At 39.6% G+C, this 144,179-nt stretch overlaps 2 protein-coding genes and 1 long non-coding RNA gene across 12 annotated transcripts; 1 reads left to right on the top strand and 2 right to left on the bottom strand.

Moving 5' to 3' along the window:
* Window positions 1–39,829: 39,829 nt before the first annotated feature.
* Window positions 39,830–70,992, bottom strand: LOC119699862. Its single transcript, XR_005256570.1, has 4 exons — window positions 70,857–70,992; window positions 54,121–54,183; window positions 49,454–49,624; window positions 39,830–48,490 (listed from the first exon to the last, which is right to left on the bottom strand). It is a non-coding gene; the product is annotated as an uncharacterized LOC119699862 (long non-coding RNA).
* Window positions 70,993–74,052: 3,060 nt separating this feature from the next.
* On the top strand, window positions 74,053–116,321 carry CEP162 (centrosomal protein 162). Of its 8 annotated transcripts, none has more exons than XM_038132468.1 (30): window positions 74,053–74,676; window positions 75,213–75,389; window positions 76,220–76,323; window positions 80,926–81,061; window positions 84,458–84,568; window positions 86,991–87,146; window positions 89,818–89,970; window positions 90,235–90,421; window positions 91,365–91,417; window positions 92,615–92,730; window positions 93,666–93,696; window positions 94,066–94,188; window positions 94,882–95,073; window positions 95,239–95,320; window positions 96,157–96,421; window positions 97,595–97,862; window positions 99,553–99,695; window positions 100,491–100,718; window positions 101,349–101,483; window positions 102,386–102,498; window positions 103,278–103,383; window positions 104,135–104,261; window positions 105,153–105,316; window positions 106,734–106,838; window positions 107,865–108,089; window positions 109,172–109,842; window positions 110,640–110,781; window positions 111,758–111,856; window positions 114,250–114,384; window positions 116,085–116,321. In XM_038132468.1, exons 3-30 carry the CDS (start codon window positions 76,264–76,266, stop codon window positions 116,292–116,294), a joined length of 4,536 nt encoding a protein of 1,511 aa, XP_037988396.1. In that variant the 5' UTR covers window positions 74,053–74,676; window positions 75,213–75,389; window positions 76,220–76,263; the 3' UTR covers window positions 116,295–116,321. The 8 variants fall into 8 exon arrangements, with proteins under 8 accessions (XP_037988396.1, XP_037988397.1, XP_037988395.1 ...); XM_038132469.1 differs by having other exon boundaries at window positions 80,926–81,064; window positions 92,615–92,682; XM_038132467.1 differs by having other exon boundaries at window positions 74,054–74,467; window positions 80,926–81,064.
* Window positions 111,867–142,141, bottom strand: MRAP2 (melanocortin 2 receptor accessory protein 2). 3 transcript variants are annotated; one of them, XR_005256372.1, is made up of 8 exons: window positions 142,043–142,141; window positions 137,113–137,207; window positions 136,315–136,463; window positions 133,453–133,557; window positions 132,918–133,067; window positions 127,923–128,022; window positions 123,228–123,651; window positions 111,867–112,556 (listed from the first exon to the last, which is right to left on the bottom strand). XR_005256372.1 is itself a non-coding variant. In XM_038132473.1 (7 exons), the coding sequence occupies exons 5-7, from the start codon at window positions 133,042–133,044 to the stop codon at window positions 123,288–123,290; spliced, it is 591 nt and encodes a 196-aa protein (XP_037988401.1). In that variant the 5' UTR covers window positions 133,045–133,067; window positions 133,453–133,557; window positions 136,315–136,463; window positions 137,113–137,207; window positions 142,043–142,141; the 3' UTR covers window positions 117,293–123,287. The 3 variants fall into 3 exon arrangements, 2 of the variants coding, with proteins under 2 accessions (XP_037988401.1, XP_037988402.1); XM_038132473.1 differs by lacking the exon at window positions 111,867–112,556 and having other exon boundaries at window positions 117,293–123,651; XM_038132474.1 differs by lacking the exons at window positions 111,867–112,556; window positions 132,918–133,067; window positions 133,453–133,557; ... (1 more) ...; window positions 137,113–137,207; window positions 142,043–142,141 and adding an exon at window positions 124,660–124,763 and having other exon boundaries at window positions 117,293–123,651; window positions 127,923–127,987.
* Between the last annotated feature and the right edge of the window lie 2,038 nt (window positions 142,142–144,179).

The following is a 144,179-nucleotide window of genomic DNA, read 5'->3' as shown; positions in this document are numbered from 1 at the left end:
TTAGCGTCCTCAGACAGGCGCTCAAGGCAGATGTGGCATCTGGCCTAGGAGAAAGAAGGCAACAAGGACAAGAAAGAGCAGAAAACATCGTCCAAAAGAGAAAGGTGAAACAAGAGAAAAGAGGTTACTTGACAACTAACCACAGCAAACATTTATAATTAATTTCCTTGTGCCAGCATGCCAGCTTCGTAATGCCTCTATGATGAACCAGAATTAAAGTTTAGGCAGACTGAAATATATGAAGTAAGATGTAAATAAACCCTGACAATAACTTACAGTCACACAAAAATAATTTTCTGTGATTTTGCCAAGACTTTAGGTAGAATAGTGCAGGATTAGCAGCTGATAACTTGTGACTGGTAACAGATGCAACCTGGGATTTGCCGACTGGGGGATGGTCCTCATTTAAGCCAGAATTCTGCTTACAGAGTTCAAATTATTACAGTTCAATATAAATTCCAAGAAGTATTTGGCTAACTCAAGAGAAATTTTTCGTGAATGACCAGGAAATCCTAAGGACTCCCAAGCCTTAATTCCAAGGGTACTGAAACAAAAAAAAAAAAGGGAAAAAAAAAAGACACAAAAAATGATGACATTATATATGTAAACAATATATGCTGAAAATTATATTTAAATAAATGGATTTTGATAAATATTTGACTGAATGAAGTGCTATAAACTGTATGAAAGTTGTATAAATAAGTTGAGATGAAAGTCCTTTGCAATGCAATGAATCATTTAAAAAAAGGTTTTGATATACAGAAGCAATGTGTGCTCACATCATTAATTTTTCATACCTAACACAAACAAAGCACACACCATTGCAAATACAGTGAGATCCATCTAAGGGCTCGGTAATTTAAAGTTTTGACATCGTGTCTCTATCCATCCCTAGTTGGGTTCAACTTTACAGGGCCATAGCAGGTCACTGTGCTGTTATTTCTTGTTATGTCATCCTTTGGGTGGCTGCTGTGATTTACTGACTCCTACAGGTTTTGTGCTCCTCATCCTCACCAGCTCACAGGACATCACCGACCTGACTGCAAGCAACAGGGTAGTAGGGAAACCCTGCCGATCCTGTTACGGACTCGCTATAGCCAATTCCTATAAACTGGAAGATGAGAACAGCCTTAGCCCCTTCACAGATGATGGATGCAGATTAGCAGATCTAAACAATTAGTTAGGGTGAGAGAATGAGCCCTTAGACAATTAGAGCAGTTAAGCATCCTGCTGACAGCTGTGGTGACAGCAGACAGTAAAACTACCCTTGATGAAATGAGAAAACTCTCTGCCCTTTTTGATTTACAGGCAAGTTTACTTACAGGCTTTAAGGTGTTTAACTACAGTGGTCACAAGCCAGGCACTAATACCCTTCTGTGTGCAGCCATCAATGCTGGATGGTGAGGCAAGCAGACACAGCTCAGCTCTGGCAGCATCTGTCAGCCACGTTTGTCTGAGAGACGAAGGCAAACCTGTCAGGCAAAAGGAGGCAAACTGACTGCCTGGTGTTAACAGTGCAAGGAAAAAGAAGAGGTTTAATGTTTTTTAGGTATGTGAGGATCAGAGATGTTTTGTGCTCCCTCTCACCCATATTTTTATATTAAAACTTGCCGCTTGCAAACTTTTTTTTCAAGTCACACGACAGCTGTTTGGTGAATGTGGGTTTAGTATCCATTAAGAACAAATGATCCCTTGTTTTTAACCCTTTGATTTGGGGAGTTTGTATATCCAGGTGTGCACTGTTCCCTTTTCATTCCCATTATGCTATCATTACTCAGGAGAGACATTTTAAATATTTGTGGTCAGTTTCATGGAATTTCCTTTAAATGCCAACAAAAATTAATTTGAACAAATTCAAATGGCTTTTGTGTATGGGTTTTGTCTCAGAGTTGTTTTCTGGGACTGGGGGAGGGAGGCGATGTTTTAAATGACCATGCCAAGCTGAGAGGCAGATGTGAGTTTTCTTTGATCCAGGAGAGGATGCATTGTTAAATGCCTCAGAGTCTTCAGACAACACTTGTCCATGAGATCAAGGAGAAAAATGTATGTCACGATACATTTTTTCTCACTTAGATATTATAATTACCAGGTACAAAAAACTATATTTAAAGGTACTGTGTTGCTTCACAAAGCATCTGGAAAAACAGGTAATCACTGCCAATTTTTAAGGTGTAGTAACAGCACCTTGGCGTTAAAAGAATTAATTTAAATTCTTACATCCGGTGGCTGGAGAAATAGATGGCATATCTTTAAATTCAATTAATACTCTAAATATTGTCCTAATGGGTTGGTACAGCATAGTATCATTCATTTCAGCAACGTTAGCTAGCAACAATAGGACTTATCAATTAGAGATCTGCAATATTCACCTGGTTTCAGGTTTTATTGTAAATTGAGCCTCAGCTGGTGTTTGATGATGTTCGCTGAGACATGAAGCAGAGCTCTATTTTGTGCATGTCATGCCTGGTTGATGGTTTAAAGTAAACCATTAATTGTGCTTTACTTTGGCTTCACTTACCTGTGACACTATTAAAGGAAGTGCACTGGGTGCAGATCTACCCTAGACGAACCTGGTCCACTTCCATTGCCATCACCAAGATATCTCTGGGAAGTTCTGCGGGAGTTCTTGCTCTATTTAATTAACTGTCAGTAAACCAATATTTTTTCAAATGACTCAGGCTTTGATTTCAGTAGGTCTTCCCCAGCTTTAATGATAGCCACCATTGAGTTAAACACTGAATTTAGGGAGAGATTTAATCGCGTAAGATTTTCAGCATTCCGACCAGAAATAGACTCTCTTTATCTATTTATTGGTATTTTTTTTCTTGGGCAAGCCACCTGGATAATAGATATGTTTGCGTGGGGTAAAGCCTGTCTACACAATGTGGGCGTGTCTTCATTTTTCCCTGAAAGATGTAAATAAGTTTCATTACACCAAACAACTGTGGAAATAAGTGAAGATGTAGGAAAACTTGTTTTCACTTTTACACAGAAATTACTGAGAATGGTTAAAAACTATAAGTGAGAGACTATCAACAAAGCAATATTGTTTTGACATGTTAGGTAATTAGGTTAACTATTCACTCACATGATGTTAGTGGTCCTTCGGTAATGAACAAATATTGAAGGAGAGCATAATATTCATCTGAACATAGTAGGTCTGTAAATACTTCAGAGTCTTCAGTGTGACTTACCATTCTGAAATTTGGGATCTTTCTCCAGCTAAAACATTGCAGTGCTTGGCTTGATCTTCTTCCTATTTCTGTGTCTGCAATGGGTACAATTAGCAATTTAGCCCTCTTTGCTGGCACTTTACAGTGTTTTTCTCTTTCCATGATGGTCTTTGTAGACAGGTAAGCTTTTCCACTCAGTAGGACAGTGTCTCACACGATGGAAAGGACTGTCACCTGCAAGGAATAATCCGAAGGCAAGTCAAGACATGAGCTCTTTTGCCCAGTCGATTAATAATCAGATAAGAAGACAACTCATCTCCTTTTCATCTCAAAAGTTAGGATTAATTCCAGATTTGTATTTCAGATAAGGATTTTAATTTAGTCTGGGAAACAAAGGAGAAAACAGATGTTCCCACATAAAATGAGCATTTTTATTACAGTATAAAGTGTAAATATGTATGCCTCATAACTACCTAGGAGCATCACAATAATAATTATCCAGTAAAGGTTAGGTTTTCATTTGAAGAAGCTCAAATTGCTTTACCAAAATAACTTTGCTGAGTATTTTAGAGGACAGAACTGAGAGACTTTGACTTTCTCATCATTAAGAAAGGTTGGGATAAAATGTAAGTCTCCTGATCTGTATAATACCCTGTTCTCTACTGCATATGAAAGTTTTGACAGAGTTGAACAACTGTCCCAGCTGTTCTGTCCTGGACTGCAGATGACCCTAAGTATGACACACAAAGATATAAAGCAAGGGGTGTCACATGGAAAGCAGCAGCTAGCATCATCTAATCTTTTTTTTTTTTTTTTTTTTTTTGAGTTGGGTTTTAGGGGCTTTGGATTTGTTCTGCTTGTTTTCAAAGAAAGAAGATATGACGCAATACAAACAGGTCTCACTTTGCATGCAGCCACATGTGCCCAGGTAGGACAGATTAAGGAGGAACTGGTGAGGACTTGTCATGGTCTCCTCTCAGAAATTTCAATCATCCATCTGGAGAGTGAAGGAGAAAGCAGAGCAGCACAAGACAACTTGAGTTCAACCCTGCTCATGTGTTTTTGCTGTTGTTGTTCACCCTGCCAGAAAAGTCATTCAGTTTGGTGCCTTGAAGTCAGCTGGCACAAAGCTTTTTGAATAGCACCGCAAAATGCAGTGCAAGAAGACGGACAGTACCTGAAGTACAACTTTTGCATGGGGTGCTGTGGGTCTGGGCACTGGGATCAACAGCAGATTTGCTGGTTCATAACAGTCACTGCTAGAGCTGTTTTTCCTTGTGCCTTCTCATGGATGTGTTTACTCCTAAATGTGTCTCTCCTTCTGTCTGAATACTTCAGCTGATACCAAGTCATGAGGCTACTTCCCATCTGATGCTCCCAGAGCACTGTCTTTCCCTGTCTAACCATCAAGGTCAGAGGGGACATCTTCCTTCCCGCCTTCTTTCTTTGTCACCCCTTTAATTCTGAGACTGTGTAAGCTGCTAGGAGAAGAACATGACCAGGTTGTCCTCTGACAAGGTGCTGCCCAGCCTTAAACCAAGCCCAAATGCAATTGTTTTCTTTTTCCTCAGATGTCATCATTGCGATTCTGGACTCCACTGTTGTGGAAAGCTCTTCTCTTTATTGTCCTTTTTAATTATGAAATCCTTTCCTCAGTAATTCACTGTGACTGGGTAACTGACTCCACATGGCTAAGACGTGACTGTCCTGATTGAATTACTGGAAGAACAGAGCCGGCTGAGCCACATGCATGCGAGCCATGGTGCAGCACGAGCTCCCTTTGGCGGATGCCTCGCACTCACCCAGGTGGGAACTGGAGCTCCTTCCACCTCCTCAGTCTCTTCCTGCCAGGAACAGCCAGTTCCCCCACTGTGACCACCCCAGAGATGGTCCCCTCTGTGACCCTTCCCCTCCCTGAGGCACACAAACCTGTGGTGGTATCTGCTCCTGGCTCTGGCACACCCAGGAGGCGTTGTGGGCATGCGCTGAGCCGAAAGCAGCATTAACACCGTGCAGACACAACACCAACCCCTTGTGATTTGGGCCCAGGGTGGCTCTGGACATGCACACGCCCATCACTGGGTGGTGGTAGCAACAAATAAGTAACAATGAAGGTAACAAATGAAGGTGCAGCACAAGGCGCGCAACGGCTGCCCTGGCACCAAGGATGGGCTGGGAGTTGCGATGGTTCTGCCACAGATCCACGTCCGGCTTCCTGGCTTCAAAGGGAAAAGGGGATGATGTGCCTAGCAGGGATTCCAAAGCTGTGGGTGGTTTCCTTTAATTTAGGAAAGCATCTGATACAGTGTGTCACGACACATCACATTTATTTAATTCTTTCTTCGTTTGGATGTGATTACTGTCACGTGGAATGGAAACTGAGTGATGCACCATGAGCAAAAATATATCGGAAGATGGTTTAAATCAGCTCATACTGAATGAGGGCAAGGAGAAGAAACATTCAGCATAGGTCTGAGCAAATTAGGATTATTTTATTGTTAATGAGTTTAAAGGAGGAGGTCGAATTAAGCAGGCCATTGACAGTACACTGATAGTAGAAATTGCCTTCTTTAATTTATCCCAGGGAATACTGGTGAGACCTCAAGGAATTACTTATTAAATAGGATTTATTATGTCTACACAGAAATAGAATCCTAATAATTAAATATGTATGTAATTTAGTTAAGGAGCATATAACATAAGTCCTAGCAGTCTAAGGATCTGAAAATGCTAGATGAAGGGAGAAGTTTTATAGGAGAAGTGCATGGACACAAGACATGGACCATTACAGAAAAACTGCCCAGATGGAAAGATGAACAGGAACAGTGACTTTGCCTGATGAAGACTGAAAAAGAAAAAAGAGAAAATTGAATAGCCAGAGACAACAATATTGCAGAAGTGACATGCACGGACATCCCAAAATGAGCATTCCATGAGCAAATTCGATTAAAAATACTTACTCTCTCTCTACATGTTTGAGATCTAAAGCGAGATGGAACACATTTTTTTCGTGATGTTTGGAAATTGAAGAAAGATTGTCTGTTGTTATTGTTGTTGTTTTTGAATTCCATGAATTATTTTCACAGGGAACCTAAGACAAAGACAAAGGGAGCAGTCACAGAAGTCTCATGCAGCACAGGGACAGAACACAGTGCACAAAGCCGTCTGTTCCACTCCAGAGGCTGCAAGCTTGCTTGTAGTTTGGGTCTGGCCTGGCATATTTGGGGGGCAGGGGGATAAAAACCAAACCGCATGCAAGTAGAAATATGAAAAAGGCAGGGTGTGGTGGGGAGGGAGAGAGGGAACAGCTCGTAAACATGCCCAAAGATTTCAGTCAATGTTCAAACAAACCACAGTGGAAAACGAAGGTGCTGTGTCACTTATCTTCCAAAACTATTTCAGCACATTCTCTTGAGATTTCAGCTTCTGCTATTATGTTGATCTCACCTCTCACTTTTTGTCTTACTGTGCTTTCAAAAAGAATCATCAGTATTGACAGAGATGGGACATAAGGCTCAGCATTTTGAAAAGCACGTCCTTTGCTGCCTGCAATTGGAAAGCACCAGTGGAGCAATATTTGGATGTTTTATTTCTGGCTGCAGTCACAAAGATGAAAATGCCTGGCGAACGCACGCCTTAGGCTGCCACCACATGGTGAGAGCAGGGAATGAGGGACGTGACCGGTTTATCTGCAATTTCCCTGGCATTGTGATGTTCCCACAGCTTTTACTGAAACAAACTTATTTTCAAATCTAACTCGAGAGGAAAAACCAGAATTGTATTGGCTTTATTAGCTATAAATTAATTTTTTCTAGAACCTCCTTATAGCAATCCTTTGTTTCATTTTTTGTGTGGTGAGATCATGTTAGAGTAAAAAGTACTAAGGCAGAAATTACTTCATGAAATGATTTTTGAGATTCATTTGGTTGCCCTGCCCCAGTGTTATGGCTTTCATCTGCTAAGTCCCAGGTGTTGTTTCTTAGTCTACATACAGTTACTAGAAAATAAAGGGTAATCTTCCACACTATTGCAATTTTTCCTTTGTAAATGTTGACATTGAGTAAGCAAAAAGGAGATTGCTTCAAGACACTAACATTTTGGTTTTTTAGTGAAGATTTTCTATAGAAGTATTTTTATGAGAAAAATCATGCTGCTGGGCCTCTATAAGTGTCATTTTTAAATAGTAAAAGCAATTTAAATTTTTTAGACATGAAGGGAAGAATTTTTTCTCCTTGATTGCAACTGCTGGGAGAATTTTTAGGGACATAGAATGGCTAAAGTTCAAACTGTGACTGTGCCCTGGTGCCTGGACTAAAATATGTGACACATTTAAAAAGATTCTTGAATTTCAGTGTCCTTTTAGTAGCTAGTAACAGAAATTAAGAACTACATTTTACATAAAATCTTAAAAAACCTCCTGCTATGGTTTCAAGCAAGTCACAGACCAACACCAGCAGGGGAGAAATTTTGGGGTTTTTTACATATTGTTGCGTAAAAAACTTTATTCAATTGCCTTTTTTTTTTTAACTTACAGCAATGGAAATTCAAATAATTCCAGGAGAAAAAGTATTTAAACTAAAGTTACACCTGATCGTCATTAGTTTAAAAAGCTGTTCCTCGGATCATCTATACCAGTATAACTGTGGAGTTAAAAATGTCCTCGATGAATGAATGAAATGTGCTTCAGGACATATAACATGCTATATTTTTGAGGAAAGAGAGTAAATCATGCAATATGTCCACCATTTAAAATACTTAATATTAGACCTTTCATTATTGCAACACAATTGTTTATGAGCAATTTTTTTGTTAATATTAGTTTCAGAAACCTCTAAACATCTGATGGAAACATCTTCAACTGAAAAAATTATTCCATTCCCTTTTGTTCTTTTTTCTTTGTCAACTACACCATAAAATAATGCCGTGACTGACACAGATACAGATTTTTCCAAGCTGCCTCTCCAGTCTGTACCTATAAACAGTGATTTAAATAGGATTCCCAACACATATTCTTCTTATAGACCTCGAAGCCTCATTTGGAGTTTTAACAGAAACAACATGTGAATAAATATGTATTTGGGGAGTTATAAAAGCCAAGCTCTGACCTGAAGTGCAAGGAGCTGTTGCTGGGAGCACACCCAGGCTCTCACATCTCAGCGCTTTTCAGCTGCTCGCAGCAATGAGCTCGTCACAGGGCAACCTCTGCAGGAAAAATACTGGAAAGTGCATGTTTGACTTGAGGTGTTTCTAAACATTAAAAAGTTGTTTTGTTTTTTTTTTTTTTGTTCTTTTCCCATAATCTGCACTAGGGGCTGGCTGGAACTGTTTGCCATTAAAAATCCCTGTGTTAAGCAGAAGCTAGTGGAATTTTAAAATAAATAGATAAAGACAGAGATAGTACCCCTCCATACCTCAGCTTCAATACTGTCTTTTCAAAGCTCAGCAAAATAATAAACAAGTGAACAAAGACATAAAACCAGACTCAAGAACTTTCTTGTCTCATTTCAATGCAGAATAGAATTTTAATAAGGAATTAAAATAATGACAATCACTATGACTCCTTGTCCCCAGAACTCACAGTGTTCACATCAAGGTGCTCTGTGCCTGCTGACTCCATAAAGCAGCTGAAGGAAAAAATAAAACACCTCCTCTGAAACATAAGTGAAGAGGTATGGCTGCCCAAATGCTTGAACTGGTTCTCACTTATATTAAAATGAAACATTTCTTTTTATCTTCTTGTTTTCAGAAAACTGAGAGAGAGCAGAAGTAACCAGAGCTCTAAAAGTAGAAAGCGCCACATCCACTTCTAACACACAGTGTTTGAACAGAACATTCACATGATGTTTTAAATTAAAAACACAGACAAAAATCGAAGGCTTCTCAAATGTTATGGGCCTTTCTGATTTGGAAGTGGGAGAAAAAACAGCTAGGCACACCCATGGCAAACACCAGGGAGGGATAGGGCTACCTGACTTCTCTGTCCCAAAGTACCTGAGTCTCTGAGCACTGCACAGCAGCGCCCATCTCCAGCAGCTATAAATGCTTTGCATGCTTTAGGCAGCAGGAAATATGCTTTAACCCCTTCCCCAGCTATGATTTCACAGCACCAGCAGGAAAGCCCAGTGGTGAAGTAGCTAACGCTGCAGTCACACTCTTCAGAGAGCAGGGAGGCGTCAGCAGAGAAGGCAGCGGGTCTCGGCGGCTCTGCGATGCCCAGAATGCTGAAAGTCACATCCCGCTTTCCCCTGCCTCAGGACACCAGGCACTGATGGCAGGCTCTGTGCACCTGAGGAGCTTTTCTACAGAAACATGGTCTAGGGCTGCTCAAGCTAAACCCCAAAGGAGATCTGTTACCCTCATGGTTCCTTACCATAACACAACTAATCCCTCACAAATTCATTATCTTGGGTTTAGTGCTCAAAGAATAAGGAAAGGGGATTTCCAGAAACTGGAAATAAATGTGAAATATTGCTATGTCACATGATGAACTTCATTCCTGATGAGGAAATCTACCTACTGCAATTTACCTTCTGTCTGGGACACATTATCTCTGCACAGAGGAATAGCCCAAAACTTAAGCAGTTCTTAAAACTTCCAAAAAAATTGATTAAGAGGGAGTTAAGGAGTTTATAGGTCCTGTGGGACTCTACTACACGTGGCTGAATTTTAAGTTCATAGTGGCCTCAAGACAGAAAGTTCAGCTGCATTTTAGATCTTTTAAAATATTTTTGATTTCTACACTTTCTTTAACAACAATCTTAAAACGAAAAGATTAAAAAGGACATTCTGCATTAGCACTTTCCATATTCATCTCTAAGCAGTACATGTTATACATCTAGCACGTGACACATCAGATTTATTGTTTTGCTGTTTTTCTTCTAAAAAACTACATGGGTTAAAATTGTTTGTCTCACTAAAAGAAAAAAAAAAAGTATAAAATGTTTGTTTGATTAAGCAAAACTACAATTCTAGTGCCTTTTCAACAGTCCACCATCCTCCCATCCTCTGCTTTCCTTGAGCAACCTCTTCTTTTAAACTATCCCTCATGAGTATCAGACTTCTGCAGGACTTTGGGGTGGAAAATGGAAAAAATTGTGTCCAGCCTCTATTTTTAAATCACTGGAAGTCTGGTTGCTAGTTTGCTTAAAATTAAAGTAGATTTTACAAGGATTTTTAAAATGTTGTATTTCATATTCTTCCGTGTGCATTTTGTCCAGTCAGTCTCACCCCTGCTACACAATACAGATACAGCTGTGATATTATCTGATGACAGACATTCAGTGAAAGAAAATAATTGGGAAGAAATCTTTCCAAAAATGGTTTTGTATAATCACATAAGATATCTGAGCTTTGAAGCTGGGTGTATATATTAAAAATAAAAATAAAAATAAAAGGCAAGCAGAAAAAATAAGAAGCTGTTTAAAATAAATCTGCCCTAGATTTCAACACAAAAATGTGGGCTTAACTAAACAGAACTCCTGTTCCCAAAAGAACACTGAATTCAGCTTAGGGTTTATTATTGTCAGCTTCCTGTCCCGGGATTTACAAAACCAGCTCTAGTTGTTTATATGGTAAACAGCATTGGAAAGTAACAAAAGTGAGCTGTATTAGTCTTTTTTTTTCTTTTTTTCTTGCCTTAGATGTGAAGTTGCGTATCTTACACTTGCAGTGTTGGGTTTGATGAAGTGTGAGCTGTGAACTGCTGTGTGAAACTATTTCATGCTTGCTTCTTGGACTCCTTCATGTTCTACCAGTGTTAATTTATGAAACCACATCTCTCTTGTGATCAAGCACTAAAAAACACTCTAATTTTAACGGTAAAATAAATTTTGTATTTCAATGACAAATTTTGACCCCTAATCTTTGTATAGGATTCAAGCCCAGCTTTTTGCATTTGAAGGCAGTTTAAAATTTCAAAGGTGCAGGCATTGTCCATGAGGCGCTCTGGGCTGGCTGCTCTGGAGCCCCCCCACACACCAGCCCTGCCACCACTTCTGCTGAAGATTTGTACAGATGCCTCGAGGCATCTTTCAGCAACAGTATCAGATTTGCTTGTAGTGCTGAAGCAAATGTTTTCATGGTCTGTCACCTTGATTTTATTAAAGGTGTTGGGCCAGGCTATTATCCAGTGCTGGAAAAGTCCCCTATAGAAGCTTTATAATAGCCTGGGAATTCAGAACAGCCAAGCATTTTGAGCCTATAATAAACTTTTTTTCTTCATGGCACAAGGCAGAGCATTTTCACAATTAGTCTAAACCAGAAAAAAGCTCTGCAGGTACTTCAGGCTCTAGACATTTAAAATTTGTGCCTCTGTGCCTTAGATTCACCATCACTTTCCAGAGATCTGATTTTTTTTTCCCCCAGGATTTTTATTTCTCCTGCTGAAGAAAGGACCCATGCTGAAAACCTCTCTTTCCAGATAACTGTGTGCCTAGCTTAAATGCATGGTATCATCAAAGTCATATTTTTATAAACAGCTTGATTAATTATTGCTTTAAAGAGAAAAAATTGGGCTTATTCTACATGTTCAATATGGAGTTTTTGTTTTGGTTTTGCTTTGCTTTAGCCACAGTAATATAAATAAGAATAACTTGAGATCAAAGATTTCCTCAGAGCTGTAAGAAACATAATGTGTGTGCAGGTGCCATGCCCTGCTCTGGAATTCGGGCACTTTGTTGAAAGGAGGCCGGGCTGATGTTTTCCAAAGGACACAGATCATCTTCATGAAAAACAGGGATTTTTCATGAAGGGCAAACTCTGAGGTGCTGAGTTCAATGGAATATTTTATTAAAACTGAGACGTTCTTGTGTACCAACATAAAGAGTTCAGTTGTCTGCTGTTTATACAAAAAAAAGGCAAAGCGAATGTGTGCAACGGGACCCACATGCAAAGCAGAGGGATTGTGTGTGGTCCGAGTGGACTTTTTTTGTCATCCTGTTTGGGAACCAGTTCAGGATCTGTTTCTGTTGGCAGTTTCCTCCTGTTGTGAATATATTAGTGCATTTCTCAAGGCCTCTGTGCAGCTGAAAGGCTAGTAACTTAAGCCTGGAGTATGACAGACAATCATCTTCCATCAGTTCAGACATGGGTGATGGGATGAAAAAGAAGAGATTACATCTCTGAAAACAAAGGAACTAATGCAGGCCAAGACCAGCCACTAGGCTGTAATCTCTGTTTTACCATAAATGTACAAAAATGTCTTATCTCTGGTTTTACAACGTCGTGCAAGAGTGGATGCAGCTCTTGGGTGCACCAGCCAGCTCTAAGTGGTGGCTCAGAAAAACGACAAGACTGAAAGAAACAGTTTAGGGAATGAAAAAACACACCTCATAAAATTTCAGATACAAAGAAAAATAAAAATCTCTGAGCATTGTTTCTTAATGAGTTATTTTAAACATTTCATTTCACATTAAAAGAAAATTTATGCAAGATGTGAGACTTGAAAACACCCAGCCAGTAGAAGCACACAGCAAGCATTGCACTGAAATTCCTCATTTGCCACCTATGCCAGTGGACTATGAAGGCTAAAGATTTACACTAATTCTTCAACAGACAAAAATCAAGTGCCAGTTCCTTAACGCAAACCGCATTGCGATGTACATGTGCCACAAACCTCTCTCACAGTTCACATCTGCAAATATTATTTCATACCAAAAGGAGAAAAGAAAGCAACTCATACTGAATTTCCACCAAGGAAGAGGTTGCTCTGTGTATTTCTTCTGTGAGCAGTTCACTCAGCATCCAAGGGTTTGGAGGAATCATTTCCTGGAAAATTTGTGGATGATATCTCATGGGTGCACAGTGAGTGCTGTCCCAAGCAGTGCATTCCCTCTCTCTTGCTAGATGTCACCCCTCTGATTTTCCTCATCTTTTTTTATTTCCCCCTTTTCTTTTCTTTCCAGATTTCCAGATCCAGGACTGAAAATGAAGCGTAAATCTTACTGCCTAATAACCACGGCAGTTACTTCAATAAAATGTTACTTAAAAGTCAATGGACTGCACATGTTAAAGACATTAGAGCTGTTAACAGACCATTGTAAAGTAAGCAGAATCTTTAATAACCTGCATGTAACGCACAACCCCGCGATTTTTGGCGCAGAGCAGACTGTGAGCCTGGCCTCTCCGTGCCAGGGCTCCCAGCAGAAACCACTCTTGCATTCTTCACTCACATGGCAAAACAGGCAAAAGGCGCTAAACACTGAACCCCGTGGGACAGCTCTGAGCACAGCCAAAATCCTGTATTTCCCCAAGATGAAGTGGAGGTCTGGGATGGCTGGAGGGTTCCTTGCATTTGAGGGGCAATGAAAGGTCTCTGACCCTCCTCTAGAGCTCGGCCTTGAGCACAGACACAGGAAGAGGAGCCCTGTTCCAGCCTGAAGGCAACATAATCCTGACATTGCAGTGTTTTGTAGATGTTTTTTGGGGAAAATCTTGCCCAGGAAGTGATAGCATTCTGGGGCTGATAGCATCAAAATCCAGCCAAGACCATGAGGGAGACATCTTCTGCTCCTTTTCTGCTCTTGCTGCACTTCCATTCTCTCCACATCAGTGGAAGGCACTGTTAAAGATTAGCAAAGGAAACGCCCTTTGTATTTGCGCTGTCCTTGCCTTTGAAGCCTTCTGTCCAGCAGGGAAAGTATGTGCTCACAGATCAGCTAAGCCTTGGATGTGTGACATCTTCACTGTTTTCTCTGTCTTGTCCCATTTTTTTATTTTTGGTCAAAGCCTCTTCACACCCCTCACCTCTTCAAAGAAAGACTGAAGCTGGAAAAAATAGCAAACAAATGCCATTGCCATTTAAATTTTCTTTTTATATTTGCTAAGTGCTAAGCATTTATAAATAAGCTGGAGGAGGATTTATGCATCAGTCTGCTACGATCTGCACGTGTAAGCATGAGGAGTGCAGCAAAATTTACACAAGCTAGAAGATCTGCCTCCCTCTATCTCTCTGTGTGCATACACATGCATGCTCTTACCAGTATAACATGGATGTACTGACCTCATAATTTACACCAGCACCTTTTTTGGCCCTTTCCAGATGCACATCAACATTAACAAAATGTTGAAACTAAGTAAAGTACCTAAGATGTCCTTTTCATAAACCTTTGAAGCATGAGACAAGTGTTTTGTTTTTCCTCTCAAACAAGTGCCCAGTAATTGGTTTTAGCACACAGAAATATGAGATATAAACATGAGAGATCTGTTGGGACACCTCAGATGTACAGAGTGTCTCCAAGAAATTGCTTGCTCAATGTCATCTCTCATTCAAGTACTCCCCAAGCAGGAGCTCTACCATTTTTTTCAAAGACTACAGCTGAAAACTTCATAGTATGGAAAATTGCCCTTATTTTCCACCTCAAGGCTTCCCAGTCAAGTTTTGGTCCGTTGTTCATCATGCAGGCCTGCAGTGTCCACCCAGATCCATTATCATTTTGTCACATCTTCTAAACCACCTTGCCCAGTCCTGTAATTGAGTTGTGAGCACAGGTGATCTATCAACATGCCTCGATATTACTTCAATCTCTTTTGCTGCTCTTCTCTCATGTCTTCCAATATGCAGCACATGTGTTTGATGTGAGACCTTGAAATGCACACAACAGATCAGGGAAGAGTTCCAGGGAGAATATAAGATCTTTTTGTATATAAAATATGAAACCGATTTTCACATGAGCCTACTTTCTGCCCAGCTATGCTGGAAGTGCCATTTTAATTAGTTCATTCTCAAGTGTTTTCAGCCTGCATCTGTCTGTCTGAGGAGCTAAGGCAGCCTTCATGCCTCCTTTTTGGTTTCTCCTTTAGCTGTATCTAGCACAGCCCCCACGTCAGGGGTCCTGGGACAAGCCATGTTCCTGGCAACCTCCTTACCCACACCACAACTGCATCCAGCCCTGTGTAGCATTAACACTTTCCAGGTTTCTCCCCTTCCAGATGATGTTGTTTTAAAGCAAAGCACTGTAAATATTTTTGAATTCTTTCATGAATATTTTGAAAGCTGTCTCTCCTATCCCAGGCAATTCTGAACTCATTTTGAGGCAAGGTTTTATAAAACCCTACATCAAATGTTTGAGCATTTATTATTTGTTATTTATTTTGCCAAATGTCTCAAATGCATCTATAGGCGACAGGCCAGTGCTCTGATGTATAAGCCAAATACCATAAAGCTGTCTCCATGCAATTTAGAGAACTCTTTGATTATGCATGCTTTGGCTATATTTTTTACTAAATAATGATCTGGGTAGTTAAATTGCTCTAAAAGGTTCAGCATTTGTTGGTTTTAAGTACCTCGAGAGTCAATCCAGTAATTTTTCATGCTTACTTCTCCGGGCTCTGTGATCTGTAAGTGATGGTTACTCATTTCTTTCTCCTGTCCTTCACCACCCTCAAGGACTCTTCCTTGGTTTTCATAAAAACACACCCGTAAAAACCACATGGGAGAGTTGAAAGCCTTAACAATTTTTGATCTTCTCTAAAGGCTTCATGCCCTCATGTATTTGTCTTTGTGCATACGATGTATGTGCATACATATATTTATGCATACTTCAGAACAATAACGCTCACTCAGAACTGAGGCCTCTGGGCCTCCGGAAAAAAAAAACAAAAACATTGAAACAATCATTTATAATAATTCATCAATAGTATGCCACAGATGTCATCAATGATTCTGACAAATAGTGCCTGATTTTGGTTTTTTGCCACATTTTGACTGTCTTTTGTTGAACATTTTGTAATCTGGTTATGTAAGTCTAGATTTTACAAGGAATATGGGAGAAACTTTTCTTATATTAACTAAAAGCCTGCATTTTATTTAGATTAATTAGAGGGCACTAATGACTAATGGAAAACAGATTCTATTGCTTTAAATTTTGTAGCTGGATTCACTTTCTGATGCACAAGGTCAGCTTATTTCCCACACTATCTCATCAGCATGGGATGTTTTCATGTCATACATATACTGTAAAGAAAATACTGGAACCATACCTCTGTTTAGAATCCCAAGGAACAGCACATAGCAGAACAGCCAATGTTGAAATTTCTCAGATTTTGTTGAATGCACTGTAATCACCTTTGAACCAAACTAGACTTTCTAGCAAAAAATGTGTAGACAGCCCTAAAAATCCCTTCAAATACATGCAAATGGGAAACAATACTAATATTTGACACAATAGCAATGAACAGCTGAGAGTCCAAAACAAAGCATGCAGCAATAGGAGTATCATCAGGTCATTTCAAGAGCATTTTTTGCAAGAGCATTAATGCACAAACATTTGTTGGAGGAACAGATAGCTGAAGACAGCAAAAAATCCCAAATCCTGCTGTAATCTACTTGTGTCAGAACCCACCTCTTAAAAAAAGTATATGTGGTCTCCACCACCTTCTCAGAAATTTCATCAAGTATCTTCTGTAGCTTGAACTGAGGCAGACATGTAAAGTTTCCTGTGAAACTACTTTGGAGCAAATCTTGCTCCATAGGCTCAAAAGCAAAGTTTTCTTTTGACTCCATTACACATCTCTCTGGTGTCATGAATGTACAAGCTTTTCCTATGTAACCCCACACAACTTTTCCCAGAGGAGTTTTCTGAGAAAGTGACATTACCTCCTGAAATGCCAGGATGGACCATAGTCTGCAGCATTCCATTTTATGCCTATGAGAAATACTCCACAGCACATTCAGGAAATTCTACAGTCCCATCCCAGGTGTCGATCCAGCTATGAAGTGAACACAATTTCTTGGGGTCTGTTTATCACATTAGTCCAGAAAAAGTACTTTCAGGTTTGCCTTCAAACGTTACTGTGAAAGTGGGTGGCATAAAAAGCAGTGCACATGAAAAGGAGAAGGAGGGGGCTGAAAGGGAGAAGCCTGGAGATGGTTTCAGCCATCTGGAAGTAAGACCATCTGGTCAATCTCAACAAAATGTAGATTCTCTCCAAGACCATCAAAGTCTCTTTTTTGAGCCTCTTTCTGCCCAAGACATGCTTACAAAGGGTAGTGAAGGGGATGAACTCAGTTAAGTTCCTACTTCTGATCCATGCAAAATTACTACAAACCACAGAACAGAGTGAACGCCAGCTGCTTCCTTGTGTATTTAATATTACTTACTAATAAAAGGATTAAGTTTAATAGATTAGGGGAAAACTTAAGGGGATAATGACTGGCTTCCCCCAAGAACTGCCAGTCTAGCAGCCTCATGGGCTGCTCTGCTGCACTGGAAGTAGACCCTGGCTTTCAAGGAAAGAATTTTAATGTCTGTGCCCAGAGTGACCTCCCATGGGATCTACTGCCATGGTTTTGGAGAACAGCTGAAGACCACCCACACCATTGGCTCTCCTGCTCATCTGGAGAAGTATTTGTGCAACCAGCTGAGAGTGCTGGGAGGAGGTTTCAGCCTCCCTAAGCCAGCACCAAGGCATTCGGATGCCACCCACCTTTCAGGAACACACAGCGGGGATTGCCCCAGAGAGTCAGCATGTGTCCCACAGGATGGCAGCATCCCTATCTCCCCTCAAAGCATGATGCCAGTGTCTCTGGGTGCCCAAAGAGCTGCACTACCTCTCACCCACAGGCCCGCACAGTGCTGGGGCACAAACCTCCTGCCAGGAAGCCAAACACCACTGCAAGGTCTCACTGAAGAAATAATACAAAAACAACCACAGCCAGGCAATATTTCAAGGCACGAATGCTATTAACTGCACAAATATCTTCTGCTTATCTAATGCCCTGTTATTTAATGTAATATATTCCCTGTTTTGTCTATTAACTTACGTAAAAAAAACTTCAGAGACTTATCAACTTTTAGCATTTATTATAATCACATTCAAAAGATTAATGTAACGTTTTCTCGGCCAGTTCCATGCTCACTAGTTAGCCATCTGCATAGCTTTCTTGATCTCCACTGAGTTTGCAGTCTCTGTGAAAGGACAAATATGTTTAATTTTGATGGTTTTAATTTTCTGCTCCACGGAGTACTTCTCTCTGAACCGGGCTTTTTGTTTAGTTGGTTGTTTTTTGGGTTTTTTTTAGTGGAGTTCATCTCATCTGCAACTGCTGCCTAAATTTGGATCTCTGGGAAATGTCCTGCACTCTTTAGGGTGGGTTTTTTATTTTCTTGGCAAAGTCAAGAAACGGTATATTTTTTTTCCCTTGGGCTATTGATTCATGCCCCTTATTCAATAGTTTTCATCTAGAATTCATTAATTTTCTTTTGAATGTCCATTAAGTCCCCCCATAATATTTTTTAAAATTTTGCTCATCTGTTATAGAGACTATTGCTGCTCACTCATTGAGGTTTTTTGAATCATCATTAAATAGTCTTAAATATATTTCCCATTTGTACTTTCTACAGCACCTTCTTTCTTTTTTTTCTTTTTTTTTTTTTCTTTATTTCTGCTACATTGCTTTATCATTCCACTGTTTTGGTTTCGGGTTTTTTTCCTGTCCTCCTTGTTTCTTAATCTCCTGCCATTTTCTTTCTTTGGTTTTCCTGGTGATTTTGGTGACCATTCAAACCCTTGTAATGCTTTTTCAAAGTAGAAAACACCTTCTCTTTCTTTTGCATGTGGGACCCTGGTGATGTTCTTCCTGGGACTGGAGTGCAAAGCATGGTTTATACCCCACTGACATGAGAAGTTTTTTCCAGCAGGATAGCTCCAGAACTGATGGAAGTGTTTGGCCACTGAGATAACTTAATAAGGTCTTAGACTGTTACTATTTCATATTCCCCACTATCTGGGACCTGGCCCATTCTCTTTTCTGACACCACTGTAGCCCCAACAAATAGGGATGGACAGGACCCAGGTTTCTACAATGCAGTAATTTCTGTGAATTTATTGCTGCCATTTGGAGAAGTGCAACAGCTGTCCCAAGGTAATCCTTGACTGTCTGAGACCTGACTGATCAGCGCCATGCAGTTCCTGCAGCCTGCTGGCTCTCCCAAGTCCCCTTATGGCCTCTGATTTGGTCTATAATTTTTAAATTTCTCTGTTGCATGTAGTAAAGTTAAAAGACTTAATAAATCTTCTGACAGCTCCTAAAAACACCAGCTTAGGCTCTGAACATTGAGGTATTTCATTTACTCATAAGTTTTCTGGCTCCTTTTCCATGCTTTCTTCTACACCCTTGTTAAACTAAGTTCCTTTAAAAATGCCTCAGCTAGAAAAATTCTTGCCTCTCCAGGCTCATACACAGCTTTCCATTGGTTGGGATAATTGGCAAGAGTTTTAACACATTCCTTATTTATAACTGCTAACAGTTTGTTAGGACAAATACCTAAAGCCTTTTTAAAAATCATTGATCTTTTAAATGATTTTTTGTAATGAATAATACCCTGCAAACAGGAGAGCATATTTCAGGCTTATGAAATACTTCTGCCCATATCTTCTGCTCTCAGTGATTTTTTTACTACACTGTGGTGGTGTAGAAAATATCAACCATAACCAATAAATGGCTGCAGATATTTCTGCTGGTGAGGCTTCTCCATCTGCCTGTTCATCACTCTCCTGGTGACTTTTGTATATATGGGACAGTTTGCACTGGCAAATGGATAAAAGAGGATATATGACTGCTTGGCTTCTCCCACATCTCTGGGCAAGGCAGAGACTCTGCTTCCAGAGGGAAGAGCCACAAGCACTGCTGGGGTAGGGTCACGGGTATTTAGGAAAGATTTAGCAGAGTTATGGGGGTACACCCCTTTGTTATAGGGGACTGCTGAAAACGTAGGGATGAACACCAGCAAGAGGAGCAGAAAGGCAAGAGTGTGTGCTAAATCTGCAGAAGGAATATATGGGTACATTAGGCAGAACATACAAGAAACCATGCTTTGTTATTTCTGCTCTCATAGAACTTTTTTAATCTAAACCAGAAAGGAACACAATAATGGAGTTAGCAAACACAAAATCAATAAAAACATGGGTGACTATGGCCTTGGAATCGCCAGTTACATCACAGCGCCATGACTTTCTCCATACTTTTTCCTTTATTGTTTTAAAGTTTTCCAAACCAGTCATGTCTTTTGACAGCCTAATCAGTTCAGTCTTGGAGCTGCCTGGGGGGCAAAGCTTACATCTGAATACAAGACTCATGCTTTTCTCAAATTAGTGAGTATTTGAATTCAGTCAAGACTTAGATTGAGCTCATCTCTAGAAAATACATCAAACAGCCTGTGGAAAACACAGTTCCCACACCTCATATTTTTTGACTGCTCTGTCAACTGAGAACCTTGGGCTTTTTCCTGTTATACTCTTACACCATATTGCTGAATAGCGGATGGACAATGGGTGTCAGTCTCTTCTCCCAACTAACAAGCAATAGAGCAAAATGGCCTCAAGTTGTGTTGGGCATATTTAGGTTGGATACCGGGAAAAATTTCTACACCAAAAGTATTGCCAAGTATTAAAACAAACTGCCCAGGAAGGTGATGGAGTCACCATACATAAAAGATGTGTGGGTGTGCCAGTCAGGGACATGGTTTAGTGGTAGATTTGGCAGTCCTGGGTTAATGGCTGGACTTGAAGATCCTAGAGGTCTTTTCCATCATAAACAGTTCTACAATTCTATGACAAAAATCACCTACAGATTAATGCCGGTTCACTAAAGCACGAACACAGCATTTCAGCTATATTTTACATATTTACTGGAGTTTGCAGGTCCCATTAATTATGATCACATCAAAACACGAAGGAATTTAGGCTCAGTAGGTAAGATTTATCCAGCCTAATATCAAAGGAGACTAATAGCTAAGCTTCCTTAGATAACCAGTACAGGAAGAAACAGATGGGTCTAAGGAAAAAATAATCTTAGACACTTGAGACAAAACACTCCTTGGAGCTACCTCCTCTCCTGGCAGATAACAAAGGGAGCCTAAATGTATACATCAGCCTTAAACAACAAACCTATAGATAACTGAAGCTTGAAGAGATGAAGTCCTTTCCTTTGAATAAAATTTAGGGAATTATAAGAGGAGATGATAGGTCACAATAAAGATGTAAATGATGGGAATGGTTGACGAGACTTAATATTTATTTTAAACAAGATGCAACAGTTCATGTACCTCAAAGCATACAGACAGACCTCTAGTTAACACATGAAGCCATTTTGTCATGCCTCTAGAGTCAGTTAGATGAAAAAATTCACCATGAGTTGAAAGATACAAGCCTGTATAGAAGTTACTGTTTTTCTTTTCCCTTGCCTCTTTCCCTGCCTTTTGTTTTTATTTTTAAACTTTTTTTAATTTTCTATTTCTTCTTGCTTTTTATTTTTTCCTTTTTTTAAAAGTTTTTCTTTCTTATTTTTCTTTTTCTTTTTTCCCTTTTTGTCTCTTCTTTTTTTTCTCTTTCCCCTTTCTTTTTTTTTTTTTTTCTTTTCTTTTACCAGCACTGAAAGGAGCACCAAATGCACATTCCTCTTAGCATTTCAATGAATTCTGTGGGGGAAGAATAGCAAGCATGTACATAACCACACACATATGTATGTATAAATTTACAAGCTACAATATCCAGACATCATGAGGCTCTGCTAATAATTTTCTCAACCTTGCCCAGACTGTAGCTACATTTATGATCTGGAGATTTATTGATTTTAGTTATTTTATACCTCCCATAATAGGAAACTACCCTCTGGACCATTGACCCATTCTTGTTATAAATATACTTGAGCTTGCTCTCATCATAACACTATCCCAGGCATCTAAGGTGTTGTTATGAGGTAGTGGTGTTACAAGGAAGGTAACCATAACAGAGTTCTAAAGAAAATAATTTAACTCTTCCAAATGAGTTTTCTTTTGCATCCGTTAGCACAGACTTTGCTCTGCCACATATGTCAGGGCCCTGATTCATTGCAAGAGCATCTAAGTGTTTTGGTAGCACAAATAATGCATAACAAAAGTTGTCATTTATAACAATACAAACAGGACAAATGCATGATGCCACTCAGCAGCTTGCATCTGAGAAGCTTTGCTAAAGTTGCATGGCCCCAGGACCTCCAGTTTACAATGGCTTTCACAAAAAAGCAATTTAGAGTTCATCCTTTGCTTTGGCCAAACTGCTCCAAAATCTGAGCCCTTAGAGGTGGCCAATGCTTGTTCTTGTTTTGGTTATTGGTATAGCCATGGAGAGCATCAGTTCTTTCCATCTTCGAATAGCAACACCAAAAATACTTGCTGGTTTTTAGCGCAGACAGTACATGAAGACCACAGGTTATGCTTTATCCTATGCTGTACTGGGTTGAATGGTGAAGCATAAATGGCATCCTGTCCACGGTCCTGACAGGATCATGTGTCTGTGGGGAGCATGGCAAGTGTGGGTGGTCAAGAATGTCAAGGGCCCAGCAGTCACTTGGCTGTCCACACACAATGTGAAGTTAAAGTTTTGGAGCAGTAGACAACTATAAACACCAAGTAATTTTCTGACTAGCCCAAGTAAGAGGTGTTGTTGGAAGGCTGTTATTTTCTGGCCATGCTGAGAAGCTGACTGGAGCCCCACATGATTGAAGTGGGAAATTTATCCTTCAGACCAGTTGTATTTTTGTGACTGAAGCTAAAGGCCATGGCTAGGAGGGCCAGTGTGATCAGGTCAATACCAGTCATGCCTCAGAACGCAGCATGGAGCCTCTGACACAGCTGCAGCTGCTCAAGCGTCAGCACCAGTGAGCTACAGGCTACCCAAGAGAAAATAATGTGTTGGGTACTGACATTCCCATTCTACATTGATGGTATGGGCATGGTTTGAAGTATTTTCCTCTTCTCATAACCTGCATCCTAGTTTTATACAACTTTGAGCAACAGCTCTTCAGCCCTGTTAAAAGCTCTCACTGCTGGTTAGCTGTCAATGTATATTCATCATGCTAATGTCTTGTTGCTTCACCTTTCTAGATTTCTTTTAAAATTACACATAAAAATTAAACTTCTGTGCCATCAGAGTCAAAACTAGAAAAGCATCCAGAAGAAATGTAAATTAGCCCTGCGAAATTGGAGTATGGACCATTCTCTATTTTTCTTCATAATTTTTTTTCCCTTACATTAAACAAAATGAGAAGAAAGAAGCAGCTCTTAGCAGTACAGTTTCAACATGTAAATAGAGAAGATTATAAGGACAGGGAAGAAAATATGTAGATTGTTTGGAGTAATGCTTTAGAAGTGAATTGACCCAGATTCCAGTCCTGGCTCAGAGTGCAAGAGTACAGTTGAGGGGTTAACATTTGTAGCAGTGTGGAAAATTTGAGTTGTAAAAAATCAAATCCTTTGAGTTTACTGTGTTTTCTGCTATCTCTTTTTTCCATTGAGTGGTATTTTTATATTTTCAGACGAAAATTTAAACCTACCCAGCATCACACTGAGTACAAAGCATGGAAAGTCCACTCATCCACCACCAGATTCAAGCCCAACCAAGACACTGTGATGCTGCTTCCAAGATACCTATGAAGAAGCTGTGTAGTCATTTAATTTATTTCAGGATGTGTTGGAATAGCAGAGGTAAAACAAATATTATCCTTGGCAGCTACACAGAATAGGGCATTATCATCACCCATGGATGGCATTATTCTGGTATTGATTCAATATATTTGTGGTTTAAAAATTTAATTAATAGGTCTAGGCTGAATTACCCAGTGTAGTGATACTTGCAGGAAAGGAAAAAAAAAATATATTTTATAGCAAATGAGAACATCAAGGAACTCAGAAGAGTACTAGAGCAGATTCTGTCATGTTCTTAAGTGTAAACAGCCAGGATATAAATACAATTATGTATACATGGAATTAGTGACTCCATTTCTTCCTTAAGTAAGATTAGACATAAGAATATATTTTAAATATATATATAATATATATTCTCTTATAATTATATAATATATAAATTATATATATATTTCATATATACACACACACATATATATATATATACATGAAATTTTAAAGACTTAGCCCAAAATGGAAGTTAAGAGAACAAATAACTGTATCAGTTCTCCCCTGAAAAATTTGCCTATACTTGGTATTATTGTTATTTCCAAATTGAGACCTTTGGAATTTCTGTAATGTTATTAAAACTTATCCAAATCTTGAAAGATTGGCATTTTTGATTTATTTCATCATCCTTTGGGTTTTGTTTGAAATAGCTTTTGTTTGAGCCAATTACAGTATGCTGAATGGTTAAATATATCAAGAGCAGTAACTGAAATCTGACATTTTATTGTTTGCACTCTTCCAAAAATACATCAGCCATTTTTACTTGAAAAGTGCAAAGAAGGTTTGAGAACATGCTTTAAAAGAATACCATCCTTTTATGTCTGGCTGAAAACAAGCTTATACCAGACATAAACTGAAAATAAATGTTATTGTGGGGCTTAAAGATTCTTGTGCTCATTTGTAAGATATGCAAAAAAAAAAAAATCTGAAGAGTTTAAAATTACATAGGAGATCCTTGCATGAAACTTCCCAGTGAGTTTGTGAAAGAATTTCCATAAAGCACTAAACAGGAGAGAAAAATCTAAATGGTTAATTTGAACATGAATAGGGAATGGCTTATATCTCCCAGTGGGTACATTGAGGGATGAAGATGCTGAGGTGTAAACATTAGGGTTACCTTAAGTGCAATGTAAGAGCATTAAGAACTCTGCCTTGATATGATGGAACCAGGGTGGGAGGGAACCAAGCTCTCAGCGGTCACAGCGTGTGCGCCTGGACATGCTGCATGGTGCTCCACAAGAGCTGCCCGCTCAGCTTCCCCACCACAATCTTCCAGCTTTGTGTAGCTCTCCATCAATTGGAGGAGGAACCTTCCTGTCCCTCCTCCCACCCACATTTTAACAACCTTTTGAAAATCCATGCGCATTTTTAACGTTTTGGATGCAATACTGAAATGCTTTGCTGCCTTGACAAAGGCAAAATCAACAGCAGCCATGGAGGAGCAGGAGAGGAAAAATCAGAACACTTTTTTTCTAGCTCATGTTTATCCAGCATTCACCATGCTACTGTGAGTCTCCTACGGGTGTCTGTGGAGACCTTTATAATCCAAACCTCAGCCAGCTCTCTAGTTTCTAGCTCTTGTGGGTGCAAGGAAAGACAGAACACTTGAATCCTATTTTGGATGCATGTGCAAAAGCTTCTTAGTTATTATCCCTTTCCAGACCCATCATTTGTCTTAATCAAATGGTTTTGGGTATATGATTGGGGCTTGGTGATTGTTTTAAACATTATATTTAATAATTTTTTTTTTATATTTAAGCATACACAGCCTTCCTATAGATGAGACAAAGCATGCTGTTCACCCCAGAATCTCCTGAGTTTAGGAATTAGTTTGGAGTTGATGTGCCAAAACAGGGAAGAACTGAAAGAAGATACAGTTACCTTGCAGGAGGTACTGACTGATCAGCTTTTCTTGCAAGACTTCCTGAGCCCATCTAAGTGCACCTGAAGCCAGTTACTGTTTAGCTAAAGAGTCCCAGGAAAATCAAGGGAAGCTGTACTGCTAGGGTTTGGTTTGGCATATATCCCGCTCTCACAGAGCATCCAGTGATGTTTGGCTCTCTCCGTATTGCTGGACCATGACCAGATGTGTACTGCAGCTCAACTAAACATGGCTCCAGTGTTATTTGCTAAAAGCCACCAAGAGGTAAAAGGCAGAAAATAAATAACTAGCATATTTCTAGTCTATTTTGTGCACTTCTCAAGCCAGGTGGTTGATTTACATCTGTTCTTTCAAGCGGTTTTTCTTGCACTGGACCATTCTTTGCTAGTATCCCATGCAGCTGAAACTAGAATAGGAGAATAAACAATTTGTACTGCAGAACTAGGACACTAGATGGTCTATAACTGGAGGTACATGGCCTAGGATAGGCAAATGGTGATTAGTGCAATGTAATCATCTACACAAGGGCCCAGTTTCATTAAAGATGTGTTGGAGCACACATCCATGGCCATCTGTTTCTATTTTGCCAGCTCACTTGACTGGCCATCACAAGCATTCCCATGTGTGCTGAAGAACTGTTGAGCAGGACATCTGGCAATAACCAACACCACTGTTAAAAAAACATGATAACAACAGAGACATTAAAGCAAATATATGTACAATAATTTCATTGTTGAAACCTCTACCAAGGCCTGTTGTCCAACAAAGTGGACATGGAAAATGGTCCTTTCCTAAATTTTTGCTTTACTAGGCATGCCAACACTTCAATTTGAAGATGTTTTTGTGAAATGTCTTTTTTTTCCTCGGTCCTGGCTTTTGACATTGCTCAGAAGGCAATCAAAAAAAATTAAAGCATTTACAAGGGAATAAAAGCATTAAAAACAAGTCTGAACTTTTGAATAATTTTCCTGTATTAAATAGAAAAGAACATATTCATGCCATATGTTGCCAGAACATAGAAAAACTGCATTCTAGAAATGGAACTGAAAAATCAAAACATCTGAATCTTTATCTTGGCAAAATAAAGAATAAGTGTTGAAGGAACCTAATGATCTTTTGGGAGTGAGAAAAGTTGCTCTCACAGAAAATTTATGGAATCCTTCCAACTTAACACTGTTACAATTCCAAGCGGAATTTGACCAAAGTTTAGTCAGCAAGTAAACAAATGAATCTATTTACAGCTGCTTTTTGCCATAGATATAAACTTGGTGAATAAGCCACTGTTTTTCCAATTCATGTTTTTGAGGATAATTTTTAATGAATGATGAGGTATCTCATGTTGAAAAAAAGTATACAGCTTGGAAAAAGCAGGATCTCCTCAGTCCTCCCATGTTTCTTGATTCCTGTGTCACTTTATTTTCTTTTTCTTTACATAGTTTAGGCCATTCCAGAATAGCCAAGCAGCTACAAGAAGACTGAAGAAAAGCTGGACAAGAGATATATCTGTCCTTAGAAACTAGAGCTATGTTTAACATCCTTAAGCAAACACAGCTGACATGCTCACAATTTGTTTATGCATTTCAGCATTCGCCACAGAAACGAAACTAATGTGTATTGATCTCACTTCTGACATTGTAGTATGTAACAAAAAGCTAAAATTCAAGATATGTGTGCACAGTCCTGACATCTCCAAATCATGGCACAGGAGCAAAGTAAATATTGCTGAAAAAAAGTCAGGTTTTTTTTTTTTTGTGAGGCCACCATAGTATCTTTCAACAAGTTACTTAGAAGTGTGAATCCTGAGGTTGCAAGGCTAAGGACCTGCCTCCATATGCTGACCAGCTTCACTGGCCTATGATGTTGTACCCAAAAATTCTGTAATACAGGACTCAAGGAGAATAGAATTCTCTGCTTTTACATATTGTTAAAATAAGGAAATGCAAGGTTTCCACTCTCTTTCTTCTGGAGAGTACAAGAAGAGCCTGAGCTCTGTCTTTTCTTGCCCTCAGTGCCTGAGGATGGTCCCTTTAAATTTGCTAATAGTGACATAGTTTGGGATGCTGCTACCTGCTGGCAGCCAACCATGAGGAGGGCTTACAGGAAAGAGAAGGGACAAGAACTATACACTTTTTCTTATTAACTCACCGTGTTGGAAGAGAGGGAACAGAGTTCCCTTATATTTACTGTCAGGGACTGTTATTTTAATCATACACATACACTGTTCCTGGTCCTCTCCACCATTAGCAAAATCCTTTCACTTCACACCAGATTAGTGGAGAGACCAGATTTTGCACAGATGCTAGGCTGAGTTACTCAGTCTTCTCAGATATGCTGGCTGTTTTTTAGAGAATATGTCCAAGCAGTTCTGGGAATCCCTGCCAGATCTCTGCTGGTAGAACCTGGCTCACATCCCCACTGCCACTCCAGGGGAAGGGGAACGGTTCAGCGTGAACCAGTCTCTCCTCTGTATTGTAGCTGATTTTTGCAGAAGATGGTTTGGTTTGTTCCACAGTTGAGCCCCAGAGCAAGCTACAAGTTATGCAGAGATCCTGGAACTAAAAGAGAGCAGGAATAAAGCTGATGGAGCTGTCACATCCACTTTGGACTACTCCAGCTGCTTGGGCCTGACCCTTGTTACTATTTTACAACCCCTGGCAGAAGGATTAGGCAGAGTTGCTTTTACTGGCAAGAGTGAGATAAGGTTGAGAGAGAACATTACCGATGCATGATGAAAAATGAAGATGGATTGTCACGTTAAAAATACAGTGCTCACAACATAACTGTTGAACTGTAACTCAGTGAATGTGATCACATTTCCCCTATAACCACCTCTGCTGCCTGAGCATCTGTACTACTCATTTCTTTCCCTGGTGCTTGAAGGCCCAAGTAGCTGGGAACAATATCCAGCCTTTGCTGAGAACTGCAGTGTCTGCTCTGCTGATTACAGGTTGGATCCACCACCTGAGCAGCCAGGAATATTTGCTTTAGAAACATTAATTTCCTACTGAAGCAAATGGTTTGCCAAGGTATTTATTCCCAGATCAAACTCACATCAGTTAGAAATGCCAGGCTCTCTGACCTGTTGTTTTAATTGGAGTGTCCCTCCAACTCTTCTGGAAAGGCACAAACAGAGGTAAACAGACATCCTTCTTCTCCCCCTTTGGATCTTCTGCATGGCTGAGGTTCCCACACAATTCCTAGTATTGAGTTCCCACATCTTTTTTAGCCCTGAGTTTTGGATCAAGGCCCCTGGTCTTCCTGCAGCTGTAACAACAGCAGCAACTTAGTGGTAAATTCTGTCAGAGGGATTATGAAATTCATTGATAAATGTTCTCATATAGTGTGTCATATTTGTAGTATAACTGAATGGGAAAAAATACTCTTACTCCAGAAAGAGTTTCAAAAATATGTGGTGCACATTGCATCCCTATTTGCTCTTTTTTTGTTGCCCAAGGAACCAATTTTGGTTATATACATATTTCTTTTGTCACTGGTTTGTTGGACCAGATCTGGTGGCGGCTGATGGATCTGTTTTTATGACATTGCCAAGTCCAGAGTCCAGAGGTGTGAGGTGGGAGTTCTGGCACTGTGGTCTAATAAAGAGGGGGGAAATACATTCAAAAAGTGAATGTAGAAGTTTGAGAGTGTAATAAGAGTTTGAGAGATGCAATGGGGAACTTTTTTTCCTTCTCTCTAAGTAAATTTCATTTATCATGGCCCTTGGGATGGTAAACAGACCTAGCCAAATTAATGTATCCTTTCTCTTTTGTGACTAAGGCTTTAGTGTTTTACTGTAATTGTGACCAGAAACCGTTGATTTAAAAAAAAGAAAAAAAAAGAAAAAAAAAAGAAAGATAAAAAACCCCAAGCTACTTATTCTTTAGTACATGGAATCTGTCTGTGCCTCCCACTGATGTGGGAAGAAGAGATAGAGAGTATTTCTCTGTGTAGAGGAAATACAGTAGCTTTCTCAGTATGTTACCCAAGTAGAACCTACAGAAACTCTTACGTTCAACAGCACATTCAAGAAACTGTAGTTATTTGCTTATCTGTTTTTAGAAAAAAATTTAATGGTCAGATTTGGCTTAAATCTGACACCATTGTCTTCAAAAAGAACAGAAATAATCCACTGGTGAGTTGTGCAAACCTTGCTCTTAACTGTCATCAAGAAGCAAAAATGCAGTCCTAGGAGAGCAGTGGGTCATATACAGAAGTTTAATGAAGGATATCTGGAGTCCTAGTTTTTTATGTAGAAAGCCCTTAGATGCAGTGGTGAGTCAGAGGCATTACAGCAGCAGGGCCTGCTATCATGCACACATAGAGATGCCAACCATTCTCAGGGTAAACTAGGAATAGCTAAGAATTCTTAATTGGGAAAGAGAGATCAAGGACTCAGGAGCAGCTCATATTTCAGAGAATGGAAATATGCACTTCTGGAAGTAGGCTGCTGGTTTTTTTACTGCAGGCAGCTAAACAAAACAGTGGAAAAATAGAAGTGGCCACTCTATGACTCTCACTCAGCTGACTATGCTCTGCATGAATGTCAGCAGCAGTGTTTTGGTGGGATGTCCAGGGGAAGGGGCCTATCAGAGGTTATAGCAGCTGGTGGTACCAGGTCTCCTAGGATCCTGGTTGATTCCTTCCCAATGGAACAGTGGACACCTGCAGACAATCAGCCCTCTTTCAGTGTTTTTTCTCCCCTTGACTTAGTGGTACATACATTGGGCTTTTCAACTAGGTGAGGAGCTTTTCCTACCAAGTGGGGCATGAGGGATGGCTGGAGACCTCTGTTTGTTTTAAGTCCACTACTCCTGTGGGAGCAGCAGACACAGTAACACCCAGCCGGTTCCCCCACTCACTGTAAGAAAGACAATACCTCCTGCCCTACTCACTGTCCACTGATTCAGATGTCTGAAAATGGGGAAAGTGGGTATGGCAATACAGGATTTCCACACAGGGAGGGAAGGCTAGTGGACAGGCTGTCAGACTTAACCCCTGCAGGTACCTATTGTCCACTCTTTGGAGAGAGGTCTTCTACAGAAGAATACTTCAGCTTTGTCTTCAACTGCAGGACAGATAGAGAATCCTGAAAAAGTTCTTTGAAGAAGCCAAGTCTTCCCCTTTCCCTTTTCCATCATACACATTAGATAAACTGACCATTATAGACTGCCTTCCACCTCTGGTTTCTTCTTAAAGAAGTCTGATCCAGATGAATAAAGTTTGGAATAGGTATTTGGATCAATATGGATTGCAGAGTCAAGCTCACTGTCTCATTTCTTTGATACATTGTCATGTGTTTTACACCTATAATGATCCTCAGATTATTTACTGAACCATGCAGTTGGTGTCAGCAAACTTACCAAGTGAAAACCATGAGAATTTAGAAAGAAAATAATCAAAATCTTCTTCAGAAAAGTATTATTTTAGGGCTGTGTCAAATTATGTTTGTGAATTGTCATTGATATCAATGGGACTTTTGATGGGATGAAGAGACAACACTACAAATTGTGCAAGCTGATCCAATACATCAGAAAACCCAAATCAGTCTGGTCTTCAGTTGTATCAGCTATGACTGAGGACATTATGGGACATCCCGTGTCTCAGCTGCTTCTAAGTGTTCCCTGCAGGTCTGGGGATTCGTGCTGTTTACTACTGTCAGTGTTTCCACATAGGAGATGCATCAGAAAATGAGATTACCTTACAAGTCATTGATCCGTGTGTCCTTTAAAATCGAATTGTTATTATTGAACCCTTCTTGCTTCACCTAAAAGCCCCTAAAAGAGAAATCAGAAACACTTTGCCACCTCCCCCAGGAGGCATATTCCCATCCCATCCAGCAAGCTGCTGCCAATCTCGACACCTACCCCCACGTACAATGGGTGTTTTTTACAAATGTTGCCCATCTTATCTTTTGACAGCTACAGCCCTGCTTTGTGTACTGCAAATGCTTAAGTAAATACATTAACCCTGGATCTGTAACTTCACAAAGCCTCATTATAGTGTGTACGCTTCACTGAAACCTTACCCTGTAGTACTTAACATCTGTGATTCAGGGTGTCAAAGTGTTAATCGGCTGGCATGATCAAGATTAAACAAGTAGATTATTTTGATATTCTCCAGTAATATATTAAAAGTGAAATCTGATCCGCTGGCCCTTGAGGTTCAAATCTCAGCACAAGCAATTATACAAGGAGTTCCCTGTAAAAGTGATCTAGAGAACTGAAAAAAGTGAGTCCTTCCCAGATGTGGTCTTAGCTGTGGACCATAATACATGACATCAATGAGTTAAACTAAAGAAACTAGTGAAGGCAAACATGTTGGTTTTAAGTTTCAGATGAGGTTTTTGCTTATGCCCACCTCAGGAAATTAATATTGCATTCATAAATTGTTTTTCTTATCCAGGAGATGAACCTTAACATTTTCATTCAGCCCCAGAGTATTAGATTTCTTTAACACTTTGCCACATTAAAAGATGTTTTCCATCTGAATGTGATGATGCAATATCTGAAGAAAAAGTTGGCTGAGTGGCATTCCGTAACAAGCAATAAAAGTTTATGATGCACAGAGTATGATAATTGGCACAAAATGAATTGAATGCTTCCTCATGGATAATATTTGATAAGATATAGTATGTGTAGCTATCATAACATTTCAATCAACCCATGATTGCTACTTTAAACTGTATTTATTTTATTGTCTCCATAATGGATTTTACAGTGCCAAAAATTGATCTGACTTCACTGGAAAGATAAAAAATCAGTGTGTTGTTTTCCCTGGTGAATTTATTTCCCACTGAAATATTTTTCTCTTATTTTCTTCTCATTTTTTCAACCCACCTCCTTGCCATAAGCTGTTGACATATGATTTGTTGAAAGTCGAAGCTAGTGGACACCAGTGTTTTATTTTTTCCCTCCATTCTGGCATTATATTTGCATAGGGGCTTTTACAAGGTTAATTAAACTATAATGGGGAAATCATTCATGGACAATGTGCTTTCCCAGTTTCCAGATTTTATAAACCTCACACCTGTTTTTCTTAGGTTTTTGTGCTACGTCAGCCTATAAATCCTCCTCTATTTCCCAGTGTAGTTTCTTATGAAATAAAACTTTTTTCCCTCCATTTGCTCAACTGTTTTCAATACTTGCAGTCAAGCCTGAAGTTGTCAATCAAGGAACAGCTTATCAGTCTGAGCTTTTCCTTTTCAAGCTTATACTCAGTGACTTTTGAGACCTGTCAACACCCAGTTGATTTTAGCCTTAACAATAAAGTCACACTCTATCTCCCACCTAGTAGCTTTAGATTAAATTCTGATGTCATATACGTCATATTTACATAGTTAAAACTCATAACAAAGCAACCCACAGGCAATAGGATGTAATAACCATGCAACAGAGCCATTTCCTGTCCCCTTTTTTCTCTCACACTATGTTTCGTGTAGTTTATTGGATGTGAATGTTTTGAAAATGAAAATCGTCTGGGAGAAAACTGCTAGCCAGGCGTGAGGTTTAGAAGAATTCAACTAAAAGAATATATAGAGTTGTAAATGCATGACCACCTCTGGTATTGTAAAATAGAAACTCTTTCAATATTCCTTTCATTTCCACAAGAAGAATAGATGGGAGGCCACAATTATGTGCTCCAGCAGTCGATTTTTAATATCTTTAATTCTGCTCATATTAAAGGAAAACAATTAACTTGGAGTCAGAAAGCCTTAAACACCAAAAGTTTTACAGTTTTCATTTTAAAGCACAAAGGACCTACTTCAAATACAATGCCACGGGAACTTTAACCATGGGCTATGTTTAAAAGACAAATCCACCATGGTACTTTAAACAATCAATTAAGGCAAGTTTAACAATTTTTTTTCAGCCTCGCAAAATAGCCCTATTAAAAGTAAGGGAATAAAAGCCACTATGTTCTTCTCTCTTTCTCTCTCTCTCTCTCTCTCTCTCTCACACACACACACACACACACACACACACACAGAGTGTTCTTTAACCACAGTGTTCTTTAAGTCATGTCGAGAGACTGTGTCTTATCTAAACTTAAAGAAAAGAGCAAGCCTTAGACTTATGGGAACTTTATGTAGAGCAATGCAGTATTTTCTGCAAACTGTTTTTCCAAACAGAACAATTGAAATGCTGCCATTAATTTGATTATTGATAGCACTCTCTTTAAAAGCAAAATATCTCTTCAAACTATTTATTCAGAGAGACTTGTTTTTCACTATGTGGATTTATTTTAGAATTTTAATCTAATGCCAAAATAAGAGACTACAAAGAGTGAAGGAAAAAAGCATCAGTGTCTACCAGAAGGCCAAAGAGTCTTCCCTTCTTATGAGAAGACCCTGTCACTCTCCCCTTATAGCCTTGTTGTGCCCTTCTCCATCATGTTCCCACATGGAAAGGAATGGTCTCCTAATGCTGAAGAGGGTCACTCCAGGGGGTCCAATTGCTAAAAGTTTACATGTAGGCTGGACTTTAATGCACATGTCTGTTTGCATCGTGCAGGGCTTGCATCACAGGTTGTGTGCAGTGGGCTTGCCCAGATGTATGGCCGGCATCCAGATCCTACAAACCTCGCTGCTTCTGTTTTTCTTGCTGCCGCGACTGCTACTATTGTTCTAGCAGCTTTCTTTGCTACAAGGGCCTGGCTAGCAGAGGTTAAATTAAACTGGTTTTGGGGCCAGGCAGCTCTCCATGGACTTGGGAGAACAGTTTTATTTGTGCTGAGTTCCCCAGCTCTTGCTCAGTAAATAATGGTCCATTTCAAAATGAATCATGTGTCAAAGCCCTGGCTTTCTAGTTTGTTCTGAGCGCTTTATTCCTCAGCAACTGGCAGCCTGAATTCCTCAGGAGGCACAGCTTGTTACACAGCAGGCCCCACAGAAAGAGGTCTAAGATAAGTATCCCATACCTTAGACATCAAATGTGAGCTGTTGGTGCTGGGAACTACAGAAAATGGGAATGCTGGGGGTATAAATAGGAGTGACATTTGTGAGACACTCTTTGGCATGATTGGAGGACTTCTGCTGAAGTATTGAGTCTGATATTGGATGCAGCCCTTCAAAATGATGTGAAGGGAGGGACTCAGAGAAAGACAATAAGAGTAAGTTGAGATTGAAAAACAAGGGGAGAGAAGAAATTTCATAATTCTCAGAAAAAAAAAGAAAACTGAGATGAGAAATGGAAATAAGCTTTGAAGGACAGCTGCTAAAAGAGAAAAACCTATTCTTGCTTTTTTCACTTCTGCTTAGATGTGACAAGCAGTAATGTACTTAAATTGGAGCAGAGAAGAATGAGGCATTATGAAAACCCATAAGGATCTTTTAACACTGGAAGGTGTTTCTGAAGGAGGTTGTGCAATTTCAAACACTGGCAGCATTTGTAAGAAGAAATGCATCTGTCAAATACAGTTTCAGTACAGAAGATCCTGCCTTGACTCAAGAAGATGGATAATGTCCTCCCACAGCTTCTCACACCTTTGCTATCTCTAAGTCTATGCTTGGCCTTTGTCTCTCTTCCTGACTAACTCCATATCAACACCTGTTCCTCCTCCTAAGCCATCCTGCTCTACCCCACCGACCCTCCTAACATGAAGTTAATTGTCAGCAGGCAGTAGCACTCATTGGAAAAAGCTACCTCTATTCCCCCAGCTCCTTCTGGTGTTTCCTGACAGGAGCTTACAACAGCAGGGAAGGGATTGACCAACAGCAGTAGCAGAGAAGGAAACTCACCCAAGGTCAATCTACTGGTCAGCAGCTCTGCAGTCATCTTGGGCCTCCTGTGCCCATAGACTTGTGAATCCAGTGGATCATGTTATGTCTGTCAGTCAACTGGCCTTCAGTACCAGGGCTTGGCTATCTCTACAGAAGGAAAAAATATATGGGTATAGTTAACATGTGTAACTCTAATGCATAACACATGTAGCCATGTATGTAGCCAGAAGGTGTTCATTGTGCTTGCTGGAGTGATGATTGCCTCAGCTTGCACCACATTTTTTTGTGCCACTGCTGCATTTCCTCCATCAATTGCCTGTTTGGCCACAGAGCATGAGTGTTTCTTTCTTCCCACATATGAAACAACTGGTCTCATGCCAGCATCAAACCCACTGTGGACCTCCTTGTACCACAGGAGACTTCAGGATGTCACGCAGCCAGTCTGACATTCAGACTTGCTGAGCTCTTGCTGAGCTTTTGCACAGTGCGCTGAAATCAGCAAGAACAACAGATGTTCAGCAACTTTGGAAATCAAGCCAAGAGCATTTGCTGGGGTTGGTCTGGTGGCAGAAGGCTCCTGTTCTGGGTGTGTGATTTAAAGCCTAAGCTGTAGACTCCTTGCTCCTCAAATGGACATGCCATGTACACTGAAATCGCAATCCAAGTTTCCTGACTGCTTTATTTCACTTGTGAGGTGGTTGATATGAAGCCTTCAGAGAAAATATGAAGCTTACATAATGAAAGACTTGACTGAGTTGACATAGACTGCTTAGGCTTGCAGCAGGCAAATTTTTATGGGAGAGGAGGAGATGATTTCTTTCATGGAAATTATGTCTTCCCATAGAAATACATGAGCTGCTGCTCACTAGAGAGGCATGAGGCCACTGAGCAGCCTCTGTCTCCAGACTTGTCACAGGCTGACATTAATGAAGGTGGGGTGCAGGACCTGGTGCCTCTCACAGACACCCCCTTCACAATACTGTGGTTCCCATCTTCAGACCTTGCAGCTATCCTGCTGTATGTCAGCCACAGCATGCTGCATGGCAACCCTGGCTCTGGGGTGGATGTTGTTGACTACCTGGTGTAAGCTACCTACAGGATCCCAAATCCTTAAGGACTCAATGGGAGAGCTTTTCAGCTAACCAGAAGTAGTATATGTGAGAAACAGCTACTTGCCTTCTTGTTTTTTGAACTTTTGAGCTGACAAAATAGCTGAGCAAGAGCTCATGTTAATACCTTGTGTATTTCAGTCCATAACAGCAATCAGCCTTCTCAGCTTTGCACACAGAATGATGCTGAGGAATGAAGACCCTGCTACCCTCTCAGCTAACAGGGGTGGGACACTGGCCATATCTCTGCAGCCTTGACCCCTAGCTCTCAAAAGCCTTCCATACTGCCTTTTCTTCTTAGTAACAAAGCTTTGTCATGAAATTTCAGAGAAAGTATATGTTTATTCTCTACTTTCCTTGCCTTCTTGCTTATTTAATCAGAACATTTCCTCATCTCATCTACCAAAATTTCCATCTGTCTATGACAGAGGCACTTTCTTTCAACATATCAATCATCGTACTGTTGCTGAGAAAACAGTGGTCTGAACCACTACTATTCTTTAAATACTAAAAGTAGGGTTTGATAAGAATAATAAACATTTAAGGCTTTATATCTCAGACAGTCATGAATCGGGAGCTCCATGTTTGCAGTAAACATTGGGAAAAGGAAGCAAGAGGTGACTTGCTTAGGAAAGAGATCTCTACAATTTCTTCCACAGGTGTTGCATCATGCATTGGGCTTTCTGATTCCTTGGAGAATGAGTTTGCACAGCATGGAAAGGAGACATTGCACATGAGAAGTTTATGATAATTACAAAGGCGGAAGCCAGAGTGCAGTGTGAGTTTCCTTCAGATAATCTTCTACCAGGCAGTCTAGTAAAGAAATACAGGGTTAGTAAACCGAGTCAAGAGAGACGAGTGACTGAAACAGTTGGAGGAACAAAGCAGATTCACATTCAGCATGCCCAGTTTGTATCTATCAGATGTGCAAGTATTAAAGTGATCAGGATAACAGAGTAGCCTCGGATATGGCAAACTGTTACACAAGTCAACTCTGTGTACCACATTATTGAGTATTTACGAAAATTAATGTGAAACAATGGCAAAATTCAGTTGTTAAAAAATGACCTGTCAATTGCTTCTACCATTGTTTTCACTACATCCCACGAAAAAAACCCATTTGCAGTCCAGGCCTCTGCTTCATTTTCATTTTGTCCCAAGCTTGTGATATGTTTTTGCAAATTTGTCAAGATGAAAGAAGATGGTAGTCGGTTCCACAACCAGCATCTTCCAGCATACTCTACAAGAAGACTGGAGCGAACTGTCACTTCTCAGACAATTGTGGCCTAAGGACATTATGTTGCGGACATTCTCCTGTCCTCAGTTATGTAAGACAAGTTCTGGGTTGTTTTCAACTAGGAGCTAGGCCCAGAGTCATGCTATAAACCAGCAGAGCAAATAGCTGCAAGCCAGAATTGAGACTAAAGCTCTATTTCTCTACTGAAGCCAGTCAGAACTAAAGACCTTGATATCATCAGCATTTATCACAGATCTAGAATTCACACACGAGGATATCTGAGATTTGTATGGTTTTTTTCTACACATTGGGTAGAAGATATCAGTGGTTACAATGAGGTAATGACTGGCCAATGCTGATTTTCCAGTGACCTGTAAGGACGCTTGCTCTTGATCTCAATTCAGCACTCCTGCAGCTATGTTTTCTTACCCTTTTCTAACTTACAGTCTTGGACTGGCTCCCACACATCCACACTTAATTCTCTTAGGCTACGTGTAGAAAATGCTGTACCCTTTCTGCAAGAGCCCTTTTTTCTAAATTACATTCTAGTCTTCAACATGTTTTATTCCCTTTTTTTTGTTCACTTCCTTTCTCCCCTCCATAATTTACCTTTCCCTACAGAACAGACATGTCTCAACAGACATATTCAGCTTTCATTTCCACCTTGGCCTTTCTGCACTTGTTATGCTCTGCCACCCCTCGTCTTTGTCTGGGGGGCTCCTTTTCCTTCACCATGCCTGTTCAGGGCCACAAAAGGCAACGTCTGACTAGTGTCAGTTCCTCCATACCAGCTCTTTCACTGTCTCACATCCCTCCTATTTTCCAGAGCAAAGGATAAAAAACAAAGTTATAAATCACATTCTTGACTTGGGTTTTTTTCCCCTCTTTGGTTCTGGCAACTTCTAATCTCTTTTAATCTTGTCCATACCTCCTCCATATGCCATTTCAGAACTCAAACAAAATATGCAGTGTATAATCATAGAATAGTTGGTCAGAAAGAACCTTAAAATCATCTTGTCCCAACCACAACATAATTGGCAGGGACACCTTCCATTTAGACCACGTTGCTCAAATGCACCTTTTCCTCGCTTCCTGCTTTTGACAGCTTCCTCACTCTCAGAATTTAAATTGCCAGTACTTTCTCTTAATGTCTGAATAAGATTTTTCTTGGTCCCCCTCTTGGCTTCAAAAGTTTTCTTCTGCCTTTGCCTATGCAATTTATCTTACAACTTAAGATACAACTGAGATGAATGAAGACCTGGGCAACTGTGATCAAGTTATAAAACTGATAATTTGAGGAAAATAATGCCACAGACTTTTAGGAGCATTTTAGGAAAAAAAAGTTTATTTGCTTTGTACTTAGCTCCTCCTTCCAAAGACAGCTGCAAAAGACAGCTGCAAAGACAGTGGGGATTTTTGTTTGTCTTCCTGGCTCAAATGGCAGATTTATACCGCAACCTGAAAAAGTTCATCTTGGCTTTAGATACATTCTGTTGTCACTTGTTGTTACCTCCAGAGATAAAGCCGTAACACAAGCACAGCTCTGAACACAGGTGGAGCCTGAGCATAAATCAGACTATGCCCAACAGTCCCAAAGTCAGTTCTCCCCCATCTTGGGGTCCCACTGCCATCCCCAGCACAGGCAATGCATGGGTTTAAACAAAACCAGGAGGGTTGGAGCCAGCCTGGATGTTTCAAGTACCTGTTCATATTGCCTTGTCCAAGCTCATTGTCCTTCGTAATTGCCATCATATGTTTCTATGTGCAATGTGACTGAAAGATAGCTTTATATCCGTTCTGCTATTTGCTTATGCTGCATCACAGTATGTACAGCAGAAGTCCCTCACAGCTGCACAAAAGAGGCAACCAAAGTGTTCAAAAACAAGCACAATCAGTAGCTTGGACTAATTTTCATAAGCAATTTTATTTCAGTTGTGTGTTTCTTGAGGGAAAGTAGTTTAAATCAGCTCTCTACTTCTACTTATATTAACTGCAGTATTCTCCCTGCTGCAATCGTGTCTCTTCATTTAACTGCTGTTTGGTTAAAGCAAAAGTGTATTATAACACATTTTAAAGTAACATTTATTTTTTTATTTTCCCTCAAATGTAGCAATAATATTACCTTAACATGATAGAAAAAATGCATTATTTAATTCTTAAAAAAGATTGTTTCTCACTTTAATGACAACACTGGTTGGTTTTTTTTTTCTTTTTTTCTTTTTTTTTTTTTTTTTATTTTAACACTCTCTAATCTCAAAATTGCCATGAGGAAGCTTTCACAATTCTTATACTCAAGGGAAGTTGATGCTACTTCCCCAGAGACTTTTCTGTTTGGAAGTTAAAATGAAACAATTCTGAATGGAGAGCAGGTAGAAGTTATAAAATGAAAGACACTGTTGCAAACTTCACAGCACCACTATAAATCAGGATTTTTCAATCTCTAAGTCACATGATCACCATGGTTCCCTACTTCCTCAAGAAATTAAGAATATCCATAAAAAAACAAACCTTTCCATTGACAGGGAATATTGTATCCAGGCTCAGTAAATATACATCCAGATACAGAAATGCAGTCATATCAAGAAGATCCTGAACATAAATAGAAATTAAAAGTATCCTACTTTTTTTTTTCATCATCGTACCCAACAACACTCAGACAAAAAAAAAAAAATACTGCCTGAAATCAAAGGACTTAATCTTTGCATGGCTTGGAAAAGAGTAGGTCATGCAGCAGGCAGACAGGGAACTTTGGTAGCCATTGCAATATCTACAATGCCTACTACCTTGTGCATGGCCAATTGCTGCTACAGTGCTCCGTTAGACAGGTAAACAATTCTGAAGGACTAAACAAACATGTCTAGGCAGATCTCCATCTTGGTCAGCTCCTTCTAGATTTTGATAGAATCGTGTTTTCTTTCTGCATCAAACCATCAAAGGAGGCTAAACACAGTCAGGGAATCCATTAGAAAACCTCAAACCATGGTCCAACCTGCTAAATATTTATTGAATTTGGAAAAATGTGAGACAAATTTAGACTGAACTTGGGCTGATTTATTGTGTTTGGCAAAACATTGTTGTTTTGTATGATTATGACTCTCAAACCAGACAAAGTTAAGTGGTTTAATTTGAATGAAACTAAAGCTTAAATCAAAGCTGGAGAGACATTACTGGAACAAAAGTTGTTGGATTTTTCTTTTTTTCTTGTTCTTTTTTTTTTTTTTCTTCACAGGAACAAAAGTTGTTTTGGTTTGATTCTTTTTTCATCTTGAGCCAAACTCTATAAAATATTTTATCTGTGCCTTTCGTCTGCCTGCACATATGAAAATGGAAAATCATGCTGATTTTTAATATAAGGTTTTCCCTGATCATTATTTACCTATTTTCACCAGAATGTAAGAAGTCCTACAATTTTGTCCAGATTGATTTCTTCACAGCAAACAGATTCTTCCAGAATGGAGACGTGTTTTTGCCTAAAATAAGCAGTTTTTCAACCAGAAAGACAGAGGGAAACTCTTATGCTTTTATTGAAGAGGTTAAACCAAACTACCATTCCAAATGTTAAATTACAGGGAATAGGCACGTGAAAGCAACAATAAAATAGCAACAGTAAGATTTTAAAAAGAGCGTAATTCTGCCATTCTGGAATTCACATGCATTGCAAAATTTATAGCACTTCCTTTTTTCATCATCATCATTGTTATTTTTAATCATCAAGTGGAATGTTGTTTTCCAGACAGAGGTTTTGTAGAATGCAAGTTGCAAGCAGTTTTATTTTCATTTCTTTAATATTTTTGCATAGACCTAATTTTCTCCTAGCAATATAAGTAATTTGAAATTTAAATACATTCATATCTTGAAGCTAATGCAGATACATGGCCAACTACTCACAAAACCAGACATGAAACAGCAAAATATTAAGAACTTGGGCAGGTAGTGCTACATTTTTTCCTCATATGTTTGCACAAAATAATTTCCTTTCAGGTTTGAATCATAAAATTCACCAAAACAAATATAATTTTGCTTTGAATTGCAGATGTTTTCCTTGACAGAAGGTTCCATTTAATTTGATTTAATTTAATTTAACTTAATTTAATTTAATTTATAATGCAGTTGATGGTGGAATAAATACTGGCGTACAACTGTACTTCAATTTGTCTTAAGAGAAAACTAAAATATATTTAATATTTTCATCACTAGAGGCTAAAGAAGAATATTTTGGTATCACCATGGCCAAGTAAAGCAGAATACGATGTAGTATGAGTTCATTTTCATGAATAGATGTAGAATCAGGGCCTTTTGGGTGTCACTCCAAAAATCCAGTGATTATGTTTGGGTTTAAAATCAATAGGGTTTTTATATAGCTAATAAGACTATGTAGAAATGCAATGCATAATGCTTAGGAAAGAGATGGTGAGAAAAATGTACCTCAGAGCTTCAGCCTGGACTTGTTTCTCCCTCTAATCCCATTATCAGAGCACGCCCCTGGTGGACTTGGATGCTTGTGTACAAGCTGGCCATGCTGCCCAAACCTTCCTGCGTTCCTGCAAGGCTGATGGGGATGCTGGCAAGGCACACTGCTGGGGCTGTGTGCCCACAGCAGCTGCTCAGGGACAACAAATCCACGACACAGCATGGCAGCACGGCTGCGTGAAGGCCAGTGTGAAGAGAAACCCTGCAAGGCTTCAGTACAAAAGATGCAACAACTGCATGTGCTCTGCAGGCAGCTGCTGGCCAGCACCAGCCCGCCAGGCTCTCCCCCTCGCCTCCTCGGTGCCCTGAGCCATGTCCTGCTGCTCAGGGCGGCGATGCTCCACAGCCTTGCCTTTCGCAACGTCCCCACAAATTGTTTGCAGAACAGCAGAAAGGTAAAGCAAGGCGATTTTATACTCCACCACGAGTATATCTAAAATAATACCCACTCCCACTGTGGTGGGAGAGGAAGGCTAGCTGTAATTAAGTTGCTGAAGTATAGCACTTTCATTCATTAAAAACAATTCTTTGATTTAGCGCTTAACACAAAACACCCACAGACCACAGGAAATCTCTGGGCTAATTCTCCTGCCCTTTCACCTCTCACACATTCGAGCTTTCTGCTTTCTTCCTCCTGTCCATCTGCTTTAATCATTAGCAACAGCCTTGTGCAACACCTCTAACAAGTAAAGTCAGCTGTCATCAGAGCATATTTAAACTCTGACTGTTAGTTTCCACTAAATCAGCTCTATGCCCACAGGCCTTATTAAGCACACAGAAGGGCAGTAGTTGCAGGTCCCAAAAAGCTCCAGGGCCAACCAGCCTTTCCCAGGCAACATTGTGGTCCATGCACTCCGCAGACCAGGTTTACCCTTTCCTGAGTTTTCCCAAAGCTTTAAAGAGGAAACGCAATGGCTGCAGAAAAGAGTCACTGCGTGACCGGCATGCTGGGGCTAGGCCTGAGGATGGCGGATTTGCACTGCAGGCATTTGACTGCCACAATATACCATCATTGGGAGGGAAAAACAAGAGCTGCCCTTGCCAGTGGTCTAACAGGGTAAATACAGAGAGGCCTGCAGCACGAGACCCGGAGAGGGTTTGATTTTGCTTGGGAAATGTGCACCTCTTTCATAATATGCTTGCTCTTCACAGCACAATGACTGTAGGAATAGAATGAAGGCAATGACAGGGAAGCTCTTGGTGTTCGACCAGAAGAGACTCATGGGCAAAGAGGTTTGGAAAAGTCATAATGCTTGTCCCTGAAAACAGCACTGGCATTCATAATAGAGCACATAACGTGAAAATGCACTCCTACATTGTGAAAATATTTACACATTTGGATTAGCTCTGCTGGAGAACAACAGATGAAATTCAGAGATATCATGGAAATTACTGGGTTAACCCCCCAAAAAATCAGGCAATGAGGCAAAGCATCAGGTAATCAGGCAAGATGAAGGGATACCAGGGCCCTTTAGTTTCCATTGTCTTAAAATAATCTTTGGATTTTCTTGCTTGTAGTCCTAAGTGTACACATATTATCTGCTTTGCACATATCCTAGAGTGTTAAGTCAACGTTGGGTAAGCCTAGAGAAAATATATCAATGGAAAAAAATCATTGGTCCTCGATATTAATTTTAAGTGTATATGTAAGTACACATCTTTGGACCAGGTCCTCAAATGTTGGGAATCTATGTACTAAAATTAGAGAAAATGCCAAGACAGACAACCACATAGAATCATCAGAACAGTTTGGATTGTAAGAGACCTTTAAAGGTGACCTAGCACCACCCTCCTGCAACAGTAGAGACATTTTCAACTAGACCACGTTGCTCCAAGCCCTGTCCAATCTGATCTTGAATGTTTCTAGGAATAGGGCATCCAGTGTTTTATCATCTTCATGGTAAAAAATGTCTCCCTTATATATAGTCTGACCTATCTCCTTTTGTTTGAAGCCTCAGTTCTTGTCCTATCACTAAAGACACTACCAAAATTCTATTTTCACAGCTCTTTTATAAGCGCTCTTTAAGTATTGAAATGCCACAATAACGTCTCCCCAGAACCTTCTCTTCTCCAGACTGAGCAACCCCAGCTCTCCCAGCCTTCCCTCATTTGAAGGGTGCTCTGGCCCTGTGTTCATCATCCTGGCCCTCCGCTGGACCTTCCCCAGCCGATCTATGACTTTACTGGGTTGAGGACCCCAGAGCTGGATGCAGCACTCCACAATCTCTTCCCTTGGCCTGCTGACCTCTCTCCTTGTCATGCAGCCCAGGATACAGTTGGCTTTCTAGGCTGCAAGCACCAGTTTATGCCCATTTTTTTTCCCTCCACCAGCACCCCCAAGTACTTCTTGGCAGGGCTGGTCTCAATCCCTTCATCCTCCAGCCTGTTGCTCTTCATCCTCCAGGAGTTGCTCTGACACAGGTGCAGCACCTTGAGCTTGGCCTTGTGAACCTCAAGAGGTTCACATGAGCCCACTTCTCAAGCTTGTACAGGTCCCTCTGAATGGCATGCCATGACTCAGGCATGTCAACTGCATCACTGACACACCTGCCATTCAAGAGAATGCATAGGTTGTGTGTCTTCAGTTTGGAAAAAACAACAGCAGAAAAGGGGTATTACAGAGCAACAGACAGCATTGTAAGTGGCATGGCAAAGCAAAATAAGAAATTATTATTTACTGCTTGGATGTAACCACACTGTCTTTGAACCTACTCTTTGCCCTTTGCCACCTGTGAAATTTTCACACGGTTAAAATACCTGTAGAGAAGTAGTTTTTAACACTGCATGTGGTTAAGCTACAAAGTCCAAAAAGAAACAAACAGATTCATGGGAAGTAGGTCTATCTCAGGTTATTGATCACAGTGGAGGACAGTGTAGGGTGTCACTAAGGCACTGATAACTAAAGGCTGGGAAGATGAGTGAAGCTCTACATGCCTTGAGTTCGTATTCTGTCTCTTCATGCCTGCTGCCAACCACTGTTAGAAACAAGATACTGTGTCTGAGTGATCTTCAGCTTTTTGCAGTGCCAAGACCATGTTCATGTTCTCCTGAGAATTTAACAACTCATAGGACATCTTGCCAGGTGTTGAATTCAAACATTAAAGTTATAGGCTGAAACAGTACAAAGCAAACAAATTAATAAGCAGTGAAAACTTATTTTCCCATCACAGGATTGCCAAATTATCACCTGATATCTTGAATAGTGCTTTTAATCTCCAGCATACTTTACTTATTAGCTGGTGGAAGGATGGCAAGTCTACAGAGGAAATTACCCTTAGCTTTGGAAAATAAGGTATGCTTCCCTTAGGGCAGCAAGAGATTCGGGTTACCCTGACCATGCACTCTATAAATGGGTATATTGAACGAAATAAGTTTGAATGTTTCAATAAAGTTGAATCACTGGCATTAATATAAGCATAATTAAAGTTATATCAGCACTTCTGTTCTGAAATTGCATCTTAGTGGGTCAGTTTCAATGGTGTATTTTGGACAGGAGTTCTATTAAGTAAAAAAAAAACCTGTGCTGAGGATGGTCCTAGAGGTACTCCAGAAGATGTGGCTATATTCAGAGCTCCTGACTTCAGGCACCAGGCTCCTTCCCTCCACCTCCCTCTGGAAAAGCCTGGAGCTCTCAGTGGTTAGAGAGTGGGAGAATGCCTTGGACCAGCCTCCCAGTGAAGGCACTGTTCCATAGATCTGCTGAAATGAATCTGACTGGTTTCTGCCTTCTTACACCTCTCTAAATGGCCACATTTTAAAATACACACATACACAGTGCACATGAGAACATTTCACATTTGGTTTTTGCAATGCAATTGTTTTGTTTGCTCTGTTATGATTTCTTGCACCAGATGTAGGAATGTTGAGACACAAGGAAAACAAAATCAGCTACAGTAAGAATGAGCTACCAGTCACCATTGTAGGCTCCTCAGGGATAGGTGAGCAAGATTAAAGACAACATCAACAAACTGGCAGAAGGATTCTATGGAGCACTAGTGTTTCTTCTTTCATTATCAGCTCCCACAGCCCGTAACACTGTAATGCTGTGCCATGCTTGCTCAGTTCTTCAAAAGAGGCAATTCCAGAAGAAATCCTATTATAACAGTTTGCAACTATATAATCTGTTGTGAAAGTTGCAACATGATAGCAATTAAAAGAAATTTAAGGCTCTTCACAGCCCAGTTTGGGTCTCTTCACCAAACGCTTAGGGAGGTTAAACTGACCTCTTATGAGCAGTCCAGCCTTAGAGATGGTAAGCAGAGCAACATCAGCAAAGTTTTAAAATCTGTACTAAGGGAAAACTTGGTGGAAAAACTAGTGATGATCTGCTTAGTCCTGGTTTACACCTTAGCACAATGCCCTACACCGCACGCCCCCACGCTCACTAAATATCATCAGCTCCTCACCTCTGTCTACCTGGGCGCCTCAGTGGAAACATGGACACCCTGGAACGACCTTTAATCCCAGCCTGCCAGCCTGTGGCTGTGAACCAACACAGGCACAGTAAGGGCTGCAGGGAGCCTCTAGGGGCCAGAAAACACCCACTGCTCTGACATCTGCCCTGCTCAGCTGCTGCCACCTCTGAGGTGGACACATATGGAGCAATGCCTCTTGCTGAGGCAGCTGGCCAGAGCTGAGCTTTTCTGCAGCACCCCCCTGTTCCTCCTCCCCATGCTCTGTGCAGCAGCCAAACCAAGCAGTGCTGCTGAGAAGCTTGGAGGCGACAGGATGTGTACAAGTGGCTGTGGCAGTGCCAAGAGCAAGGTGGGTCGCTGCCCGTGGGCTTAGCCAGCCTCTCAGTTGGGTTTTGCAGCCCCAGCCTCCAGTCTCCTCTCAATACCTCAGCCACCTTGTTCAAAACTGGCTTAAGTATGTCTGCACTGCATCATGCTGCCAGCTGCACTCACCATCCCAAACACACTGCAGGCACTCTTGGCTCCAGAGATAACCCATTGCCTGTGGTCATGCACAGAAAACTCTGGTTTTCCAAAACTCTGGTTTTCAACCCTTCAGGCAGGCATTAGGATCACTCACAGAAGCATACAGAATACTTTGTTCCAGCGCTCAATGGTCTGTTTGTGTGTTTACCAACTGGAGGGGGTTTTGCAGCACACAATTTTGCTAAAGCAAAAAGGTGTTCCAAGAAGAGCAGCAGCAGCTGTAAGCCTGCTCTGGGAATTAAATAATGGCATCTTATAAAACTTCACAAATTGAGCCAATAAGTGTGCAATAAGTCAGTTTTGAAATTACTGTCTTATATCAAGTTTCTCTAATAAAAGTCAAATTTGTGCTTAGAAAAGCTTAAAGCCCATATGTAGGAAAACTTTACAACACTAATGGGAACCATGATAAAGCAGCATGTTAGTAAATACATGTATAAGCAGCACAGTACAAAGAGAAAAGTAGCAATATGTTAATTATCTCCCTCCTGTGTTATTTTTAGTTGTCACTGTGGATGCAACTGCAGTGGAACACATGCACATTCTGACAGCTGCTCTGTTCCACAAGGATTAAAACAGCAGGAAGACTGGCAATGTGAAAGAGAGAAACAGAGACTTTTCTTCTATAAGAATTTGTTACATGTCCATTTAGAGATAGAAATGACCTTTTTATGTTCTCAGTGACCGATCCAGAGGCAACTTTTTTAAAGGAGATATATGGGCAGGAAAAGAAAGCTGTCTCATGCTTGAGAACTGGTCCACAGGGATAGGTTCCTTACTAACAACCGTGGGTTCTCACTTAGCTTGGATGTGTTGCAAACAGTCATGCTAGCATTGATGGAGGGGCAGTCTTTCACATCTCAGAGGCCTCTGGCAGGCTCACCCAGCAAGCTGGGAGCCAGCCTGGAATCAAGGTCTCCACCAGACGAAAGGTGAGCAAAGCTGCTGTTGCTTTGCAGGTGTGAGACTTGGACACTGTGCAGAAGATCTGTCCTGCTGCTGGAGAGGTTCCAGACTTTCCATATGGAGCACCGCTGAGTAATGTCAACTCATCCACTGGTTAACTGGATTTCCCAAATGGGTAATCTTTCCATGGCCTGAAATAAAAGTGAGCAAACTCATTTTGCTTGCATTTTTCCTTAGCCACAGTACAAGGCAGCACCACTCTGTGCTGTCTGAATTAGGTAGCAACTCTATTGGTTGAGGTATAATAATAAAAGTTCATCTGAAAGGATCCAGGCAAGCCCTTTGATGCCCTTTAATCTGAGCTTTTAGAGAAAAAGCATCTAACAGAGCACCAAGATAAAGAACACTTTAGGCCTTTTATCACTGAAAGACCATACTCTTAAATAGGAAAGGAGAAAAGACAAAGAACTGAGCAGTTTACAGGGTGGTTTCAGATGCTGAGTTAATCCAGCAAATTATGGGATAAATAGAACCCATTACCCATGCAGTCATCCTTACATCCACCAAACCTCATCAATCCATCGGAGGATAGAATTACTTCTCACCTAGAAGACATTAAACACAATGAGGCAAATAAACAGGAATGCCTCCCCAAAGCTCTGCATAACTAAACTGGAGATGCTGCATAAAAAGGGTTCCTAACTCCAAAACGGCATTCAAGGGTACAAGTCTTAACAACCCAGAATCAATAACTGAAGTTCCACACCAGGATGAGTCTTTAAGATATAGCTTCATCATTTTGTAGTTTATATGACTCCAATTCAGCCTATTGGATTTTGTGATTTTGGTTCATAGGCATTTGACCCATGCATCACACTGGTAAGTACCAATCCTAATATTTTTATATAGATAACGTCTAGAATCTGGGCATTACAATGCCAAATTCTTTTAAGGAACTGCACTTGGACTTATTGCAGGGGACCTGGTCAACAGTTTAGATAAATATTTTTGTCTAACCATTTTGAGTTAACAGACAAGGCCATTTCAAAAATTTCCTTAGCCTTTGAGGCAACAAAAAAAAAAAAAAGTAGCTTATGTAACTTTTCCTTATCACCAGGTCTTCTTAAAACCTACTGTTCTGCTTTTAAAAATTGAAAAATTATATCCACTTCTTGTGATATGGTGACTAAAACTGTATAAACAAGTGTTTCAGACAGTAACCTGTGAACAACAGATCCGGTCCTCCCACTCTGCAAATATAACAGAACTCAAACATTTTCTGGGTCACAGTGAGGATGTAAGCAAAGTAACTCCTCAAATATGCCGAAGGTCTGGACTTGGAGGCCAGAAAAAATCACTTTACCTGTAATATTCTACATAACTTTGGTCATCACAAGAGTATGCAAGTATGGAAGTCTCTTTCCTTAGCACAGTGTCTATCACATTTGCCCATTGTCTGGACAAGAGTTGTGGATATGACAGTGCTTTATTTGGTGTTGGGCTCCTCCTTTGCTTTCCTTTGCTTTTGGGTCCAACAGAGAGCTTGGATATGTTGGAAGGACACTTACCCTCGTCTTCAGTCAGGTGCAGATGATCCTCTCTTCTTGCAGTGGGTTGTTCCACGGGCATGGAAGGTCCCTGCCTCAGCAAGTCTTCAAGGTGAAGACCAACTGCCATCCAAGATCTTTCCTCTCCAATCTTTTGGCAAGTCCTCTTGAAAACCTGAGCTCGGGTCCTGCCTGTTTTTTGAAGGCAAGAATCAGCAGCTTGAACCTGATTCATAATTCAGGGGAAAAACTGTTTTCCTGCACATCCTTAAGATGGAAGAGCTCCCTACAGCTCCTTGGACCAGGTTTTGGGCAGCCTAATTTCACATAAATCCCTATGCTTAGGGTTTCCTGTGGTGGGCTGTAAGGCTTTGGTCATCCAAGGCAATACAAAAACACTTAAAAATTGGTTTTGGAGGCAAATGGGACTTACTGACCCTAGGCCTGTAGGTTTCCATCCCTAAAGGTGTGGTGTTTTTTTCGATGCTTTATTCTACAGCATGACCAAGATTGGCAGGAAGTGTCCTGGATAAGAGTAAATTACAGAACAACCTGCTGCAACTAGCTTGAGCTAAAAGCACTTGACTTTCAGTGGGACTTTTCAGCTCCAGCACTCTGGATCCAACTGTCGCTCTTTCGTTTTGGCTGCAATACAGCAGCAGAAAGCTGCAGCTTCCACTGGGTGCAAAAGAGGAGCATCTGGGGATATTTTTGTCTGATGTAGTGAGTAGGGCTAAGATAAAAAAGAATCTTAAAGCCCAGTACCTGAAATAGCAATTCTTTACTAGAACTTTGCGGATTTTTATCTGTGACCTTGCAGATTTTTCACTCATTCTCTTGATTTTTTCCTGTGTGCATAATTAACATGAAATGGAAGAAGGTTCTGGAGGAAATAGTACAATTTGGTTTTGTACAATAATTCACACAGATCTGTGAAACTGTAGTAGAATTTGATTTGCATTCTGTTAGTAAAATAAATACACAGTGTTTTCAAAAATATTTTTTATTTTTCCATAAAAATATTATGCTGTCTATCCCTACCTCTACCTTTAGAAGCTGTTTTGCTTTTGAGATGCTAATGCTCCACAAATGTGTAACCAAGACGGTTTTTTTTCCTAGAATGTCACAACATTCTCTGCTCCTAAAATGGAAAATATCACTGTCTCCATATTTCATGATATTCTGGGGAATATGAAGTGAGCTCTTTTATGGACTAGGACAGCGGGGCATTGGAACAGCATGTGCAGGAAGTCACAGTGCAACCACTGGGGATATGGTGAAATGCAAAAAAACCTCACATTTCTACTTACAGTGCTATCTGGGAAGGAATTTCCCAATAATATAGGAAGATATATGGATAGTCTGACCTATTTTTTTGTAGAGACTCACTGCAGCTGAGTATTTCCTGTACTGACCTGGATCCAATATCATAGAACCTAATAAATCAGTTAATATTTCAGGTAACTAAAATATTAAAAGATGCCTTAAAGATTTAAAATTTTTCCACACATCATACTCCAGCTTAACAAACAAAGGTAATGTGAAACATGTAAAAAGTCCCCATCTTTATTAATTTTTCATTCTTTTTTTTCTTTTTCCTTGAAAGCTATCCAACTAAGCAAAGAAGCCATGGCCTTAGAAAGCACTTTTCTCTTTACCAGAGTGTTCAGAGACAATGTGTGTGGCACATTTAAGTGATACATAATCCCCAGTTCTTTCCCTCGGTCTCTAAGGAGTAAAGACATAATCTCTTGTTGTGGTAAAAACTATTCCCCAGAATACAGATTTCATCTATACAGTGTATCTAATGTTGCTCCAGTTATTAAACATCCTGTTAGGTTTCTTATCTGTTCTCAAATACAGGATTTTTTCCTATGAGTTGATTTAAGAATTCAAATTTTCATTTGTGTCACATAGGCTCCATGTTGACTGCTCAGTTTTCCTATGTATGGTAACTCTGTGTAAGCACCCAGGAATAAATACACTTGGAACAGAACCAATTTATTTTACTTTGTTAGGCTTTGCTGACCATGATGTAACTGCGCAGGCATCACAACGCTTAGACCAAGAGAATCTATCCATATTTGAAAAAAATTTTCAAATAAAAAAGCCTTCCAATTGTTTTCCTAAAACAAAAGGATCTCAGTTTCATAGAGCCAAGACTTTTGTAATAACCCAGTTACTACATTTCTTGGAAGCTCAAGAAACAGTTAATTCAACATGATCTCTTAGAAAAAGCCTAGTAGCAGAAAAGCGCTTGCTTTTGCTTTACTCTGGGTTTTAGTTAATTTTATACACGACAACTAGGTCATAATTCATTCCAGCCTATTTGCAAGCCAAGGATTCTAGGATTTGTATAATTCTTTTGTAAAATAGCCAATTTCATGCAGAGCATGCAAACATTCAGAATTGCAACTGTCAGGAGACAAAATTTGCCAACAGCCGAATGGAATTAAATTCAAAAACATTTCGGTCACTCTCTTTTATATTAAGTAAGCACAAAACAAAATTTTACAGAAAAAAATATGGTTGTGACACCAAAATAATATTTTTTCACTGATCCACAGATACTAATTCAACCCCAAATCCTTAAAACTCAAGGCATTTTTCATGAAACTCTGGTGGAGGCTTCCATGCTTTCCAGGCTTTCCTGAGTCTTCCAGCCCCACAGAAAAACAGGCAAATGAAAAGCCCTTGGTATAGCCATAGCTAACAGCATAGTTACAGATTTTAGGTTTTGGCTGGTTTTTTCTATTTATAAATATCCTATGGACAAGCTGTAATTTGACTGCGTATTTCTTTAATGTAAAGTAATATCATTTTCAGGTTGCAGACTAGACACGGAATATTCACTGCAAGTATCAAGCAAAATCCATCTAAGATTTGAGCGAAGATTTCAGGTCATCACTAACAAAGCAGTAGACAAAGACCTAGCTGTTTCCATGAAATTTAACTATATAATATCATTATGTTTATGGATGTACCCCATGCTAGAAGCAGTTAAGCTTTCAGCTGGATCAAGGAACTTGTCACATGAGGAACATCAAAATGTTCTTTGGCATTGTTTTTACTTTAGAACAACAAATAAAAGGAGTTTTTATCGCATTCATTTGTGGTGTTGTATTTTTTTAATAAATTCAGACTTGACAGCATAAGGTTTATACCTGAGGTTTATACATGAGGTTTATGAACACAGAGTTTATGAACACATTTTGCTTTAAACAAATCACTTATATATTAGGAAATCTTTAAAAATGCCAACCATTCACAGTGATATTGTATAAAAATATTTTAATGTTTCCTAATTAAAATAAGATGTTTCATTTCAAAATATCCTTCTATTTGTTTTTTATAAAAAAAAGGTTAAGAAGTCCACAGATCAACAAGCATTTCTAGTGTGTTAGAATTTTAACTGTGCTATCCACCAAAACTATCTGAATGGTTTGGAGTAACTTCATCCCCATCCTGTCACTCCATCCCTGTCACTGAAATCCAAACAAATTATCTGTTCTGGAAGAGCTCAACTGAAAGACAAGACAGTCACCACCTTCAGTCTGAAATTAGATGGAATTTCAGCCTACCTCAATGCCACTAGCAGGGTAGGTGATGCCCATGGGATGGTGGTGGCACCTTCCCATTAGAATGCAGCCCCCTCCACACATGGCCTGGGGCCACTTCAGCCACTCAGTATTACTCTGTTGCCACAGGTGAGCCAGAGCCTGAAAACTCCCTGGGGCAGAATTGCCACTTCATACCAACCTTGCTCTGAATCTGGCCAAGTCAAGCAGCTGCAACCATACATTCCTCATTTGGCAGGCAGGTCTATCCTACAATTTGTTGAGCACATATAGCAGTTCATTAAATAAACCTTGAAGTGTGTGAAGTCCTCAAATTCAATGGGAGTACTGCAGTGATTGAGAGATTTTGGTTCAAAGGATCCCATGTTTCCCAGTACTGGTCCATTCCCAGTACACGGGAATTTTGCCATTGAATTCCACTGGTGTTGGAAGGTACTCAAAGGTCAGCTCAATTCTGTAACATGGAGGAAAACATGCTTTTAACCACATAATCTGTGGTTTAACCCAATCTGCGATTTAACTGATATTTTGCTGCAGAAGCCTTTTCTGCACGCAAAATCTGCATTTTCACTTTGTAATGTTGCAGTTACAAGTCCTTGCAAGTGTCTGCTTGGATCCACTACGAAAGTGGGGTAAAACTGAAACTAGTTGAGTTAAAGGTGTTCCATGTTTGCATTGGTTTAAAAAGCCTTTTCCTCCTAACTGCTCACAAGATACATCCTCCTGGCTAATCCTGGGAATCCAGGGAACAAAAAGCCACTTCACACAGTCTGTTTCAACTGTACAGTGAAATATCCAGAGGAATTCGTTTGGACAAATTCTTTGATTTGGAGTTGTTTGAAGGGAGGGCAAGTTAATACTGCCACTGGTGAAGATAATCCAAGGAACTTGAGATAAACAGGAGGTGAAATGTCTCTGGTTTAATGGATAGCTGATATTACGCCTTGGTTTTCTTTCTAAAAGTCTGCACTTGCTGTCAACAACAATGGATACAGCAGACTTGAGCTTCCTCATATCCACCAGACAATCCTGCTTATTCCCAACTATCACATATTCCTTGACTTGCAGCTACTTTTCAATGTCTGCCGCTGCACACGAGTGCTGACTTACCTCAATTTCAGTGCATGTGGAGGCTGCTGTTCCATGAGCACTGAGAGCCAGCCGGTGGCTTTACTGTGGAGCAAAAGAAAAGGTCACTACTGAAATAGCTTTCCAACTACAGGCCCTGTCTGCAGGGGCAGATGCATCTCCTCACACACACCCTGCATCCCTCTGTGATCAGGGGGCTCCAGGAAGACCAGCTGGGTTACCTATATGTAGAAACAGAAAAAAAGTGCAGATATACCCCTATAGATAGAAGAGATGGGTCAAGAGCAGAGGAAATGAAAATGGATTGGGATAAGCCATGCTCATTACAAGGGTCTGGAAGGCAGTTTGGGTGATTTTTTCCTCTGGTTTAAAAATGTCTATTCAAAAAGAACACAAATAAGCCATTAAGGAAAAGTCCATTTTAAGGAAGTGATTAAAAGAAAAGAATATAAAGGCAAAGTCAGACAGTGACTCCAGGCAAAAGAGCACATATTTATCAATGTTGCTTTATTTGCAGAAAAAAACAATGCAATATTAGTCAAGTAATTTCTCCCCACTGAAGACCACAATAATATTAATTGAACAACTTACTTGACAAAAAACTCCAGCTATTATTTAGTCAGCTGTAGTTACAGCCTAATTTATGTCTGTTTCCATTCTCATTGTTATGAGAGTTTCCCTCAGGAGCTAACAGTGTGAGATAGTACAAAAATGCTTTTATTTATTTTGTATTATTGCCTACACCCAAATGCTTGCTAATTGTACTAGGTTTTTTCAACATGACAAGAGGAACATGCTGAGTGAGAATTTTAATGGCAAAAATTATTTAAGAAACAAAAAAATCTTGTTTTCCCCAACTCCAAATTTGTTGGGCACCAGCAAATAACTGAGTAGAAAAAAATCGCCCAGAAAGAAGCATTTGTGACTTCGACAGTGCATTAACTGGCTTTAATGAGATGACAAAGTACCCAGAATCCAGCTGTCTACAGCAAATCTTTCAGATCACCAAGCTGAGGGTACCTCCAAGTTATAAAACTGACTGAGTCTCCATACAGCAGGCCTTGAGAAACCCATTTCAAAGCATCCCTACAACCTCCTCTTTTCACATACACACAAGGACCACACGTCATTTTTAAGAGGCCCAGAAAAGTAACCACAGTGTGAAACAAAAAATGCAACGAGGTCCACGGGTATTTGGGGCCAGTGGAGTATTTCCTCCGTTTATTTTTTTGCTTTTTCCCTCTACTTTTATCCTCCTCCTGGCAGCAGCCCTTTCTTGCTCTCGACCCTCAGCTGTGCTACCTCTCCTCCCACCCCCCAAACATCCCTGGCACATCCCCGCACATCCCTGTACATTCCCACACATCCTGTGGCAGCCAGCAAATACTCAGCAGCCGGCCATGGCCTGCCTACCCAAAAGGGAGCAGCTGAAATATTCCCTCCAGGGTTTCCCTTCAGCATTGCCACCAGGAAACTCGCTGCTGACAAAGGCTCCGTGCTGGCCCCAGGAATCAAACAGTGGCCAAAAGCAGGGGCTCTCCCTGTAGCCCAAACAAACACAAGTTATTGTAATCTCTCGCTGCCTCCCGTGCTTATACAGTACAGACCTTCTCGGGTTACAAGACACTTTGAAGATCTCACCTTCTCCCATTACTTGTCTTCTATATAAAATGTCCACAGATGTGAGTCTGCTAGAGTGTCAGAGGGCTGTGGTTAATAACTTATAAACCAATACTTCCTATCGGGCACGTTGTTGAACGCGGGGCTGCGTGGCGGCACTCCCTTGCTGCAGGAGCACCCTCTGCTGACTGCCACGAGGGGCCGCAGCCCTGAGGCCAGCGATGCCCACCTTGGGCACCTGGGGGGCTGGGGGACAGCCCCCGGCTGCAGGGACACTGCATCTCAGCTTCTCCAGCCTCAGAGAGACTGTTAAAACCCTCGCAGCAAATAGCAGAGCTGAATGTCCCGGCAAAGATCAAATGAAAAGAACTCAAGTGGGAGTACACCGATGTGTTACCCAAAGAAACGCCATGCAATGCAAAACCAACTCGTGAGCATCACCTGCAGACAGCCCGGCTCATTTTCTGTGTGCAGGCTGTGTGCATGCCAAAGGCACAAGGAAATGGTCTAGACATACACAATCTAAAACAGGCCATTGTGTGTGATACTGTACTCCCAGTTCAGCCCAGGTCTGAGAGGAGCACAGGAGAGGATGTGGGCCATGTCAGATAACTCTCTGTAGGTGGGACTGATGCTCTGGACCAGCAGTCACAGACTGAGAAGAGTCTCCCTAGGACTGTGCACTGGGTGGGTCTTCAATGCCCTTCAGGACTGTGACAGCTCTGGAGCTGCAAATGGCAGCAACGATGGTGAGAACAGTCAAAAAGCATCTTCCTGCAGGGATGTGTGGACTAGGTCCTCCTAAATAAACAATGTGGTGTAGCAATGGCTGCTCAATAAAGAACCATTGTGTAGCTCAAGAGAGCTGGTGGCAAGTGCTTGTCCTTCCTGCTCTTGGCATATCTATCTCCATGAACAGTAGGTCCATTTACTATTGCTATATCTAGCCATATCTATCTCTATGAACAGTAAGTCTGTTTACTATTTCACTTTGAAAAAGATTTTTTAAATATTCTAAACACTTTCCAAGTGCTTGCTAATTGGTGAGCTAATGGCAATATACCTCACCAGGAATCCTTACAAGATTTTAAACTGATGATTAATTTCAGATTCCCAAAATGCATTTAAATAGTATAAATATTACAGAAAAGCTTTCTCAGGTAGTGTTTAATTTCTGTTTTCTTTCAATTCTGCTTACATCCTGGGACATTTTTTTACCACAAAAGTGATTACAAACACAAAACATTAGTGGTTCTCTAGGCATACTCTTACTGACCTGAGGAAGAGTTCGTCTGTTGAAATCTTGCCTGCTTTTTCAGACTAGTGTAATAAAAGATATTTCACTGCCTTACCAACCTTGATCAAAATGTTGAAAGTATTATTACCAGCAATCCTTTAGTATTCAGATTAGAAGGGCAGAGGCATGTTCGCATTTATTTAGAAACCAAATTGACCTCCTCCAGCCTGAAACCTTTGTCTACTTATCTCCAGGCTGCACATAAGTAGCCAAAGGAGCTACTTTTTTAGCTATTACAGGACCCCCTTTTTGCACCAGCAGAAACCATGAACAGTCACTGGACACCCTTCATGGCAGGACGGAGGCCAAGGCTTCAGGATGTAGGGACTGTCAGGCTTCAGGACCCTAGCTAGGCTGTCCCTCCCTCCACACTGCTGCTTGTGAGCCCCAGATTGCCCTTTCCTGCTGTCCCTAGGCTGGGGATGCAGCTGGTTGATGCAGAGCGGGAGGTGTCACTGGGCAGCCTCGGCAAGTGGGGTGACACATGAAAGCTGCTGTGCTGACACTCCCACACTGTCACAGACTCCTTCACATGCACAGCACCTGAGCTAAGGGCTGCTGCACAGCACCTGAGCTAAGGGCTGCTGCACAACCAGGAATACCTGCAGGGACTGTTGTTACCAAATTTCATTACACTTGGCTTTCTCAGATCATCATATGATGGGGAAATGGCTTCAAAGTGAAAGGGAGTAGGCTTAGAATAGGTATTAGGAGGAAATTCTTTACACTGAGGCACTGGGACAGGTGGCCTGGAGAACCTGTGGATGCCCCAACCCTGGAAGTGTTAGAGGCCGCACTCAGAGGAGCTTTGAGTAACCTGATCTAGTGGAAGGTGTCCCTGCCCATTGTAGGTGCAGTGGAACTAGAGAAACCCTAGTGTCTCTTCCAACCCCAATATTCTATGATTGTATGGTAGAACTTGTCTAGGCCATCTGTTGTTAACAGGGCAGGGATACAGGGGGATTTGTGGCAAATGCTGAATTCTTTCCCACTCACTCATCCAGGGAGAGCCAATACCTCCACAGAGGAGACACTTGAACCACTGCAAGGACAGCCAGGAAGCCAAGACCAACCCCTATAAGAAATACTGTGCCTGTTGCACTGCATGGAGAGGCAATTTATTGATCCCTGCTTCAGTGTACCAAGATATTTTATATCTTTAAAGGAGGTGGAAAACATACAGACAGCTTACTTCTGCCAAAAAGTACCTGTGAAGAGACCTTGAGGTATACTTAATTGGAAAACTACTCTGGTTGATGTGGCTTTCAGATTTTAATTACAATTATGTTAGTCAGTGCATCAAAACCACACATACCATCTCTCGTCCACATCTATTGTGAACATCCACTCATCAGGTAGGGACAAAGGGCAATTTTAAATACACATCATTTCACTAGAGCTTGTTACAAAGCAGCATCTAACAAGCTCCCTGACTCACCCAGGGAGCATCCACAGAAAATGAGGATTTCTGACAGAACAACTCCCTTGCAACAGCAGTAAGAGGATTTGTTCTGAAGGTCTTTTATTTAGGAATAGCAGCAAAATGTTAAGAAGTGCCAAGATTTTTCTTTTGCATATAAATCCCCTCACTTTTTTTTTATTTCAGGGGTCATGCACCACTGAGGTATGTGGTAAGGAAATAGCATCTTGAACTTGCCTTATACTGAAAAATGAAACAGATCTTCAATATTCCATGGAGAAGAGGGTGTGCATCGTTTCTTGAGAATAAGCCCTTTGTGTCTCTATTATTTTTACAATGCACTTTAATGACCTGAAAGCATGTGTGTGCCTTCTTAAATCATCACATACAAAACTACATGTTGACTGTAAAATGTATTAAGAATCCTATAGAGGAAGTTATGCCATGTGTGGAGGGTTTTTTTTCTCTTTTCAAAGATAGCATGAGTTTTGTCCATATTACAAGGACCAGCTCCAAAAATGAAAAAAACTAAAGTGGGAAAGGGAAGACTGTTGGTTTGTTTTGTTGTTTTTTTTTTTAAGAATGAATCCTAGCTCTAGACACCAGTGTTAGAAAAGTCACCCTTACCAGATGGCTAATACAGACAAGGGAAAACAGCCAACTTGATTTCAAATGTGAGAGTGATTTTTAAAATGAATGATAGAAACTACTTCAGATTCATTATTTTAAGCAGGGAAACTCATGTGTTTAGCTTATGGGTCTGGTTTGAATAAAAGTTTGTCTTTCTTGAATAGAAATCATATGTGATTCAGGCAGTGGCCTGGACCATTTGCTAATACTAATTGTTGAGGGTTGAAAGTAGGGTAGAAGATTGTTAAAGTCTTCCCTGGCAGTAACTTGATCTGTGGAAATGTACTTTACAGGATCTGTGATGAGGTTTACAGCTGGCAAAAGCTTGTGATAGGATGGCCACATGACTTCACATCTCCCTTTTAATAATGGAATAAAAGCTCACATGACACAAGTTTGGTAGGTAAAGGATGGCAGGGATTGTATAAACTGAAACAGGAATATATATTTTTATAAATATTTCACATCTTGAAAGATACTTGATGATGTGGCTATTTTGAAATAATATTATCACAATATGCTGAAGTAAAGCTGGCAACTTAGAAAACCACCAACTGAGGCCAGATGGGCCGCTGAAGTTTTCACATGAAACACTGCTGGAGAAAAAAAAGTGTGAGATTTTAATCACATCAGTTTGCTCTTGCCCAGTCTCAACAGAAACCCGGTCAGTTGGTAAACACTTCATTTGCTGATAAGGAAGAGCTCTAACCTTAGTTAAAAAGACAAAATGTGATTATTCCACCCAATTTACATGTTAGCACCGGTACCCTGGTAAATTCCAGAGTGAAACTTAATCTTCTGTTTCTGAAATGCCAGTGTTGCTGTATATTCAACCTTCAGCCATAGCCCTTAGTGCAGCATTGCTATTCATATCCACGTCCAAGCTTGCTGGAGCTTACTGCTGTGTGAAACACCTAGGGCATGATTCAGCTGCCCAAAAATAGGTTTCATTGCCCTTCAAATGCCCTTCTGTGTCTGAGACATCCCCAGTGGATTGGCAGACAAGGTGCGCAACCCACTGCTCTTCAGGTCCCTGCCTCTCCTTCCAGAACGGCGCCTCAGGGAGGCACACACAAACAGAAGAGCATCACAAGCAGAGCCAGACACCAAAGGCTGAAGCACTGAATCACATCCTCTACATCTGTGGTGTAAACCTGCTAAGTCCCTTTGGAATCAGGCATTACAGGGACTCATAGCAGAATTGTGGCTGCAGGGCAGAAAGTAGTTATGGGTGTGATGCCCAGGTGGAATGCCACAGCTCCTCACCCATGGGGAGCAAGAAAAATTTGGCCCCAGTCAAAGGAACGAGTGGCTTTTGGTTAGTGTTCATACCAACAACACATCATTCGTGAGCTTGTCCAGAAGAATTTCAGCCTGCAGTTCCAGTCAGAGAATCACACACTTATTTTCATTGCACATCCAATCCGTATCCCTGTGTTTCCTGAAGCTTTGTCATGCTCGGGTAGACAGAAACTATTCTTTTCTCTAATATTTGTATTGTTTCACATCTGGTTCATAATAATTCTCATGCTATTGTCAGTGGAATTGCTCTGCCATTTCCTTTCATGATGTGCTTGATGGCTGCTCTGGAAAACAGTTTATTTACAGGTTCAAGAGGATGCCGTTGGGTGCATTTTCCATTTGGCAAACTACAAAACTAACATTTACAGTTATAAACGCCTGCATAGACTAACACATATGTTGTATAACTTTCTTCACAGAGAGGTATACAGCATACATGTCATGTAAACAGCTTTCCACAAATCAAAATGAACACAGAAAAAACCCCAAGACTCTTAGGGAAATAAAAAACACAGAATTGCAAGTTTTTCCAAACTTTTCACTTCTATTCCTTCCCAGTCCTAGTCATTGTTACTTCAGATTTTCTCCACTGACTCTTTTGAAAGTAGTGAATATTGTGTACTCATTTTGAATTCTATTGAAAAACCACAAACTTTCAAAAACACAAGGGTTTTGGTGGGTTTTTTAAATTAGTGATTTTACTTCTTTATCCATTTGCAGAATAGCAGCTGGCTGTGAAAATACTCTGTGTTCTGTCCTGCTCTGTGTGATCCTACAAGAAGTTAGGGTGCTCTTCTTTGGAGGAAGCTGAGCTCCTTGGTTGAGTCATGTCTAAGTTCTTTCACAGTTTGCTGGTTCTCACCTGAACATCCCCTGGCATTTTTAGGTAAAACAGTGTCCTTGCCCTAAACACAGCTAATCAGTTTTCAGACCTATTGTTCAGCTGGAGAACAGATATGAATGGAGCTGATTATGTAATGACCACTTGTGAATAAAGACTGCAGCACCCCTGACTGTGGGGTTTCCAGAAGATGGTAACAAACTCACAGCTGCCCACAACAAAAATGCCTGAGAGAAAATTCGGTTCTTACACTTGTAAACCTGACATTAGTGACTGAAATCAATCTCTTGTCTGCATATCTCTCAATAGGGATGGAGATGGCTGTGGAATAGACCTTTCCTGCTCTGATTCGACATCTCAATTATTTTCCTGGCCCTCACATTCCCATAGGAACACATATTTTTCTTCCTGCTGGTTGTACGTCCTTCAGTCCTCTTCCATTTACAACCCCAAGGGAAATTGGCATAAAAGGTCCAAAAAAACTCATATGTCTGCCTGCGGAGGGTGGGGTCCTATGCTGTAGCACTCTCCTGCCTCTGCTCCTGAACACTTCTAGGAGGTGCAAAGCTACTCCAGTGGTGTGGAGAAACAGATCAAAGGACTAGCAATTTATAGCTGTTCATTATGGACAAGGCTGCAGCATGGACCTCTGGGCAGTGTCTTGGAAAGAACTGATTTAACTTAACTGGTCTCCAGAACTGCCAATATTATAGAAAAGACCTCTGAGACCACTAAAAAAGAACAAGATAGAACAAGCCACCTGAGCCCCACACTTCCTAAGCCAGGCCTCTGAGAGTTTCTGCACGTGTCAACCTTTCACAGGCAGTTGGGTACAAATGCTGAGCAAGGAATGTAGGCCTTTGCCAGGAATATGCTTTAGAGAACAGCATGGACAAAGGCTAAGGAAAGCATTCACAAACAGCACAGAAAACAGGAATTAGTGAAATTCCTTTCCCAGCTGTAATTCGCATGTGTTTTAAGCACTATTAACACAGACAAAAACAAATTTTCAGATAGTTTCTGTAATAGCAAAAGAGGTTGCTCTTGTAACAGGTTATGACTCAATGTTTCATTTTCTTTCATGCACTGTAACTTACATCCAGCCATCTTTTAGCTGGCTCTGTCAGCAAGTCCTGACTCCCTTTTAAGCCTCAACCCCTGGCACTCAGAACTAAAGCAGTGAGACCAAGTCCTTAAACTTATCCACTAAATGTGTTGGCTTTGAGATCTTTCTCCAGAATTATGTCAACCATCCACTTATCACCTATCTTCCTACCTCCTGCAATTGCCCCTATTCACAACACTTTGTATACAGCCTGGATCTTTCAGAGATCATCATGTAACATATTAAAACCATTCTAATCTGCTGCTTCACACATAACCCCTCAATCACAGCTCGTGATTCCAACCATCAGGCTTCATAACCTTTGTAACACACTAGCAAAAAAAAAAAAAAAAAGAAAAAAAAAAGAAAAAGAAAGAGAAAATCCATTTTCATTCTATCTTATCCACAACATGTGCAAATATTACCTCATCCATTCTTGAGCTGGCTCCAGAGATTAACTCAAAGTTGACATGATAGATGTCTAATTTAAAAAATAGTCTGTTTCCTGGCAGTTGATTTTGTTGTCAGTTTTGTTTTAAACTTCAACTTTGGGTCTGACATTGCTACCAGAATTTCATATTTTTAAATACCATTTCACTTTCAAAGGCTGAAGCCAAGGATGATGTCATGTGTGCTAGTAGCTTAGCACATATCTGCAGTGGGAGCTTAAAGATTAAAAAGAAAAATTTCCTTCCAAAAACAAGAGCAGGAAAAAGATTTTTGTAGGAAAGGAAAAATGTGACACTATTTAACCTTCTGATTTTGCAAAGCATTACATGAGGGTTTTAATTGAGGGAACATCACTAAAACAGTTTACTAGGCAGGAAGTGGCTGCTGATGCCTGTGGAAAGCAGGCTGCATGAGGTTTGACACAGCATCCCTTAAAGTGAATGGAAAGAGTTTTACTGAGCTCAGTGGAGGTACTCTGCATTTGTACTAACACAATTCCAAGCACAATTTGACCCATGGGGATGAAGGGCACTGGCTAAATGAAAAAATGGCATGAATCCTTTGTTTATGTTACAGAAAAGATCTTATTGTATGCAATAATACTAAGAAATGAAATATCCTTTGCAGAAACAGTTTGTTCTTCCTAATCCAGTATTATTGTTATGCATGTGTTAAATCATAGGATACACATGGTTGTAAAAGCTGATTTATTAACTAACTAAAAATCAGAGGCATCCACCCAAGTGCCACCCAGCATCTGCTGGGACTAATGTCCCTCAAAAACGTCCCATATGTCAAGGAGGGTATAGGTTCAGAAAAACACTAATCCCTGCTTGTCAAAAGGAGCCAAAGAAAAACAGGTTTAGCTTTATAGACTACAGTATTTTGTTTGTTTTCATTAAACACTCTTACTGATTTTAAACATCTGTATTTGTTAACTCGTCTAGTTCTTTCAAACTTAAGAGTACAAACATTGCCATATGTGCTCACTGCTGGCATTTCTGTTCCCAGTCCTAACGTCTGCCTCTAGAGACAGGCCTATCTCTGACAACTCAGTAAACATGGCTCATGATGAAATGTGAACTATGCAAGGTAGTTTGCTGCCTACAGAAGGCAGTGAGGGACACGTGGAAATCTCTCTCTTGAAACCTAGGACACCCCCTGCGGCAACAAGGGCTCAGCTGAGGCAGAGCTGGCAGATGCGGGGACTGCGGGTGGCCGGCTCCCTTGTCGCTGGTCGTTAACTTTCTCATCGCTTGCATTTGCTGCTCGGAGCCCGCACAAGCAGGTGGAAAGGTAAACTCCAGTGACTCGCACATCCTGCTGCTCTATTATCATATAAGCTGGTTTAAAATGAAAGCAGAAGCTCCCCACAGCAAGTTTGCTGGCTTTAAATCACAGCTGGTCAAGAAGAAGTGGTTTGGCTTCAATATATTAGTACTGCCACAGAAAAGAAATAGACCACACTTCTGAGCTCTTTAATCCAACAGAGGGGGTCTCACAAGTTGGAAGGCTCGAGTCTAACACACTTCAGTGCTGAATTAGATGGGTTTTTATCAAAAGAAGTAATCATTACTACTGACCAGAACCAGTTACTAGGGAAAGCAACATCTTCACGGCTGCCTTCCTCGGGGGTAAGTCATGGTCACACAAGTTACCTGTCCCACTACCACAGTACTTCCAATGGGCATAAGATCAGACCTATCTATGCTGGGAACCCACCAAGCTGTAGATACATAACTCACACAGCCCAGAAGTGTAGGGAAACGACAGTCATGCTTCTTCTTTCACTGTAGGATGAATGGAGAAAACAAATCCCTTAAATTCTGCTCATTTTTGGCAATTTGAACAGCCTGCTTCAAAAAGAAAATACTTATTTAAGGCATTTCCCATAGACTGCCCTAATTTTGAATATTCAGGTCACTTTTTGCTACCATTAATCTAATTTCAGGCTGATGTCTTACAAAATATTTTGACTAAAGCAATTTTTCTCCTGTGATCAGCTTGTCATATCTAATTTCAATTTCTAATGTATGCCCCCCAGTAGGCATGTAATCTTGGAACCTGGCCTGGAATTATCCAACCTAATTCTTGGCAGAAAAATTCCAGCAGCGTGGAAATGGGCGCCTCTTTAGAAATTATTCTTAGCTTCTTTTCTTAGGTAGTTTGCACCTTCACACAGAGACCATACATACTGACATTAAACATTTGTCTATATTTAGAATCAGGGGAACGTGTGCCTTTTGTCCTCAACACCTGTCCCCTTTGCATTCCACATCTATATTTCATACTATGCCTTTGCTAAACTGTGTCCATGTTACAGAGACACAAGTCCATGTTCACCTCTTATACTTCATTCTCTGTGATCCAGGGAACCGCTCACTCCTCGAGACATGCTCTATACATGAGAGCATGTGTGTACACATGTGTATGTTCATGGACACACACTCACTCTTTAAAGACATGCAGCAACTCTGCCTGCCTCTCTCCAGCAGATGACACTGGAAATACTGATCCTACATGAAGGCTGGGGAAGCAGCAGCAAGGAGAAGGGGTGGTAGGCATGTGTATAGATACATTTCTTCAAAGGAAAAGAGGAATGGTTAGTGGAATTTATATAGGGTTTTTAAATGGAAAACCAGAGAGGAAAACTAAAGCAATGGGAAAGTTTACTTGTCAGAGGCAGAGGACACAGACAAAGTAGGTTTGTGAATATGGAACTGGGGACAGCTTCTGCTGTTCACGTGCAAGTGTTTATATATGTTGGAGTAAGGGAGAAGCGTGCTGCAAACACAGAAAAACCTCTCCTGATCATCTCTGGACACATCCCATGTGAATCTAACAGCAGCTGGATGAGGCAACTAACAGAAGATGAGGTCAGGCAAGAGAGATATGATACAGTCTTGGTTAGGTGAACACTTCCCAGAGACAGGAATCCAGTGTTAGGTGAGGTGCTTTACAGTCCTTCAGAAGTCGAGTAAACAATCTGTCAGAGACACTGAACATCACCACTGCTCCTAGAAACCTTCTGAAGCCTCATTCAACATTTAACATACACAAAAGTGTATGGAATTGTCTCTTCTACCCTTGTACCTCACTACAGGAGGCACCAGCAATGTGAGCTGATCAGAGATTAAATAGTTTCATGTACGTGTAGTTGATATCTTTTTCGAGTTCCTTATTTTCCTCCAGCATCCCTTTCACGCCATTCTTCATTAGTCCCCATGACAATTAACTTTTGGCACATCAGTAAGAATGTGTATGTTAATTTGATTAGATTCAAAGTCCCCAAAAGAGGAAAAACTGATGAGCACCTGATGAGATTATCAAAAGTTTCTATGCAATGAAATACATCAAGAAATCTTTATTTTATCTCCTGGGTCTGGACTGTGGCTTGTATAAGTTTCTGAAAGGAAGGGCAGGTGTCTGGGAATGCTACTGCAAAGAAAATATGCAGGGGATTCTAATTCATATCACTTTTCTGAATTTGCACCTCTTTCCAAGCCAAACTATTGGGTGGGTTTTATTGTTCATTACATTTTGAACTCAACACTGTGAAGATCAAATAAGCAGCCAGTCATCAATTAACTTCCCAGAGCATACAGTTCAATATTCACAACACATATGCATTGCAGGCATAAAGGGGGGTGGTGAGGGCTGCTGGTGTGGGGGGTGTCGGGGGGTGTGCGCACATGTAGAAGGATCCAGGGAATGGGCTGCTCAGTTAACACACAAGTTTCCAAATATGAGGATTATACACACTTCTTCTACTTCTTTTCCCCACATCTTTCACTTCAAATGCAGGCAGATACACATACACACACATGCTCACCTTTGATATAAAATTGGGCCTGGCCCTTGCTGTGAATGTAATTTTCTTCTGCTCAGTGGCTCTCTTAAATGCTCTTCTGTAAATGGCCTGAGGGGGCCACCAGGTAAGGGAATTTTGGCCCACCATGTTTTAAACCTCATCACACATTAGAGCCAGAAGCAGCAATAGCTTCTCATTGTAAATTGTGCCTGTTATTGTAATTTATCAGGATCAAACAGTTGCTGGCAGCCCTTTCCATAATATCCAGTTTCAGTGTCTATATCAGCATCGAGCAAAATCAAACATGGCTTGCGAACAGAGGTTTAGTGATAAATAAATCACTCAAGGAGCTTTAAAGAAACAACTCTTCAGACACACCAATGTTATGGTACTTGTCTTTATTTCTCTTCCAGCTTTCCTTTCTTTTCTTTTCTGTTCTTTTTTTTTTTTTTTTTAATTTGATTCACAGTGTTCAGATGACATATGTTTTGCCTTATTCAGCCATTTGGAGTACAGGTGCATGACTGTGTTTTTGATGGAGTGTTGCTATTCTGGAGTGCTCCGTCCAAAACACAATCCCACACATGTAATCCAAACTGCAGAAGATGAGTCAACCATCTTCTCTTTTCCATGATAATTAGACTTTTTTTCATTCAAAGTTACACAGTTATTAGTTGCAGATGCTATGCTTGAACAATATTGTTGAATCTTAAAAGGCTTTCACACCATGCTATTTTATCCCTCAGAGTGGAGGAAATGAACAAAAAGTCCAAGCTTATCCAACTTAAAATTAAATCACTTCAAATATTATTACACTGCGAGACAATTATGATACCTAAATACCTTTAGTACACACGTAAAAATCATAGCCTAATATTCAATTAAATAAATATAGCAGCTTGCCAGGGAAGATTTGTCAAATTAAGGGATTCGTGGTACAGCAGCTTCCAGTCTTACTAATCCAGGCAGGCCATACATCTAAGTGTCTTTTCTTTGAAAACATTTCCCAGTTTCTTATCACATTAAGAAAATGACCATTCCCAGAAGCCTGAAATAACAAAGAAACCTCAGTAGGTCTTAAATCCTTAAGCTAGGTATTATTTTCCAGACAAATGATTGCAAAAGGCTGTTTTCACAGGTCTTAATATACACTGTCTGAACCTAGGGACTGCTGGTGTTTATTTCTGGTACCGTAGGAGCTAATAGGTGATTAGTGGGGTAGATATGGAGAGAAAGAGAAGACACAGAACAGGTGTCATGGTCCTCTGAGGCCAAGCGTTAAGGACTATTTTAGTCCCACGACAAGCTGATCTCTTGGCATTTTTGGTACTAGGTGGGTGGTAGACAGACACCAAAGGTTCCACTGCTGGAAATCTCTAAGTAATGACAGGTCATATCCCTAAAGCACTGTTTATAGAGAAATAAATAAATAAATAAATCTGTCTGTCCAGATTTGAATTCCAGAGTAGTGAGGTTTTCTATTCCATAGTCCCTATCTGGCTGGCTCTTTTTTCACATACACAAAACATCAGTTTAGATTATCTTTTTTTCCAGTTAAGGAAAAATTAAACCAAAAAGCAGAAGACACATGCTGACTCCAGGAAGTTTGCTCACGTGGTGCAGAATGAAACCTCCTTATACCAGCACAAGGCAACAAAGGCATCATGCCAGAAATATGCTCAAGGTGAGGGACCTCCACCTACCTGAAATGTCCCCGAGCAGAGCTGGGGATGTGGCCGTAGAGAAGGAGGCCTCAGATTTCCCTGACTTCCTCCTCCCCCATCTCTGTACCAACAGCATCTGTACAAACAGCATGGGACTGGGCCCTCTGTCTCCAGAATGAGAAGATGACAAGTGAAATGGCTACATTAAGCTGACAAAACATGTAAACTTGTTTCTCACAGAGAACAGAGTTGTAATAGTCACTCTGTCCCCCTCACCAATACTGGTTAACACATCCCAGGGTTTTCGTTATTACATGTGAACCTGGTTTTAAGGGGGTTATTCCTTCACTGGCCAAAGACAAAAAGGGGTATCTATGACCACTTATCTATCTTTTTTCCATTTATGATGGGAAAAAGTCTTTCTATACATTCACCTGGACAGTCTACAGATCAGCTGGTGGACCATAGCTTGTATGGGCAATAATTCCTGGCAAGAATCTGATTTTTCCTCCTCAAGCTTTTAAGATATGATGCTCAATTCCCTGTGCAGGAATGTAAGACTGAACCTCACAAAGAGATGTCAAGGAAAAATAAAAACTGTGGAGCAAATTATTTTCTGATGAAATTACAATGAGAAAAAACTTGAGGAGAAAAGTAATAGGGATAAATTTCACACTCCAGCTCTCCTGCCCAAATGTGCACTGTAACTACCTTGAGCCTGATGAAAAATAGCACTCTCAAGCCCCTTAGCTCACACATGAACACCTTCAGTCTGGCACAGGGGCCTGAGCCTCTGGAACAGTGCAAGCTGGTGTTGGAATAGCAGTGATTATCACACCTGTATGCATCTCCTGTTCCACACCACGTCTGTCCCATGGGAGACAGACCTGGAGTTACCGCAGGAATGCCATGGTTACACACAGGGAGAGAGCAGTTTGGGGGGACTTTTCTCATATGCGTCCAATATGAGGAACAAGCACAACATTCCTCAGCTGCAGGACTAGTTTGGGGCACACTTAGCAGTGGGCTTCAAACAGGTCTTCCCAGCCTTTGACATAGACAAAGCTCAACATCATGGATGCACAGCAACTTCTAAAATGTTCTGACTGATTTTCCTGAGGAAGTGCACAAATCCCTCTTTTGATCTCTTCCAACCCAAAATAAGCATCCTACACTGAATGAAAGGAAGCCCAATCCTTGGCTGAGTGGGTGTTTCAGGTTTCCACCCCTCCAATAACAGATCACTATTAAATCAAGGCCCCCAAAAAACTGAACACCTCCCATTTGCACTAAACACAACAGTTTGATACTTTTTCTGCACAATATGATAAAAAGTGGTGTATTGACTAGCTGTATTTTAGTGAAAAAATCTCCTGTGTCCATCCCTAAGCTACCTAACTTTCTGAGGAAAACACTGAAAATTACGAATCAGTCTTTAAGATCTTACAGTTTCTATACCAACAAATCTAATTGCACTTGCCACACTGTACTTCTTCAGATACTTATCTGAAGAGAAACAATGTTCCCCTAAATCAGCTTTTTAATAAAAACACATATGCATGTGCTGTTTATTGTACTTTAAAAATACAAAAAGAAAAAAAAAAGTGGAGCGCAAAGAAAGTCCTTCAAACTGCATTTGGAGAGTGACCTAAGATGTGGGAAAGTTGTCTATTGCTTATGTTATTTTTTCACCCACTTTTGAGTGCTTTGAGGCTACATTTCCCCTGAGTTATGACAGATATTGCCACCCACCTTAGTTCTTCCTGCCTCTGCCCTAACAGAACCTCTTTGTTGTTTTATCTAATCAGATTCAGAGGCCCTGCTAGAGTTGGCTCTTTCAGACTGTTCAAAGCGGTTATATTTCTTATTTCCCAGGCTTCAGAAGAACTAAAAATAACCAAGTGAAAATCTGAAATGCAAAGCTAACATTCCCGCCAGTGCTAAGCAGATATGTTGTCAGGATCAACGAAAGATGTTACAGATCTTTAAATTTTTAATAAATCAGAATACTTAATTTTTCTCTGCAGAATTTTCTGAGTTTGATCTTTCCTAAGCCACCAAAAAATTTTTATCAAAATATTTACCTTAACTTTTTCTGAACAGAACACATGCAGTGTGGTTTCACACAAAGAGAAAAACTTACTACAAAACTTTCTATATTCAAAGGAGAATAGTCAAGGCAGATGAGGGTTTAAATTATCTCAGGTGGAAGTGACCCAAGTTGCATCTCCAGTCCCACAGAGTAGGAATTGTAAATATGTTGCCTGATGCCAAGAACTGAGAATTTTCACTGGCAAAGAAGGACCTACAGTAGGCACAGGGCAGCATCATTATCAAAATGTGCTACAGTTAGTCAAACCAGCCATGTTTGTATCTATCTTTGCATAATAATTTTCCCGGAGTTCTCAAAAGCAACAGATGGGATCTTGCTCCACTAGCTGGATTACACAGTGGAGCAATGTTTTCCAACAAGTTTACAGAGAATCAGAAAAAGAAAGAAAAAGCAGTGTTAAATGGAAAATTGGAAATTGGAAAATGCACTTTAATCTGAGAGAGTGATAAGCACCTTTAATTACTGACAGCAGTCACCCTCTTGAAAGAATTTTTAACAGCTTACAGTTGCTGGCGATAGGAGAGTTTCCTCTGTGATGGTGAAGGATTTATTCCTGCAGCCAGTAATTACAGCAACTTTGCACTCTTCCACAGAAACTGAAAACTTGGCAGTACAGGGCACAACATTAAGGCAATTAAACATTTACACAAATAAGCCAGAGGGAGGATCCATTTTCAAAAAGCATGAGAAACAGTGCGTGTCTGCTAACTTCCAGAAAACAGGAAATGACCAGCAACAGCCCAGGTTCCAAACTCCAAACTCCAAACTCCAAACTCTGCGGCTCCCTTCAAAGGATGCAAGAAGAAATAAGGTTTGTGAACAGTCTGAGTCTCTGGAATAATCTGAAACATGACACAGAATTTAGTCCTCAGCCTGTGGAGAAAATTAATGACGGAAAAAACTATACCATGAGATGCTGAGTTCAGGCTACTGTAACTGAATCGACCAAAAATCCAGCCCTTGGGATCTGAGGACTTGTTATCAGTGATGGAACAAAATGAGACCTGCAGCGAACCAAAAGTGAAAGTATTAAAAATGCTCTTTTAAACTACAATTCTAGTTATGTGAACTATTTTATAACTAATCCTAATTTGACCACCATTTTCTCTCACATGGAATATGGTTCCACACAATTCTTTTTGTTTTCTGTGCAATTTCTAGTTATGGAAGGCTTTTCTTTTTTCAGATGTGCATACTGGAAAGGGCTTTTATTGCATCGTCACTTAAAGAAATCTCATCCTGGTGAGCATACACAGAAAATGCAATTTTAACTTCTTAGACCAGCACTGTTTGTTTCCTTTTGATTCAATAGGAAACTGTTAACCCTTAAAAAAACATAACCAAGAATATGGTGAAATATTTATTATCATAATCTCGTATTTCACATATTTGCAGCTCAGAACTGAAATACTATCAGATGCAATACTTCAGCCAAAGTGAATATGGCAGAGGTTTTTGGTTTTTATTTGGTATCTTTTCCCCATTGACTTTTATTGAAATTAGACAACAGAAGTGTGGATATTTTATTCCTTTTAATTTTGCCAATTATCTTTGGAAATTACTATAATAAACCATGAAGCCTCATATTTTTGCCATTTAGCAAGAAAAACATATGTGCTATGTGTGCACATGCCACATATTCAAATGAGAAGCCAATGACTACAGCAGGAAAATCTGGTTTCATAGAAGCCAACAAAGGCTTCCCACCCATCTCAGTAGAGCCTGAAATTTACCTTATAATCTGGGGCTCTGTCCAGCAGGATCTATTTTAGCATTTGCATCCATCCTTCTGCTTTATTAGCACTGCTGCCCAAATTGCCATGTTCCTGGCTGAAATTCATGGCTAGCCCTGCTCTCCCATTTTTAAGTTCTGCTGTTAAGAGCTCTTGAGAAAATTGCTCCAACTGGTTGGCATTAGAAGGAAATGAAAATCTTTTAAGTGGCTATTGTGCATGTTATTTGAATGCACTGGATGACATTTCAACACCAAGCAATGCCTCCTCTCCACCACAGTCATCAAGAGTGGTTTAGGTTTTTTCTTTCCCATATGGGCACTGAGGTTTCCAACAGCATTGATCCCTCTGCACATTTTTCTATACTTTGTACAAGGCTCTTTGAACATATTTCGGCAAACAGAAAAGCTTCAATGTGCAACAGTTTTTAGCAGCTTGAAGGGCTGAGCCCTTGATGTGATTATTTGATCATATATGAAGTAACTCTCATGATCAATGAATGATGTCACAGCTATCACTTTGAAGTTAATAGTAAAATTTGCATTGGCTTAAATCTGAGCAGGATCAAGGCATGAAGCATGACTGACATTCTTTTAATTAATTTCCATATTTCTTTTTAAATTCTCATGCCTCACTCCATGCTTTTTCACGCAACAAGAGAAAAGAGTCAATGTTGGAAATTGATGTTTTCACCATCAGTGGGCTGTCGTGTGTAACAAATTGTTCTAGTATATTAGTTTATGTGGGCATTCTGTCCTTGATCAGCTCCCACATTTCCCACAGACAGCAGCAGAAGTTGCACATAAAGATGAAAAAAATACTTTGCAAATGGAAACATAATACTCCATCTGCAGACAATAGGCCTGACTGAAAGAAGTGCTGCAGCACCTTTAGCAAATAATTCCTACAGACTTGTGTGGAAAATACAGAGCCCATATTTCTTTGCTTCTTTAAATTTAAATTATAATTTATACTAGCATAAAAAAATCTGGGATACATAAAGGCCACATTGGAAGCGCTGTCTTTATCTCTCGAGCTAACAGGAAATGAGAGGCAGTAATAGGACTTTAACTGGTTTCTCACTTGCAATGAATATCCAAACACTGATTGAAGAAAACTTCCTTTCAAAATCTTTTCATTCCAAGTCTGCTGAACAGAGAATCAAAACGTGTGTGTGTGTGCGTGTGTGAACAATGTCCATTTGTATTCTTAAGTGAACTTGTTTTATTTTGCCATTTACTAAACGCTGGCATAAAAATTCCTGAAGCAACGTGACTCTCACAACAAACACAACTGACAGACCCTCGCTGGAGAGCACATGCAAGCACAGACTGCAATTGTTCTGTGGTTATTTGAGAGGCAGTGGTCAGGGAAACAGGGGTCATTAATTTCCCTGCATGTTTTAAACATTTCCAGAGATGTGCTAAAATGCATTAAAAGCACAACGGGCCGACATCTAAGGCTGAAACATTAGGAAAACTTTAGAAAGGGATTTCTGTGAAAAAACGAGGAGAGATGCTTTGAGTTTGACCCTTGCATTAGGGAATTAAACACACTTTTAACCCTTTCCTCGTTGCTTTTCCTGAAAATCAGTTGCATGACTTCTGGAGAAGTACTTGGGGTGGAGGCGGGAAGAAACCTGCTCCGACCGCGTGTGACTGCGGGCTGTGGGAGCTGCTGAGGGCCTTCGGTGCCCGCTCGGCTGCTGCGTGTGAGGCCAGGCTGGTTCCTGAGCGCTCGGACATGGAAATGCCCCAACCCCGGGCTGGTTCCTGAGCGCTCGGACATGGAAACGCCCCAGCCCCAGGCTGGTTCCTGAACGCTCGGACATGGAAATGCCCCAACCCCGGGCTGGTTCCTGAGCGCTCGGACATGGAAACGCCCCAGCCCCAGGCTGGTTCCTGAACGCTCGGACATGGAAATGCCCCAAACCCACGTTGGTTCCTGAGCGCTCGGACATGGAAATGCCCCAAACCCACGTTGGTTCCTGAGCGCTCGGACATGGAAATGCCCCAAGGCCGTCCGCCCTGACCGCTCAGGGACCACCCCCACCCGCCAGGGGGCGCCACTCCACACGCCGGCCCCTTCCGCCAGTGCCGCCCGTCAATGGCGCCCGGGCTCGTCCCCGTCTCCGTCCCCGTCCCCCCGTGTGTCCCGCAGCGGGCATGGCGCCCGGGCCCGTCCCGTCCCGTGCCGTGTGCCCGCCCCCGTGCCGTGTGCCCCGCGGCGGGCGGGCGGGGCACAGGGAAGCTGGTGGATTTGGCGGAATCACGTGGCGCGGTCCCTGCTGGCGGGCGGGACGGTGGCCGGGAGGGTTTCCCGGGCAACGGCGCCGCCGGCGAGCGGGGCGGCCCTGGCCGAGCGGGGCCCGGCGCGGTGCAGGTACGCGCCCGGCGCCCGGGCAGCGCTCGGCTCCGAGCCGCGGCCAGTTCCCTCTCCCGCTGCTCCCCGGGGCGCCCGTCGGGCCTTGGAGCCGAGCCCTGCCCGCCCGTCCCCGAACCCCCGCGCGGCCGTGCGCCAACCGCGTGTGTGCTCCAGGGAAAGCCGGAGGAGGAGGAAGAGGATCAGGTCACGGCTGGGATGATGAAAAGGTTACGTGCAATGTGTTAGGCTGTTTAAGCTTTCCTACATCCCCGTGGTTTAGCCCTACCTCCTCAAAACTTCCGCTTTTTGCGCTGTGTTGGAGCATGTATCCCAGCAAGCGCCGCCTTTGTTTTGTGCGCGAAGTCATTTGTGAGCCGCCAGGTCTGAAGATACGGCTGAAAAGTATATTTGCTAAGGTTAATGTGTGCCTATGATCTTCTGTTACCGAAATTGTAAACATGTTTGTCGTCCTTTAAATTACACATTGCTAATTTTTATAAAAGATGTGGTTAGAGGGTAGGCAGACGAAAGCCATCATTCTAATGTAGGAAGAAGTACAGATAATGTCAGGAGAATCACTTCGTTTTTCTGGCAAGGCTAGAATTAAGTATTCCCCACTTGCTAAAGTAGCTGGCACAGTTAGTAAATTGCTAAAGCATCCTGCATTTAACATCGAGTGTTCTTTGATGTGAAAGTATAAAAGGATACTGGATTATGTGTGCCTTGAGAGGTAATGTTCTTAATCTCCTTACCATGTTTTCAGAGATATCGTCCAAATGCTTACATAAGGATATCGTGCTGAATTCAACGCCTGGGCAGTCTGCTATAAAACTTCTTTTTTTTAACTGCCAAAGCCAAAGTGTCGGGTGGTCTATGGATGGATAAGGAGTGAAAGCAGGAAACAGTTGTCACAACTCGCCTGTCAAAATCAATTTACTAGGTAGGTAACAGTCCTGTGTACTGAGTGGGCTCCATACTGGGGGAAGTTTTATTTAATGGTAAAATCACTTTTGCAAATGTTTAGCCCTTTTATGTTTACATCACACTTCTCAGGCTGGAAGATGCTAGTGCAGTTTAATGCTGCCATACATATGCAGTTTTGAAGGCAGCCATATGTGTTGAGCAGTGTGATACACAAAAGCTTTGCAGCCTTTTGATTGCTGGGCATATTTTATACCTGAGAAGTTGATGCAGACTTGGGGAAGGAGAGGGGGGCAGGTGTCATTGGCTTTCAGCGTCAAGGCAGATCAAACCAAATGCCATTTCCTAACCTTAAAAAGATTTACGTGTGTTTATTGTTTACTAAATCCAAAGCACAGCAGAGATGATGAAACAAAACTAACAGTGCCAGATGTCCCCAATGTTGGAGAAGAAGCATAGAAAGGAATTAAAAACCCTTAAAATGGAAATATTACTGGAGTAGATTCTCTTTTGATTATTAACAAAATGCTTAATTGTGGGTTTCTAAGAGAGCTGGTTTTTGAAGAAAAGTGTAAAGATGCTGAAGTGAATCATATTTTATTTTTCTCTCAAAGTTTAAATGCTGAAGCTGGTGTTTTGGAAATGAGTATTTTGGATATAAGGAATTTGGGTGATCTAGATACATTTGCACTGATTCATTCAGAAATTGGTTTCCTAAGGGATGGGAGAATGGTGTTTGTCATCTTTCAAGTTTTGGATTGGGTTTTTTTGCTTGTAGCTCTAGTCAAGCAAATCATTATGTTACGTGAATTTCAGAATGCATTTAATTAACTTCAATTTAAATTTTAGTTTTTAGACTCAGTTGTTCGGAAGGTAAAATCCAGTTGCAAATTATGGCTCATCGATTTTCAAAAGAAGAATTAGATGAGCAGTTTGAAGAGTTTCTGAAAGAGGTATGTTTGACAACAAGGTCACATCCCCTATTCTCTATTAAAAATGGGGAAGACTGAGTGTGGAAGAATATGAAATGTGAGATTCAGCTGTGCTTTTATCACATAATTAACATATGGGTCTTTGTAAGGTCTTAATTGCTAAGCTGAATTCATACTATTTTGCTGTATTGAAAACAGAAAAGTTTTATAATTAAATAAATATTTTGTCATTGCCTGGTTGTATCTTCAGAAAGAGCCCTTGGTTCTTGATTTTTGTTTCGGTTTTATTGTTGCTGCTACTTAGTACCAGAAGCTTCAAATTGATGTATAATTTAAAATGTGGTAAAAAAAATCTCCTGTATATAAACACAAGCTGTGTTTTTAAAATTTCTGAATTTTTCTGTGCAGTGCTTACTCTCACTGAATTATATTTTAAAATTCTTGTATAGAATGAAGCATGTTGCAGTGATTAGAAAATCTGAATTAGATTCTTTTAATTCCTCATGGTGCTTCATGGTTTTGAGTACTGGCAAAATCATGCAAGTCTGTGGGTTGTGACTTAAGCTAAGAATAATCAGACATGATCTAAATGCTCTGATAGGTATGTTTTTTTCAATGCAAATAGACCTGTAATTTCAGAACTAGCCCTCTGGTCTGTCAGAACATGGTGTGGTAACCCTATAATATAAATACTGCTGCATAGGGCCTTTACTAGATTTTAATTCTGTATATAAGCATACCTTGTGATGGCAGAGAATATTTCTGGAGTCTCTGTTATATGTAATGTATGCTTGAATTTTTTTTAAAGTAGAGGCTGTGTTACAATTTAATGACTTGTGAAAAGTAATTAAATTAAATGAGTAACTAAGTTAGCACTTCTGAATTCACTGAAATTATTAATGTTAGTTAAATGAGAAAACTAGTCTTTGCATTTCCTTCAAAATTCTTTACTTACTGTTGTTACAGAGGGAGTTGCTCTGGGGAAGAGAAAGGAGTTTTATTCTTTTATTTGTTATGCACATCTGTCAAAACTCTGCCTGTGTTTGTTTCTAGTATTTCATTCCTCATTAGACATGCTCTTCTTCCCCCTCAGCTATTGCCCACATTGAGGATGCTCATAAAAAAAAAAACCCTCAAATAACTATTGAATTATTCTAAGTGGCATTTGGAATGTCCCAGAGAATGTAACTTTAAAATTCATGTCTTTTTTTTTTATATATAATTTCAATCCAAGGCTGTTTTCAAACTGCTAATCCAGTTATTAAAATATGCACTGTGATTTTTGCCAGCTAGATACAGACCTGAATAACAATGACATTATCATTATCTACTCTCTGTTATTTTTACACAGGCATCTTCCGCTATGTCCTTCTCCTTGCTTTTGTTTTTTTATAAAAAGGGTTTGACCTTTTAATATTAGAAAGATGAGAAACTGATGTGCTCCATATCTTGAAATCTCTCTGTAGGTGATGTTTGTGTTGAGAGTGTCGCAGCAGGTGGAGAATAGTAAAATCTGTTTCTCAGTAGTTTGGAGCAGACTTAATATTGTTTAAGCAAATCTTTCAAAGAGGAAATGGAGCCAGATTTTTCACTTTTAAATAACTCTTAATGAATCTGTGTTTGGGGTGAGGCTGTGTATGTATGTTTGTGATTAAAACATATGAAGTTAAAAGAAAGACTGTATATACAGCTGGATGATGCAGGTCTAATATGAGGATTAAACGAAGTCTTTTGGCATATATACTGAACTTTAAAAGCTATCAGTGGATTTTCTAGACTATTATCATTATACAGAAGGAAACACAAATGTGTAATAACAATGACTGCATGTAGAATAAATCCTTTAATTATTCCCTCTGCCTGGTCATGCTTATTCTCAACCCCTTGCCAAGACCCCCTGTTGTCATCCATAATTCTTCCCATAATCCTTCCTCCTCCACTGGCTGTGTTCCTGTCGTCCACCCACTCCTCACCATCAGTATCTTGTTTTGGTGTGCTTCCTCCTGTTGTCAATTGGATTTCCCTTAAGCATCATCTTTCATACTGGTTTAGCTCCAGGTTTTCAGTATTTGCTGTGATGTTCTCTTGGGATGTGCAATGTGAGGAAGTCTTTCTAATACACAGTGCTTCAATTCATTGAATTAATTGCCCTTTTTTGATGACTCAAAGCAATGTTGTGAAAAAGCTGTTGTCTGCTTCTAGTATTTTCAGTTGACCTTTGCTCTACTTGATATTAATGGACACTTGAGAAGGAAGACTTTCAAAAGGAAAGGCTATACCATCTTATTAGAATATCTGTAGAATGGTATCTGGAAGAGAAACATTGCACATTAAGCCATGTTAGAGAAACATTTTAAGTTTTTATTAAAAGATTGAACATATTATTGTGTAATAAAAGCATATTTTGGAGTAGACTTATTTAATTGAATAATACTGGTTTCATTAATTAATTAGGACAACTGGTCATGAAAGTCTGAGTGGTTTAGATCAAATTCTGTATTATCTGTCTTTTTTAAGTTCCTTCACATGCAAAGGAGGTGGTAAGCTGATGATGTGCCATGTAGTTGTCCTAGTTCTTAAAACTGCCTCTTTAGGCTTTTATTAATGTTGAGATTAAACAACTGACACTTTTTGTGTGTCTGTGTTCCTGAAAGGCTGAGAGTCTGTCTTATGGAGGAGGGGAAGGAACAAATTGGTGCCTTTTACTGGTGCTGAGAAGTCATTACGAGTCCAAAAAGTTGATTGATGATTGATTGATTTACCTTTTTTTCAAAGGAAGGAAAAAAATCTGGAAGTTTTGCTGTTGAGACAACTGATATGTTGGGAAAAATGCACCAGTATTTTTGTGTCAGCATTTCTCTCCCAGCTGCTGCACCTTTACTGTCTGCAGTTGACAAGATGGCTGGACGTGGAAAGTTTCCAGAATTTGAGCACAGCCTGTGGGAGTTGCAGGTTCTTTAGTTACAATCCACTAAGGAGCGTGAGCATTCACTGAAGTTCTGCTTGCAAAGCAGAGGGTATGTTAGTTGTAAAAGAAACAGCAAGTGATAACAGAGCTTGCTTGCATCAAGCACCTGTCATTGCTTCCAGCTAGCAGGAGGCAGTCTGACCTTTGGGGACAATGGCACTAGTACTTGTGTTGTGACTAGTGTCAGGAAATTGTTATTAATGGGATATTTATTAGAAATCTAAGGCTGTTTTGTTCTATGTCACAGAGTCAACTTAGAGAAATTGCAGTGCATCCTGTTGTCTCGCAGTTTTGTAATTTATTAAAATTATGGTTTTTTAAAGTGTAAGGCTCAGAGCACTTCTTTCTTTCTGAGATGTATGACAGGCATTAAGTTTTCTCTAGTGAAACTGAAAGCTCTAAAGATGTTCTTGATCAGAGATACTAATAAGAATATTTTATTGCAGTTATTTTTTCTTAAATTATAGTTTTATATAATTGGCATTTGATTTTTTGAATGAAGAAGTTGAAGTTTTAGTCATATAGTAAAAGTAGGCTTTTATTGGCAGTGTTTTAATGTAATAGGAGGCAGTGGATTGCAGAGGCTTGTTTTAATAAAATATACTCTTGTGTTTTACATGTTAGGTATCCACAATCCTGTTGCCTCTAATATTGGGTCTATACTATCAGATTTTCTTATTTGTGACTATTACAAAAGCAAAGCTTTTGAAATTTTCCCATGTGGTGCATTTCATATGTGAATTCTTTGTTTCTTACCATTTATGGCTTTTACTAACTCTGTGCACCTTGTTCTCTAAAACACTTTAGGACAATTGGTTTTAACAGTTGTAGCTAAAAATTTAGATTAAAAGTATTCCATTCCCCTTAACCCCAGTTGCTGCACAAAGAATATGTAGAACATAAGGTTGCAGTGCAGTAGTTTAATGAATATTTCCTTGTTCAGTGTGTGGATAGCTAATTGTGACTCTGAGCCTACTGTAAGCCATAAAGAGCTTTATTAAAGGAAAAGAGCAGAGGTTAGTTGTCTTTTCCTTCCTGTTACCTATCAGTAATTTAAATTCATATGGTGTCCATACTCAGATTTTTTTCCATTAATTTAAGCCATCAGTCAAAATCAGTGTGGATGACTAACACATATGAAAGTTTAATACACAGTTGGGTAGGAATGGCTGTGGCATTTTTATTATATTCCATGAATACAAAGTATAAAATTAATTTCTGAAATCTGATTTGCTGGCAGCCAGAATCTTGCTGGTGCACATTTACTTTTAGAATATTAATAATAATGTTCACGTACAAAGCAAGGACAAGGTAAATTTTTTTCTGCTCTAATTCATGATCTTCAGGGATATAGTCAGAGTTTTGTTTCTTACATGTCTTAACTAATTGAAAAAGAGCTGATTATGCTGTTTATTTGAACATACGTTCTCTGAAGCAGTCAACTTTTAATATATCCAAATTCTGGCAGTGGGATTATTAAAATATATGGTATTATGCCATATGAATATAGCTATTGTTTCTTAATCATGCATATGCAAAAAAGGCAAACAGTGGGAAGTAATGAGCGGCATCTGGACTCAGAAGTCCAGAATCAAGTGGCTGAAACAATGTAAAAATCTAAAAGCTCTCTTTAATCTTATGTGCAATTTGTTCAGTCTCTTTCAGATGATTCACTTGGAAATTCAAAGAAAAAGTCCAGCATTCTTGAGAAATTGGGACAGCCCAGGAAAAAAGAAAAGAAGAAAAAGGATTCAGTGCCCTGGTGGTTATCTGAGGAAGACTCAGATGATGGTGGTAAATTTAAAGTTTTGCAATGTTTTGGCCACAGGGGGTCAGGCTAGTTCTTTCTCATACTGCATGTTAGGCCTGGTTTAAGATTAAGCTGATGACGCTCAAGTGTTTTAGAATGTTACAGTACCAGTTTGTAAAGCATAAAAGTCAATGAATTGTATTCTTTTAATGGTTCATATTCAAGCTGTATGCAAGCTGTCTGATGCTTTTTTTTTTTTTATGGCTCATATTCAAGCTGATGCAAGCTGTCAAAAGCTTTTTTCTGTAGCTTTTGAATTAATAAATCTTGTAAAAAAACCGCACATTATAAATAGTAAAATAGTTAGAAAATATAACTTACAAACTCGCAGAAATATTGGTGTATGTGTTTTGTAGCCAACCTGTTTTTTATACTGACTTTTTATAGCTTTCTGTTTTCAAAACTGTAGTGGAAAAAGACCAGTTTGTATAAACATATGCTAACTGCAACATTTGTAGTAGGCTGGAAAAGCACAAAGAAAGAAAAACTTTTCAACACCAGCCGAATCCAAGATGTATGTCTTCAGTATTCTCAACCTTTCCCTTGAGCCAAGAACTGTGGCTCAAGGCAAAATGGGCTGTGATGACATGATTGCTGGTTCAGTATTGACACGGTCACATAGTTCTGGATGAAAATATAAAATTGCTTGCAAGCGTTCCACCTCTTTTTTTTAATTTCCACATTGTCTTCTTGTTGGATAGTAAAACCTATAGTAGTGAGTTTCCACAGGATATTTGCCTCTTCTTCTTGTAGTAATTGGTGGTTTCTTAATTTTCATGATTGGTATTAATTGCAAGTGGACCCTAACAGAAAGTTGCAAAACTCAGCTTTTTCATCCGACAGAGTTAAAGCAGTTGTGCCATTTAGGCTTAATCCTAATAGGTGGTATTCTTATCTGGACTTGGACTTCTTATCTGTCTTGGCCTTTTAAGATGCTGATGTAAAACTCAGATGGATATGAGAAAGTTCTTATCAGGTGGTTATGAGAGATGATGATTTCCTTACAGCTTTTCAAATAATATAAGGATGGAGTGTTCTTGCTGGGCAATGTGAGAATTGGTTACCATGACCTCATTTTTCTACATACTATCAAAGAAAATTCTGATGACTTTAGAAGCTCAGCATGTTTCTATGGTTTTTCTGAGATGCTTGAGGAAACCCAACTTTGATACTTTTTAAGGTAGAAAACACACTGAAATAGGTTCATAAAGGGCAGGGTGATTACAAGTTTTAGAGACCGGTGCTTGTGTTTTTAGAGAACGGTGCTTGTGTGGATTAAGTAAAATTAAAAACAGAGTCACAAGAAACAATGTGATTATATTGGGATGTTCTATCCAAACAATTTCCACCACTGTCCTTTTTAAAATTAAGAATATCAGTTGTGCAGGTTAACTAGAGGTAAAGCTATTTAGAACTGGAACAAACTTGATCTACAATTTACTGATGTGTGAAATATCTGGTAAACTTTTCAAGGTGTCCCTTAAGAAAAGCTTCTCATTTAACAGAAAAACATTCAGAAGGTGAGCCTACCCAGTTTCACTAGTATGGAATCAATTTACATGCAAAAGAAGCTAGCCTGTTCATATTCATACTGTTGATGAGAGGCTGGTTTTTGGGGTTTTTTTGGAGGGAGTTGAAAGTAATTTGTGTGTAATGCATTTTGACTCCAAGATCCAGCATCTTGGCAGTTGGACATAACAATGCTGAGAATATAGGAGTGAAGGCAGGCCAAGTGTGCCACATCCATGGACAGAATTCTTCCTTGAGCACGGTTTTTGCCAGGCAGATTATTAGTTTTATTTCATTTACTGCTCTGTCACCACTCTGCATAGAATACCACACTCATGGAGCATATGCAATAAGCCATATCCCACCTACTACTTTAATATTGCCAAGCAGAGGGGCCTTTAATTCCTACTAGAGGGCCTTTCTCTTTCTGTCTTAGCAAGAAGGTGGTAACTTCGTGGCCTGAAGTGGATCTCCTGGTTGTGGCATCCCATTAGGAAAGGGATATATTTATCACACTGGACACTTGCAAATGGTAGCAGTTGCAAAATGTGTGCTATGATGAATGCCTGTCTGCAAGATAGGGTGTAGTTGTAGGGCAATTAACCTAGAGTCAAAAGAGAGCCATTTGCAGAGACCACCTTGACCACCTTTGGGATAAATTGAGTTTTCCTCTGCAGTTTTATGTGGCTATGATTTTATTTCGTGTAGATATATTTGTGGTGTTTTAAAATGACGGGTCGGGTGACTGTAAGGAATTCAGTGTGGATAGGCTTCCAGAACTGCTCATGTTTTCCTCTGTGTATCTCTCTGTTTGCCTTGTGTGCTTCCAAGTACTTTGTCAAATACCATTTTGCCATGTCTAATATTCGCAGCGTGTATATGTTGTGTGGTGTGTTGCTCAGACCTATTAAAAGTGGATGATAGCACAGCAACATTGCAATGTAAGTTACTGTGCTGGGTGACTGAGAAGATGATGATTCAGACTTGTAGTTCTTTGTAAGGAGATGTAAACATCTCCTAAATAGCAAAATAATTTCTTATGGGAGAAAATAATAACATTGCTGTGATACTAACAAACATGAAAATAAGCTGAATTTAATTTCAGGAAAGTGTCATGCCAGCATGCTTCAAAATTTTTTGAGACCCTTGTGTGTCCTTCTAGGCTTGAACCTTTATGGTGGTTGCAGATAGGACATAGTCAATAGACTATCAGCTAATAGAATTAATGTTTTTAAAGTTGTTTTATCATCATGAATCAAACTTATATAAATGCTTAAATCTTACCTTCACCCACAGTGTGGCACTGCATTCATTACTAATGCATGTTCCATATGTATAAGTTGATGTCTTTGGGTGTAACTGTTTAGAAATAATGTTATCTGAAGAAAGAAAGCCTGGATAATTAGCTTGTGTAATACACCAAGCTGATACGTTGCTTGCAGTTTGAGGTTTTGATTTTGAGTTACTTCATTATCTATATCATGCTTTCTTGAAAGACAAAGAGAAGATTAAATATGTACTCTACACTTACTTGTTCTTTTTTTTTCCCCCAAGGCATCTTGTTACAGAAGTGCCAGGAAATAGGTAGAGAGTTAAGCCAATAGCCTGTTTCACTGAGAAGTATAAAGTACATTTTATTATAACTCCATGAGTTATTCTAGGCGCATTTAAACTGTTTGTTCTTCAGCTTTAAACTGAAATGTGCAAATTATGATTCAAGGCACTGTCTTCCATATTGGACAGGTTGGAGACCTAGGTGATGTCCTTTCTACTTGCTTTTGTAATTTAAATGATAAAAAGAAATTGGATACTAAGAATTCCTGTCCTGTCTTGCTTGCATGTCTGTTCCTGCTGTTTGTCTTTTCAAGATCTTCAAATAAAATTTGTTAAAGTGAGAAAAGAGAAGAAACTGACAGAAAGCCATGCTGAAGTAGTGGAAAAAACTGAACAAAAGAGTCCCCATTCAGATTCCCAGTCTGGTATTTGATTAAATATGTTTTGATATATTCATTCAGTATCATCCTTGTATTATTAGTGTGTTTCCTGTAGAAAATCCTTAGCAAACTGTCCATTTGACCAAGCTGCCACATACTTCTTTTATCATTTTCAGAAGAAATTAATAATTGTCTGAATTTTTGCTCAGTTGTTGTAGCATCATATATCACGACATATAGTGATGTAGTAGGACAGAGTATTTCATGTCAGCCTGGGAAAAGGGGGAAATAACTTCAAAAATCTGAACAAAATATACTAAGTGCATCTTTAGTAAATAGAAAGTCTGTTACCCTTCTTGCATTTCATACTCAAGAAATATTAATATTCATTTTTCTGCTTGTTTAATTTCAAAGATAGCAGTCAGATAAGCATTTTACTTATTTTCTGTTGATGTGGTTCTTTTCCCTTTGTTGATGACTGTGCTGTTTTGTGCATGCTGCCCCTGGAATGGAAACAGCAGTTGGTATAACTTAAAAACTTAAATTGTTTCATCTGCATGATTATTTTAGTCAGTGTAACTTTAGATTCAGCATTTTATTTGGGTCATTTTGTTATCTGAAAAGAAACTCCAGCAAGTAAGTAGGAATTGTAAGCATTGACCAGTTAAATACTTCTGTATAAAAAACAATACCAATTAACTTGTCCTGATTTAAGCATGGCATTGGTATTAAACTCAAGCAGATCAGTAATGTTTTGGAGAGCCATGAAAATGAAATATTTGGTACTTGGTCTTTGGATCATGTTGGTGACGTAGTTTGTAGCCTATAGAACATCTCCCTGTATTAGTTTTCTAGAGTGTATGTGCTGTCTAGAAAAATGTATGTATATGTTTTCATAAGCCTCATTTGCATAGAATGGCATAGAAAAGCATCTCAGTCTGGGGAATAAATTTATTTCTCAAATTAGAATTAATGTTTGAAATATGAGCAATAGGACCTCTGTAGTTATTTCAAATTACTGTTTTAAAAGGTATCAGGTGTTTGCATTATTTACAGTAGATGGTATGCTGAAAACACTTCTAGTTTCCCCGTAAGTGTGGGAGAATATAGATCTAGAGGAGTAGTGCCTTGCTAGTGAACTTTCACAGCAGTTGAGGGAATAAAGGACCTATGCATTGTATCAGAATGGATTTAATACCATTTCTCTCCTTGCTGTACCAACTTCCTTTAGTTATCTTGGATGTTTGAGCTGTGCTCAGTTCTGGTCACATATCCCCATATTCCTTTTCTAAATAGGAGAAGTATTTGGCTTGATGTCCTAGACTACTCTCTCTTGTGTCAAGGTGAACTCAAAAGACCCCTAAGTAAGAGTTTTATCAGAATTACTCCAATCTGAAGCCTCTTCCACTGTGGCAATTTCAACATGGCAAAATCCAACACTGCCATGTAAGAGTCCATAGGAGGCCAGTAAGGTGGTCAGAGGGGTGAAGGACCTCTTTTATGAGGAAAGGTTGAGAGAATTGGCTTTGTTAAGCCCAGGAAAGAGACTTCAGGATGACCTAACTGTGCCCTTGCAGTACATGAAGGGAGCCTCCAAGAAAGATGGAGAGTAACTTTTGACAAGAGCATGTAGTGATGGGAGAAGGGGGAATGGTCTCACACTAAAAGAGAGTAGCTTTAGATTAGGTATTAGGAGGAAGTTCTTTGCTGTGAGTGTGATGAGGTACTGAATGGGTTGCTCAGAGAAGCTGTGGATGTCCCATCCCTGCAAGTGTTGAAGGCCAGATTGGATGGGGCTCTGAGCAGTCTGGTGTAGTGAAAGATGTCCCTGCCCGTGGCAGGGGCACTGGAACTGGATGATCTTTAAGGTCCCTTCCAACCCAAACCATTCTGTGATTCTTTGATCATGAGAGCAGTTTTCAACATAGGTGCTGTTATCTAAAACTTAATTCTGCTAACCTGAATGGAAGACGTTAGTTGTATTTGCAGCTGAGCAAGTCCCCAAAAGGGTTTGAGCAAACAAATGCAGTTCTTATATCTGACAGTGATAAAGACAGTATTATTTTATACTTATGTACCTGTGTTTTCCCACTTTTCTTTGTACCAGTCTACATGCTTCCTTTCGAACCTTGTAGTAAAAACCTTTTACTGTTGAAGTAGTTTTACTAGTTTTCTTTGTTTTCAGCTCACTTGTTGAGCTCCTAGAACAGTGTGATTGAATACAAAGTATACCTGGGTCAAGAATCTTTTTAAAAATTAGAAAAAAGGATGGAGAAGAGTAATTCTATTTCCAGAAGTTATAAGTATTAACTTTAGTTTTTAATTACAGTTAGAAAATTAGAAGTAATTCAGTGTACAAGAAATTGAACTGTATTACTTTTTCAGAAGTGTCACTTTGAAGTCTCACATCTTATTCTTCTCTGTATTCCCTGTCCACTATGCATTAAAATTTATAATGTTTATGTACACTTAGAAGTAGTTCCCTCTAAATCTTCCAGTGCATCTCGCAGCAAGGCTTTGTCTAAATCCAAAATGTTGGAAAAATTTCATAAGGACAAGAAATATTCATACTTAAATAAAGAAGACGGAGCCCTCGCTTCTGACAGTCCAGACAATTCTGAGGGTAACAAATTTACTGTATTTTCTATGGTATTAAAAAGGTAAAATTACTCAATTCTGACAGTCTTGGTCAGATTAGGAAAAAAATAAGTTACTTTTTGAAGTAGATGTTTGTCATTATCAGTTTGAGTCCTTTGTATTTATGTTTTCAAATGTTTCTCTGCAAGTGTGATAGTAAGAAATATTCAAAGGGAAAGTCGGGTTCTTATTTTAATTAATTTCAAGTGGCTGTACTTTAAAAAAGAATACTGTATATCATTAGCCACACAAAATATGGCTTAGAAACATACAGGTAGTGAAATCTTTGTCATTCAAGATAACTACTTAAGAAGCTTTTAAGAGAAGTAGCAAATACCCACTCCACAAAAACAAGTGGCTCTTGCTAGCCTCACTGAAATCCGTGGGACTGTTCAAACAGCCAAAAACAGAATGAAGAGACTATTAAATCCATATGAGTTCATATTTTCTCCAAGTTTGATAAGTTTCTCAGGGTTCAGATTGTGTAGGGTGAGAGAAAACAAATATTCTTGCCTTCACTAGCAGTGGGGAGTGTGTCTGGCTGTTGAGAGTGGCTAAGTTGCAAAGTTTAATGGCTGCAGAAACAGTATTTGATTTTCAGATTATTATGGAAGGTGTTTAAAAAAAAAAACAAACTCTGATTTGACTCAAACCCTGACTAGCACAATATTTAAAAATTATTAGATAGCTTACATAAACCCTGTGAAGCCTTGAAGATCAATGTACATCTGCTGAGAAATTTCACTGGATATGAGATGATTTAAATTTAAAAAAACACAGCAAAATGTTTTCTTTAAACTTTTGTTCTGTTAAACATTCTAATTGTTTTTTTTTACTGTTGTGTAATCCCTTCTCCTTTTTTGCAAATCTCTACACAGGAGGTCAGTTGCAGTTAGCATTTGATTCTGCTAATATATTCTCATTCAGAAATAGAGTGTTGGAGGTCTGGTGAGGGTATGGCTTATCTAAAGCTCTGCAAAAAACTTGTGACCCAGCTGCAAACAGACTCCTATTTGCTGTCTTGATAACTAGAATAGAGTGCCATCTGGGTAAATTACTTTAAAATACTGCATTTGGCTACCTGAGAAATGGGCTATTTGCATTTTTTTTACTTCTGTTCAGCACTTGGAGCTTTCCATTTTCTGTTTTTCAATGTAGCAATATGTATTTATTTAGGCATTAACTTTCTATACATGTGGAGCTTGACCTTTAGACAATGTCTCTGACATTTTTTTGTTCATGCAGGGCAAGTCAGTCAGAGCTCTATATTGAGGACAGAGCTGAGGTTAGATACAGGAATCCACATTCCAAGGTGTGGGATCTTCTGCATTTAGCCTGCCAATAAGACATGCAAGGGGACTTTATCATTAAAATCAAGAAAATAAACCTATTCTGTTTGTTAAAAAAGGAGGCTCTTACAATCAGAATGAACATGATGAGGGCTGCCCAGTAGAGAGGGAAAAGGTGTTGTCTCCTACTTTCCCACCTTCCCTCTCCCTAACTACATTTTCAGTACCAAAGGGAAAGGATTCTCCATTGTCATGATATAGGCAAGTATGGCATTTTTGAATGGGACTTGTATGGGCTTGTGTGGAGAACAGAGGAAGATCCCGGAGCTGAAGCACTTGGTCAGCACATGGAAGACTGATTTAGTGTTATTGATGTATGGATCTCCTCCAGTCTCCTGCAGCAGGAAATGAGCTGTTATCAGTGTCTTCACCCCTTCTGGTGTGCTCAGTACAAGGACACAGCTACAGTCTCAACATCATGTGGCCAGGCAGGACGAAAAATTTTGAGTGTTAGCAACTGATGATTCATGTTGGAAAAAATAGACTTAGTTTCTGTCCCTTCTGTGAGAACTGTTAAATAATTTCATGTGTCATTTAATAAAATGCATAAACAGCTTTTCTCCTATCCCTTCTCCAATGAGAACTTATTCAGAATCTAAGTATAAACGTATGTGTTTTGCAGGCAGGCAGAGGGGAGTTTTTGAACTAGGAGTGTCCTGCCATATCTGGCCTTTAGTCTTCTAAAAGGAAGTAGATACAGCAGTGTTCTGCCTGAGAGCCAGCAGAAAGTTGTTAAGGTGGTGTTGAACCCTCACAACAGTGAAATTGCAATTAGGAGAGAGCAGCTACAAGTTGCAATTGCATAAATGTGTAGAATGGCATAACTGTGTTCATCAGTGACTTTTCAGAGACTTTGATTACTATTATTTTCCTTATAGTATTTAAGCAACAAATGAAATGTAGCTGCTGAGCCAATGGCTTAGCAAGTTTAAAAAAATCTGTGGTGATCTGAGGTAGTAAATCAAATAAAATAGACTGGGTTTTAAGAAAGAAATATCTGTTTCTGCATAGGGTCTGTGTGTGAGGTTGTCCTTCATCAGTAATGTGACAGTAACTCAGTTGCATTTGAGTCATGCTGAACTTTAGGTATGTGTGGAAATATGAAGGATAATGTTTATAATAGCTTAATTAAAAAAGATTTACATATAGAATCAGTGGAAATTAGATGAATGAGACTCATGAGACTGTGTATCTTTGTAGTTGCAATGCAAGATTAAAACTGGTAGTTCTGGAAGGAGACTAGAAGACTGATGTGTCATACAAGTAGCTTTTAGATGGTAGTCAAGAATATTGCAACTTTTTTCCTAGGAATGCTTGAAGGCAATGGAAACTTTGTCAAGTTGCAGAACACTTCACAGCTTGTGGGAAAAAGTCATGAAAATATGGATGTGGAAAAGATGCAGCTTGAGAAAAGTAATGGAGATGCTGCTTCTCTGAGTAGAGACAGCCTGGAAGCAAATGGTGAGAACTGAGAGCCCAACCATTTCATCAAGTTAACTAGATCTAAATAAATTACTATTAAAAGCAGTTTACCTTAATTCATTTTAAGATGGGCTTTTTCACTTCTGTCAGCTGTGTTGTGAACTGAAGTCTCCTAGTGCTAGCTTGTGATGATTTGATACCATTAATACTTTATAAGTCTGTCTGTAGTTTTTGTTAACTATTGTGGCTATTCTGTGTGGATGTACAGCACAGACACAGTTTATTTTCTTTTTTGAAATTTAGATTCAATTTTAGCTTCTGGGCCTAATCAAAGTATCGTGGGAGTTGGATTGGATACCTTGGAAGAGCAAGAAGAAAAAGAGATCTTCTTTGCCAAGCTTGAACGAGAAGCTTCCTCTACTATTGATTATTCAAGATTAAATAAAGAGCTGGATTCCAATGATTCTGTCATACTTGCACCACTTGCAAGGTAATTTAGAGGAAAGAAAAGTGTTGGACTGTATTAGTGGGTGCATGTGGATTGGATATGGCCGCTGAGATTTTGTTGGATGATATCCTGTATATAATTTCAATCAGTTTTTTGTTTGTTTATTGTGGTTTGGCTTTTTTTCTTCAAGATAAGGACAGAAATGAATTCAATAAATAAAAGTGGGGTCATGACTTAGTGATGAGTGGATGTAGCTCCACAGTCTAGTGCATAACTCAGTAGTAACAGCATTCTTAACTGTAAGGAGTAACTAAAAAAAGAGGTAACAACTGATAGTAACAAGGACATAGATCAGGAGACATTCTGTGTCACTTTAGACATGATATTACAAATGAATCCAGAGGAAAGATACTTAATCTTCATAGACTAGGACAACCCATTTATAATCAGTTACGTGAAAATAAGTTCCAACATCTGTGAGAGAAATGGATGAAGGGAAAGTTCAGGCTGCTGTTGCTGGAAATGCTGAGTTCAGAGGCAACATCTGATATGGAAACAGTTGGAGGAGCAGAATTCTGGAGAGCTTTAGATAAGGACAAAACTTCTGTTTTATGGGAAAATGGGAAAGAAAGGAGAGGTGGGGGGTTTTTTAAATTATTTTGTTAATCCAGAATGACAGGGTCAGAACAGCAGGCAAACGTTGATGATAAAAATATTTTTTGAGAAGTTAATGTAGATGTTAAAGAGAATGCAGAAAGGGAGCGGTTTTAAGAGTTAGATTGAGAATTTTAATTAGGAAATACTTTATTTTAATAATTGCTGACACTTCTACAACTTTTCTTACCTTTGATTTGATTTGTTGGCCAAATTACAATTTTTTCTTTTATTACTAGTTGTAAGAAGTATCAGAGTGTAGAGTTCCAAGAAAAAAAGTATATTTATTTGCTGTCCAGAAAGAGAGTAGAATTTTAATTTTATTTCTCAGAAATGAAAGTGCTGAAAAAGAAGAAGAAGAACCTGCACATGAAGAGAAATCTGGTAATACAATCTTTTATTTTACCTGTAGTTCTTACATTAGCCTTTTAGGCTGTTGTTGCATTATGACTGTGCAGCTGTTATTCATACAGAGGGGTTAAGGGGTTTACTTTTGCTTCTGTGCTTTTTCTTTTCTTAAGTAGACTTTTAATGTATTGTAAACCAAAAGACAAAAAAAGGGAAAAAAAAGTAGTAAAAATCCTGCATCATTCTTAAATGGAAAAAAACTGTGATGTTGAAATCTGGTTTACTCCAGTGTCTTAACTGTTATCTGTATTTTTGTGCCATCTTCTCATACCTGAGTTTAATCTCTGTAATCTGCAGTATTACTCTTATCTGATTTCCCCACAAAATTTTCATGCTACAGTTCTTGCTTATTTGTCTTTCACTTGTCATGTCTCTTTATTTTATGCTGTCATACAATAGTGTGTATTCATGTAACTTAATGGATTGTATTTTCAAATTTATATATTCAGCTGAAGTTTTGAGAGGTCCTGTTGTCAAGATTGAATTTCCCAAGCATAAGGAGGATATATGTGTAAACCATAAACACATAAAGAACACATTATGATCCAGTGTTTTGCAAGGGTTCTAGGTTTAAGTTTTACAGATAATGCAGACACTGGAGCCTGTTAACCACAGGAGCTGAGTGCGAGAGACACAGCAAAAGAGAATTGAAACTTGTGAAAGGATCTAGGTAACTGAAGGAAAAGCCTTTGACTTGCTTGTAAAGTTCACTCTCTGTCACACTTGGGTTTAAATAGTGCTTACTCTTGAGAGTGGCTTTTGGCCCACCAAAGCAGGTCATAAGAAGCCAAATTACAGATTCTGGGCCTCAAAACTGCTGGAATTGTCAAAGTGAATGTACAGAGTACTTTATCTGCAGGGTTGGAATTGCATCAGTTCACCCCTAAGTGAGAGAGAGTAATTGAATAAAAGGGGTCAGTTCAAGTACACCTTGAGGAGACAAGGCATCTCTGATCACAAGGCAAGCTTCCTTTGCATTTAGAGATATTATGTGTGACTTTCACTGTACTTTTAGTACCACACTCAGTTTTGGAAACTTTCTGTTGCCTTTGTAAAAGGAGTAACATTAGCAGTAGCTGTTCTTAGATGAGGCATGGAGGAAAAGGAAATAGTTGTCTCTTACTGCTTTATCTTCCTTTTCATTCTATTTGACATTTATTTTTACTCTTTTAGGTAGCTACAGTGAAGATTTTGAAGAAGAAACAGATACTAATCCTGCCCTTAAAACTGAGGGAGATCAGGTGAATCAAAACATCGTGTCAGAAGTTGATTTAATTCCTCAAGAACAGGTATAGCTTGCTAAATGTTTCTATTACTTGCAGAAATTTTAAAAGTTTCTGCAATGTGTAACTAAATATAGTAAACCTTTATATGATGCATACTGTCTGAAAGAAAATAGTGGCTCTCAGACTATATCTGTCTATTAAGGATATGCACTTCCCTGTGCTAGATCATAGAAGGGGTTAAGTTCTTAGAAAGGTTTACTGCTTACTCCTCCTTTGAGTTAAGAAATGAGGATGGAAGTGCACAAATGATGAGCTCAGGTGGAAACTCAGCCTCAATTTGGGTAGTGATTAATCTCTCAGAGCTTTTGAGGTGCAAGTGACGCAGACTACTGGGATTAATTCTGTACACAGAAGCCCTTTGGACAGAGGACCCAAAAATCTTCACTGTATGAGCTGTGAGGGCACTGCTGTCCACTGGCTTGGTCAGGTCTTCTGATATGTACCACGTGTGGTTGGAGCACATAGGTGCATCCCTGGAGCACACATTCAGATTGGGGTTTTTTTCAAAAGAAGTCTATAGAACATCATGTATTCATTTTCACTAGGTAAACTTACTTGGTTTTTTGTTCTTTTTAAATTAATTTATTAGAGTGGTATTTCTAGTAAATGTTTGAAAAGTTAGAATCGAGCTGTAAATAATGTGCTTACTGCTACTTAACTTTCATTTCTCAAATTGTAGTAAAAGAAAACCAGGAAGGTGCAAAAATGCTCCTCTGTGCAGAGGAGCATTTAATTTCTATTCACTTGTGAAAAGGTTTATAGAGTACAGGATATTGAGAACTTTATGGCATTCTAAGGAGGGTTTTAGAAAAGTGCATCTGGTCAGTTCTAAGTTCTAAAAACTGTTTTTAGGTATTAGGCCAACTTCTAAAGTTTGTCCAATTTTTTCCCCTGATATTCAAGAAGTAATTGTTTGGGTTTTATTTTTTTTTTGTTAGGAAGAAGCAAACACTGGCATGCTGGCTAAAGGTAAAATATAAACTTTGATCAGTGGAGGAAGATTAATTTTTTTGAAACTCGCTTACTTGATTTTTACTATTTTGATATTTTTCACCTTATCTTATTGTGTTCTACTGAAAATATGTTGAATTGAAATAGTTAAAAATAATCTAAATGTTAACACTTCAAGGTGATCATCAGTGTATTTTTATATTTATTACACCTACTCAGAACTCAGACTGGTAATCAGAGTTCATTGGTTTTCCACTAATGGCAATAAAATAATCTACATCGTATTTTTTGTATACTTAAGACATCGAGCTCTGGTGTATTTCTAATTCCAGTGTGATGAAGTACAAATAAGAGAATCTGTGTTTTCTTTAATGTTTATCTTCTTAGTTGTATTGCTTGATTCACAAGATTCTACTGTAGAGCTTCAGAAGGCCATTGAAGCATCAGATGTAGCTCCAAGTGAAAATGATCAGCCTGAAGAAGTCAGTGCAGTTGAAATTAATGAAGCAGGTAAGGGGTGCTTTAAAAAAAGAAGAAAAACTAAAAAAATCCACCACGTAACAAAACTCAAAACCTAAAATCTTCCTTTGTTAAAATAGGTGACTCCAATGTCTTCGCTTGTTCTTAGATTATTGGGGAACATAAAGCCCTTGGCTTTTGCCAGCAAATCTTGAAAGCAGGAGGAAATATTTCAGGAAATAGTGATGTTTCTGCTAAACACTTGGTTATTGAAAAGTGGCTTTTGTTGCTGCAATATCATATTTAAATACCATCACCTCTGGTTATGTCTCATATCTAAAATTCTTCTTTGACAGCATTGAACTGAATTATTAAATACATTCTCTTATCAAACTTGACACAACAGTACAGGCCACTTAGATCCAGATTATGGCTGTGATGGCACCTGTTAAAATAGTCATGTAACATAAGCTGTTAATTTTAGTACTGTTAAAATATTGAGGTGGGGGAGAATAGGGGAGAGGAATGGATGTAGATAAGATAATTTAGTAGGTACTAATTAACTTGGCAACTGTTTATTTTTATAGGAAAAACAAGTTTTTAATTTTTTTTTTTAATGTAAGGGATATCACTCTTTTCCCCACATAACAGACCAAGCTAGTAACTGAAACACAGGCTCCAGTGAGATGTTTCCCAAAACAGAAAACCCAGTAGTGTCTCTTACAAGCCTGGTTTTTTTCTCAGGTTCTTCCTATGGACAAGCTACCAATGACATGGAAGCACTATACCAGGCATATCATCACGTTGATCAGTCTTTGGGGGACACTGCTGATCAGAAACAGCACAATGCTGCAGTGGCAGTCTCAGAAGGCTTAGGGCAGAGCATTTCACAAAATAATGACATCTATGCGAAAAACATGTCAACTGTTGATTCAGGTAAATATCTCAAAGGAAGGCATATATTGTACAAGCTTGTAAAACGAGTGAACTAGTAATATCTATAATACTCCAGTTATGAAACATGTTTAAATGTTGTCCTTGTAACAAATATTTTTTCTAGGTTTTTTTAAATTTATTTTATATTTATTTCTCATTATTTAGATTTACCTACTGTGGAAGAATTGATGAAAACAATTACAGGACATATGTGTAATACCAGAAATTTTGATGTGGACCTTGAACGGTACTTATTTCAAGATGTACTTTAAGAATTGTAGTAATCTAAAGCTACTAACGATTTGTGAAAAATAGCTTACTAAATAACTTATCTGTACCTTTCTGTAATTAAATACTGAAATTTTGTTACATCCTGCACTGGCATTATGGCATTTGCAGTGAACTGTTAAATGAATAATACAGTGTTAATAGGTTTGGACCAGGGATTCCCATACTTACTTCAGGTAATATGCAATGTTTGTCAAATCATTTGGAGGAGAGTTCATCACTCTCACAGCTAGGATCTCTGCCTTCCCAGTCTTCTGCTCTTTCCCCTTCCCCAAACAAGGATTTCAGCCCACATCCTAGCTCCATTATCTTAAATTCACATCCTCTTAAGATCAAACCCACTGCTGTGATTCTTACTAAACTATGCTCCATACCTCCCCCTTATTTGCTGCAGCTGTTCTGTCTAGGGCAGACAGCACAGGCCTTGCAGCTGTCAGAAATACAGCTTATGCTTAGCAGATGAGTTCAGGGAGCTTACCATGTAGCTGCACTCAGCAGAAATACTGCTCATTTTTTAATTAGTGTTAATTGCAGGCTTACAGGTGTTTATCTTGTAGCCAATTTTGCTACCTCTACAGAAACAGTTGCTTCTGGGAAGTGGCTTATTTACACAGTGTGGGAGCGAATCTGTATGACTAAAGCTGCAAGATGGGCCTTCAATGAGGCTTAGTAGCTCTTTGAAATTCTAGCAGTTTTTACAGCTGATACGTAAGGAAAAAATGCCCTGCTTTTTCCAGAGTGATAGAAAAGCAAAGGGCAAAAGTCTTATTATATATGACTTCTTTTTTCTTGTAGTCCTGTGAAACTGGTAGGCAGCACAGACAATGATCTCATTAGCCACTCGCCCTTTGAAGACCCCCAAAGTAATGCATCTTGGGAGAAAAACTTAGTTGAAAAGTTTAACAGAGAAGAAAGCATCTTTCTGCAGACAAGCGTGAATGACAATAACTTTCAGAGGATGACTGAGAATGAAATTCAGACCAGTGAAGTACAGCCTGATGTACTAAGAGAAAAAATAGGACAAGACTCTCTGCTTTCACAAGGAAGCAAAACTAAAAAAGTAAGTATTACCAACCAGATTTTTGTTATATGGAAGTAATTTTTAAAGGTATGTCTTTTTAGACTGCCTATCACTTGATTATGCTCTGATGTTAAGAAATTGAGACTGTTGTTCATTTTCTTGAAATTCTCAAATTGCCATTGCTACTGTTAGAGGTCACCCAATCCAGTGTACATTGGGACCAGTGGGATTCTTCTTGTCCCAGCCCAACATATGGAAGGCTGCTGCAATGCCATGTTTCCAGCTCAAGACAGTGATGTCTCTGTGAGCACGTGAGCATTGGAGGGACATGTGTAAATGCACAACAGGCTCGGAACAGGGAACATTTGTACAGAGAGAGCAGTTAGAAATGCAGTTCAGTAAGCATATAGGAGGGGCTGCAATGGTCAGTGTCCAGCTGAGTTAGACGAGTGTGCTGACCAGCAACCTGGTCATGTCACCAGCTTTTTAAGTCTGTTTTTTTTCCTCTATTTCCCAGGCTTGTTTCTTTTCCAGTATTTTGTTCTTTCCCTAGAGATCCTGTAAATTTTGCATATTCTAACAATCATCTCAGACATCCGAGAAAAAGATTTATGTAATCCCAAATCTTCTCCCTGCATCCCCAAATTATTTTCTCTTTGCATCCCCTAAATTAGGTTCACATTCCTTTAGGCAGTCATTTTTTGTGTGTGCAAGGCATTGTAGGGACAGAGGTTTGGCCAATTTATCCTAGTGGATTGCCCGTCAGGGCAAACAGGCTAAACTTTTTCATCTGTTGGTCTTGGGAGTTGTGTGCTTTGTTTTTGATCAAGTTTAGTAGAGTTCCTCTGCCTGTCACTGTTCCTTTATTCATGGCTAGATTTCTATATTCACTGTGTTTAGTAGCCTTTAGTCATGACCTACCTTATTTGGTAAGCAAAAGACCCTGTAATGTTTTAATTTTAAAATAAAAATACAATTTCCCAGATCAGTTAAACAGAGCCAGTACAAAATATTTGCCCTGTGTATTTCTGAAGTGGTACAATTCTGCAAAATTACTTTCTGCTAATTTGTTTAAAAACAATGCTTGCCATCACCCTGAGTCTTACAGTTGTGTAATTTTGGTAACTGGTTCTATGTTTTTCACTGGTGAATGCTACCCTCAATTTACAGCAGAGCCTAAAACTTGTTTTAAAACAATGTGTTCTGTCACAGGCTCTTCGGTCTTGTTCCTTGAAGAATGAAAAATCAGAACCAATGTCAACCAAACCAATGTTACATAAGAATATTAGAAGTCCAGCACCTGTACATAAAAAGAAACCTTCACACGGTCCTCATGGACTGGTTAGAAGTTCTGGCTATGGGAAGCCCAGTTTACTTTCAAAGCAGTCTTTTCCAGTCAGTGAAAAGAAAACACCAAAAGAAACTTTCAAAAAGACCTGTATGAAAGCCAAAAGTCCTGCAGATAGAGCAAAATCTAAAGGTAATTCTGAGTTTTGAGAGTTTTAATTCTGAGTTTAAGAGCCAGGGAGGATTGCTTTTTATGCTTCATATTTAAAAAATCCCAAATATTGTAGAGAAATCTAAACTCAAGTGCAGTTAAGTACTTATTTTTTTCTGTATTGGCATGAAATGGCTGTGAGAGAGACTTTCATGTGAATCTTTTTAGTCTTGCTTTATCTCCACTCACATTTACCACCACTGTGTTTGAGACTTATCTATTGTTCAGCAGCAGGACCGAAAGAGTAGAAAAAGCTGGTGTTCAAAAATTAATAACTACAAGTTGACATTTTTCATTACAGTAAATGCAAAGATTTGCTGATTCACTAACTTGTATGTTCGAGGCTGAATTCCTGTTCTCAGCTTCTTCTTTTGATCTTTGCTTTCCTAGAGTACAAAAGAAGTACTAAAAAGGAAGTCCTGTTTTCTGTTCATGTCTCTTGGATACACTATGGAAAGAATACCAATGTAATCCTGGGAAAGCTGGGTTGCAAGTAAAGGACAGAACCTTTTTATTCTGGGGTGAAGCCTGAGGGGTTTCATGAGATAATTCAGCTTAGTGTCTTTGCAAAAAGTGTTTGCTATCCCTGAGGCATGAGCAAGAAACACTACAGGTACCCAGGCTTAATGCACCTCTAGCATGCAGTGCTTTTAAAAACCTGGCAGGTAGTGTCACGAAAAGCAGTTTAGGATTATGTTACCTGTCTTAGGGAGGTGCTTCAGTGGCAGCTGTTGAACTGAGGGACCTCAGTTCCTCAGTACATTGATGTGTCTCTCTCTGAGGAAGAGGTTTTACAGCCTGGTGAAGGTGGTAAAGTGAGTGACAAATACTGAGAAAATAAGGCTACAGGCTTCATTCAAACTTGCTCTTCCCTCTCTACCTACAACTGTTCATGATAGCAATTTCATGTGATTTCAAAAATTAATCTCACCTGGCTGCATTCTGCAGGGGCCTCTTCTGTAGCTAGGAGGAGAATAGCATTGAATCAAGCAATTGCCAAGTCAACAGTGCTAAGGGAGCACCTTTCTGAGGGGTGTGTGACAGTAAAAAGGCATGAAATTTGGAAAAGAATCATTGTCTGTTGGGGTTTTTTTTTTCAGATGTAACATTCCTAAGCAGGAGCAGTTGAAATAGCAGTCGTAGTTACTATCAGAAGCCTGAGATGTGAACAGTTCCATGTATATTAGTGACTCTAGAGGGATCTTTCCTGATTTCTTACTCCAGTCAAGTTGTTATTTGATGCAGCAAATAAATGTTGCATTTCTTTCTATACTGTCTGCACTCCAAAGTCTATTTTGAGGATTGCTGTATTTTATCTTCTCCATAGTTTGAAATATTTTGTGTTTATGTGTACTTAGATAACTGGCCACTTCTGAAGTGGAGGAGTGAGGTTAACCTTGTTCTGTGAAGGATTTGTTATCCAGCCGCTTGTTTCAGTTGTTCTCTTGGGTTTTGTTTTATCTTGTCATCAGTTCCTTACTGAAAAAAAAATCAAACCCTTCCAGTTTTTCCATAGTATATAATTGTTCTCAAGTTTCTATATTTTATTCCAAATTCAGGTTGTAGAATACTTTATATACCTACAGGTTGGATCAAATGAATACGTATTTTTCTTAAAGGACATAAAATTCTGAATTTAATTTGTTCTATTTTACTTTCTGCCTAAATGAAGAAGCCTTATTTGCTACTAGGATAATAAGATCTGCAGCAAATGAACCAACTTTGGAGGGAAGTATTAACAGAGTTTTGTCTGGCCAATCAGTTGTTAGTAATCTTGGACATCAAGCTGTGGATTATAACAGGCAATATCATCATGTGAGTAATAACCAGTGATGCTCCTAATTATAGCATGTAAAACTTGGTTTGCAAGCCTATTTTTTCAAGGCTTTTAACAATTATCACAAGTTTGGCAAATACTGAAATAGTCTGTGAAGACTTCCCTTTGGTCAAATACTATTTTTTGCTTTTCAAATATGCAAGTATAATTATACTGCCTTTCAGTTGCTTGGATAGGGCTTGCTGCTTTGGTGGGTCTATATAATTAAGGTTGCTTAATTAATTCTAAAAATTTTCAATTTTATTGTAAAAGAAGGTTAAATAGAACTTATAATATTTTAATGTTTAAACAGTACTACTGCTCATGGACTTTTCCTATTTGCATTGCATTAAATATTTAATAATACATTCTGACTTCTCCAAGATGACTGAATTTACAGTACTGTAATGATTTTTCCTTCTCCCTTATCAACTTATCAGCATAATAAAACCTATTCATTGAATACCTAAAGCATTGCTGCTTTTTTAAAAGTAAGATGCATAATATAATAATTCTGGTAGCAATATAGTGGCTGTCATATGAGAGGTATTGGTTTCTTTTTGGATTTTGTGTGTTCTTTTCCTCATATATATTTTGCAAATGAGAAGGTCACTCATTAAAATGAATATAGGGTGTTCTGCTATTACAGTGCTGGGGGGTTGTATTTTGGATTGTTTTTTCAAGTGCCTTGTGTTGTTGCTGAGAGGTAGACAAACCAGTTAAATAAAACTGATGAGCAGAGTTCTGGTAAACAATCAGCTCAGTGTAATGTTTCCCTGAATTGTCTACCCTAGGACTTATCATTTTCCCCTTTCAAAAGCTGTGATAGAGAGCTGTATTTGTTAAAACGAGTACAAGCAGCAGAGGAGGACCTGAGCAGAGCTCGGGATTTGATTCAGCAGCTGGCCAGCAAGCTTTCACAAAAAGAGAAGGAGATGGAGACCAAGGTAGTGGAACTGAAAACAGAGCATGAAAAGGAGCTTTCCCGTCTGGGTCAGGAAAACTATGTTCTTCAGAGCAAGGTACTTTATCATCTTGTATCCTGTGCCTATAGAAGAGGAGAAACATTGCTTCTGAAAATTGAATCAATGTTACTTTGAATGAGGTGTTGATGAGCAGAAAATCCAAATTTACATAGACACCACAATTTTATAAATGGACATTTATTGCCTGTTCACATGATTTTTTTTTTTCCTGGAGATAGACCATGTTATCCTGAGTTCCCTTTCTTTGCTATTTTGAGAGTCTTGCAGCAAGCTTTTGCAAAGAATTTAATTCACTCCCACAGATACCACTTGTTATAGATAAGTACTATATGCTGAGATATTGTTTATAGTTCTTGCTGCATTTTTCAATGTTGTGTTTTGTCTGTATGAAATATTCCCTGAGTTATTCCACTATATTCCCTTGTTGCAGATAACTCCCTGCACCATAACATACCCTCCTGTCTAGAGACATAAGAACAGAATCTTCTAGCTTCTCCCAAACATTTTATACCTTTTCTCTCTTTCATAATGCTTCTGTAAAACTCCAGTAAGAGCCACTCGTTGGTCTGCTCTCATACCATAATGAAGAGATTGGACTGTGCTCTTGTAGAGAATTCCATGTTGTTAACAAAACTTTCTTGTTGTTTGTGTATCTTTTTCTGAAAGCTAAGAAGTATGGAAGAGATTACCCAAGAAAAGAGGTGGACCCATGCAGCAACAATTCCTATAACTGAGGAAAAACTGGCCCAAATACAAAAAGAGATTGAGGATCAAGAGGTCATTATTCAAGGTTACCAACAGGTAACACCACACGTCATGTTGAGGTGTGTTCTATCCAGTTTCAGAAACAAAATTGTTTAATGAAAACTACTTTTCTGTTGAAAACAGATACCTTGTTTTCTAAAAAGTGGATGGAATTTGGGTGTGAAGGGCAAACATATTGCAGGTGTAAAAAGTCTTTCACATGTTTAGTTTGGACTAAGTTTTTCCACAGTTCCGTGTAAATGTTCTAAATTGTAAAAATTGGTAACTTTTCTGTTGAGAACTGGGAAAATACTTTATGGTCAATGAAGAACCACAAACTTTTTGCCCAAATGTAGCTGAAAATCAGTATGTTTAAGCAGCATTTGAAATCAGAAAAATTTTGGGGTTTAAAGTGTTTTTTTCAAGATCTGAGCAGCAGATTTCAAGGTAACCTTATTAGCATGCCTGATTTGTATTACTTAGTCAAGTGGAGAAATAGATAATTCAAGCTTAATAATCCTTTAGAATGCTTGCAGCTATAAAATCCTGTAGGTAGCTCAACCAGTTTCCACCTGATGCTCAGCATAATTCCTTGATATAAACAAAATGTCTTTCCAGTATGGCTGTGAGCATCCCAGACAATGATGGCTTGTGGCCCCAGGACTGGAGCATGGGCAGGCTGAGCTCTGATCTATCAGCACTCACCCCTGAACACATTTTTAGAATATAGCTGTGATAGTTTGTAGAGGATCTGTCTTAACTCCTTCATGCAGAGTGAGCAGACACTTGGATGAGATTGTAGATAATGAAAGTAGATATCCATTTTAGAAGCTCAGTAATTAAATATTTAGTGTTTTTTCCACTGTTTCAGCAGGGAAACTATGTGATTCATAGAAAATTGTTTTATAACTGAAAAAACCAGTAATCTGTGAACATTCTTTAACTTTGTCTCAACTTAGGAAAATGAGAGGTTGTACAAACAAATGAAAGAGCTACAAATTCAAAACAAAAAAAACGAGGAACGAATGTTTAAGGAGAATCAGTGCTTAAAGTCTGAATTAATACAGTTAAGGTAGGCTCATTTACATATCTGACTTACAATCACTGGAATTTTCTGGTGTTTACTGGTTTTTTTATGAAGAACCATTGCAGAGTCTATTAGGTGCATGTTTTCTAGTGTTTCTCAGGTTGTGGTTTTGTTTCTTCTTTTGAGAACTGATTTGTGTTGATTATGGTTACTTATTCTTTGTTTTCTTGATCATGTTGCAAACCCGTGAGAAGACTAGAGACTTCCACTTGGGAAATATTTCAATGTTCTTATTCATATCAGAATGCATAATACATTATGCTGCACTTGTTCTGATATTTTGGCTCTGCTGACGTTGTTAAGATGTTTTGATGCTGTTGTAAGATACACAGTAGATCAGGGGGCACAAGAGGTTCTGCTAGTGGAGAAAAAATTCTCTTCACTTCATTGTAGGACCTGTGAGATTTGCATCCTGTGCTAGTAATGAGGAAAAACAACCTAGCAATTGTGTGTACTCCTAATCTACAGATCTTTGCTTTGGAGAGGCCTGTAAATGAAATCCACTGATGCAGGGTAGATTTTTATTTCCTTCCCTTGTGTAGTCCAAATAAACTAGTTTGTGCAACGTGAGAAGACTTCACCTTACAGTGAATTATGTTTGTGTATAAATGTTGTGCATATTTGCTTCTCTTTTTGTTTTGAACCTGCACAGATTGACTTTGTGGTACAGTTTGGGGGGCAGGGGGTTGTGTTTGTTGATCAGTAGCCACTGATAGTAGGCTGAGTCACCACATGGCATAACTGCTTTTTCTGTTGCTGTTTAGAGAAAAGATAGAGAAGATGAACAATCAGTCACGAGCCATGCAGGATTCTGAACCAGCCAGAAATCAGAGTTTCACAGAATTGATTTCAGAGCTTCGAGCAGCACAGGTAGGCATATACCAAGCCTGTAAGATAACAGAGTAGTGCCTTTGCATGTAGCACAGAAATACAAATAATACCACTGGAAACACGAGGAGCACCTGTGGCCTGATGCACACAGGCCTGATGTGGCCTTCTCAGCAGTTCAGGATATGAGCTCACTAGCAGTAACATACCTACATGTACATGCCTAGACACTCAGTCTGTTTCCTGGCTGCTCCCAAAATCTCAGCCCCCCAGCTGATTTTTGCTGTACCTGTGCATACCTAGGACCAAGGGGCTACATCTCAAGTGGTGGCTCTGGCACCAAGACCTTTTGTTCTACTTGGTCTTGAAGTTTGCTAGTGTTCATGTGTAGCAAAAAGAGAGACTGCCTGCAGAAAATGGCAAGAAGTAGAATGTAGTAGGGTGAACTGTTTGACAATACATTTATCCACTTATCTTAGTCTTCATTCTCAGAAGTAAGTCAACCATTTTCTTTACTGACCCTTTTAAAAGGCAAAGGTTTCCTACTTCTATGACTCTTAAGTATGGCTTAAAAAATCTGGAGTTCAGGGGTTTTTTACATGTTTAGCTTATGTTTTCCTATGCTCTTCTATTGCAGGGCATGACAATAATACCAAAATTAAAATACCTTATTGTTGTTGTGGTTGGATGTAACTGTTGTGATTTAATCGTTGTGTGATGAAAAAGCATGCTCAGGGGTTTTGTGTGATATATGTTTCGTTTTTAATGGTCTGCTGTTTTCTCTAAAACCTAGAAAGAAGAAGCTAAATTACAAGAAGAGATAAGACGTCTAAAACAAGATAAGCAAGCTCTTGAGGTAGACTTGGTACAAGCTAAGAAAGAGAGAGAATTAGCCAAAGTCCAGATTGCATCTGCATCAAGTAAAGCACCTTCATGTTGTTGAATAATTTTGCTTACTTTGCATTTTAGTAAATAAATATGTAACAAAAACTTGTTTCTTATTAAGGTATTACTTAGTGAAATGCATCTGGACCATTTACAAATACTGTCTAAATTTCTAACAAAAGCATATGGCTGCAGTACTTTTGTTACTCCATTAGAAGGTGTCTTCCTGTGTCCAACCAAACTTTGTTGTGACCTGTTAACTTTGATTTCTTGCCAGTCTTTCACTGGACATGGAAAAAAGATGATTTCAATTATGTGACAACTCTATTCATAAGAAAATATTTACTGTGTTACATCTTAGTCTCTTACTTAGTTCTTGTCCATTTTTTACCTATAACTTACACCCTGGGACGCTTTTCAGCATTCTTATCAGAGCTTTTTCTAGTTTGAATTAATGAGAGAGGGCTCAAAATTGGACTCTCTCATTTCCAGTGTCAGGTATCATAAATGCTAAGTGCAGTAATATTTGCCTTCATGTCTTTCCTGAAAATGCTTGATCCCTAAATGGGAGGATTATGATCAATAAGCATCAAAGCATATAGTCCATGTTGTCATTCATCTTGATGCTGCAGGTCTATTTATTAGAGCATGATCAAGAACAGATCTCCCCAAGATTCTGTTTTAAATACTTTCTGTGGTGAGCTGTAAGCCATTGAGTACTGTAATGTATGAGAGAAATAAAGGGGGTCTTAAAAATATTGTTGCTTTTAAAATCCTAATTAGGATCTGGGTTTAAAACTACTGCAGTAACAGTGTTGTCAAAATGGTAAATGTATGAAATATGCTGAGGAAGACAGTGTTGACTAATTACTCCTTCAATATATAATTACTAATAAAACAGTTCTAAGAGTGTTTTGTTCTTGTAGGTGAAAAGTCTTATGAATTTAAAGTTATGGAAGAATCATACAAACAGGAAATTACTCATTTAAAAAAAAGACTTCAGTGGTATGCAGAAAATCAAGATCTTCTGGATAAAGATGCAGCCCGTCTTAAAGATGCAAGAGGAGAAATTGAGAAACTAAGACTAGAGGTGATAATATCTAGCTTTATCTAAGAAGTTGGAACTGAAAATTGTTTCTTTTTCCAGTGATGTGTGTAATGGATTTATTTCCTTTATAATAATATCTTTTTTTTTTTTTTTGGTATTATTAGATTGGTTCTATTGGATATCTTGCCTGTGCTTCTGGGAACAAAAGTAACATGCTTCCCTAAAACTTTCAAATTTCTTGACCTAAGGGAAAGAAGTATATTGTTATGTTGGCAACCTGGAACACCCTTCTTCTCATTCTCTTTTCCTCCTTTTTGCTCCATAGTAACTTATGCAACACATTTTTTTCTCTTAAGTACCAGTTCTAAATTCTTTCTTAGAAAAAATTCCCTGGTTACTGTGGCAGAGGGGAAAAACCCAAAACACTTGAAATCTAAAACAAAACCAGTACATTAATCTTGAGGACTGGTGAGATTTGCATTGTGTGCTTGTCAGTACATTGGACATAAGATTCACCAAAAAAAAGCATTTTACCAGTGCTAAAATTTAACTGATCTTGAACTCATTTGTGGTCTTTTATTAGAGAGATGGCAGATGAAAGGAGATGGTTCTGAAGGAACAGCCAGGGACAGACACCACCATATCAATCAAACTTTGGTCAAGATACCGTTCCTGTGAAATAAAATATTTTTGTTGGCATTTTCTCTGGGCTGGACTGGAGTCTAAAAATTCTGGTGCCTAGAGCTGTGACTTCATGGAAATAATCAAATCAGTCAAACTGTAAAATGCTGGCATAAAAGCATGACTTAGCATGACTTGGTAATATTACCAATTTGGGAGAGAATTCAAGATAGGAATATTTTTAAATATCCAGGATATAATATCCCTGTACAGAGATCACAGTAACTACTAAGGTAGGAAATTCAATTTTAGATTATAGCTTTGAGTCCTCATGACCAGGCATCACGGGAGTGCAGGAACATGAGTTATCCAAGTCCTTCCCCTGATTCTGGGACTCAATTTTATTTAGTCACAACATAACATTGCCTTTTGGCTGTTTCTATATCTCATTACATAGTGTGGCATTGCAAATCACAAACCATTTCCTAAACTCATCCTGAAATCATGGAATGCACTGTAGCACTTTATATGACAAGGTACTAATCAAGCCTGTATACTGGCAGTATGAAAGAAAGCAATAGTTTTACTGGTACAAAGACAAGAGTGTCCCAGAGCTGAAACTCTCTTTTAGATTTCCATATCTAGTTTCAGTTGCTTTAGAGAAGGAAGCTGTCATGGGGGTTTAGAGTCTGAAGAATCATTTAGTACAGAAATTACCATTATGAGTTTTTAGGTGTCAGCATACTTCCATTGTACTATGTGTGTTTGAAATGCTTTTGTACTACAGGACAATGTCTCTGAATACATATTTCAATTTGTTTTCTCATAAATTGGACAGGTTGAGAAGCTCAGAGCTGAAGCAGGGGATCAATGTGTGCAACAGAAGAAACGTTTGCGAGACAGAGCAGCAGATGCTAAAAGAATTCAAGATCTTGAGCGACAAGTATGCAATAAAAGAACTCTCTTTCATTTAACCTTTGTTTCAGATAAGGTCTCTCCCAGTGCTTTCATAAGGATAAAGCATAGCATGAAGTTCTGTGATAAAGTAACTTGTGCTATTGGACACTCATGAACACAAAAAGCTGCAATTATTTTCTTTGAAGAGCTCTTCTTGCTACTATATTCCAACAACCTGATATCCCTTTCAAAGTCTTTTAGAATAACTGTTGGTAGTTTCTTCAAAAGGGGCAAGAGGGCAAAAGCCAAAGCTTGTTGTGTATCTTTTAAGACTCCTGTCCACCTTCAGTAATTCCTTAACAGTATGATGAATTTCAGCCAAGTTGATTCAAGAGTAGGGGTTTAAATTCTGTTAGATTCCTACAAGATTCCTGAAAACGGGGGGAGTGGAGACTTTAAAATCCATGTTTCTACTAAAAAGCATCAAGTGGAAGTGTGCCTTCCTGAATTTTAGGTGGTAGCAATTGCGTTAGTTAGGGATGTGGGACTCATGAGCAAGAGCCTTTGCATAATTCTGATATTAATATCTTATCTATAAGAGATGAACTTGTTATTAATGTTGCGTGCAAAGTGTTAGTTTTACATTATTACATACTACAAAATAAAGGTATATAATCTGTTATATGAAATATATGAAATATGAAATGAAATATCCATGAAATGTCTTTCACCATTGGAAAAGTAGAATGTGAATGCAAATCCAGAAGAAAACCATACTCACTGCATTAAGACCCATTCTCAAATCCCCTTTTTTGACTTTGTTTAGACTATTGACGTAAGGTAATTGGAAGACCAGAGCAATATTTTGTTAAAGATTATGTGTAAGTTAGTCAGTAAGAGACCATGAGTCTTGCTTTTCTGTAAACAAAAACATAAATGCGAGGAATATAAAATAATTCTCAATATATGCACCTATAGTTTTCATTCTTCCACCTTAAGGGAATGAAATTTGTTAATATTCTTTCACTTATTTCTGTTCCCTCTTCATTTGATTTAATTTTCTTATGAATAGATCAGAGAAATGGAAGGAATTCTAAAAAGAAGGTATCCAAATTCTTTGCCTGCTTTGATTTTTGCTGCTGCTGCTGCTGAGAAAACAAATGATCTTTCAGCTAAAACAAACACAGTTGAATTTTTGGAGAGAAGAATAAAGAAATTAGAAACAGAACTTGAAGGTAAAGATGATGAAGCTAAGAAAAGCCTTCGTGCCATGGAACAACAGTTTCAAAAAATTAAGGTAAAAGTTGAGTAGTTCACTTTGCAAGTAACAGTCACAAGGCAACTAAGTGTAACACAGGGTAGTTGTTAAAACTGAATGCAAAGACCACATTCAAAGGAAAAAATTGCTCAAAGAATTCAGAACTGGAATTTCAGTACCTTCAGCACCTGAGATAAAAATAGCATTGAAATTGCTAGGGTAGTATGGAAACGAAGATGACATGTTCTCGAGGCATAATAATTTAATTCTTACAGTTAAGGTTAGTGGTTTTCACCCTGTGGGTCAGAGTAGCTGCTTCTCTAATTCTTTGTTGTACCAAAGGCTGTGATTTCAAAGGTCTGCTAACTGAGCATTTCTGCAGGGAAGATGGGGAGCCACTAAACATGCTGTCCAAAAATTACATGATAGTGAGCCTAAAGACTTGAGTTGGGAAGCATGGAAGTCTGGCTTTTACTTCAAGGAAAAGGTGAACTGCACAGGTGCTTAATGAGCAAAAAAGGAAAGCATTGGCCATTTGTTCCACCTTTTCTCCACAAGTCACTCATCATACTTTCCTCAAAGGCCATCCAAGCTATTAAGAAGGTTAGGTTTTCCTCAGCTCATTAGGAGGAAAAATTCTCTCTCTGAATTCATACTTCTTTCTTCATACTTATAAATACATAAAAAGAAATATCTGTTCTGTTAGAAATTAGGATGCTTTGAAAAATGTGAAATACAACTTTGAACATGTGACATGAACGTTTGCCAGCTGACATATAACAAGTACATAATGACAAAATTAACATTGGTAGCATCTGAAGAGAACTCAATTACATAAAAATAATTTTTTGTCGATATAATTGTCTGTTCCATAGTTACTGCATCCATTGTGATTAGATTATTTTGTAGTAAATGTTTCGAGTAATTCTGGTTTACAGCAGGCTTAATTATGTCACTCACTAGTTTCTGAACTGATTGAGTAGTTTTGTTAGTAATCCTGATTTGTATCCTGTCTTCTGAAGTCTTCCATCAGAAGGGCAGTAACTTCATATAATAATAGGAAGAGCTAATAATAACAGTACACTTAGGAAACTGCTTTTTTGTCACTTTCTACTCCCTAGATACAGTATGAACAAAGACTTGCAGAGCTTGAGCAACTACTTGCCTATGAGTTTATGAATGAAACACCAAAACTGAATGGTGATAAAGCCACTTCTACAGAACTTGAACAGGAGCTTCAGAATCTAAAGAAGACCCATCAGATCACTGTTGGAAACCTCCAAACAGAAATTGAAAATCTTAAAAGTCAAAATTCCCAGTTAAAACTCAGAAGTAAAAATGATAATAAAGACTTAGAGCCTCTGGACTCCAAAATGAAACAAGGTAACACAAAAGACAGGTTGTTAAAACTGAATGAAGAGCTGGTCACCAAAAATAAAGAAATACAAGACCTCACAAAAACTGTGGAGAAACTTCAAAAAGAAAGGATGGTGATGTTGTCTGATAATAATTTGAGAAATAAAACAAACACTAATGGGAACTCTACAGAGGTCTTGAAAAAGAATACCTCAGCAACAGATAGAAGGAATTCCAACAACACTGAACCCTGTCTAAGCGTTTTCAATGATGACAAAACACACCAACCACATACCTTTTCTGATTCTCATCTCTCGGAAGTTCTGCAAGAAAATGCCCATCTGAAAGAGGAACTGGAGAAACTGTCCCTGGAAATGAGCCAGCAGCGGGTGAAGTCTCAAGCAGCACTGGCTTATTCTGAAAGCAACATGCGAAGGTAAATGCTCAGCATAATCCTTTAAAAACCTTCTTAAAGTGCTGGCAGACATAGGATTGAAGTAGCACTTTAACATGTCAGCCATGTGTGAAGGTTGCTTATACCTTCGTTTGGGAGGGGTTTTGGGGTTTTTTGTTACTGTGGGGTTTTTTTTAAAGCGGTGCACTGTCACAGGCAAACCTCTGTTAATGCTTTTATTAATACTACAATTTCTTACTCTTATAAGTAAAATATTTCAGTGTAAATCATCGTATCTTGGATGCTTTGTGTTGTATAGCATTAATACTTGATCCATGTTCTTTCCTTCAAACCTGGAGTGTGCTTTCAGTGGAATTTACTTGGACAACTGTAGAAACCTTATACTTCACCTAGTCTCCCTTACATCCCTTCACAATCAAAGTAGAAGAAATTGACATGCAATTTAGATTGCAACACATTCTTTTCTAAAATAGATATCTAAAAGAAGAGAGCTGCATTATGATTAAAAAGCATGTGTTCTCTTGTTACTGTTTTAATAAGAGGAACCCGCAAAGATGATTAACTGAATTTTTTGTATCCTAACTGCATCTAATTAGTTGATACATATTTCCACCATTGTAGGTTTCCCACCCTTTTCTCCTTTCAGAGAAAGAGAAGTAATGTTGATCCTGTCTTGCAAGGTTTTGTTATCAAATACACAATATCTGCTGCCTTTAACATTTTCATTATTTTGTATGTTCAAGTGAGAAGCTGCTGCATTTTTGAAGAATTGTCTGTAGCTGCTTTACTGCATCTCACTTTTCTCTTGCTCTGTTCAGGATGCAGGAAGACACAGCAGAATACATTGCATCTCTGAAAGCTTCCCACCAGAGGGAAGTCGAGAAGATAGTTTGCCAGCATGCAAAGGAACATTCTACTTCTAAAGTAGCTGAACTAAAGAACAGAATTTCAGCACAGGAGGTAAGATACAGTAGATACATTACTTACATATAGATATATCTAAAAGTTATTTCTTTCTGTATTACTATAAACTTACTTTCTTTGAAGTAGGACCTATTGTTTTAAAAATCATCCTGTGCCACAGTATTCATAAAATCCCAGAATGGCTGAGGTTGGAAGGGACCTCTGAAGGTCATCTTGTACAACTGCTCTGTTCAGGAAGGTCATCCAGGACCATGTCCTGGTGGCTTTTGAGTATCTCTGAGGAGGGCAATTCCACCACTTCTCTATTTTACACATGGTATAAAGGGTAGAAAGAGCTGTTTCATTCAGATTATTTAAGAACATTTTATAATGTGGAAAGTAACTTGAAGATTGAGGCTTGTTTTCATACACTACGTATGTATCTGTGTGCTATTTAACAGCCCGTGCACACACACATGTTGGAGGCAGTGCTGTTAATGCGCACAGCACTTACCCTGCAGTACTACAATCACTGAAACATGGAATGTTAGGGGTTGGAATGGACCTCAAAGATCATTGATCATACTTCTGATCATACTCACAAGCCCTCTTGTGTGGACAGGGACATCTACTAGACCAGGTTGCTCAAGGTCTTATTCAACCTGGCTTTGAACAGTGCCAGGTTTGTGGCATCCACAGCCTTCCTGGGCAGCCTGTTCCAGTGTCTCATTACCCTCACAGTAAAGAATTTCTTCCTAATATTTAACCTAAACTTCCCCCATTTCAATGTGTACCCATTACTCCTTGTGCTATCACTGCAGTTCCTGATGATGAGTCTCTCTGGCTTCCTTGTAGGCCCCTTCAGATACTGGAAGGTTGCTATGAGATTTCCACAGAGCCTTCTCTTCTCCAGACTGAACAGCCCCAACTTTCTCAGTGCTACTTATTTTTTTCAGTACTTCTCCTGCCTTGGTTTTCACATGTTGTCATGGGTGTGTATGCTAACAACAAAATATTTTTAAACCTTTTTTAGATATTAATAAAACATCTTCAAGAACAACTTGGTGAACAAGAGAGACGTCAAGAAGCTCTTTTAGTTTCACAGATAAGAGAGCAACTCCTACAAAAAGAGGTATATTTGAATTTCAGTGGGGGTACCTTAGTCTAGTAAGAGTTTTCATCATAATTCATGTCAAGCCTGAAATAATATATAGTAAAATAAGTCTTAGAAACAAAATCTTTGTCAGTTGCTTCTACATCAGTTATCCCTGAGAATGCAAGGTTTTTCTAGGAGAACACAGAACAGAATGCAGAATTTTGACCCTTTTTGATGTTAATATTTTTATTATTATTTTGTTTGAAAAGTCTGACATCTGTATGAAGTTTGATCAGTAGGTTAATCCAGGTTTTCATGGAGAGTTGTTGTTCTTGAAGTACTGCCAGTCTTTGTTGCCATCTCCTGTTCAGGAGGAGGATGTAGCCTGTCTCAGCATTGTGCCTGTGCTTCATTCATCATCTCCTTGATGTATGAAGATCACTAATTTTAACTTAACTTTGATAATAGTATAACTTGCAAGGGTTATTAAAAGTTATTAATCTTAATCTTACTAAACCCAGATTTACCTGGGTGTTTATCTGACACAAGCAAAATTCCACATCTGTTGTGATTTATTTGTATAAAACTGTGGGTTTTTAGGTGGGGGGGGGGAAATGTCCTATTAAACAAGTTCTGTTTGCAGAATAGAGGCTGAGACTTTGGGTTCATATAGATGTTGACTTTCCATACAAAGCTTGTTTCATTCCAGTGGTGTCAGTATATGTAATACTTCTTCCTGGAAAAACAGGGCAAAAGTACAATGAGACAAATATTATTGTTTCCTCTATGACTGCTTTACAGGTTATTGACAGTGATGGTTTAAGAGATCATCCAGCCTGACCCACATGGTAGAGGCCAACTTCAAGGTGCTGGTATTTAAGGAAATGTAAAGGAATGTCTTTGTTACAGAAATCATTGCAACACTGTACAGAGGGAAATATCTATGCCTTGCTTTTGTCCCCTAGCACAACTTCTGTGCTTTTTAAAATACATCTTTAACATTAAATGGTTAAATAAGTTTTGCTGAGAAAAGAAGACAACCAAACCTGCAAATGGAAATAGTAGTGACAGGGGAAAGCACCACTGGTAATAGGATTGAGTCCTGTGTCTAAAATGATATCTCCAAAAAGGCAGAGTTTTTCCTGAGGCTTCTTGGAAGATTGTTATTTGAATATCAATCTCAGAAATGCTGTTCATGGATGTTTTCCATTAACTGAGTGCTTCCTTTCCTTAACAGCTTACACGTAGCACTGCATTGTATTTGATGTGGTTCTGTCACTGGCAAAATACACGGAGCCTATTTTCTCCTGGGGCTCTTTTCCCCTCATGAGATCTTTCCACTATGATTTTTTAATTGTATTTAATTATATACTTGAGATCACACATCAGCCCTTCCCTTCTTCAGCAGGGCAACTTAGCCAAGGAGCAGACACTCATTTGCACAGACCTTTGGAAACTAATAAGACTTCTGCTCTTCTGAAAAACATGGCTGAACAGGTTCAAAACTGCTGGAGTAATGGACAGGCAAAAACATACTGACATAGGCCTTGTTATTTTAGAAAGACACCTTGAAATGTGGAAATAATAGTAAGCTGCCTCAGAGTCACTTCTCAGTAAGTGATAACATCTTATGAAGACAGACACAAAGCTTCCAGCTACCTGAATTCACAGCAGAGAGGCAAGGATGACTGAGTGCTTGAAGAGGGGTAGCAGCTCTCAAGTATATTGGCTAAGGGAAGCTAAGGACTATCATAAAGGATAAAGATGTCAACGTTTTCCCTTTAGTTTACTTATACACATTAAGAGTGACCAAAAGATACTTTGGATTTTAAATGAAGAAATATCAAGTCACTTGAAATAGGCAAAGAATGAGAATAAACCAGTAGGGCTTTATGAGAAAACTCCCCTGAATTTCTGGAGGATTAGGAAATCAGTTTTAAGTCATTGTCAAGTTATTTTACCTGGCAATCATTAAGCTTACATGCAGGCCTGTAATCATTTCTCTTAGCAGCATGTCTTTAATTAATTTAGTCCTTAGAAATACACTGGTATCTTTTATATTTGGTCTTTATCTTGGATGTGAGAAGGGAAATTGTAAGAACATGTAATCATAATATTCTCTGGTAACTTTTGTTGTATGAAGTATAAAATGTGGCAATACACAATCCCTTCATAACATTATTAACAGGACTGGATTTATCAAAGAGGACTAGACTTTCATGTCCCCAAGCTATTTCTTAGAAATAAAAAATCCTAATATAAGTCCCTGAGTCCCTGTTGAAGCTTTTGAACAACAGAGATTTCTCTTTTATGTCTTCCTTTCTACAGCTTTTGAATGTAATGATTAAACAAAACATTTTTAAAGGAATCTGGTTTATACACTGCCTAACACAATGATAACAATTTTCATTCTTTCTCTTTGACTGTAGGTGACAAAATTGTTGGAAGAACTGAGAGAGGCTAGGGAGAGCCAGAGTCCAGAAATGAAACATTTCTTGTGCCTGGAAAAGAAAATCAAGCATATAGAGAGCAGATACGCAGAAAGAGAGCATGAAATTCAAAAGGTACACCAGTGCATAGCTGCATTTACTTCTCAAGAGCAATTTATTGATTTAACTGTAATTTTGTGGTATTTATTCAGGCTTATTTTGCTCACACTGCAGGAGGAAAGTAGTTTTTATGCAGCTGTGGTTTTGTATTTGCCTGCTAATGCAAGTGAGTGTAGGTGCAGGCCTGGTCAGCTCAACCCTGCTGTGGTAATTAAGATTACTTGTGTAACTTCCTTGCAGCCTGCTCTAAGAAGGTCTTGGTGTTCCAGAGGGTTGGACTCCAGGCAGACCTCTGGGGTCAATATCATTATTTCATACTTCAGTTTCACAATGAAAGCGAGCTTCTGAAAACTGACAAGAGTTTTGGAGTGCAGAGTCTAACCTTGATATATTCCTCAATGGAACTGTAATTATCTAGTCCTTGCAGCCCTATTCAGAAAAGCTACATTTAAAGTATAGTGATATCTTATTTTATTTTAAATTTTAAAACCAGATCTCAAGGAATATGCTTTTAATATACAGATTTTTTTGTTGTTGTGAAAGGATTTCTTCTTGTACATTTCTATATTAGATACTTATTTTCTTTCAAAAAAGACCCATGCATAAAACAAGTCATTGGATTAAAAATAAATCCTGTTTCCACTGTTGTTTTTGTTAATTTTGTCCACATTCTGTTCTGCTAAAGGTGACTGTAATACAGTTCATTTTTTGCTATTAATTTGCTTTTATATAATGTGAGGATGTCTTCACCATTTCTGTTAAGTGTTTGCTGCTGCCTGCTCTGTGATCTAGCTCCACTGAATACCAATAGTATTTACTAAGATGTTTTGGGCTTTTAAAGAAATAATAGTGTACATAATTAGTACTAAATTTAATCTTTTTGGGGTGCTCCTGCCTTGTTATGTATTAAGCTTTGGGTTTTGATTTGTCCCAGTTTTTCTCCTTTAAGCATCAGCACTGGGGCATTGAACAGTTTCCCAAATAAATTATATCAAAATAAATAGTGTTGAAAAGGAAATTGCTGAGCATGAAGTTAGCAGGTTATCCTTAGTATCAAACTGCAAATATGATAATTATGGCCTTTAAGTGATAGGCTCTCTTTAAAGGATCTATTACAATTAATTGTGGTATGAAACTTTTGATATCTTATGATTCTTCTTATGTTGTGTAACTTAATAGGATTATGTCAGGGATTTATGTTAAAGTTTTTCAGACCTTCATCTGCAGCAGCATCAGATCTTTGTGACTACAGGACAATTTCTGATAATTCATAGAACTTGTGGTTTTTAAAAGTAGAGTAGTAAGCTACATGTCATCCAGATTTAGTTTGTTTTGCAGAGCATTATTTTAATTACCACATTTAAGTGTTAATTTAAAATTTAATTTTAATTTATATAGGGTTTTATGTTATATGCTCAGCTTTGCCTTAAATATTCAAATTTAATTGCTGCTTTGGAGAGGATAAATTAAATTCTCCTGTGGCTCATTAGTCAATAATCAATTCTACCTTTCTGTCATTAATGCAAATCTTTAAAGGAATTCATTGCTATCAGAATGATTTTTGTAATATTCAGAACAAATTGCTTCCACTTAGTGTGAGCACTCTCAGCTTTGAGACTGAGCATCAGATAAATTGATGTAGCAGATTTTTGCAAAGTGGCAGCACTGGCTGAGTATTGGCATAGGAAATCACAGTGCCTTCTTTTAATTTGCAGGCAACCCAACTAAGACAGCATATTTCTGAAGTAAGGCAAACCCAGGAGGTTGAGAAGTGGAGAAGGCTGGCACAGCAGAAGAATCAGGAACTGGAGAAATTTCGAATGGAGCTGGATTCAATACTGGATGTTTTACGTGAACTGCAGAAACAAGGGGTTGTTATTCCTGCACCTGATTCCAGTGGATTCAGAGTGACAGACAGCTGTTAGAAGACATGATTAGGTAGTAGTAGAAATGTTATTGAAAATCATTATTGCAACATGTATAAATTACATTGCATTTTGATCTTCTCTGGAATCTCTCATGTCCAGAGGCAGATTTGCATTGAGCAATACTCTAGTCATACTGTATGTCTTCTATTTTATTAGTAATAAATTTACATAATTTTTAATAATAGGAATATTGAGGTTGTTCCATAAATTCAACTACCATTGAAAAATGTCCTTTTTCACAGACTGTAGAACATGCCTGAATATTTTTAAGTTTGATTTCTAACTTGTCTTACAGTGATTCCTTTGTGAAAAATTTGAGTAGTAAGCTGTTTGGTTTGTATGTTTAGTGTATAGCATTGATGTATTTCATTCCACAGGGCAGAAAAAGCATCTTTTTCCAAGATTTGCTTCTCTCCTTCCAATTCATGTAATACTCCTTCCCTGAAGACTCCTCTCCATTTAGTGAATGATTGGAGTGCTGCAACAGAGCAGGCATTCCTGGTGGTGCTCACATTCAAGCTGTTCTTTGTTTCCTTTTCAGATTATTCCAACTGTGCTGGTAAGACTGGTGGCAGAGTGGGTCTGGCTGAATTCTTGTAGGGCAGATACAGGAAAAAACCTATAAAATACAGTGTGAGTGTGTTGGTGTCCCTTTTAAAGGGGAAGGCTGTACTGATAAGGTTTTTACAATGGTCTGTTCAGGATCCGACATAGTAAATTCCTCTGCAGGTGATCTTGACAGGCTAAGAGACCAGTCAGATATGAAGACAGCGTGCTAAAGCTCAGACTTCAGGGATGTATAGGTGGGGAAATTTAGAGTTAAAATATTGAGCAAGCTAGGAAAGGGGCCAGGGGAAAAAAAAGGGAAAAAAACCAGAAAAGGAAAAAAAACCCAAAAACACCCAACCAAAAACCAGACCAAAATACCAAACGTGGAGGTAACTTTCTGCTGAACTGACAGGCATCATGGTAGGTAACACACTGAATGTTGGAGGCTGTTGCTTTCTCCCTCTCCTCAGGCCCTGCCAGTTACACACCTGTGCTGTAGAGCTGGTACATACGAGCAATTCCTGCTGCAGCACAAATGTGTACCTTAGGGTGCTACACTTCTGGTCTCTTCTTTCAAGAAAGAGATGGGCCCAGTGGAGGGAAGGAAGAATCATCACTCCAGGAAATGAAAGAAGAATCATCACTCAGGAAATGTAGCCCTAGGAACCTCTGAAGCCATAGGAACTGCACTGCTCCAGAGAGGAGCCTAGGGGGGATGATGAGCATGGCTACTACACTTAATATATATGAAAAACCTGCTGCTAAAAGCAAGAAGCAGCAATTAAAAATAAAGGAAATTTAAAATAGATGATGATAGCTTTTTGGTGGTTGGAAGGCATGCTTTCCCAATAAATCAGTACATTATTAGTTTGAAGTTTCAGTGGCTGCAAGTCCTTAAGAATTCCCAAGCACATATATTGAGGTTATGTCTCAATCAACTCTACTTATTTAGGGCAAAGAGAAGATGAAAGCTAAACTGTACTCCTTAGGTCCCTGAGGACCTGCAGTATTGGTTGAACCTAGCATTTAAGTCAGATGTGAAATAGTTCAGGTCTGTGCTTGTCTGTTTATGTGTTGTGTTCTTCAGGGACCAGAAGTAAACCTGCATTTTCTGTCATACAAGCATGTGGCATAGCATGCATAAGAGTATAACAAATTATACCATATAGACACAGACAGTGCTTAAGTGCAAGTTTTTTTCTTTTTAGCACATACACAAACATAAAATGAGCCTGTATACACACATATATAGATATTTTAAAAGGATGGTCAGTTGCTAATTAATATGGTAATCTTGATTGTTTCATGTTCAGATATTTTCAGTATTTTTATTTTGTCCCCATCTAACAAAGTATTAGTCTATATTCATAAAATGTGTAAATATAAAAAATGCTTTGTATATAAAATATCAGCTATGTGTAAATATAATGCATTTTTTTATTTGGGTCTGTTTTGCAACTGAAAAGGATAAAAAATTGAATCATTTCAAATAATTTATTTCCTGTATAATTTGCTATATGTGTAACACTGTATTAAAGTGTGTGACCTGAAGTGAGAGATGTTTTTTGAACTACTGCAAGCCTTGTGTTCCCAGAGAAGCCAGGTTTTGGATGGAGGTTCCTAGGACAGGAATCCTGGAGGAAGCATTTCTAGTTACTGGAAACTCTCTCATGTATATGGTGCTTAAGTCAGCAACAGAGGGTTGCCCTAATGTTCATGCAGGTCATTCAAACACTTTTTACAATTCTTACAGTCAGTTCTCAGTAATTGCTGGTATCTTACAGAGCTGGAATTAAATTCTCTCTCTGAGTCTGTTTTACTGAGCAGGGACAGTGTTACTTACCATTACTGTAAGTTACCAGATGTTTTATACCATTTTCTTACAAGTATTCATGCAGTTGTACACTCACTGAAGCATGGTCTTCAGTTTTTAGGCATTTACCATGAAGTAGTCGCTCTGCACAGTAACAGACTCTCCCTGGGCTTCAATGGCTGCACTTAGGGTGTCCTTTTAGAGAACTAAGCTGCAACTTTTAAGTTCTCTTCTAAAATTGTTACTGATTCTCTGAAGATTTCAGTGTGATCTTTCAAGGAGTTACATAATTATATGCTCTTCGTGTATATTTTTCCTCTTCTTGTGCCATCCTGTTTCATCCTGCATTTCCAGGAGGCATAATGGATGGATTAAAAGAGTTAAACATATATCTTTAAAACATTGCTTAATGCTTAGCTGGACTTCATCTGTTTACAGCAAAGCAGCTGGAGTATAATAATTTGAATTGTCATGTTTGAAGCTTTTAAGAAATCATGTGAACAGCTGGCTAGGTGACTCAGTGACCTAGATTACTTCAAAAGAGGAAAACATAATGTGCAGAAAAGTATCCGATTTCATCATGCCACTGGGGCAGAGACAGCAGCAGTGCGTTCCATTTCAAGGTCTATGAAATACATGTCAAAAATGTTCATGTAACAAATTAAATAGGTTATGGTGAATGAAGACTTTATTTGATAGTACATGATATATTTTGAAGTCTGCCCCTCTATGCCGTATTTAACCTATTCTGGAAAGTACAAGGAAAAAGGACAAAGATACCAGCACTAGCTGTGCAAGTCCACTTCTGCAGGGAATGAGGGGGTCATGTATCAAGTGCTGCCCTGACTCTTGAACAGAAATCCAGTGATACCTCTGAATTGAAAGTAGCCTTTCATATAGCTAACTACATATCTCTAATCCAAAAATAAGAAAGCACAGGCCTCTCTTGCTCTTGTTGGAGAAGTGTGGTAGAAGGTTCTTCTCTGCTGTCCTTGCTACCTGTCAATATCCAAGGCTAAGAAGTGGCAAAAAATGTCAGTGTTACAGTATTCAAGGTCGAGGGCTCAGGTGCATAAATATTTAATTTCATTACAAAAATACCCTATTTACTTCACCTTGCAGTCTCAGAGACTGTATGGCTCTGGATTGTAGTGCAGATGATCAGTTTTACCATTCTCTTTCTCTTCTCTGTGAGCAGGCATTTACTGATTTTACATTATAGGTTTTGGGGTTTTGCCTTTTTATTTTTTTTAAAGATACACAAATAAAACTTGTTTATATAGAAGAGCATTTTGCAAGTATTTACCTTTGAAAACTGGGATAAATAACTTGACCTAATACTTCCAGAATACAAAACATGTTTAGGCAAACAAATATTTATAGCTGGCTTAGAGTAGCTATGTCTCTCTGCAGTTAAATCTGCTGCAGGCAATGCATTTATACTGAGTTTTGAGAAGAGGCTTGAGGCCAAGCACTAAGAAAACTCACAAAACTTCCATTTTCAAACACCATTAAATTCCAAGTACTCCTTTTGAAGATTACTCTGATTAGAACACTTTCTGTTGTTTCTGGTGCATCAGTGAGTTGATTTTCTGAGAAAAGACAAAATTTTTTTTAACAGTTATATATTGCCCTTTCCTCTGAGGCAAAATATGTCTGCTATTATTTAAAACGGAAAAAAAAAAGGAGGAGAGCCTTAAAATAGCTGCTTTTGAAGACTGCAGAACATTTTTGCATCTGTCTTTGGCTCTGCTTTGAGGCAGAGCAAAAATCTGAATCATTCTATTGCTGCCACAGTGTCTCTGGAGTGGTGTGGGAGCTCTACAGTGGGGACTGATAGGTTATTTTTCTGAGAAAAACAGCATGAAGGACTTTAAATATAGAAGGGAGATAAGATGAAAAAAAGTAAATCTGTCATCAGGAAAGAACAGAAGCAGGAACCAAACACTTACATAGCTTTACCGGACTAATACATGCTGCAGAAGGATATTAACTGTGCAGTTCAAATGTGTACGTTAAGTTGGCATCATCTCTGGGTCATTTTAAGTACCTTTCATCTAGGCATTATTGCCAATATCCATACACAAAAGGCTTCCTTTTTCTCCCCAAAGTACTAGTTATGTATCCAAATAAAAGCCACTGAGATTTAAGGTAGCAGGAGAAAAGCATAGGCTAGCCTATAGGAAAGAGCAGTCTTCTTTTTCTAAAACTCCATCTGCATTACTTTGAAACTTCTGAAACTTTTGAGAATTTTTCCCCCAAGGGGTTGTGGAGCAGTGGAACAGACTGCCCAGGGAATCAGCATCCCTAGAGGTTTGAAAAAGCACAGGGTGATATGATGCACAGGGTGATATGATTTAGATGGGGACTTGGCAGTACTGAGTTAATGGTTGGGCTTTATGATCTTAAAGATCTTTTTCCAACCTAAATGATCTATGAAATGTAGTTTTAAACTGCTTAAAAATACCCTTCATTTCTCCATTGCAAAGGAGATGGATTCCACATAGATCTGCCCGTCCTTCAAGCAGCATTGCTGTTTTCAAGCATCGCAAGGGAAAAAATAAAAATAACAGCTCAAAGATTACTGAAGGCAGCTCATTCATCCAGAAATCAGTTATAAAAGCCCCATTAAGTACAAGTCCCACAATGTGTTAGCAAAAGCAATATTGAGCTTCAAACTTTAACCATCAGATAGCTGACAGTTACTGAGGTGCCTCAGCAGGAAGCAGATGCATATTCAGAGACAGACTTCCCAAATTTAGGAAAAGGAAAATCCACACCTACAGCCTTCATAATTGTAGTTATGTACTTCCTGTGAAATAAGGCCTTTCTGGACCAGAAACATTTCACTGGAGCTGTGCTCATTCAGAACAGGGTTCATTTCAGTCTTTGGAACTATTTTCAGCAACAACCTGCTAGTTTAAAGAGTCTCTGCTTTGTTTTAAGTGTAATCCTGTTACTTTAAACACTAGCAAGTCCAGCAAAAAATCACATTTGGAAACAGGAAATTGAGCTGTAAGTGGTGTGTAATAAGGGCACGGGACGTAAAAGCAAAAGATGTTTCCTTGCACTCTTCCTACACAATTTGTATTCTTTAAATGCTCAACCCATTCACTATTTTTCCTGTTTGTAAGGTGATGAAGGGGTGAATTAATCAGCATTTTAGTGGCTGAAGAATGTATCAGCAGGTGTCTAATCTGAAACACAGATGTGTTGGATACAAAGCATGCTAATTTCAAGAAAATCCGTTTAAGCATGTTTGGAATCCACTCTTTTCATCTCAAGAACTTCCTGCAGAGCATAGTTGAAATCTAGCAAAGGGCTTGAACCTAGTAGCTCTGCCTCCTATATGCTTGCTCTGAAACCATTCAGTCATTAGTTACCATCTTTTGAAGAAAGCTGAAACACAATTCTAAGTACTCTCAAAGGCTCAGAACTTAATTCCATCTCTAAAAAATAAAGATTGAAACTATACCTACTCAAATCCTTACCAAATCTTTCACTGGAGAACAGCTGGGGTTGCGACACCATCCCAGTTGAGAACAAAAAGAAGATGGAGCAAGCACAGCTTAGCTATACTTTTGGAGTTGGTCCTCTCAGCTCTAAGCCTGCTAGCACTTCACTGGCCAATGAGTAAGGAAATGATCTTTTATAAATGCAAAAAGCACAGGAAGGTTCAACCTATCAGCAACACATGACACCAGCTTAACATACCACCCATATTTACATGTAGTAACTCTATTGGCAGAAGAAAAATAGATTTTTTCTTATTTCCTGTGAATTAGCTACTGAATCTTGTAATTACTGAACTGCAAGTTAACATCAGCAATTAGCAGGGAAAAAAAAAAAAAAGGAAAAGAAAGCCAAATCACAGTTTGTGTTTGTGTGTGGAATACTAATTCCATGTCATCATGGGCAGCTGCTGAGGTGTTATTCTGAAGTATAATTACAGGCACCAATTTGTTTTTACTCAGCAGCAGGTGGTGATAGCATTTTGTAAACACTGTAACCAAACAATTTCATTTGCAAGGTACTCCCTCTGGAAGCTATGTGAAGTGGGTTTAACCTGCACCAAAAAGCAGTTAGGGATCAGAAACTGAAGTTAGTCCCAAGCAGGTAGTTATTATGGTGCTCAGCTTCAGGCATCCTTACTGGGAGCAGCAGAAACTACGGAACGTCTCCAGGGGCTGTTTATTCCTTTCTTCAGTTTTTCTTTGAGATTTACACTTTTCTTGGCCAATGAATTTTCACAGACCTCCCAATGCCAGGCTCCAGCCTTCACAGTCCTTGTAAATTATTATCCTTCAGAAGCTGGTCATAAGTAGTCATTTAAAAATGAAGAACAATACAAGAAAAAAAAAAATCAAAAAGCAAAAAATAATACTGGGCAGAAGTTTTAGACCACAGAGGGCATCAGAATAAAGCATTCAATGTCTTCTTGTCTAAACTGAGTTCTATCAGTACAGCCAGCCTCACATACAATAAAAAGCACAGGTCTGAAATACCTTCTGTCAAAAGAGCAGGAGGCCAAGAAAGGCTTCAAACTGGACAATAATGGGGATGGTTACCTTAAAGTAAAGGATTTTTCAATCAAGGATCCAATGTTAAGATTGCATAACCAGTTTGCTTTATAAAATGATCGTTGGCTCTGAGATGAGGAGATCATCCTCACCTAATGAAGAGTTCTGCTCAGTGTTCACAAAGTTAGGAATGTTAAATTTTGTAAGACAATGTAGGTCTTCCTCAAACATTCCACTGCTCTTGGGAACCTCCTGGAAGTGGGTATTACTCTCCAGATTACTCTCCAGACTTGGACCTTTCTGACTCTCTTTTTCTTTGTTCATATGGTCCACTTCATTAATGCAGAAATGGAAAAGTGACTGGGATTCTTCACCCATTTGGTGAGAAAAGACCCTCTCAGACTCCAAAGGTCTTCCAAAATCTGCCACAAAGCTGTTCATGTGAAATCTTTTTTCAGAAAGTTCTGCATTGCTATAGAGGAAAAAGAAAAATGCAGTAAACACAAAAGTAAAACTATTTGAATTCCTATCAACTAGTTTGGTTTCAGCAACCATTACAACCAGGAGAAAAGGAAACCCTACAGTTTATCTACCACAGACTTTTAAAGCCAGCAGTATTTATTATTTTCTACTGAAGTAATTTTAAGTCTTCATTTGTCATGGCAATTTTCCATGGGAATAAGTTAATGCCAGCACTCTTAAATGGCACTTCTAGTAATCAATATACTGTAATAACCACCTCACTGAATGAGTTTATAAACACTCTTGATTTCAAGTAGTAACAATTGTTTTAAATGGCTCATAAGAACAGCTTGAGAAAAGTCCTTGACAGACAAAATGTTTCTGAGGCACAGGCAGCTCTGCTGTCATTGAAAGTATTTCATGCTTGCTTGTCCAGACATCAAACCATCTTTTCCACTGACTTCAATCAATGACATCCAGATTTCCAAATTAGGAGAGTTGGGACTAAAGACTGCTTTAAACACTGGCAGTCTTAACAATCCAGGCAGCCCAGGAAGGATAGTTTAACATTTTTTGGCAGTTTTCTTTATAAATCTTATCTTAAACCTCATCTCAATCTGCATGGACTCATGTGGGAGCCATTTGCAGCTGGGGGTGAGAAGAGCTCAAGCCAGATAGCAGTTTTACAGATTCATTCATTGTCAGGCTGAATTTATATGCTATCATCACAAAATGCAAGTTATTTGCATTTGGAAGGCAGTAGAGGTATTCAGAGAATGAGCAACCAAACATGTTCTCAGAATATGAATTTTGTTAGGAACTAATAAATCCTACTGTTTACATCTGGAGATGTAGCAAATAATGCTGGAGTCAGAGAATTGCACACCTAAAGGTCCACCCAGCACTGAAGAGTTTTTCAGTGTCATTTCATTTCCTCAAGCCTGCAGTGGGAGATAAGTGCCTCAGATGACACCTTCAGAAATCCACCCACCCACTAAAATTTTCACAGGATACCAACCATTAGTCTTTCAGGCACAGTTAAAGATCCCCGCTTCTCAAAAGCTAATTTACTTCCATTACATGATGGGGGAATTCTGTCCTCACAAAATCACTTCCACCAGCCTAGAAATCAAAGCAGTTCTCTAGTTGGTCAAACTGTATTGGCTCATTCTGCATTTCAAAGTGAACCAGGTAGAAGAATAAGGTTAAATTGATGTAAGACTGACCAGTAACCAAGTAATAATCTACTGCATACACAGCAGGGGGCAAACAGCCTGGAATAATTCTGAACTGACAAATGACATTTAAGTATTTATAATGCAATAAAAAGCACCATTCTGAGCTTAAGTTTCATATATAATTTGGCCAAATTGCCTGTGTTGTGGCACAGGCAGTAGAAGTGGCAAATAAGCACAGAAAGAAGGACAAGCACTGTAAGCCCAGGAAGAAGTGACTGTAGAAGAAAGTTTAAAATGCATCCACTACAGGAGTAGAATTACTTCATAGGTGTGGAAAGTGCTTCATAATCCAGTGAAGTATGAAGGAGCAAAGGCTGGCCATGCAGAGTGGCACACAAGACAGGCAATGGCAACCTAATCTTAATGGAAGATGCAAATAAATTTTACAATGACCCAGAATATTGAGGGTATATGATTAAGCATAAACCTGTGTCCATGAGCAGGGAACACATGATCTAATATACAGTGAGATTTTTGGATTTTGAAATTCACAAACACCATCTTTGAATTCCAGAGCGGAATTTTATTACATTTTTTTAAAACTAGACTAGAATCTTGCAAAGTCTTGCTCATTACAATCTGCAATATTTCCTCAGCAGGTATCTTTTCAGAACACTCAAGAAAGGCAACCTCAAAAATCCCAGGTCAACTGGGATCAACTAATTTCTTTTTAAAAAAAAATCAGTTATCTAACATTTACTGCTTTAAGATTACACCAGCCAATATTTTGTACAGATGGGTTGCATGGTCTCTTGCATTTGTTGCACAAATATGCTGTTAGGGACATTTTCAAATGCAAAAACAAATGGCATGCTTTCCTCTCCCAGTGATGAATAAGAGCGGTTTTTTGGAAATACAGATATTGCCAATTTTTTTTCAGTTGCACAAGCTAATGTTCCATACATATATGCAAGTGAACAAAAGAGAAATGCAACAGACATAATCTCCGTAACTTATTAAATTTCTACCAGTCCCCATCTATATCCTGTCCATTCCGGTCTGAGAAGGTACCTAATTCTGAACATCTTGTGTAATTTTGAAAAGTACATCCTATCATGCCCCTTTATGTTGAGCCAAGAAAAATATACTAATAGAAAAAAAATCAGAGTATTCTACTTTGGATCCATCCATCCATCTGAGCCCAGATACACTTAATTTCTCCTATTAATGGTACTTTAAAGAACAGCCAAAGAGCCTTCCTGAAGTCAGAGACTTCAGAGACTTCATCCATCAATCAAGCTGGCTTTCTCCCAGGACCTGGGAATCCTGTTAACATCTCTTTCTAAAGGAGGGCTCAAGGCAGCCCCCTAATGAAATGCCTAGCCATGGAGAATCCAGTCAGGCATAGAAATAGAAGATGCAGGCAAACTAAAACAAGTGGTTTTACAGGTAGCTGTTCTCCGGTTTTTATATTCATGTACAAAAATAAGAGAACCCAACTGTATTCACTGCCAGAGGATCCATGTTCAGTACCATGAGCATTTCATTACCAAATGTCAAAAAAACTGCTCAAATTTGTTAAAGGTGCCAACTCAGCACACATGGCAAGTGGGCAAGCACTCAGCTCCCAAAGCTGCAAAGAGATCTATAACAAACACAGAAAGGAATAATTGGTCTTGCTCCAGCAACTGGAGAAAAATTATAATACGGTGTAGAACAGAAGGGACTTCTGGAAGTCTCAAGAAAGGCAAGTCTGAATTCTGATTACATCATCTGGATGTAGAAGATGACCAAAGATGGACATTTCACAAACTCTTTAGGACACTGTTCTGAGAAAATTGATTAAAAAAGCAGAAAAAAGTGGGAGATACCAAGCAGGCCTCTGTTACCTGAAAGTAAATTTTTACAAGCGTAAAAATTTTTTACTAATATCCACATTAAATTCTCTCTATATATGTATTTTTGACTTGATCACTTTTTCCTCTCTCAGATTGTCCACATGGGATGCAGACTCATGCTCCGCTAATAAATAAGATCTTTGTGAAAAAGGAGGCAGCACACCAACAACTACAGGGATTTTAAATCTGGGAGCAATGTCTGGCCACTTCATAACAGTCTGTAGGGGAAGCAAAAATACCAGCACATCAGTTCTGGTAAGCTGGATTCTTCTGACTCTATTTTCTTCTCACAGGAGCAAAACTTTAGGAGCACAGAAGAGGTTCAGGATGTACATCTGCCGTCTCTAATGTGGCCTTGTCTCTGGAGATGTGCTATTACACAGCGTTCCAGAGCCAGTTTACATGTGATTAAATAGCAAAGGGGCTCCAGGAGGCTGAGACGGCTGCTTTAGGAAGTGATAAGCACCAGCAATTGCCTTTTACAATCAGCTTCTCATCATTGCTACCTGCCTGCAAGCAATCTCACACTCCAGAGAGGCTTTTTATTTCCACTTTTGTGGCACACAAGCCTGAGAGGAGATGTGGGTTCAAACTTTCTCAGAGGAAGGGACACTGACAGCCTGCATCCTCTGCAATTGCTGATAAACCACCGAGGCAAGGCATGGTCTGCACATACTTATCAGCCAGGAAGAATAAAAACCAGAGGACTTTCAAGGAACCCTGGCTTTAAAGAAATGTTGAGTTGCTCTCTACTTCAGCATCTATTTCAATTTCTCAGCAGAAACTAAGACATTCAGGTCTCAGGGGTTAAGGGAAGACTTTGCAAACACTACCCAAATCTATCTTTGGACTTCAACACACAAACTTTTGGAAACCAGCCAGGCTTCCTTAATTCAACATCTGCACTGCATTTTATCTGTATCTACTCCGTTGATATTCACAGTATCACTCCATGAAAACTTGAGCCTACTTAGAACCATCCCGCTAAAGGCACCTGTTTGGCAGCCAACCCAAAACATCCTTTTAGAATGAAAATGCTAAAATTTCTTGAAATGGACACAGGCTGCACCGTTTCATAAGAACAGGCTATAACAAGATGGTACAGTGTCACCACTGTCACTGCTTGTTTGGGGGCTGCAAGAACCCAGGTTTGCCACTTAGCAGGCTGGATTTGTTATATTTGTTATTCCCATTTTCAGACTCACTCTTGATGTGGTGCTCCTGTCTTCGTCAGCAGGGTCAGGACAAAAAACATGAAGATGACAAAAACTGCAAGACCAACCCAAAATCCAATCACAATGGAATCTGGTGAAAGAAAAAAAAAAAGGGAAACAAGATGATCAATACTTGTACTTGCAAAAAGTTGCCTCCTACAGGCAGCATGAGCACAAACCCAAAACAATTTGCAGCTTATTTCTGGGTGACAAAGAGAAGGGATAATCAAATTTATCTTTATCTATTTTTAAACAGAATGCTGCCATTGAAAATCTCATTTCAAGACCAAATTTTACTGATATCTAGACAAACCAGACAGTAGATAAGAGAGGGAAGACAATTTTCTTGGTAAGTAAAATTAGAAGATGAGCTCCCTGTGTGATGCCAGGCCCATTTCCAAGCATTGCTTTGGAATTTCAGGAACTTTTGGAACTAGGAAGGGAGAATTATTTGATTTTCCTCAAAATCCTCTGTCTCTGTAGAACTGAACTCCTGCTATTTTAAGTTATTTCTGCCACAGACCATTAAGTTTCTGGATTTAAATGGATTTCTTTGACAAAATATGTTTAGGAAGACCTTTCAGTGGCAAGACAGAGGGTTCTGCAAGAAACAGAATCACAAATATAACTATTTGTTACTTCAATAAATATCAATAACCAAGAGATACCAGATGTTTTTGAATAATTTTCAATTTGAGTTTCCAACTTAAGTACAGAAAACTGCAACACAGTGTCAAAGGAGCACAACAGAGTTAGACAAAAAAGTCAAGCCAGCAGTTAATCAGTAGGAAAACACCAGTGTAATGTCCAAATATAGCAGCCATTGGGAAGAGCATGGCCTTTTGCCTGTGTGCTCAAACTCTATCTAGTCTTCTCATTTATTGGCCAGCAATTTGCCAGCACTACTAAAAACAAATCTATGTCCACTTATAACTTCAAGGTGGATCCACAGTTGCTCCAAGCTGTTCAGAGTTTCCAGGAACTTGGTTTAGAGAGGTTCAAGTGGAACAAAGACATTTCCAGACACAATCAGCTGATTAGCATGGACCAAAGTTACAGAGCACCAACACTCTGTATTACCTGGCGCAGGACCCAGCAGCACCCTGGTTTTCTTTCACCTCTCATTTCAGTTAGTTATTCTTTACTTATACAAGTATTCAAAACTTCCACTGTAGAAGTTCAAAAGCATTAACATACAAACATTCAGGAGGGAAGGCTTGGTCAGGACAGGAATCCTTTTTACCCTTACGTCTCGTGACACAGCCACTACCAAGCCTCAGAGATCCTCACTGGCTGTAATGTCTGACCCAGTGCAGCAGGCACAGCACAGAACCGTTGGATTTCCTACAGGACTAACTAAAGACACTGAAAAACAAAGAATCAGCTATCCTACCTGGTACTTGACCCCAGCAGTTAATCATGCTCCCATTGTGAAATATCTTCCATGCTAAAAAGCAGATGTGGAAACTGGAAATCAACTCAAACCATTCTCTCTTTTTTTCTGCAAAGTCAAAATGCCTGCTGCAACTTGAGATTTTCTTCCTGAGAAAATACTCTATCACAATGAAGTCTCTCCTTAATCCCTTTCTTCGGTAAGCTAAGGAGGTTAAGTTTCAAGTCTCCCACTGCAATATTTATTCCATCTCTCCTATGCCATATCTTCCCCTCTCAATACCTTGTGTAAAATAACTGAAATGTGGTTTGAGTATAGGTCTCTGTAAAGGAGGGGAAGGAGATTTTAATACCCCTTTCTGTTTAAAGCATTCTGCCATGAGCTTTTTTCTGTAATTCCATATATTATGTGCACTAAATTACTTTCAGAATCATTCTGTTAGCACAGCCTGTATTCACTGGTTAAAGATGTACCTTACCTTCCTAATACAGAATAGCTCATCCTGCTGGACTTTGTAGTAGTACCTTAAGATTTAATCTAAAAATAAATACTTCCTTTAAAAAATTTACCACTTCAACATTTATTGCTACTAGTACCTTCCAGTTAGTCAGACGTGCTTGGATGGTATGCAGCTGCATTAACAACCAGAAGGTAAAATGCAATCAAGATGACTAAAAAATATGTACATAGATTATAAGCTGAAAAACTTAACTAAAAAGAAAAAAAGAAAAAAAATAAAATCAAGATTCCAATAAGCTACTGCTCCCCACAAAAATCACACCTGCTATTGTGTGCTGAATAACAAGCCTGTTTTGTGGTTGGTTTGGTGTCCCTGCTCCCAACAGAATTCTCAAGTTTACTGAGCCCAGTGCTACATCTTCCTTGCCTTATTGTGCCTCCTGACACACTTCTAACTCTCTGCTGTATAAATTACATTGTTTGAATCTGTTTAAAATTCAAGCGGGTATCCTGAGTTCTCTTCATTACTTGATTTAGGTCTCACTCACTTCAGTGGAAATTATTCAAACCTACTAAATTCTAAACACTTATTCAAAATTAACAGTACATAACTCAACTTTTATTCAAAAAATACAGTATGAAGGACATTTTTACTGCCCAAAGTTACAAATAGGTATTCATAGGATACTTTTACTTTTTCAAGTTGCAGTTTTGGCCTTCTTTTTCTTCATAATACAGACTTATAACATCCTGGCAGCAGTTCCAAGTCCTCTGATCATTGCTACCTATTTTTCCTGTCACTAACAGAACTAATATACTGAGGCTTCCTCATTTTCAAAGGCACAAAAAGTGATTTTCTTATCTCTGCCAGTCACAAGTATCTCCTGGCTATCTTTGTCTATTTACTTTCTAAAGATTCAATGTACAAGATATCTGGTCCCTACTTTTCCAGATTTTTTGGGAACATACTTCTTGCTCCTTTTTCTTCTTTTGCAGTCATATATTTCATATATCTGAAACACCACTGAGGCTTTTTGGTTTTGTTTTTTGTGTAGTAGATTATTTTGACAACCCTTTTTCTCACAGGTCAGTTTGAATAAATTTTTCTCTGCTCTCAGAAAACAGGCTTCTGAATTCCTTTATATTTAAATCAAACCACCTAAACTGGAGTCCATTCCCTGTTGAGCTCGCCAACATAAGTTACAATCATTCATTGACACCTTTTCTTTGTAAGTATTCAAGGTCTCCCTCCTTATACAACCCTTGTTTAATCTCCTCTTCTTCTCCCCAGTTTAGGACTTCAAGAAGTTTATGTCTGATCACATTGCCTCCACGTTTCACAACAATCTCAGCTCAGCTGGCAATGGCTGGAACAAGAAGACACCATGTCAAGAAGTATCATCCCATACACAACACAGACTATTCCTTCAGTAGAGTAAACTCTGCCCTCTGGGGAATGCCTGCCATAACAGTGAATGAAACAGGGCCAACTCCAATCCATCAGTTAAAGCAAACAAAGAAACAAACAAAAACTGAAGAAAATCCACCCTAACTAGAAGGGACTTCCTGCATCACTGATTCAAGTACTACTAATGACATCTTTCATCAAGCTCCACCTGAAAAGCAGTTTTTACTCCTGTCCCATTCTCTAAGAGCTGTGCAGGACCTTCTGCTCTATGAACAGCAGACAGGGAAGCTCAGCTGCCACGCTCAGCACGGCAATCACTTTGGTGGCAATCCAAGACCTGACTTGCAGCTGTGCCTTCTGCAATCCAGAGGCAGATGTCATTCATACCTTTTTGTCCCATCATGCTGTTTGAGACACCGAGCTGAAAAGAAGATGTGTACATAACATTTCAGCTGATCTTTGCAATCAGGTTTAACCTCTGATTAAGTGGAAGAATGGAAGATAAATTAAAAACATGATGAAAGCTAGCCCACACTTTTCAATTACCTATCACTTGTAAAAATACAGACAGTAAACAGCAGACTTTTTTGAGGGGAAAAAATAAAAAGTAAATTCGACTCCACTGTTTTTTCAGAAGCATTAGTAATTTCAACAAGTTTCTTCTGTCCCTTGCAGAGCCTCCCCAAAACCTTGTGACTGTGTAGAGGCAAAGGAGATGAGCCTTTCTGGGCTGCTGTTTGCCAGTGCAGGCACTACTTTTTCACAATCTGAATGCTCATCGGGACAAATGAGACAAAGTAATCCAACCTGGAACAGTGATCCAGCACTGGATGGGAACCCTTCCCCAGAAGTGTGGGGATCAAACCCTTTGACACTGTATCTACCTCAGAAACAAAGAAACAGGATGGTTTTTTCTCTTCTGCAAAGGGCTTGCAAGATCCATCAGGTAACTGAGTCAGTTTCTGTAACTCCCCCCCCCCCTTTTTACTATTTGTCCCTCACAATCATCTCCTTTAAAAGGAATGATCATCAAATTCATTGTCTACTTTTTTAAAAAATGTTGGTCCAGCTGTACTAGCTTGTCCTAGTTACACCTTCTCCAAGTTCCAATCCACATTTGTCATCTTTCTGGTATCCTCCATTTTTTACTTCTACTGTAAAACAACTCCAGTATTAAGAGAAAAGTGAATTTAGCACACTCCTCCTATGAACAAAGTACCAGTGGCAAGTTTGTTCATAAGGAGAAAATTCTTCTCTGATTTTCAACCTTTTAAAAATTGAGCATTTATTTTCTATCAGGAAAACCAAACACAGGTAACGCAGGTAAGGCTCCCCTCCACTGCCTTTTTACCATTAACAGAAACAGATATATACAAATAGAACCAAAACAAAGCAACACTGATCTTAACAAGCAGTCACCAGAAGCAGCAGTGTATCTGTATTTGTTGTTGTTAACTTTTCCTGACAGTCAGATATTCCTCAGTATTGACAAATTCCTACCACAGCCAATAAATCCATGGTTCTCTCATGCACAAGAAAAAGTCAACAAAAGGATCCAGAATAATTAAAAATAATGATGATCTAAGAAATAGAAGGATACTGCTAGTTACAGAGAATCCTAGGAATTAGGAGAGAAACGTATTGTACAATATGCTGTCACAAGTGAAGAAGAGGAACATGTGGACAGGAAGCTGAGCTGCATGAAGTGTGTCTCTACTGAACTTACACTTATGAGCCTTCAGACCTTCAAATGACACTGGTCCATACTCATAGTACTCGTAGTCCCAGGTGTAATCAGAGTTAGACAAGGCCTGCTGGGAGGTTCTGTTAGAGATCAGCCTCAGGGCAGACATCTTGCACCTCAGCAAATACAGACCTGTGGACACGAAATGCATTAATGGAGACTACACCTAGCGCAGCTTTTGGGTTTTTGTTCTTTCTCATCTGTTGGGCCACTGCCTCACCAGACAAAGCTATCCCATCCCCTCCCATTCCTTCCCCTAATTATAGACACAGACTCTGGGGCTCAGTGAAAGGCAACCGAGATGTTTAGGGAACGAAGCACAGGAGGCACGAGAGCCTAAGGGCTTGTTCAGCCTGGAGAAGGGACAGCTGCAGGGAGACCTCAGTGCTGTCCTGACTTAGAGGGTGCAGAGGTGCTGCTGCCAGGCTCCTCTCAGAGGTGCAAAGTAAGAGGACAAGAAGGAATGGACAAAAATTGGGCAACAGCAAATTCATGTTGGATAAAAGGAAAAGTTTACCTGATCTAGTCGAACATGCTTTGAGTAGGAGGTTGGGCCAGATGACCACCAGGGGTCCCTTCCAACCTAAATTTCTCTATGCTGATAAACAGGCTCAATATGCCACTACAGAAGGAAAATAAAACAGGAGTGATTCCCCTCACAGATTAACAAAAACTGCAAAGCAACACTGAGCATCATGAAATTATCTTGATAGGTATCTGTTATTACCACCATTCTGTGGTAGAGCCTTGCATTTTGCAGAATAATTTTTTCAGAATATGAGATAGTTTTATGCACACCAAAAGAAAGCAAATCTCTGCACAAAGCATGTGCTGCAGTAGCTGGAGTCAGGAAATCCAAATTGGAACATATTTCAAAATACTTTTTGTGAAAGCAAGCTGAGCTTTGGGTAATTCTGGATTCAATTAAAACCCAGCAGGATTGACTAATGCTTCAAGTGCTAGGAGAGCCATCATAAAGAACAAAAAATCAGGCACAAAATAAGAAACACTTTCACTCAGGTAATATGAACAGCACTTCAAATTTGTAAAATAGTTCCTTCTGCAGCTATTTTACCATGACCAAATGCCAGTAGTAATGCCTCAAAGCAATTTTAAATAAGTAGTATGCCTGAAAAAGTAAACTTCACACTTAAATACAATGTTCAGAAATTTAAACACATAACAAAAAAACTTGACTGGCAAGTTATAAATCTTAAAACAATAAATTGATCTGTTTTTCAACCCAAACCAATTTAGTTTTCAGAATGAGCAACCTGACAGCAGGAAAGATGAAGGGGTGGGCTGGGGAGAGAAATGACCAACCTCATTCTTGGAACAGGATAAGAAGCTTTACTACATTATCCTCAGCCTTCCCTTAGCCATTTAGAAAGCCTCCAGCATTAGTAAACAGCCTGAAGCACAGAGGAGAAGGAAAAAAACCATGGATATTGTGGACAATGATGTTCAAGGCTGAGGATGTTTCCCATCTTGTATTTCCAACCCTTTCAGAATGGACAGAGAGAAAGAGGTAAGTCTAAGTAAAAGTGCCTGTGTTGGCAGTAATGTTCCTCCTTGGCTTTCCCATTTCTTCAAATTAAAGAGAGAATGTCTGATTAAGCTTTAGACAGAAGCTTTCTTATTTTAATCAGCTAAAGCAACTGCTGCCTCTGGGAGAAGGAAGTGGCACAGAGAAGACTCTAGGACCTCTGTCCCAGTTTGCTCCCATCTCAGCTTTGTCAGTTGTTTATTACAAAACTCTGTGTTTCATATTGTGACAGTGCTGCAAGAGACTACATGGTACCACAGACTTCTCACCATCTTTTCTCCCCCTTGTCCTCAACGTTTTGTGGATGACATATCTCTTGACAACATTGACTAGTCCTGTTTAAAGGTTGTTTTTCTTTTTTATAACTTTCCAGAGAAGCATTTCATTTCAATATTCTTCACATGGCATCACTAATGGCCGTTGTCTCCTCCCTCCTTTTAGTATTGCAAAAACAGCTGAAATCCACTTGTAGAAAGCTTCAGAATAGAGTATGGGAACAATCTGAAAAATGTTGTTTCTTCCACTTCAAGTGTTTCTTCCCCCCTCAAAGTAGATGGGATTCATTGGGCCACATGCAGAGCTCTCTCCCACTCTAGTCACTGGTGTCCATTTATGATTTATGGGGAGGATAGCCACTTTGTGTCCAGGACACAAAGACTCTGTTCCAGTATAGCATTAGGTTAGGATTAGAAGCTCCAGCCTTTCACCACTGACTGCATGCATGTGGAGACTTGCTTTCACTGTAGACAGTGAGGGACTGTCTATCAGACTATCAGAGGGAAAGGTGCTAACAAAAAGCTAAGTCACCAGCTCTCTGGCTAATCTGTGCTCTGAAGGACATATAAATATGCTTCTAAATCAACCAGCAGGGCTAAGCATAAGCACTGTTCCAAACCAACTTTCAGCTCACTTCGAAGCCTTGTCCGTCTGAATACCTCCAAAAACTCAGCCTCAAACATGTGGAAACCTTTTGTTCTACTTAAAAAGCCAGTCTAGCATGGTGGTACAAGGACCAGCACAGTGAAAGAAGTGGCTATTAGGCCTTGCATCTCCTGGGGAAGAGCAAGGCAGGCTGAGCTGGCAGAGTAGCAGCCTGTCAGGTGCATCTGCCTGGCTGCAGCAGGTCATGCAGGGATTCAGGCAAGAGGTAAGCGCTTCTAAGAAGGAATTCCTCCAGGAGATGCTCTCAAACACTCTTTCTGTCAGACACAGAGAGCCATGATTCATCCCACAGCTCTGGAGCTTCACACGGACCTCCTCTAATTGACTTGGCTGAGGGTTTTTCTGGAAGGTACAGGAGTCTTTTGAGGCAAACATGAAAGCCCCTCTATTGATTTTGATGTGTATGGATGTAGACAGGCTTTCCTCACTCCAGCTCTCTTCTTTCAGGAGCAAGTCAGGAACAAAAAGCTTCACTTTGATAATTTGAGAAACCCCAAAGCAGGACTGTGTTCAGTATTGCCAACAAGAAATTTAGGCAGGTCTGCATCCTGGAAACTAAAAAGGGCAAGTGCTCAGGGCTTTCTTCTGGAGCACTGGGTTGCTCTCTGAAGATAAATGTAACCAGATGTTCCCCATGGAGACCCAACTGCAACTCTTGGAGTTGAATTATGCCTTCATGAGAACTTGTTTGTAATCTATGTGAAAGTTTGTAAGGTCTCAGCTGGCCTGACAGCTGCCAGTGGCCCCTGGGCAAGCTACTCTGGCTGTCTGTGTTTGCACAAAACCCATGCCCTTGAACAGCAGCAGCAGGATATCAAACTCTGTGCAGCTGGACTATTTTCTCCAATCTGGACATCACTGATAGATTGCATGAGGCTCTCACCCACTTACCTTTCAAAATGAAAGCAAAACTGAGCACACACCACATCTGCAACACAACTTCATGGCTTATAGCACCACTGAGACCACAAAGGCATATCTGTTTTTGTGTATGTCTGAAACTGTCCTTGTAACCAGCAGCAACTCCCTCTGAAGCTGACCTGCATGCACAAAAAGAAAACCATGTGGATTGTTTATGTACTGTTTGCTTCTGGAGCAAGAGAAACTACCAGTATGGTAGACACACAGAGCTTGGTGAATTTTCAGTCCCAAACTGCATATATTTTTCCACATACTTCTATTCTGCTCAGTGCCACAGAATCCAAGCACTCAATGGTTTTCAAAAGAACAAATAAACAAACCATTGCCTGCTTGCAAACTCTGAAGATCCCAAGACCCAGACAGGGAAAAACAGAAGGAACATTTCAAGCTGTGAGAAGTCCCAGCCTGAGAAAGCTTAGCACTATACCCTGGTGCATCAGCTTGGCAGTACAGTTAACCCAGAAGTTGGTGGCTATGAGAAGTTAACAGCTCAGGCTGTTCCCGTAAATTCTGTGCTCTCATACCAGCACCAACAATGTGCATGAGGGAAAAGGCAGTCAGACACCCCCACACTCCTTTTTACTCCATCCCAAAGACTAGGAGGGGAAGTCAGAGAAAAAAACAAATGAAGAAAACAACCACAAACTTATTTACACTGCTGCACAGCATCAGCTGAAAAGCAATAGAGATTCCATCTTTCTACAACCCTACCATGTGGCTTTGACCAAGCTGTGCCACTCCCAAGCACAGATAGGAAAGTCTGCTCACCTAAGGGTCCTTGTTTCTTGCTAATTCTCAATACCGTAGGTGGGCAGGGTTTGAGTTCAAATTTGTGATCTTTTCAGGGGAATACCCAATTCCACCTGCAATAAAAGAGAAGAAAGCAAGCAATAAAAATGAGTTAAATTTAGAGGGGAAAAAAAGAAGATAGATAGATATCTGAAAACTGACTTTACAATTAAAAATCAATCATGAATGCCAACTCTGATACCTAAGTCTTTTCTTGGAGAAAAAAAAGAAAAGTACATCGTTAACCGTGGTTATGTTAGTGATGTTCACAAACAGCAATGTCTGAGCTGTTGCACTAAAGTAACAAGAATAATGTTGGATTCATCACAAAAGGAGTTTATAACATTGGAAAGGAAAAAAGCTGGTTTAGTCACTGCTTAAACTGTGAACTAAGGTTGAGAGGTTACAGTTACAGACATCTTTGCCTCGTACCACCATATCACACATCATATATAACATGCATTTTATTATCTTAAAACTGTGCAATGTAAACTCCAACAACAAACTTCTCTTATGCACCCCACACAAACTCCACACCATTACAATTTGCACGGTAACTGTATAGCTGCTGTCTGTACCCAGTTAAAAAGTGATGACATTATGACTTCAAAGTGAAATTTAATAAAGGCTAAAGAGATTTGCCAACGATTTTCCTACAGACAACAACAATCTAAGCAAATGATAATGCCCACTTAGTAGTCCAACTCAGTAGGCACCACCTGGAAGTTAAGGCAGAAACTAATATGAAATGATATCACACTATGAGTTCACTGACAACTGGTTCTAAAAATGAATAAAGCAAATACTACACAAGCCCCACTCATTAGCCTTGTCTGAGAAGGCAGATGAATTATACCTAACATGGTATCACAGAACGTCTGCATTCCTCTTTCTCTCAAAAAGTTTCAGGCCTGCACTGACAGTAAAGGGACACGGAACTGTTAGTAGGGAGCTGCTGGGACTTGTTCCCAAAACACACTGAAGCTTAGTTTGTCTCCAGTACCAAAAACTTTAGATATTGCAGCCAGTCTTAAGAGACAGCATTTTCTAAAAGTAATAAAGTTTAGCCATAATTGCATTTATTTACTGCATCTAGGGCAGGATTACACCAACAGTACTGAGCGTATTTTCCTCTCACCACTAAAAGCCAACCTCCTCTTAGATGTGCAGGTATGGCAGCCTCAAACCCAAGCTCCCTCAAGACCAACCAGACTAGAAGAAGCCCTATCAGTAAGCACTAAAGTATAGACACTTTTTCAGTCCTATAATGTTATAAATGCTGACATCAATAGTATATATCCATATAATCAACACTTCCCAAAAGAAAGGCTGCCTTTCCCTTTGCTATTTATAATATTGCCTATTTTAACCTTTCTCACTACAATTTTTTAACCTCTCAGGCTGATTTGTTGTAGAAAACCCTGAAGTGAAAGAGCCCTGGCATATCTACTAGTGAGGTAAGATTAAACTGTAAAGCAAGTTTTATTAAATGTTTCTTTTTATTAGCTTTATTGTCACAGAAAGCTCTGTGCTGAGATGAGGATGTTCTGAATTCCTTTCTAGCCTGAAGTCTGTCAATCCAATGCCTTATTCTGAGCAGAGAGAAATGAAAGCTCCTTCCATCTGCTCTTACTGATCAGCACACTGCAGGTCAATTGGAATGGCTCCATCAGAATATAACCCACCTGTAAGAGCTGCTTTTAAAATACCTCCTATTTCTGGTACCATGTAAGAACCTATTTTAAAACCCCCAAAAAACAGTCTCTACAGAAGGGACAGAACAAACACTGCTTTTTTTTTTTTTTTTTGGTAACTAGAAGATGGTATTCAATTTGAAAGCAAAAAAACCTCACTGAGAAATTATTTCAATGCAGAGGGTTACCAAACTAGATTGACTCAAATTGCCTAGTCTGCAAGTCATGAAGAAACACTGTGTTCTGTGTAGCCAAAAAACCCAACCGAGCCCAAGAACAGAGGCACCCAGCTGTGCTTCAAATAACCCCACCTAAACCAACCATTAGTAACAGGGACAAGGCTGAAGGAAGGAACTACCCTTGCGTGATCATTCCTGGGAAACTCAGCACTGATTAACAGCTAAAACTACCTGGGCTCCCTTGTGTCAGAGACCCGGAGATGCCTGGAGGTGCCCCGTGCCCCCAGGGCTCTGCTGCTGCTGCAGCACAGGCAGCCCTACCAACCTGCAGTGTGCCAGGCTCCGGGTTTAGTGCAGCTGCTTGTAGAGCTGCACAGCCCAGAAAATGGATGAGGGTGATCAGGCCTCATTTCATAGCTCTGTTTTAGCTTTGCATCAGTGAAAAAGTCACCACAGAGGCTGACAAGCAGAGTGGAAGCCAATGACAATGTCCTCTCTCCCATTACAAAATAATTCTCTAATCTTCTGGTCTGAAGCACAGGCCAGAACACACTTCCCATAGCACCTCTCCACTTCTCAATGTTCTCCTGCAGAAATAGTTCTGTTCCCAGCCTCTGCTGAAGCCAGAGCAAGATAAACCAGCTGGCAGGGATGAAAAAAGCCCAAACAACACAGGTATGATAGACCATTTATCAGAGCTACTCCCACACTTGGGTATGTCACAGCTGGGGTTTGATGCTGCTACAGTGGAAAAATCTTCAGCTTGTTCTTTCATCCACACAGGGTCTGGAAGCCGTAATCTCTCAGATTCAAATAACACATGAGCTTTTTAATTTGAATCACATAAGAAGTAAAAAAACAAAATTATAGAAATTTTCTTTCAAATTTCCATACCTACATGACAAGTATTTTCTTAACTTTTGTAGTTATCCTACAACATAATGCAGAAATTTTGCCCTAATTGTTTCAGTGACAATTTTAAGCACTCACTGAAATGATGCTGTTCATCCAAAGTCAAACTGGTCTGGGATTGTTTCAAACAAGAACGGGGGGATTTTTTCCCCCATCTTCAAATCTAAGTCTTCCCTCCAGCACTGCTGAAGAAGCAAACAATTTATTGTAGTGCCTCACATAAAAATTTCTCCTCAGGTAAATCAGACAGCCGTCCACAACTCACAGGCACACATCTGAATTTTCCCATTCTTATCCCTGCCATGTCTCTGTGTTATAAATAAGTAACTAGATGCCAAGAAAACATCACTGAACCACCACAACCCACTGCAGTGAGTACACAGAATAAAGCCTTTATTTTTTTTTTTTTTGTAATAAGACTTATGGTATAATTTTGGGCAGTAAGAGCTGCTATTATAGGTACAAAGAGTTTAAATTTGATTTAAACTCTTGAACAAGCTGTAAGTGCATCATCTGTGCTTCACTCAAAACCTTTTCCATGACAAAGTGTACATGGGAGACCAGGGAAACAGGAGGCAGTAAATTACTTTGTCCAGCTATTAGTAGTCTGGGGTTTTTTTCCTTTAAAAAAATCTTGCAATAGCTTGATTTATTTTATATATATTTGGTTGGGATTGAGACACCAAGAATGTCTCATTATTTTTGACAAGAATGGAGCCAGGCTGTCCCCAGTCAATGGAGACTTGCCATTCACCTGGCATTCTTCCAGGCATTGACTCCTGTGGTCAAAATTATCTTGACTCTCTGATTAAGAACCTGAATAGAAAGCCACAAATGGACAAGAAAAACAACCCGAATTGGGGACCGTTACCGGATTATCTCTAAGTAGAAACCAAAACATCTGTTTGTTTCCACAGGGGTTAGGTAAATCTGCGCCCCTGTGTGCACAGCCTCTGTAAAAGTTCTGAGAGGAACAGACCAGAACAGGGAGACACTCCAAGACAGAGCAGTGGGCTGGGAAACACACCTGGAAATAGAAGTGCCTCAGTGCTCCCTCCAAAGAGTCCAATCAGCCCTGCTGGGACAGTTTGAGGCAGCATTGCCACTGCTGTCCCATCTCTCTGCGAGCTACGCCTGTCACAGTGCCAAACTTGTGGTGTGTCTACACTTCCAGTCACTGTCCAGCTTTATGTGCCAAACAAGGTTGCATGACAGGATGAAAAGGCAAATGTCAGGGAACGGGGACTGCTCAGAGAGAAGTTTTGCAAGCTTGTCACCGAGGTGATTGTTTCCAGCAAAAAAAGAATGGCAGACAGGTGAGGAGAGAGACCTGAACTTACACACCAGTCACTGTCAACAGAGGCTGAGGCCAGAGGAAGAAACCACCGAGATGACAACTGTTAAAAACAGAGACTGTTAAGGGAAAAGGATGGGGAGGGCAGGGGGAAAGTATGAGAATCAACAGACTAGGGAAGAGCACACAGAGAAAGGGAAGAAGGCAAGACAGAGCAGAAGAAATCCGAGGCTGTATGGAGGAGAGATGTTCATCCCTTCAGTCTGAAAGCACAAAGGAAGAGAGATGCTACCTGGAGGGGAAAAAAAAAGGCAAAAAAACCCACAACAAACTTATCTTGGGGTTTTTTCCCCCAAACATTTTTTTTCAAACATTTTCAGTTCACTTGTTAGATTCATTCAAATAGTCAGCAGTCAGTGTGCTTTTCAGCTGTTCTGCTTTTGAATACTGAAGGAATCCCACCGTTACAAATTCAGAAAGGAGACACAAGCTTTGCTACACCTGATGTTCTCCACATCACCCAAATGAACAATGCCACCTCCTGCATTTTCTAGTTACTATTATTTCAAATGAAAGAAAAATTGGCAGAGCGCTTCAGACCTTAAGGCTTGCGGGAGCCGCCCGGTCCCTGCTCGGAACTGGCTCGGCCACCTGTTACCCGCAGGCTGAACTCCAGGCGCTCGGGGCTCTCCGCGCCGCCCAGCCGGGAGCGCCCATCGCCGGGAAGGGACTGGCAGGGACACGGCGGGGCAGGGCGGGGCAGGGCCGTCCCTTTCTCTGCTCCGCTCGCTCACCCCCCGCCCGCAGCGCCGGCCCCTCACCGCGCTTACCGCGCCGGGCACGTCCGCACGGCCGGATCCCGGAGCGCCGCTTCGTCCCGACCGAAAGGCGCAGCCCTACCGGAACGCCCTGGCCCCGGCGAGCCGAGCCGAGCCGAGCCGAGCCAGCGCAGCGGGCGGGATGCCGCGGGCTCGCTCCCGGCAGAGCCAATGAATCAGCAGCGGGCGCGCTGCCCCGGCCCGCGCGGGCGGCATGGATCGGCCGCGTGACGCTCCCGCTCCAATGGGCAGCGCGGGCGCGGGGCGGGGAGCGGCCCCCGGGCGGCCGCAGGTGCGGGCAGGGAGCGGGGCAGGGAGCGGGGCAGGGAGCGGGGCCGGCGGCGGAGCCGCTGCGGCCGCGGCCGTCGAGGGGCGGGGAGCGGCGAGCTCCAGGCGGAGCATCGGCTGGGAGCAGCACCTGCGTGTCGCTGGCCCGGCCGGAGCTCGCACGTCCCAAGGGGAAACATCGCTTTTGGAGTCAGAGGGATGGCCCTTCCCCACCTGGGGCGGAGGGGCCAGCGCGCTTGCACATGGGGAGTCTTTGTAAGCGGGAGCTGGTGGGGAGCGGTGAAAATTGTTAGAGGTGCTGTCTCAGCCGCCAGGAGGTGGAGGGCAGTGCTCTAAATCTTCAGGAATTTGGTTCAGGTCTCTCGAACCGTACCACAGGATGGATCAGGTCGGAAGGGACCACAGTAAATCACGCGGTCCTGTCTCTCCGTTAAAGCTGGGTCATCCCAGCACATGTTGCACAAGATTGCATCCAGATGGTTTTTGAATAGCTCCAGTGAGGGAGACTCCACCACTTCTCTGGGCATCCTGTTCCAGTGTGTGTGGTCACCAGCACAGTAAAGAAGTTCCTTCTCATGTTCAAGAAGAACTCCCTGTGCATCGGTTTCTGCCTGTTGAAGAGCCTGGCTCCATCCTCTTGACATCCCCCTTTAGGTGCTTATATACACTGATGAGGTAAACCAATCACCTGAATTTCCAAACCTATGAATTGTTGCTTCTTCAAACAAAGAGACCTTTTGGAATATGACATCTGTAGCTTGCTCTGACAGACTCGCTGGGGGTTGGTAGGACATCTGGAGATCGTCTAGGCCTGCTGAGTCATTCCAGGGTGATCGTTTTGCTCAGGACATGAGTTGGGTCTTCAGTAGCTCCAAAGATGGAGACTCTACAATCTGTCTGAGAAACCCTGATCACTCTCATTGGAAAAAAAATCTTTAATAGAAGCACCTGTTATTCCAATTCAAGTCCATTTTTTCTTGTCCTGTCACTGGACACCACTGAGAACAATCCCACTCCATCTGCTTTGCTCCCACTATCCATCTTCATCCACACCAGTAAGAGCACCCTGAGCCTTCTCTAAGCTAAGGGATCAAAGATCCCCTAGTCAATGCTCACACACCCAGGCTCTTCTTCATCTTCATGACATCCAAGTGTTGTAAGGAATCACATGGCTTCATTTTTCAATCCAGTGCAAGGAAACAAGTCTGAAACATCACCAATCCATCAAAGCAGCCAGCCTCCTGCAATACCCACTCTTTAATGTTAAAGTGGATCTTTGCCAGTGCTCTGAAACTTGTTAGCACTGTCTTCATCTGTTCCTTTATAGGCAGGACCTGGGTCTTGGACAGTACTGTCCCTCTCCAGCAGTGGCCATAAAAGCTACCAACACTGTCATCTTCATCTCAAAACCACAGAACTGATGCTTATGCATGCTCATGATTGTAATCAGAAATGTGAATAAGCACAATGGCAACTCAGGAACTCCCCATCTCCTGCTATTTGCACTGCTGTTGAAAAGACAGAATGACTCAGGCTTTTGTTCATTTTTCTGAGCCTTAAAAAATAGTTAGCATTCAAAAATTCTCTTTAAAAATAAGAAGCCTCAGGTAGCCAATACTCCACCTCCAGCACATTTCTGCTCTGTCCTGTAAGAAAATATTTTAGAACTTTTATACCAAATGCAAAGAAGCCTAACAAAAACAAACCACAGACTAATGAACCAGAATTGTAGCATTTTTCTAAAGAGTCTAAATTTTGTTTCTAACGGTTCTTATTAGTGAAGATGCAGAATTAATGACTGTTCAGTTATAGCAATGCAGCTGAGATTGCAGCAGAAGAAACACAGTATTCTTGCCTGATG

Source organism: Motacilla alba, chromosome 3 (genome assembly GCF_015832195.1).
Source record: "Motacilla alba alba isolate MOTALB_02 chromosome 3, Motacilla_alba_V1.0_pri, whole genome shotgun sequence".
NCBI classification, from domain to species: domain Eukaryota; kingdom Metazoa; phylum Chordata; class Aves; order Passeriformes; family Motacillidae; genus Motacilla; species Motacilla alba.
The sequence above is the reverse complement of the archived record's forward strand: the minus strand, read 5'-3'. Positions and strand labels throughout refer to the sequence as shown.

What these genes read in the sequence shown, in the direction of transcription:
- MRAP2 (XM_038132473.1), bottom strand. Translation starts at nt 133,044, where the DNA reads ATGTCTGCCCTGAGGCTGATCTCTAACAGAACCTCCCAGCAGGCCTTG. An exon ending in AGGTCTGAAGGCTCATAAGT is followed by an intron (nt 128,023 to 132,917) that starts GTAAGTTCAGTA and finishes TTCTTTCACCAG; the next exon opens with ATTCCATTGTGATTGGATTT. An exon ending in ACAGGAGCACCACATCAAGA is followed by an intron (nt 123,652 to 127,922) that starts GTGAGTCTGAAA and finishes TTTCCTCTATAG; the next exon opens with CAATGCAGAACTTTCTGAAA.
- CEP162 (XM_038132467.1), top strand. Translation starts at nt 76,264, where the DNA reads ATGGCTCATCGATTTTCAAAAGAAGAATTAGATGAGCAGTTTGAAGAG. An exon ending in AGACAGCCTGGAAGCAAATG is followed by an intron (nt 89,971 to 90,234) that starts GTGAGAACTGAG and finishes TTTGAAATTTAG; the next exon opens with ATTCAATTTTAGCTTCTGGG. An exon ending in TGCACATGAAGAGAAATCTG is followed by an intron (nt 91,418 to 92,614) that starts GTAATACAATCT and finishes TTACTCTTTTAG; the next exon opens with GTAGCTACAGTGAAGATTTT.